This window comes from Lampetra planeri, chromosome 15, assembly GCF_965212315.1.
Source record: "Lampetra planeri chromosome 15, kcLamPlan1.2.h2, whole genome shotgun sequence".
Lineage (NCBI taxonomy): Eukaryota > Metazoa > Chordata > Hyperoartia > Petromyzontiformes > Petromyzontidae > Lampetra > Lampetra planeri.
In genome coordinates this window covers 1430738-1552633 of record NC_136121.1, presented here as the reverse complement: position 1 = coordinate 1552633, position 121896 = coordinate 1430738, and the positions used below count along the sequence as shown (strand labels likewise).

The following is a 121896-nucleotide window of genomic DNA, read 5'->3' as shown; positions in this document are numbered from 1 at the left end:
GCAGGTCATTTGTACTTTGACAGGGTGACTCATGGGCAAGAACTGTTAAGCAGAAGCCTCTCTGCATTTGACAGGTGAAAGCATTGTTATCGCTTGTGTGTTGCTGATTGGAAGTCGCCTGCCTTGTCACTCTGCATGAAGCTTTATTATGCCTTTCCGCAAGTCATCTCGATGGCTAAAACAGGGCACTGCTGGTAAGAGCACCTAAGCAGGCTGCCAACATTTCAATTGCACAGCCTAAACATCATCTCAGCATAAGAAGAGTTGAAGTACAAAATAATTATAGCCGAGTATCGTTTATAACTTTTTTTGTGCTCGATTGCTGGGGGCCCAATTTAAAAAGGCAGCCACCCAGCCATGCTGACTCCCGAAGGCGGGAAACCTCCTACAAGCCATGCCCAACGTGACACAGTTTATGCCGATGTCACCAAGCCCTGCCCATCACCTCCCATCCCACATCACATATGGGAAAAGAGGTGACTGTTCTTCTAAAATATTGTGTTATCTGATTAGTCGAGTGGTGAAGCCGATAACTGATCATACTGGAATGGATGAACTAAATCATCGGGAGAACCAAGCTCGACAAATCATCAAAAAGTCTGAGCTTGTGCTGCCTGCAGGGACATTGTGATGGACGGGTGATGTTACACACCAACTGATCTGTTTTTGCCTCAACTCGTTGCATACATCAATATAGAAATGGAGGCATTGTGGATATAATTACAAGGTATCTAAGCTTTCATTCAATAACACCTGGGTCTGCGTGACATCTTTATCTGCTTTCACTATTTTATATGCCTGACTAGTTACACTAATCCTGGTGCAGACACCATGTCACGACTAATGGAAAATGACAGGTGTTGATTTAAAACATTACAATAGCATAGCATAGAGTACAGAATATGTAATATCTTTACGTCTTTTTTTTCGCTACAATAAACAAATTTAAGGTTCGCAAAATAACATTTTCTCAGTCTGCACAAAAGACACTTTATTAAAATAAAGGTGTACCGAATAATTGTATTATGCGTAACCATAACGTGACAAAATGGAAACATGAAAACAATAAATTACACATTTCACTGCATTAAACATCATTAGACACGGCAAAGAAAATCTCAAAGTAGAAACAGGGGCACGCATTTTGTCAGTGTGCTTTTCAAGGCTGTCAACATTTTACTTTAGATACAACAGCTGCATATTTTAATTATCTTAATCCATTACTATTGATTGGTGAAGTTGTCTCTCAATCCGTTGGAGAACACACACACTCCAGTGCTTGGTTTTTCAATAATGAAACACATCGGAGAACTTCAGCCCATTATTTGTGTGTGCAAATAGTGACTTGGGTGTTTGATGAACACATCTTACACAACTGCCATGCAAACAAGCGGCAAGTCAGCAAAATAATCTGAAAGGACGGTCCATTCAGAGATATGAAATTTGACGTTATACAAAAACATTGAGTTTTACCGTGTGTTGATTTGTACCGACGTGTAGGTAGGATGTACTCACTGGTACACGTGGTGATGTGCACAATAATGATGGGTGATCTTCCAACTGACCTTCTTGCTTGATTTATATTTCCTACCATACCTTGGACAGCACTCAAAATCAAACAAAGCAGCATTATATTATCTGTGGACCAATCAGAAGCACTCTATGCTTGTGTCAAATACATACCATAAAAACACAAATGTGTACATCCACACAAATATCCATTCACAAACATGCGGAGAAACCTTTGCTCATAACTGAAAGAGTAGCATTTCCCACTGCAAAACTCAGTTGCAGACAGACATATAAGCATGTGAAAGGCTCTAACAGAATGAGAACAATGAGGGCATTGAGATGTTTTTTTTATACTAATTATGTAATGTGAAAATATCAGGGGACACACGACTTGCCTAATATATTTTAAAATATATTTTTTTTCTATTTCAACATGGATTGTACAATGAAGAAACAAAATGACTGCGGTTGTGCACTGCACCTTGGAATCATAATAGCTCTTAAGACATGATTAGATGGACTTCCCCCCCCAGTAAGCACATTTCTGTTAAATCAAATGTATCGTTTATTATTCTGCTTGTTTAACCAGGAAAGCCTAACTGAATTTTGACACTCTTTCTCAGTAGGGTCCTGTCAATTGTTTTCAGTTAGGGGCGATGCTACTGCTGAGTGTAATCCCAAATGAGTAATTTTAAGGTAATTTTTCAGCATTGGGATGTTTGGCCAATAGCAGTTACATTGTATGGTGTGTTTTATCTCAACTATGCCCATATTTTAAGATGTATTGGGAATTTCTACCTGTTGGCTATACATTATTTTAGAATATTTTATTTTTGCTATATTGGAAGTGTGAGGAAATCTACAGACAAACACACAAATATGATGAGACACGCCAATCAAACAATTCAGATCTTCAAAAAAAAATAGATTCAACCACCCAACATTGCATCACAGCTAACCAGTGCTCCCCATCCCGAGGCACACCATCAACCCCAGTCTCTAAGAGCAGCTGTGGGCAAGGGGCGAACGTGGCGTGACAAGCTCACGTGGGCACGCTCGCCGGCGTGCTGTCAAAGCGGGGCACGAGCACCGCCTCGTCACTCGACAGCTGATCCTGAACTTGCTGCCGGAACAACTCCCGCACGCGGTTGAACTCCATGATGTCTCGAGGCTCTTCCTTCAGCCAGAAAGCGTCAAATTCGTGAAACAGGTAGCCTGCGAGCGCACGGGACAATTGCAGGACCAGTCAAGGTCAAGTTGCAATGGAAGATGAAAAATATAAATGGTGCAGATTCATTGTTCACAATTTTGCAGTGATGCTCGCTTGAATAATTTTAAGCACGACTGTTATGAGAATATTGAAAGCGATTGCAGCTATTGTAGGAATAAAAGAAAACGTGAATATACTTGTTTATCCAAACAATCCTCATGGCGTCTCAAGGTTATTTTCTGGAGGGTCCGAGTTGGAATGTATGGCCAATGTTTTATTGCGGCTGAAGCGTCATTTATTGTGTTTACTGCATGTGAAAAGGCAACCAGAGTGCCTGAAGTTCATGCATGCGAGTGCAGAACAATGTGATCCTGTGAAAAAGTGCAACGTGCTTACACGTCAATTCTGGATCAAATGAACTGCATTCGTCTATCAAATGACATATGAAGGTGGCAAGCAGCAAAACATAACAAAGATCCCCGCATGCTTTGCACGACAGGTTGCCTACCGTTTCCGCACACATTCTGCACAGAGGCTTGATAGCCACCAGTTCAAAATAGTAAATATTTGTGGGGGTTTTTTTTAGGCAGCAGAAAAACAAGACCGTATACTGGTCTCATCATCAAGACTGATCAATACATTACAGCCATTGGTGCCTACTGTTGCCATGAGTGCCTAAGGAACTTGTGTTGAGCAGCTCTCTCCCAACAAAATTTTGCCCAGCCTACGTACGACAAAAAATGCTTACATTTGGTGCAGTCGTCGTTGTTACAAAACACTTGCCATATATTTCCAAGATATATTACCGATTGTAAGTAATGGACTTCCGTGAGAATTCAACTGTTATGTTACGGCCACGAGTGTAAGTTATTTACAGTTTGATAAAATATGCTTAGCAGGATCGTACTGAACTCAGGAGTCTTGAGATCCAGTGACACTCTCACCATAGTGAATGTTTTTGGTTTAACACGTAGGCTTTCACGACCAATATCATCCATACGAGGTTTTTTGGGTTAGATATATAAAATATATAAAAATATATAAATGTGTCGTTAAAACCCGCCACCACCCGACACAGCCAACTAGTAAGGGTTGTCACGTAAACAGAATGTGCCAATTCGCCACTAGTACAGCACACCGGTGTGTTGGAGAGCCAAGTCACGACATTTACAATCTAAGTACGACGTTTCGCCAGTAATTACAACTAGCTTCATCAGGCGACAGGCAGATTTGTGGAGAAGTCTAATTGTTTCGTTCCTTATATAGAGGCGTAGATGTGGTGACCACGCTTATGCGCTCTTCCGCAAAGTGGGGGGAGGGGGGGGATTACTGAGTCAACGTACATTATGCATGTTAATTATGCGAGCCCTTTGATATGTTCCTTCCTGTCTATTGTTTTTATTAAAATAGCCGTACCAACGGTAATCCCTATTGAAGTATGCTGCCCTTTATAGGCATGCATTTAAATTATGTATTATTTCATGATTCGCTTCCACGCAACACTAAGGCGGTAGCTATCCGAAGGGTTAAAATTATTTTGATTTCTTTCAATTTCGATAGATTCTCGAATTAGACTTGGTCAGTCATAGCTAGTTTTGCACAGAACTTCAACATTATCAAAATCAATCAAATGTCCAACAAGGACAAAGTGTCCAACATTTACGACGTTAATATGCTACCATGGATCAGAAACTTGAGTTACGTTGCATCTTCCAACATGACTCTGAACACATTTGAACTAAGGGGCCATCCATTTAGAACGTACGCAAAAAATCTGTCAAAACTTCACCCCTCCCCCCCTCCCTGCACAAACACGCGTACTTTTTACACCCCCCCCCCAAAAACTGCGTACGTACGCTTAACCCCCCCCGCCCACCCGAATCCTATAGAATGGCCAATACTTAATCCACGCAGAAACAATCAAGGGTTCATAATATTAACGTGTTTAAGCAAACAGATAGTCCACCGCCGGACGATCTAACTCATTTGAAGGCCAATGTAGACAAATTATTATCGAGGCATCACCCCCCCCAACCCGTCTCCTATGCGTACGTACATTGACAGTAGACCCCCCATACGCAAGCGTACGCATTTGGGTTAACCCCCCCTCCCCCCTCCATGCTTACGTACTAAATGTATGGCCCCCTAAGTAGGTCTGTTTTCCGATGTGACTTCGCGTGAAGCTTTTGTTTTTCGAAGCTTTTGTTATTAAAGTCTTTTTGTGAGTTTTTACCTATTAAACCATGTTTTATTTTTTATTTCAATGTTTTTATACAAGAGCCCCGTACAAAGCATGAGCAACATGGGGAGAGAGGGGGGTACGGATATTGAAGCCCGAGGTAATGCCACTACAGGGCAGGGGATTAAACCCTGTGAAATACGGCTGATAAAAGTAAAAACACATCAGCAAGTACTGTTACTACTGCCTATGGAAAAACGGGGTCCGATTTCTGACAATCCTATTTCCGCCGACAGCGTTCCTTGGAAGGGCATTGTGTCGTAAAAGCGGAGAACGCCCGTGTGTACATTGTGAACCACTCAGCAAAAATTAACCCGTAAAAACAAAGTTTTTCACTATAAATCCTTTATATGCGTGGCATCGGTTTTATTTTATTATTCATTTCTGTTTTTCTTGAGTAAGAGTTTAATTTTTATCACATTGGTATTTTAAATGAAATTTGAAAAAAAATGTTCCTAAAAAGTGGAAAATTTAGGAAAAAATTTTTCACGAAAATAAATTGTCACGCACAACGAGTCTGTGTGCAAAATGTCAGCTCGATTGGATCACGGGAAGTGGGTTAAAAAACCGACCGAAAGATTTGCACGGTCGTAAGCGCTCAAGCAAGCAAGTGAACTTAATATAAAGGATTTAAAAATGGTCTGCATCCTTACAGAAGGCCTGGTGGAAGTGGACGAGCCGAGGTGCAGCCGGAATGATGTTGTAGAAGTGGCTTTTCATTGCGCCAGCGAACAGCAGAGTGTAGGCGAGCTCCGTGATGTTAATCCCTACAATGGCGTAGGAAAACCTAAAACAAGCGGCACACACGTGTGTAAGTCAACACACGCGTCGAACACATTGTTACTGGAAAATAACACAAGAAACTTGCCAACTAACGTGTACAGGCGCGCATGGCAATGCATCAAATGTAGTTTGACAAGTTTTCACATTTGGCTCATGATGTACGATGAAGAGGGGGGGCATGCACTTGTTAAAGTAAATCATCGGGTCCGAAGCAGAAAAAATATATTAAAATGGATACAAATTACACATGGAGATAGTTAGGGAATGGTAGTTAAGAAAATAATGTCAAAAGACATAATAGAATCACAATAGGCATCTGACTATTTGAAAGAACTGCGTAGCATTGCAGTGCAGTTGTTGAGAGGTAATTGGAATTGAGAGAGCTGCAGCAAGCAGATAACTGGGGGTCAGTGATGACATTTATGAGAAAAGTTAACCATAATGGCATAGGCACAATGCCTTTGCAAACAGTTCGGCCTAATTTGTAGCAGTATTGACCAATGCAAATAATAATATAACTATAACGTTTTTGGAAGACATGTTCTAAAAATACATTTTAAAGTAAGATGGACAATTATAATTATCAGTCCACACTGCAGCTTTTTGCCATGGGAAGCTAGTGTACAAAACAACATACTGTAAGCAAATATTTGAGTGTAGTGAAACAAGCAATGCAATTATAAAACACACAACAAAATCTGAAAAGGTTCATCGATGAAATAAATAGGTACGAAAACAATCACAACTAAAATAAATAGACAACATTGCAATAAAATACTGGACTGGAAATTGCATTGTAAAAAGTTGAAGGTTCAATGCATTTTTAGTATGACATCACGAAAGTCGTACGTGCTCAATTACAGAGTGGGTGTATCAGAATAAAATGTCACACACTGAGGAGGGCATCAATGCTCGACACATCCGAGGCAATTATGACAAGCACCATTGCACAGCGGGGTGGGAGGGGAGGTGAACAATTTTTCAATGGACCCCTGGCTTTACACGCGCTAAGTAGGCAGCGACCATGAGGTGGTGGAGGACTGCATTTATGTCATAATGTACATAATGACACCGGGGGGTTGCGAGACAAAGACCGAGATATGTATTCCATTAGCAGGTTGTTTGGGGGCTTTACTGATATCCAATCACCCTTAACATGCCCGCTTCTGGATGCTAAGCAGGACTGAGGCCGCTTCGTATTGAAATGGGCTGGCTACCAGGGCTTGCCGGGTGCTGTAGGCCACGTGCACAATCATTTTTTATTCTTAAATGTATTAGAAGTCATCTTCTTGGTTCTTTCGATAAAGTCACGTAGAAGGGAAGTAATAAAATAATTATTTTTTGTCAAGGCTCCCTTTTCCCCCCCTTCCAACCCAGCTTAAATATATGCTCCAAGCATGGTGCTGTTTCATTCAGACGCTGTCGCCTCGACAGAATTCTTTTGTCAAGGCTCCCTTTTCCCCCCCTTCCAACCCAGAATTATTTTTTTGTCAAGGCTCCCTTTTCCCCCCCTTCCAACCCAGCTTAAATATATGCTCCAAGCATGGTGCTGTTTCATTCAGACGCTGTCGCCTCGACAGACCTGGTTTTCACCTGAGGACGGCTGCTTGCGTTGTGACCGAAACGTCGTGAGAATTATTTGATTGTTTTATTTTTATTATTTTCTTACTTCCCTTCTACGTGACTTTACCGAAAGAACCAAGAAGATGAATCCCTGCAGTCACGAAAGCTTTAAATCGAAATGTATTGGGAGTGTTAATAAAATTAAAATGGGGTCAATGCAATGATGTGCAAACCAGAATTTGTGACCTAACATTTGAATTACAGAAAATATGAGTAATTCATAGTCACTTTCTTGTCTATTCATTTGAAAAACATTTCATGATATTTCTGCAATCTTCCTTGTAAATGTCTTATGGAAAAATATACACATGGTATGCCACATTATTTCCTTTGCAAGCTGACATTTGAACTTTGTAAATATTTGAGGGATACACGAAGGTGTACTGACGAAAAAAACATTTAGGTGAAACATTGAGCTTTAATAGCAACAAAAACCCCCGTAGAACAGTTTTCAGTTTATTCAGGAAACTGAATGGACAATTCAAAAAGACCCCTGAATGAAGGCCAGTCTTTCTTCTTTCACTCCCTGATGTGTTCATGTGAAATAGTGCGCATGCTGTAACAGAGGACTGACAACATTTGTAAAAATGCCTGAGCTTGAACCTTAACCTGGGTAGGGGACTTCAACGCAAGCTCTTAAAGAGTTTACTGAAAATGAACACAAAGACGACACTATCAATCTTTCTCTGCAGGTATACTATGTCAATGTGAATTGTGCACAACCTAATACGCTGAACATATGCAAATTTACTCTTGACATGGGCTACTTTGTTAACATTATTTTATCCAAGTGCCAAAACTATATAATACAGAAAATAGGTTTATTTGGAAAATGCAAATGAATGCATCTCATTAGCATTGGGTTACACAAGGAGCCCAATGGATCAGCATAAACTTCTGAAAGTCCCATGAGAAATATGAGATGTTGTAGGTAAGACCCTTCCATGAAGTGTTGGGACCAAAAACAGTTATAACTAAATTGTAAAATCATAAACTGCTTGATGTACAATGGGTAATTACAGCCAAAATGTTTCCGAAAATAAATGAAGTGCAACTTGACTAATTCTGGGTCACTGAGAATGAAATTTATGCTTAAAATTGTTGATTGGCTGTAGTTTTAAAGATATGCTACTGGGTCAGTATATACGACCCTTGACTTGGGAATGGCTGAAGATAAGTGAGTTATAAAGGGATCTCAATTTAAACCAGAAATGACTAAAATACATATTTGACTGGATCTATGAAAAAATATATGACAGTACTTGCTTTTTGAGCAAAACAATGAATTATGCAATCTGAACCTGGTATTGTGTCATACATGACATGAATTGCATCATGTTATTCCTCGAAGTCATGGATGATGCAATCATAACTAGGCTTACATCCCTCTGCTGAACAAATTGTCCTACATCAGCTCGAGAAATCATGCAGTGTCGTGCTCTCTTATTTGTCAGTGTTTGATTTTGAAAAGGGACGCATTTATGTTTAGCCAAAGTGAGCCGAGATGCCTCGTACTTGTGTGAACAAAGCAGATAACTTCTGCTATGTTTGTGGTGAAGTGATTTTTGCATCACAAAAGCGCAGTATAAGCACTATGGTTAAGAAAGCCTATCACCTCTATTTTGGCTGCAAAATTCGAAATCTGGACAAGATGTGGGCCCCATACATATGCTGCAACACTTGTGCAACAAATCTTCGCCAGTGGTTGAACAGGAAAAGGAAATCTATGCCTTTTGTAGTGCCAATGATTTGGAGAGAGCCAACAGATCATATCAGCAATTGTTACTTTTGCATGGCGCCTCCAGTTGGGAAAGGTGTGTCAAAGAATACCAAGTGGACTGTCCATTATCCAAACATTCCATCAGCTATATGCCCAGTACCCCACGGAGAAGGACTACCGGTTCCTGATGCACCAGAATCATTCTCACTTGAGTCAGACGAGGAAAAGGATGAAACTTATGGTCCTGAACCATCAAGGTCACGTGATCCAGATTTTCTCCCATCGTCTTCCTCTGAACCACTCCTCATTACACAAGGTGAACTGAAAGACCTTGTCAAGGATTTGGAACTACTCAAGAGTAAGGCAGAGCTGTTGGGCTCCAGACTGTTGCAGCAGAATCTCCTGGCAGGTGATGCTAGGGTTTCCATATTCCATGACCATCAAAAGGATCTTGTCCCATTCTTCTTCATGGAAGGTGATCTTGTAGCCTACAACATCGATGGTCTGATGGCAGCCCTCAACATCGTTCATGATCCAGATGAGTGGAGACTGTTCATTGATTCATCGAAGATGAGTCTTAATGCTGTTTTGCTGCATAATGTAAATGTTTTGCCAGTAATTCCAGTTGGTCATGCGGTCCATATGAAAGAAACCTATGACAACATGAAACTACTTTTGAGGTGCATAAACTATGACCAACATCAGTGGCAGCTTTATGGCGATTTGAAGGTTGTTGCTCTCTTGCTTGGTCTGCAGGCTGGATACACAAGGTACGAGAGATTCTCACTACATCAAAATAGATTGGCCACTCCGACAGTCAATGGAGCCTGGGATGAGAAATGTTCAGCATCCACCACTTGTTGAATCAAGGAAGATTTTGTTATCACCCCTACACAACAAGCTTAGTCTGGTGAAGAACTTTGTCAAAGCCATGGACAAAACACGAGCAGCTTTCAAGTACCTCCATAGAAAATTTCCAAGGTTAAGTGAAGCTAAGATAAAGGAAGGTGTCTTTGTTGGTCCTCAGATTCGTGAACTTATTCGAGAGGATGCATTGGATGGTGCACTGCGTGGCAAGGAAAAGACGGCATGGAAAGCCTTCCACAGGTAGTGGCAACAAATTTTCTCAGAAACATAAAGGCAGGACACTACAGGGAGTTGGTGAAAAACCTCAAGGCATACAAAAAGCTTGGTTGCAACATGTCACTAAATATAAATTTTTTGCACTCTCATCTAGATGTTTTCCCACCGAACTGCGAAGAAGTGAGTGACGAGCATGGCGAGTGATTTCACCAGGACATTGCAACAATGGAGAAACGCTCTCAGGGCAAATGGAGCCCATCAATGCTTGCAGACAATTGCTGGACAGTGACGAGAGATGATCCATTTAATGAATACAAGAGACAAGCCAAGAAGCGCCGAGTAGACACTGAATAAGGACTAAACTATGTATTTATATATGCATACGTTTTTAGCGTTTCGTTTCATAATACATTTTAGTTATATAACCCTTTCGCTGATTTTTAAAGTATTACATGAACAGAACAGGTGACTTGTTATCATGTAAAGCAACCATAAAGACATGAAAAGACCTAGGTTTATAATTTATGAGTAAAACTCTACTATCTACGCAATATACATAGATGTAAAATGTAAAAACTTAAATATCTTGGGAAAAGTAGCCAATCAGTTGTATTAAACTGTCATATTTGAATTCAGCACCTCAAAATCCACAATAAACAGCACATTTAATCTCTGAAGCAGACGACCTCAAAAAAATTGTAGACCAGTGTAATCTAAGATTTGTTTAATAACCTCGGATCTTTTGAGGCAGAATAAATAGAACTGAAGAAATGTCAAATTAATTTGTGTAATAGGTAAAGTGGTCAAAAAGTCCCACAATTGTGTTTAAACACAACGGTGCCATGTGGATTTCCGAATACATAAATAAAAAATCTCAGTCAAGACAACCAGCGGCGATCATGCTAGATATCCTGAGCTCATAGACACAGACAGACAGGTAACCCGAATAGTGAAGGAGTATGAATTAGTACAGCTGTAAGAGCCTAACAGGAAAAAGATAAGCAGTGTTAATGCCACTGCCAGTCTGGAACTTAGTCACCTCATTGTATTGGTCGAAATATTGATCCATCACAGTAAATGTAAAGCTTGACTTAAAGCTTTCGTGACTGCAGGTATTCATATTCTTGGCCCTTTCGGTAAAGTCACGTAGATAGGTTCAAAGAAACAAACAAACAAAAAAACAACGACGTTTCGATCGATGTTGTGATCGAAACGTCGCAGTTTTTTTTTTTACGTATCTACGTGACTTGACCGAAAGACCCAAGAATATAACACAGTAAATCATTCCATGCGTATTAGCATGCCTCACATTGTACAATGGTACCCCGGAGATCGAACTTAATTCATTCCAGAAGGCCATTCGAACACCGATTTGTTCGAACACCAAATTAATCTTCCCCATAAGAATTCATGTAAATTACATTAATTGGTTCCAGACACAAGAAATCTGTCATTATAAGGCATTTTTACACGAATTTTACAGTAATTACATGCATAAAATCATACAAAAAACAAGAAACACAATAAATAAATGGAATAAATGATCTCTATTCTTAATTCTATCGTGGTTCTCACAACTTTCGTTTTTGGCTTATCACTACCACTAACCTTCTTAGGAGACATTGTGTATGGATAAACACACAAAAACACTAAAATAAAGGAAATTAACGAAAAAGTTCAGGAACGATGTTTTGCGGGTAACTGCACTGGGTGAGAGCTACGCGTTAACTGAGCCTCTCACACAGTAAAACCTTTGTCTGGGCAAGCATCATGCACGGTGGCCATACGCGTCTCAGCCGTACAGGTTCTTTCAAGTCGCGATTGCCCGTTCGACCTCCGAATTTCGTTCGGTTTCCGGGGCAAAAAATGTTCGGAAATAATTCTAGATTTGAAGCTTTCGTAACTGCAAGGAATCATATTCTTAGGTTTTTTCGGTAAAGTCACGTAGGTACCTACGTGACTTTACCGAAAAAACCTAAGAATATGTTCGGAAATATTGTTCGAATACCGATTTGTTCGAGTTCTGGTGCATTCGATCTCCGAGGTTCTACTGTATATTCAAATACTATTTTTTTAAAGTGCTGTAATTCTGCTCACATTTGTAAAAATAAATATAATTACCAATTGCACACTCCCCAATGCTTGGAGTGATGGCACAGTGGTTAACGAACTGCCCTACAAACCAGGCAACCTGGTTTAGATTTTTGGCCATTGTAAACACCAGCGCCAAATGGCATATCAATCAGTCCTGGATCCCTTACTCCCATTCACCAGCCTCACTTGAGCAGCATGATGAAAAATGGCTAAGCAGCTCTACAACTGACACAGCTTGGAAAGAGGCTTTCACCGAGCAAAGAATTGACAAAATAAATAAATATGCCTTCAGCAATATGGTGCCCAGAAGAATCGAGCTGGTTGGGTGGCTAGGGTAAGATTGTCACCCTTCATCCCCTCAAACATTTACAATTTCCACGGAGCCACTACAAACACCAACGTGAGAAAGAGGAAAAAAACCGAACGGTATATAAAAAAAAAAAGATAAATGTAATGTTGCATTGAGATTCCTGTCCAAAACTAAATTATATTAACTTTTAGATGTTATGAATGCGGCAGGGGGCTTGGACCATGGAGCATTTGGCGCAAGCCTTGAAATATACCACACCAGTATTTGTACAACGCGACCCGATGACATTGTGACGTAGGTCAAAATGAGTCACATTCCCCTTGTGAGCAGCGCCTCTCAGCTGTGACACCCGTGTACGCAGATCAATCAGGGTTTCATGACAACCGACCCTCTGGCGCGTGAGATGAAAATTCATCACAGGGAAGAAAAAAATAAAGCAATCAAGCGCTTGTTTTTTGTTTCGCGATTAATTCAAATGCTTCTCATTTTTGCCAAAATGCGGCGGTACACACAAGTCACATAGAATAAACACACTGCTTTCTCACCTGCTGCTGCAATCCAACATCAATCGGGTCTGTGTGCTCTAGGTCTGTGTACTCCTGAACATAACAAAGCCAGCCTGCAACGTTCCAAAAACTTAACATAAATACATCTCCAATTGAAGTTTCCCACTGAGGACAATGAGATCTGCTAGATTGAGTGCGCCTGCTATTGCTTTGGGTAATCATAAAGCACCAGCGGCCCAGTGGGTTATCTATAATTATTGACATTTTGCACGCTTACACAGAACACCCTGCAGGGAAGGTGGCAATCTGTGCCGTACAGATAAATGAATCCAACATAACAGTACGACACGATGGCAACATTGCTCTTTATTACAACAACAAAAACCCTACAAGGTATTTTTGTTCGCATGGCTTAAAGCCTTTTGCAATAAACAAGCGTGCAAAACTATTGACTTTCAATACCACCAATTTTCCGGTTGCATTTGTTTCTAGATGACAATCTTGAACTCGGCTCAGCACTACGGAGTGTCTTCAGCACGGCACTGCCCAATGGCCCCAGACATTCGTTTTGACTGCAGATCATTAGTCGTGGTCTCTCTCCTCAAAGCTTTTTGCTGCAGCGGGTGGAATCCTTCAGAGTGACGAGAAAAACGCCTTGAAATTTAGTCTCAGGCACAATACAACTGCATTGAATGCTACACCGCTGCATAACTACAGATGCAGTTGCCCAATGACCTATGAGATTCAGACCGGCAAGAGACGGCGGGGAGGTGCATAACTTCAACTAAGTTATGCCTAATCATTCCTTGGATTAATCTGACACACTCAAGTGCGGGCAAATGTATATGGAGAACGGTGGGAGAAAAGGACATATTTGTTGAGTGGTATCCTTTGGGATAAAACACACACACATCACTTTAATCAAGACAATGGCTTTAACCCCATATTAATGCAAACCATTCAGATCGCAGCCCAAATGTACACAAACTCACGCATATTCGTAGCCTGGTATAAAATTCAGTGACATCAAAATAAAAAAAACGTGTTGCTCCTTTTTCAAAATATGTAACATGTATTGTTTTTTACAACGGCCTTGCATTTAATTTGCATATCCTGCACCTCCGATAAGCACGGCTGGCTACGTACGGTGCGAAATAATTTCAACATACATACATCTCCTATGCAAAAGATACGCGAAATGTCAAAAATCTTTCACCTGGTTATTAAGCAGCCCATCTATCTAGAAGGCGAAAATAATTACAAACAAACCTGACATTCTGCCCAAGCAATAACATTTGTTAGCTACAACAAATAGTTTGCAGGGTAATCGAAAAAGTAAATTCATTAGTTCTTGTAAAACTGTGCGCGCCATCATTGTGTCAGTGCGATCGGTTGCCGCAATCCTTGTCTCGACTTCATTTCCAGTAGCGTTGCACTTGATTAAGAGTGCGTACAAAATTCGAGGATCGGAACACAACGTTCAATGTGCGACCTCATTGGCAATATTTGCACGGGGTTACTTTATTCATGGGACCATTGAACGTTTGAACATCTGAATCATTGCTGGAAAGGGTAAATAAAGCATATTCTTGTTTCATCAGGGTTACACTTTGGTTCTGAATTAATCGCTGGAGTATATTCGTGCTCGCAGGTAAGTATGCTGATCTCACTGCTAATACGAGTTACACACATTACAAGGAAAAATGGAAGCGAGATAGCAGATGCGTGTGCAGTGATGAATTACGACTGTATATTTATAAACTCTTGAGAAACGCCAGCAATGTTTGTATATGGCATGCATACCTAGAAGAACAGTTTTCAGTAATGGTAAAAGGATCTCCCCCAATGTAACGAGCAATGTGGTGGTGCTAACATCCACTGGCAGCCCAAGTGGTGAGAATTCCATATTCCACAATGGAAACCAGCGCATCCATAGGATGATCAGAACAAATGCTATACGTGATAGATTATGCATACATATACAGTTCTGGATTCGCGGGTTTCGCATATTCACGAGTTACTAAGTATGTACTAATTCCCTATTTGTGCCCCACCGAACTCCAGTATTCGCGACTGTACGTATTGCCAGATCACCGACATCGGGGAGGTGCGCACAAAATGTTACTACATTTGAAACGGTCTGCTACGAAGAGAGGCATGCCCCCTCGGCTACCCGCATAGTCCTCCAGCTCGCAGTAATCCCGCTCTGAACTCGCTATTGTGCATTTTTACTTCATACGTACTTACAGTCGACTTCGTTTGTATATTTTAGTATCAACGATTTGGCTGCGAGGTCCATTAAAAAAAGAGAGCGTGTAGCCAATCAAGGAAAGTGTTGCGGCTAGCCCTCCCCAGAGTGCTAACATGACAACAACTGTGCGGAGTTGTTAAGGCCTGCATCTCCCGAGGAGTCATCCCTACTAGATTCCTCAACATCACCTCCTTTGTCTTCAATGTGACCCTCGCGAAGAGAGAGGGATTACTGTACAGTTACACCCTATTCAATTCCATTCAGTGGAATGGATTTATGGCAGTACCGAATACATATTTAAGCAGGGCAATTTTTTTAAATTTAAATTTAGGACATTTTCAAAATATATCAATTAATCGCTACTCTTCAAGTTCATCGTCATGAGAGACGAGATGTTGTGTTACTCTCCACCACATGTTTAATTTTCTTCAGAGAACTTTTTGTACTCAAATTTTATTTTGCTTATATTTATCTTTAGTCTGACTTTGTCAAATTCCCCGATCATTTCCTCTCATTAATGTCCAACAATTGTTATAACGACTATGTCATCGGCAAATCCGAGCGGGTTCATATATTTACCTTTACCTCTCCAACTAAATTTTCTGTAAATGTTCTACCTCAATAAAAATTATTAGCTGAAAATGGAATGTTCACAATAAACGAATATTCACAAACAAATTCCCGTGCAGATTTTCCATTTTCATCTATCCCATTTCTACAATTACACATTTCAATCAGATTTCAACAGATTGTGCATTGCACTCGGCACTAAAGGACTTTGTACGATTTATTCAACTAAAACTACTTACAAATTATATTTTTTATTATTTTCTTTCCTCAGAACTTAAAAAAACAGCAGACTATCCCTAGCAGCGTGTGAATATTCTTCCCAACTGACAGAAAATATTATTTATTAAAAAAAAATAGTCCAAGCTAGCCTTTTCCAGTTAATACATTTACATTGTCAAATTCATGCAAGTGGAACACACATTAAGGGGTCAATCAGCTAAACAAAAAGACACTTCTTGGCATTCCGTGCGTGTAGTGATGAAACTTGAGGCTGGGAGCGCAGGGAAATAACACTTTAAAGGTGGCCTCCACAACCTCCCGGGTGGCCCCCAGTACTATAGTCCATTTGCAAAAACATGCGAAGCAAGTTGTCTTTTATTATTACTAGCCTACATAGGGATGGTAACATGCAGCAGTGGATAGAGAATGCTTGACGGTGAGGAACATTTGAATGTGCGAGGGCTGTTTAAAAACAGTGACTTGAGCTCGTACCCCGATGCTGTTCCCAGATAGTGAGGGAAAAAATTATTTGATCCCCTGCTGATTTTGTACGTTTGCCCACTGACAAAGAAATGATCAGTCTATAATTTTAATGGCAGGTTTATTTGAACAGTGAGAGACAGAATAACAACAAGAAAATCCAGAAAAACGCATGTCAAAAATGTTATGAATTGATTTGCATTTTAATGAGGGAAAAAAGTATTTGACCCCTCTGCAAAACATGACTTAGTACTTGGTGGCAAAACCCTTGTTGGAAATCACAGAGGTCAGACGTTTCTTGTAGTTGGCCACCAGGTTTGCACACATCTCAGGAGGGATTTTGTCCCACTCCTCTTTGCAGATCTTTTCCAAGTCATTAAGGTTTCGAGGCTGACGTTTGGCAACTCGAACCTTCCGCTCCCTCCATAGATTTTCTATGGGATTAAGGTCTGGAGACTGGCTAGGCCACTCCAGGACCTTAATGTGCTTCTTCTTGAGCCACTCATTTGTTGCCTTGGCCGTGTGGTTTGGGTCATTGTCATGCTGGAATACCCATCCACGACCCATTTTCAATGCCCTGGCTGAGGGAAGGAGGTTCTCACCCAAGATTTGACGGTACATGGCCCCGTGCATCGTCCCTTTGATGCGGTGAAGTTGTCCTGTCCCCTTAGTAGAAAAACACCCCCAAAGCATAATGTTTCCACCTCCATGTTTGACGGTGGGGATGGTATTCTTGGGGTTATAGGCAGCATTCCTCCTCCTCCAAACACGGCAAGTTGAGTTGATGCCAAAGAGCTCCATTTTGGTCTCATCTGACCACAACACTTTCACCCAGTTATCCTCTGAATCATTCAGATGTTCATTGGCAAACTTCTGACGGGCATGTGTATGTGCTTTCTTGAGCAGGCGCTGCAGGATTTCAGTCCTTCACGGCGTAGTGTGTTACCAACTGTTTTCTTGGTGACTATGGTCCCAGCTGCCTTGAGATCATTGACAAGATCCTCCCGTGTAGTTCTGGGCTGATTCCTCAACGTTCTCATGATCATTGCAACTCCACGAGGTGAGATCTTGCATGGAGCCCCAGGCCGAGGGAAAATTGACAGTTCTTTTGTGTTTCTTCCATTTGCGAATAATAGCACCAACTGTTGTCACCTTCTCACCAAGCTGCTTGGTGAGGGTCTTGTAGCCCATTCCAGCCTTGTGGAGGTCTACAATCTTGTCCCTGACATCCTTGGAGAGCTCTTTGGTCTTGGCCATGGTGGAGAGTTTGGAATCTGATTGATTGCTTCTGTCAACAGGTGTCTTTTATACAGGTAACAAGCTGAGATCATGAGCACTCCCGTTAAGTGTGTGCTCCTAATCTCAGCTTGTTACCTGTATAAAAGACACCTGGGAGCCAAAAATCTTTCTGATTGAGAGAGGGTCAAATACTTATTTCCCTCATTAAAATGCAAATCAATTTCTAACATTTTTTACATGCGTTTTTCTGGATTTTTTTGTTGTTATTATGTCTCTCACTGTTCAAATAAACCTACCATTAAAATTATAGACTGATCATTTCTTTGTCAGTGGGCAAATGTACAAAATCAGCAGGGGATCAAATACATTTTTCCCTCACTGTACATGTTATCGATACTATACCCGGTTATGCCAGAGGTAAACAAGAACAATTGTCGCATTATTATTTTAGAAATGTTTGACTTATAAATAAAAGCCGAAAACCCCAACGGTGTTAGTTTTAGCTAAGATTGTTAAAATTTGGACCATGCAATAATATTTTCTGCAATCAAAACGTGTAAATGTAGTTTCACATACTTAGTTAAATAGTCAAGCGAGAAACTAGAACGATGACGCCTTTCCACGTGACAACCATCGGGAAATAATTGCTGCCACTGGAAGATGTACAACAACCAAGGTGTATAATTGCATACTGCTACTTATGATGAGACTAAGGTTTAAGGGCACTGTGTGCAACTGAATTAGCCTCTACAAAAGTATTCTGCACACAGTACAAGATTATGCAAGCATCTCACAATAAATGAGCACTGCCTTTACCAAAAGAAGACACGATGTGATAATTGGAAATGGTCTCAACAATGAGCAGATATAGAAGGGCCAACCCAATCCAAACAGCTAATTACATATTTATTTAAGATTGAAGACCTTCACATTTTTTCGTCTATCAAGGTAAACCAAGAGCCACCAATTGAATGTTGAAACAAGCATTACATAATTTTCTAACGAAGTCAAATAAACAGGTTTCAGAAGCAGACCTATATTTTCTTCCACAGACTATTCTCTAACAGGGTGATGTACTGCCCTGTGAGAGTTTAGAATGGATTAATTATATATGATAGATAATATAAAATACAAATAACTAATATTTAAAAAAACTTGTAAATACACGCTTTAATTAAATGTACCGTACGAGTAATGGCAGAACTCCACGACTCCAGGAAGTGGCCCCGAGGCTTGCCATAACGTAAGGGACAGTGGCGATTTACAGCCAACGTGAGTTGAGCGTGGACAATTAGACCCAAGGCGAAACATAACATATAAAAAAGATGGTTTAAAATGTTTTTTTTATGATAGAATATAGTATTGTCATCAGTATGACATAAGTATACCAAGTTTGCAGTCAATACCATATTGGCAAGTGGGTTAAAATTGAGTTACAAGATTTGATACGACAACAGACAGAGTGAGTTAAATAAAAGCGTGTAAAAAGAGAGCCAGGTTTCAGCCACCTGTGGTTGAACTATATACTCAAGTGTTGGAAGTTGCTGGTCTCAGCCCAGTTACCAATGACTCATAGTGTTTACACTAAAACTTTTAGTGAAAACCCACATATTTGGATTATAAATGTCTATTTTGTCATGCAGCACGCGTTCTCTACGTGGCATATAAAAGTGTAAATACCAACGACAGTATTCCCTTGTTATTATCCATGATTTTGGCTTTCAGCAGAACTCTATATGACTGCATCGAGAGAAAGTGATGAGATAAAGGGAGGTTAAAGAATGTCATGCGAGAAAGTGGTCAGATAAAATTAGGAGATAGCGATGATGCATAGCATCATCATAATTTAAGATAAGTCAATTTTATAAACTATTATTTAATACACTAATTTTTTTCTTCATGTTTATTATAACAATTTTTGTATTATGATCATTTGAATGCATTCAAAAGCTTATTTATGTATTTATTTAATATCATTATCCACGAAATGCGCTATTCACGAGCATCTCCGGAACGTCTCCTTCGCAAATAACCAGGGAACACTGTAGTATGAATAACCATTTCGTGCATCAACTTAATAACTACTGGATCTAGTGGAAGGAATCAAGTTATGGCAAGGTGTGGTGGCAGACAGCATTGGCCATGATGAAATGCTGAACTCGATGAAGCACTCAAACTAAGTATGTGTAGCGTAATAGCGCCATCTGTCGTCCAGCAACGGCAACTTCGGTGGGGTGGACGAGCATTACACACGCCGGTGAGCCCTTACGTGGATGTGTCCGTAGGGCAGAGGAACTGGGGCAAGGGTCACAGAGACCCCGTCTGGAAGCTCCTGGAATCCGCTAGTGGGTTCACGAAGGGAGGCGCGGCCAGGGCAGAGCCAGGCCGCGCCGAGGAGGGTAAAAGCGGACAGCGGAAGCGCATGGCTGCCGGTTCTGGGAAGTGGACTAGTCTCGTCGTTGCTGTCGTCTTCGCCGCCTACGTCGCTGCCGTCTTCGCTAGACATTGCGCGGCCGGATAGTTGTTGGCTGTCTCAGTCGATGCCGTTAGTGTAACACGGTCAGGGTTGGGTCAAGGTTAGCTGTACGACTTGGGAGAAGCGAGGGCAAACCTGTGAACCTGAAAGTGTGAATAAAGAAGGTGCCTCCTGAAGAACCTTGTCTCCCACTCCATTGATACTACATATGTATGCTGAACTTCTTTCGCACCATACGTAGCCAACCAGCGCTAATCAGAGGTGCGGGGCAATGACAGAATGTGCATGCTCATTTTCAATGACAAGCAATGGTGCTTACAATCCACCATATATTCCTTGCATGGGCCCACCCATGACGATCACTTTGTCAATGTCACGTAGGTCAATGCCACTGGTCAAGCATCGACCTGAAGATAGTCTGATACCCTCTTGAAGGTAATCCTAAACATCTGTACTACGGACCACTAATATTGTTTGTTCATGTTGTAAAATGTACATGGCAAAGTGTCTGCAGCCAGGAAATAGGAATACTGCCCAAAATTCCAAAACATCTCAAAAACGTGACACATGTAATATTCTGACTATTTAAAGAGCAGACACCTGAAAACCACATTCTTTACTTGGCTTTGCAGATTGACTTGCATCAATTAAATATTTAAGCAGGAGATACCAGTAGGGGTATCTGAGACTCAGATGCTGTTGTTACATGAGTACCCTTTTGTTAGCCACAGGCAATTTCCAAAGTAGATAACAGGCTGTAATACAAGTGCAATGGCTTAACCTAACAATTGATGTTACATGATCTTTGAGGTCAAATCTAAGGCAGAGTATGTCCTTTGGAAATGTCCCTTGGAGAATCAAACATTGACTCCAAGGAACAAGACTGAATGGTGACTTAACAACCAGGTTGTGCAGATTCTTACAAAGCTCAAAGGTAGGACAGTCAATCTTCCAATGTTAATGCAGTTCCTTCACATGCTAACATGCCATGCCCTGCTGTTATTGCATTTTGTCTAAACACAATCAGTATTTCTGATAGTAGGAATGATTTACACATATTGCAAAGACATTCTGGATAGCTATTGTCATAAAAATGTAAAAAGGGCTTCTGATATGGTATTTGAATAAAAAATTATTGCTTCCTAGACATTGCCCAGTGGATACATCACATGTGCATGACGTACAAGAAATCATGGGTAATGCTAACGACACAATAAGCCATGTCATCACTTGGTGTATTTGTGTATGATACATTAAACATGGTAAGTTTACCTGAGCTGTCTTTCCCTTGCCTCCCTGTATGACAGGTAGGCCAGCAATACACATAAAATAAATGAAATACATTAACAAAAATGTGGAAAAAATATTGGACTGCAAAAAACAGCAGTAATATCCTTTTGCATTACTATAAAAATTACCATTAATGCTTTTCATTTCAGTGTAACATTTTAAAGTTTGTATTTTACTTCTGAAGTTACCTTTTGTTTGATACAATAACTGGATCATACTTCTTAAAATCATAAATGATACCCATCTACACCATACAGGCACCATATTTTCTCCAAATGCTTCCCTTGAGAAGACGAGCTCATTACAATTGACTGTAGTCTTGAATTGGTTTTAAAGCAAGGTTTATACTACATTAAAGTATGTAGTATCCATACCTCCACAATAAAAGTCACACATTTTAACTAACCAACAATACAATCAATTGTCAGTCAAACACCACAATAGGCTGCAAATCTGTTGCGTACATTTTGATTGAGTAAGGGTTATGGTCAAAATCAAAAGGGCTGATCTTGATTTGAAGCTTTCGTGACTGCAGGAATCCATACTCTTTGGTTCTATCGGTAAAGTCACGTAGATGGTTCTCTCTCTACCCATGGTTGGGGATGCAGCTTTGCGGATTGTGCGGTCAGAATATCCATTCCTCTGCACGTACGCCAGGCTCTCAGGAGGAATGGATATTCTGACCGCACAATCCGCAAAGCTGCATCCTCAACCATGGGTAAAGAACCATCTGAGGACCCAATCAAAACCATCACCTTGCCATACATAGCAGGGGTCACCAAAAGGATTTCCAAAACCTTGAACAAACACAAGATCAAAGTTTGGTTCAATACAGTACACAAAATCCGTGATTTGATCCCATCGGTGAAGGATGCGATTTCCAGACATGCAATGTCCTGGTGTCTATAAGCTGAATTGTGTCTGCGGCAGCAGTTACATTGGTGAAATGAAGCGACATGTCTCAGACCAGGTTCGCGAACACAAAGCGGATTTGAACCCCCCCCCCCCCCATGAACTCCTGCAGCCACGACTCTACACCCCCCCCCCTTCCAGTGCCTATATAAAGCCACAACAGATAATTCTTTCTCAGCTGATGACGGACGCTTTGTTGCGACCTTAACGTCGTGTTCTTTAATTATTTGTTCGATCTACATGACTTTACCGAAAGAACCAGAGAGTATCAAAAGGGCTGTTTGACAATTCTAACACAGAAGGGCAGAAATATTTTAGCCAAAGGTTGTAGAAATGTATGTGCATGCATGGACAGTGTTGGGATGGTTTTAAAAAAATAAGTTACAGCAAATATTTATTAGCCGTGGGGTTTGGGAGTAATGCAACAATCATGAATTTGGTCATTAACGATGTGCAAAGACCGCTGCTGTCCTCAATTTGACCCCAGTTGATGACACCACAATTACTCCGTTAGCGTTTTGTAATTTAACAAGAGACTAATCGAAAAAAACTATAAAAGCAGGGCATCTGATTATATTATTTGATTACACACCGAATATGGAGTAATTATAAGGACATTAGCAACACTTGCCATTGGTAATGTGCCGATGGTAACACGTTACCAACAATGTGCTTGGAATATAATTCACAACAAAACTGCCAACCAATGTATATTCACGTGATCACTCATTAATTTAGTTATGTAACAGGAGTACATTTTAATAGAGGTGCAGACTGACAAAAATAAGCAAAACATAATGGAGGATGCAAGGTTGTAACACGCATAAGAACATATGGACACAAGCGCATGCAAATGGCGACACGCAATTACACTCACATGTATAGTGCATTGGTCGCAATATAATTTTTCAGGACACATTCATATCAATTTCACAAAATGACAATCATCAGTTTTCCATACATTTGCAATTGTTTCTCGCATTTGTATTATATTGTTTTGTGCTGTGCTGCACTTCTGGTAAAAAGAATGTTTACTTAAAAGGTATTCAACTGCAGGTCACTTTAAGCCTGACTTAAGTATTTAAATCATTGCATCTTTACAAACTATAACTTGTAGTAAGTAACAAAATACAAAGTTGAATAATTAAATTAACTAATTACATACTATATACCTTAACCCAAGAATTAGCGCAAAGGCCTAACAACTTAATGGGTAAACTTACGACTTAGAACTTTAATTCTAGTTTGTTATCTTATGATTTAGCAAACAAAGTATTAAATAAATAGCATCGGCGTTGGTGATCAAGATACGATATTTTGCAGAACATGCTATACAATTATCGTGAACCATATATCGTACTGCACAATGTGGCATCACATTATTGCGAAAAACCTGAAGGATATAAGGGAGTTTGCCAGTCCCACTACATTCAAATCTTATTGGTGACAGTAAATCATTGTGTGCCGCACAGCCAACCGATTGTCAGAAGAACATTTGCAGTTCAGTCATTGCTTTATCAATGCCGTACATTACATCATAGATTTTTAAGGACATTAACTGCAGTGGATAATACAAATCACATACACCATGCATATGTTTTGTACAGGCGCACAAGTGTATTATGCATGCATATAAATCCGATTGCATGCTTACATTTACATGTTATACAAGTCCGCCATGGTGCTAATATGGAGGTACCACACAATAAAACGTTGATTACTCTTTATGCAAACAATTATAAGCCAATAATTGTTCAGTGTTTTATTGTACCCAATGCATCTTCTTGTGAGACATTTTCTGAATGGGTCACACCCCACCGATTATAATCAATAAAGTACAACTTGTCCACAGATTGATTTGTGTACACAATTGCTCCTGCGATGCATTGATCCAGAATGGGCATCATTTGTGGACAAATGAAATATAATTTCATTTCAGTGATGAGCAAATTCACGGACTTGGGCTATTTACATTATGAAATTACGGGTGAGTGGTTGTATCTGACACAATTCGGCCATGCTTGCATCCAATCTCAAAATTACTGTATCCAAATGGCCAACGGAAGAGTCATTCGGAAAAGTGATCAGTATCAGATACTAATAGTCAGCTAATTATCACTAACTTACCAAATAAAAAGTGAATTTATCACTTTTTAGTGAAGAAAGTACTTTAAAAACTGGTAATCTAGTCACGTCGTGTTGTGACAGAGCTCTTGACATACAGTGAGGGAAAAAAGTATTTGATCCCCTGCTGATTTTGTACGTTTGCCCACTGACAAAGAAATGATCAGTCTATAATTTTAATGGTAGGTTTATTTGAACAGTGAGAGGCAGAATAACAACAACAACAAAATCCAGAAAAACGCATGTCAAAAATGTTATAAATTGATTTGCATTTTAATGAGGTATTTGACCACCTCTCAATCAGAAAGATTTCTGGCTCCCAGGTGTCTTTTATACAGGTAACGAGCTGAGATTAGGAACACACTCTTAAAGGGAGTGCTCCTAATCTCAGCTTGTTACCTGTATAAAAGACACCTGTTCACAGAAGCAATCAATCAATCAGATTCCAAACTCTTCACCATGTCCAAGACCAAAGAGCTCTCCAAGGATGTCAGGGACAAGATTGTAGACCTACACAAGGCTGGAATGGGCTACAAGACCATCGCCAAGCAGTTTGGTGAGAAGGTGACAACAGTTGGTGCGATTATTCGCAAATGGAAGAAATACAAAAGAACTGTCAATCTCCCTCGGCCTGGGGCTCCATGCAAGATCTCACCTCGTCGAGTTGCAATGATCATGAGAACGGTGAGGAATCAGCCCAGAACTACACGGGAGGATCTTGTCAATGTTCTCAAGGCAGCTGGGACCATAGTCACCAAGAAAACAGTTGGTAACACACTACACCGTGAAGGACTGAAATCCTGCAGCGCCCGCAAGGTCCCCCTGCTCAAAAAAGCACATATACATGCCCGTCTGAAGTTTGCCAATGAACATCTGAATGATTCAGAGGACAACTGGGTGAAAGTGTTGTGGTCAGATGAGACCAAAATGGAGCTTTTTGGCATTAACTCAACTCGCCGTGTTTGGAGGAGGAATGCTGCCTATGACCCCAAGAACACCATCCCCACCGTCAAACATGGAGGTGGAAACATTATGCTTTGGGGGTGTTTTTCTGCTAAGGGGACAGGACAACTTCACCGCATCAAAGGGACGATGGACGGGGCCATGTACCGTCAAATCTTGGGTGAGAACCTCCTTCCCTCAGCCAGGGCATTGAAAATGGGTCGTGGATGGGTATTCCAGCATGACAATGACCCCAAACACACGGCCAAGGCAACAAAGGAGTGGCTCAAGAAGAAGCACATTAAGGTCCTGGAGTGGCCTAGCCAGTCTCCAGACCTTAATCCCATAGAAAATCTGTGGAGGGAGCTGAAGGTTCGAGTTGCCAAACGTCAGCCTCGAAACCTTAATGACTTGGAGAAGATCTGCAAAGAGGAGTGGGTCAAAATTCCTCCTGAGATGTGTGCAAACCTGATGGCCAACTACAAGAAACGTCTGACCTCTGTGATTGCCAACAAGGGTTTTGCCACCAAGTACTAAGACATGTTTTGCAGAGGGGTCAAATACTTATTTCCCTCATTAAAATGCAAATCAATTTATAACATTTTTGACATGCGTTTTTCTGGATTTTCTTGTTGTTATTCTGTCTCTCACTGATCAAATAAACCTACCAGTAAATTTGTAGACTGATAATTTCTTTGTCAGTGGGCAAACGTACAAAATCAGCAGGGGATCAAATACTTCTTTCCCTCACTGTAACTGCAGGTTCAAATCCTGGTCAGGAGTCAAATGAGCCCTTAATCCTTCCAGGGACATCATAATGAGGACTACTTTTCAGGAAGTCAACAGGTTACTTTTTTCCAAATATTTTCATGTTGACCAATTATTTGACTAATTAAACAGATAATCGGTGGACTTATTGATATCTCAAATAAACAGATATCCCAGCTCCATTTGGATGTCAATTTTAAAAAAGCTAATGACATTCTAGATTTGAAGCTTTCGTGACTGCAAGGATTCATACTCTTTGGTTTTTTCGGTAAAGTCATGTAGGTAAAAAATAAAATAAATGAAAACAACTAAATATAATCACGACGTTTCGGGCGCAACACAAGCGTCCGTCATCAGGTGGTAAAGCATGGCCTACTGCTGATGCAGACTGTTTTAAAGATGTTAAATGGGTGTAGCCCAAGGGTTATAAAGGTGTGGCTGGGTCTAGTGATGTTAATGTCAGAAATTAGCATGACACCCTATTTTTTACAATAATTTTCAATCTTACTCATCCATAAGAGGTTTTTTGGGTTAGACCGCATTAACATAAATGTGTTGTTAAACCCGACGTGTTGGAGAGTAAACCCAAAATTGTAAATGTTGTGAGTTTACACCGGTGTGTGCTGAACTACTCTCCTTCCTTTGTGAGGTCAATTCCTGTTCTGTCCATCACGTGCACGCTATTTGCGTTACATGGCAGCAAGCCAAGTGGAATTGATAGCCTGGTTAGGCGACCTGATCACATGACCAATGAAACAATTAAAATATCTAACAAATAGTCGATAATAAAGTTTTTTTTGGGTTAGATCAAGAACACCTGTCGTTAAACCCACCACAACCAATTAGTAGGGGTTGTCACGTGTAAAAAAACATGTGCCAATTAGTTACTACTTCAGCACACCGGTGTGTTGGTGAAAAAACCCACATTTACAATTTGAGTATGACGTTTCACTGGTGATTACAACCAGCTTCATCAGGCGATTTGCCAGAATTTTCCAGAATCGATAAGAAGTCTTTCAGTTTCCAGTCTGAAGTAGAAACTAATTGGGATGTTTTGTTTAAGTGACAAACATTACTAATTGGCTGTGTCGTGTGGTGGCGGGTTTAACAACACATTTTCATTTACGCGATCTAACCCCAAAAAAAACTCTATTTTGGATAATGTTATTCGTGAAAACCTAAGTGTTAAACAATCTTACTCATAAATAGATAGCGCCAGTAAGTGATAGTTTTGGATCCTCACTTTAAAATGCTGACATTACTGCTTTGTTGGGGGGAGGGGGGGGAGTCAAGCGCTTGTGTAATCAATTGTGGGTGCAACATGAACGCATTAGAAAAACATTCCAGTTCATTCCAAGGTGGCTGGGATGTCGTAACACAAACCACCCCTGCGCCATGGTCATGGCACGGATGAAAAACGTGATAGAGAATACTTCATTATTTATACACGTCAATATTTTAGGGACAAAAATACATAAACACTAACATGTCAAGCAAAACAGTATTTGCACAATTTCTCTCAAGCATGTGATTTTCTATTAAGTCTATTGAAACACATTAACAAAAAGGCAGTGCGATTGTGACACTGGGATAATACATGAAATAAAGTGAAGTGTTTGTCACGAGGATGTGGTTTGCATTAACATTGAAACCATGACCCAATCCGAAAAGAGCCAAATTAACATTATCCTTTGCGGGTGGGGGTAGAAAATAATTGTTCAGTTGAGACAGTTGTTGAAATATCACGTTCAGTCAGCCTGGCCTTTTAAAGTACACTTAGTAAAATGTGAATGTGCATGTAGAAACAAGTATTTTCAGCAATCCCAGAAAATTTTACTCTGTTATAAATGTAAGTGTACAGTTTCCTTTTTAGTTTATCCCACAGAGATAATTATACGCAGATGCTGACGTTATTGTTACATACATATCCTGATCTTCATCCACACATTTTCTACAAAGATAACCCTGAAATCAAATGGGAGCTGTTGACCTGCTGTCACATGAAAACATTTATCATGGTGATTTTAACATTCCCACTGTGAACAATGGCAAAAAGTGGAGCATTTATTGTGACAGCACTGCTTAGTGGTGACGCGCAGGAAGAAATTAGCGTGAGACTCGTTGGGCAGAAAGCCACCAGCACGTAGAAATATTAGCTTAAGAAAAGAAAACATCAATCAAGAAAAGTTAAACATTCTGCATTTAAGCACTTTGCCTTGCTAAAAGTTGCTTAGATCACACCAGAGCATATGTAAGATGGTTACAATTCATAGTAAATGCCCAAGGCTCCAACAGCGAAACTAAAATAACTTATTATAAGATCGTGAGTAGAGCGACACATTATGAGCTGTGCTGGATGTCTTTCTGTTCGTGGTAACTTTTGTTGTTGGAACTTTTTGACCCTGTGCCCCTACTGGACATCTGTGAAAAAGAGCTTCATAGCTCATCAGATTTCTCCAGGATAAAAAAATACTCTGATTATAATGTATTGTTCTTCAAATTAAAACGTTGAACTAATTCACACAAAGGGACTTGCCATTCTAAATAATGTAAATTAATTTACCTTCATAGCTTAGAATAGAATTTTGGCACTCTAATATGTGAACACTTATGCTCGGAATTGTCAACACAGTACTCCTCGAGATGTCCTACTCATTGATCTGTACAAATAACCCTTAATCGTTAAGTTTGTTAAAACTGAGCAACAGAACATCGGCTAATTTCTCAAGAGTAAAGCGACCATTCACGGCGATAGGAAAAAGTCCTTAATATGTGATTTTACCGAAAGAACCAAAGAGTATGAATTCCCGCAGTCATGAAAGCTTCAAATCAAGATAGGATACTTTAAGTTAAATGGTCTAAAATATTGAAAGTTTAATCAAAAAAGTTTTTCAAATGGATAATAATTTTTTTACATAAAATCGGTCGATATATCGGCAATCGGTGGCCTAGGACTCTCAAAAATCGATATCGGCATCGGACCCAAACATCTGGCATCGCTCGGGCTCTACAAATATATTTTAGTTTGGGGTAATGTAAGATAATCCATGTTCTTTGGGTCTTTCGATCAAGTCACATAGCTATAAAAATAATAAAATGAAAAAAAATCACGACGTTTCGATCGCAACACAAGCAATTGTCTTAAGGTGAAAAAATACAGCAAGCGGACTGCTGAGGCAGGAAGAAATATAGCAAGAGAGCTACTGCAGCCAAAGGTAGAGCTACTGCAGCCAAAGGTTATATATGTTTGAAGTGGGCGGGACTAGAGATGGAATTCCATCTCTGAAAACCTTCAGGCTACCATCAAAGATTTGTACATGAAGCCATCCAGATATATAAACACAGAGACAAATTAAACCGAGAAGATGGGTATAAGCTGAGCAATCATTGGAAGGACATTATTAACCAAGAAAAGTCGTAACTTGCTCTGGTGCTTCCATTCTTCTCTGCCGTCTGACTGTTATCTCCGACTCTCTGAGTTGAATTGCCCTGTTAGGTGCCTCTGCATTAACGGGCTGGGGTCTCACGAATATGGCCACCTCTGCTCCCTTAGCCTCGATGGTTCTCTGGCTGTGTGATGGGCTGTGTATCTCACTTGCGCGACCACCGTTGCAGTGATTATCTTGCGTGGACGTGCTTGCCTCCCAGCGCAGTTGGCAGCACTGCAGCTTGTGTTACACATAGACATGACATTAACTTACTAATTAACACAACTGACGTGTTTGCGTCCGGGGATGGAATTCCTTTCCAGCTCAGACCCCGCTTGCTTGCCCATTACCAAATATATAACCTTGTTGTAACAGCTCTCTCGCTGGTTCAGCAGTTACACTGCTGCATTATTATTTTTTCCGCCTGAGGACGACCGCTTGTGTTGCGATCGAAACGTCGTGATATATTATTTTCTGTTTTATTTTATTTTTCTACCTACGTGACTTTACCAAAAGAACCAAAGAGTATGGATTCCTGAGTCACGAAAGCTTCAAATCAAGAAGTAAAATATAGTTTAAGTAGATTTAAATAAAGACAATCTATGCATATAAAATACCACTGCAACAACTGCAGGAACATACCAGAATGTTTGAATACATATTTGTGATATACACACACACACATGTACAATACAATACATCATACGAAGCTATATATTTGCTGTGCCATTTGCTAAAACCATGATGTCTGCAACAGTGTGCAGGTGCTAAAACAGGCACGAGACATCCTACTCTAAACTGGTGTACAAAACGTTTACGATGCATAGTGCACTGGCTTGTCATGCGCTGTACAGTCTTGGCTAAAAAAAAGTTTCCACAGGTTTAATTCTTTATATAAAAAAAAATATTCAACAACACCATTTTGCACACAAGCAAGCATGCTGGGTGACTGCACCAATGCTGCCAGCCATCCATCCATCCATTTACAATCCCTGAAAGATCTTTTATTTTGCGATGATAAATCTATACATTTGTTTTAAATGTACTATTTCTCTCACTCCTTTGTTTAGAAATTAGCTCCTTGATTCTACTATTACTACTTGTAGACTAGTTTTCTAAGTGTGTTTGATATTCATTCTTCTTTAGAAGAATATATATTTTTTATTTTATTTGTATTTTTATTTTACCAGATAAGGCCCACTGAGCTATATAGCTGTTTTTTCTGAAGCGACCTGGCCACAAATTAAATAGCTTATCATAAGCCAATAGTGGCCAACGAAGAGGCTTATCATGTGGAAATGTATAGCAGCCAAATACTGAATGTGGAGGGAAAAACCAGAGGACCCGGAAAAAAATCCACACGACCACGGGGAGAACATGCCAACTCCAAATATACAGGCATCAGGATTGAGATCGAACCGATGACCTGCTGTATACCAGGCAAGGTAGTTAACAAATCACCACATGCAAGTGCTCCATCCATCCTCCAGTTGGTCCCATGTGAACCGCAGCTTTATACTTCAAAGCATCCCACCAAAGTGTTTTTTGCAACCTCTGCATGTATTTTTTTGTGAAGGCTTTGGTTTATGTGAGTTTGAATGACTCCATGAATTTTCAATGAATAAAATGCCTATGCTACAGGCACTCCACAATACAGTTTTTTTTGGTTGGATCGTGTAAATATATAAATGTGTCGTTAAACCCGCCACCACCCAACACAGCCAATTAGTAAGGTTTGTCACGTAAACAGAACATGTCAATTCGTTACTAGTACAGCACAATGGTGTGTTGGAGAGCAAAGCCACGGCATTTATAATCTGAGTAAATTAACACTCTGCTCCGATTTCTCATTGTGTCCAAAGCCAAAATAGTAATTATTTTAGAAATGCACACAATTACACTCTAACAAGGTATGCATTCCTCCTGTAAAATTATGTAAGTATGTGCACAGATAAATAAGAGTATGTAGCAAAAAATATCGTCAATAAAAATGTCTGATGTTATCCCACGAGTTCAAATGTGACATACGAAAATGGTACCATGATAATAATTCCGTTATGATGAGTTAAGACAGAAACAGCATAAGTAGATAAATTGGATGTGTAACACTGTAGAATATGCCTTACCCATATTTAGGATGATGGGAATGTGACAGCACTTGTCTTGCTGCAGTCGTGTGTTCCTCTGCAAAGTACCTAAAATAATACAATGACAGAATTATTACAAAGTTAAATCGGACATAAATTGATTTAGGTGGAGCCACACCACCAATGATGTAGCGGTGTATCACTAAGGTATCAAAACTGTATTCAATGAAAAACTACAATTTCATTTTAAATGAACACTGTGGTTTGTGATTACTATAAGATCTTCAGTAACATCGCAACTCCGATTAGCGCGGCTGGCTATGTACGGTGCGAAAGAAGTTCAACATGCATAAAATGTCCAAACAATGCAGGATGAAAATGTTGTTCCAATTATTTCACAAGTAGTACTAATCGCATATCTGCATTTCCCATAAATATGCTCAATTCCTCTTGACTGAGAAGATGGATTCTGGCTCAGCAATCATTGGAAGGACGTAATAAACCATTTCTTAACTGATTGTGTTCACGTTTACGGTGACTTTCAGACCGCGTTCCACTCACTGGAATTGACTATATATCTTGTATTCTCCGCAGGGAATGGATTCTTTGCTCCGCTGCAAGTCTCCGCTCCCTACTCTCCCATTGACATATTTTGTTGCTTCCTCTTTGTATCTCTCACAAGACGGTCAATGGTACAGTGTATAATAATAAATAGAATAAAATTGTAATGCTTAATAACAATGTACAAAGTAATATATAGTATCGTAATTGTATAGTGAATATACAGCAGTGTGATATACATTAGGGTGGGTAGAATAATACATAGTGTAATATTACAATGTATAAGGTGGTGTATAGCAATACAGTATATAATTTAATGTTGGGTTTGTCTATGGCAGTATATAATACGGTGTAGACTCGTGTGATGTAACAGAATAAAGTTTAGCTGGAAGCATATTATATTTTTTGCGACATAGAATTGTAATGTATTACTTACTGTTAGTAACTCAGCTTATTGTGGAGTATATTTAGTATACTGATGATACTATGTAGTTTATACTTTAGTTGTTTACGTGGTGGTTTAGTTACTGAAGCTACATACTATTAACACTCCTTCCCTTTATTAATGTTACCCCTAGCCCCTCCCTTTGATGCTGCTAATCCTGCATAATGCACGGGCATAATGACTTTAAACCCCTCTCCAAACCTCCTACGCATTTCACAAATAGTACTAATCGCATATCTGCATTTCCCTAAATTCCTCTTGATATGCAAATTATTTTGTCAAAGCGCTCTTCGCCCCTCCATCCCAGCTTAAATAGTCGCTCCAAGCCTGGGGCTTGTCATTCAGACGCTGTCTACTCGACAGACCTGTTCTCCACCTAAGGACGGCTGCTTGCGTTGTGGCCGAAACGTCGTGAGAATTTATTTTATTATGTTTAATTTTTATTATTTTATTATTTCCATTCTACGTGACTTTACCGAAAGAACCAAGAAGATGAATCTTTTTTATATGTTATATTTCGGCTTCGGTCTAATTGTCCACGCTCAACTAACGTTGGCTGTAAATCACCATGGCCCCTTACGTTATGGCAAGCCTCGGGGCCACTTACTGGAGTCATGGAGTTCTTCCATTACTAGTATGGTACATTTCATTAAAGAGTGTTTTAAAAAAATAACTTATTCTCGTTACTCTCATGAGACTTATATGGTCATGCAACTATGTCACTCCGGTACTAGAGTGGGAGGTGGCAGCATTGATACGGCTCACTTTGTTATGCAAGAAATCACGACAAATGCCATTAACGCGGTGACTGGACATCGATCATCAATCTCCCAACCTCCAGAGCAACACTGTGTGTATGCCAGTACTATGACGGTGTGGCTGACCATGATTTTTAAGTCTTTTTAAATCCTTTATATTAAGTTCGCTTGCTTGCTTGCGTGCTTGCGTGCTTGCTTGCTTACGACCGTGTAAATCTTTTGGTCGTTTTTTAACCCACTTCCCGTGATCCAATCGAGTTGACATTTTCCACACAGACTCGTTGTGCGTGACAATTAATGTTCGTGAAAAAAAATTCCAAAAATGTTGCACTTTTTAGGCAAAAAAAAATTATTTTACATATATTCAAATAGAACTCATTCGTGGCTTTGGCTGAACGTCACAGTGTAAGAGCCCAGAACGTAACCCCTCCACAGGCCGTGGCGGAGTAGCGCAGTTGGTAGCGCCCTCGCTTCCTATGCCAAAGGTCGCGGGATCGATCCCCGCGTCCTCCACAGGCGAATATATTTTTAAATCCTTTATATTAAGTTCGCTTGCTTGCTTAGGACCGTGCAAATCTTTCGCTCGTTTTTTAACCCACTTCCCGTGATCCAATCGAGCTGACATTTTCCACACAGACTCGTTGTGTGTGACAATTAATTTTCGTGAAAAAAAAAATTCCAAAATTTTACACTGTTTAGGGAAAACAAATTAAATATTTAATTACCAATTGCTTAATGGTGGCAGACAATCATCTGACCCATAGGTGGCAGCCATCTCAAGCCAGAGGACGAGAGGACTCTAGCCGCCACGCATATAAAGGATTTATAGTGAAAAACTTTGTTTTTACGGGTTTACTTGTTTCTCATGAATGAAGCTTCAAATTCTTGCCTGACAGATCAGGAAACACTGCCTATGAATGTGGGCCTTAACTGGTAAAAAAATTATCATTTAGTTTAGTATATCTGAATATATGTAGTGGTGTTATTTCACGCTGACAACTTATTTTTTTCTCCTGTGTCACTTTTATTCGAATAGAACTCCTCGCGTTCAACACCACGTAACTCCTGTCGCAACTCTCCCGCTTGCGCTGCTCGCCTGCTTTGCTCCGTTCGCTTCGCTCTCTCCCTGCCTCTCCACTGCTAGCCTGCTCTCTCTCTTACTCTCGTAGCCTCTCCGCTGCTAGCCTGCCTCTCCGCTGCTAGCCTGCTGTCTCACACTCTGCTAGCCTGTCTCTCTCTGCTAGCCTCTCCGCTGCTCGCCTGTCTCTCTCACTCTGCTAGCCTCTCCACTGCTAGCCTATCACTGCACACTCTGGTAGCTTCCCACCGTACACTCTGCTAGCCCCTCCACTGTTATTACTATACACTCTGCTAGCGTCTCTGCTGCTAGCCTCTCCCTATATACTCTGCTAGCTTCTCCACTGCTAGCCTCTCGCTATATACTCCGCTAGCTTCTCTACTACTAGCCTCTCGCTATATACTCCGCTAGCTTCTCTGCTGCTAGCCTCTCGTGATATACTCTGCTAGTTTCTCTCCTGCTAGCCTTCCGCTATATACTGTGCTAGCTTCTCTACTGCTAGCCTCTCGCTATATACTCCGATACCTTATCTGCTGCCAGCCTCTCACGATATACTCTGCTAGCTTCTCTCCTGCTCGCCTTCCGCTATATACTCGGCTAGCTTCTCTACTGCTAGTCTTCGCGCACTCACACTTAGGATCCCGCTAGCTTCTCTACTGATAGCCTTTCTACCCTCGCCTCTCCAACCTCGCCCTTGCCTCCAGTGGGGGTTCAGCCATCACCGCTGGAGAGGACGAGGTGTGGAGAGTGGGGCACTAGACTTCTCTCGTGTTCGCTCTTCTCTTTGCTCCAACCAACTCACCCTCCTTCCTCACATGTTCCGTATTAATCCTGCTCCTCATTAAACGCCCTAATTAAGCTGGCGTCCTCCCATCGCCTCTCGTACGTGGCGTCCGCTGCTATCGCTTCAATCTGCAGACTCCGAGGCGCCTACACCGTGTCTGCATTTGCAGCCAGCCAATCACCGCTATGCAATCTAATTGGTCGTCTCTCTGTATTGCTTTCACACCGCACCTGTTTGTCCTGGCGTGAATTCACTGTCCGCGGCTCACACGTGCATGCACATTGTTTGCAAAACCCCCAACGCGTTACTCCACTACATATATGTATGTTTAACTTCTTTCGCACCGTACGTAGCCAACCGTGCAAATTAGCGCAATTAATTATTTGTATTACATCTTCCTTAAATTGCACTAATCATAAACCTCTGAATCCCACACACATCCTCCTCTTACACCTTTTAAATAGGACTTAGATAAATCACAATCAACATGAACTCATTAACACATTAGGGACATTCTTGATATACTTGATGAAAAAATTGACAATCTCAAGACAATAATAGAATTCCCTGTTGTTGTTCCTGATCTTAATGCATTCGTTTTATACCTCCAAGGCAACTTCGATAAACATCACAACTGATCTGACTTGAAAAATGTCTTGATCATGCAGTCGAGAATAAAATATTTCCTCAAATAAAATCGTTAAAGAATGTTGGCACCACTCTTGTCCCTTCATCCGATGCAGAAGTTCTCTACTGATATAAAAGGTCAAATTTCAATGCCATTTCAAGTAAAAATGTAGGGTTGTTAATGATATGTGGAATGTTCATCTAGCTTATCTGGGCTTCACATGTCCAAGAAACAATACAATATCACATGCAACATTGTTTCATGTCAAAGTTTGAGATTTTGTTCAGACTAGCCAAATGTGAGCTAGATCATCCATTGTTGAAACATTTAATGAAATATTATAGCGTTCTATAAGTGAGATGGTAATATCAGGTGTGATATTGTCAAAATTATATTACTCAAGCCAACCACACATGTTCCAAAAATTACCTTTAAGTTTTCAGTCACATCATAGTAAGATAGTGCAAAATTACTATCCATACAGAACAAGCTGCAACGAACAATTAACACCGTTTTACGAAGGGAGAAACCATTCACCCTCTAACAGAATTAGAGCGTTTTCCATAAATTGACATTAAAAAACATAACCATCCCAGATTTTGCCAAAGAACGTTTTGAGCGTCAATTCCTCCAAGACATTAAATATCAAAGCAAATTTTACCATTGAACAATATACACGTAGCTGTGCCACTCAACAGTTTGAAATGCTACAAGTTATCATAATTAATTGTAACTTCAGCTTAGCCGTGCTAAAACCCTGACTGAACGATGTCTCAGACTGAGCGTGCGTGCATGAGCCGCTGGCCAGGGAGAAGCACGACGCCTTGATTGACACACGTCACGCTGCACATGCAATGACACATGATGGAACGTCCAATGTCACCAATTACACACGACAGTGGAAGCATCACGGTACAATGACCGATGTATGAATAGCAGCAGATCCAAAGGGGGACTCTTACACGAGCTGGCTGTACAGCAGCTGTAAAAGGGGCTGAAGAGAAATGGGTTTCCAATTGTTGAATTTTCTCACGACAAAATCCGACCTTCATGGGTTCAAATAACATCTGAGTTAATTTTCCTTTCCAATATAATTTTTGTTGAAGAGGTACCAATGTCTTCGTGGTCAACAATGGAGGGAATCAACAAGATTATGTGTTTATTCTATCAAAAAGTGAATGGCCGGCTATCTTATCTATTATCTTACTAATCTCCCTCCCATTTTCTTGGTTCTTTTGGTATCAACTATCAACTCCCCCACATACAAACTGGCTCGTTTTTTGTCTGAAATCCTGCGGCCTTTCACTGGAAAAACCACCTCTGCGGTACTAAACTCCACTGACCTGGTATCGACAATCAAGGGAATGTCCCTGTCCCCAGACGACCTGCTTGTCAGTTTTGATGTGGTTTCTTTATTCACCAAAAATCCTGTACCTGACACCATCGCAATCATTGAAAACTTGGTTCATCAAGGACTGAATACTGGGGTACCCCCCCCTGGTGAGACACTGCTTAACCAATACATACTTCACCTGGAATGGAACTTTCTACAAACAAACTGAGGGCACCCCAATGGGCTCCCCCTATCTCCAGTTGTAGCCAACGTTTTCATGGAGAAATTTGAGACTGACGCCATCCAGACTGCCACTCTACGCCCGACCTTATGGAAGAGGTACGTAGATAACACTTTTGTCATCTGGCCACATGGCCGGCCTGCTCTAGACCAATTCCTCGACCACATCAATTCCATACACCCAGCCATCAGATTCACTATGGAAGTCGAAAAAGATGGCAAGCTACCCTTTTTGGATGTCCTAATTAAAAGGAGACCTGATGGTTCAATGAACCATTCTGTCTACAGGAAAGCCACCCATACGGATGTTTAGCTAAAACCGGATTCCCACCACCATCCATCCCAGAAGAACTCCCTCATCAAGATTCTATACCATAGAGCCCAATGCATCTCCGACCAGGAACACATTGCCAGCGAACTCAAACACGTACGCCAAGCTCTTAAGGCTAATGGTTACTCAGACTACACAATCCGCAAAGCCATCACTCCAACCATCAAGAAGGATCCTGTTGAGGAGCCTTTCAAAACCATCACCTTACCCTACATTGCTGGGGTCACAAAAAAGATCTCCAAAATCCTGATTAAACACAAGATCCAGGTCCGATTCAACACGGTACATAAAATCCGTGATCTGGTCCCGTCTGTAAAAGACGTGGTTCCAGACATACAGTACCCTGGCGTCTACAAACTAAGTTGCCTCTGTGGTAACAGCTACATTGGAGAAACCAAACGACATGTCTCGGACCGCATCCGTGAACATAAAGCAGACCTGAAACACGGTAGGACAACACCTCAGCCGTGGCAGATCACTGTTACAATTCAGTGGGCTCACATGACATTGACTTCTCCAAGACAGAGGTTATCTGCAAGCCATCTGGCTACCATGAGATTCGTTCATGAAGCGATCCACATATACAAACACAGAGACAATTTCAACCGAGAAGATGGATTCTGGCTCAGCAATCATTGGAAGGACGTAATAAACCATTTCGGATCTAAACTGATTGTTGTTCACGTTTACGGTGACTTTCAGACCGCAGTCCACTCACTGGCATTGACTTGTATTCTCCACAGGGAATGCATTATTTGCTCCGCTGCGGGTCTCCTTACACCGCTCTCCCATTGACATGTTTCGTTGCTTCTACATACTATTAACATTCCCTCCCTTTGTTAATGCTACCCCCTACCTCCTCCCTTTGATGCTGCTAATCCTGCATAATGCATGGGCATAATATGAATTTGAAACCCCCCCCGCCCACCTCCTACGCATTTCCCATAAATATTCTAAATTCCTCTTGATATACAAATTATTTTGTCAAGGCGCTCTTCTTCCACCTCCAACCCAGCTTATATATACGCTCCAAGCTTGGCAGTGTTTCATTCTTCACCTGAAGACGGCTGCTTGCGTTGTAGCCGAAACGTCGTGAGAAATATTTTATCATGTTTTATTTTTATTATTTTATTACTTCCCTTCTACGTGACTTTACCGAAAGAACCAAGAAGATGAATCCCTGCAGTCACAAAAGCTTTAAATCGAAACTCCCTCCCATTCTCCAGATATATAATTCCCTCTCCTGCTTCTCCAGACAGGAAAGGCTATTTTGCCATCCATGCTCATGGCTCCTTGCTTTCGTTTAAATCTAGCTTTTGTCAATAGCTTACACCCGATATCATTCAGAGCTCCCCTCTGACTATGGCTATTTACTGTTTTTATGGGGGCACAGGTTTCCCTCGCTTTACGCGGAAGATGCATTCCAAAAGGGCGCACAAAGCGAAACCGTACGAAAAAAATCTGCCTGTCGAGTAGCACATGCAGTACACACAATGTCGTCCCATGTCTGACATCACAACCACATTTGAGCGAATTCAAACCACATATCGCGAATTTTGGGAAGAAATAGGTTGGCCGTATATATGCAAAATGGCACAAACCGAACCCGCATAAAAATCCTGTACTTGCACAAATTATACTTAAGTCTGCCTATTTCTCATATTTTATTTATGTTTAATTGTTCCAACTGCAAATAATCTTAAGCCTTGTCTTTTTGACACTACGAAAGGAATATGCATTCCAATAATTATTGCTATTGACAAGAGCTAGCTATTTAAGATCGAAACAGGAGGATTTCTCCAGAATTCTGGCTGTCGCCTGATAAGGCTGTTTGTAATACTGGCGAAACGTCATACTCAAATGGTAAATATTGTGGGTTTACTCTCCAACACACCACTGTGCTAAACTAGTAACGAATTGGCATGTTCTGTTTACATGACAAACCTTACTAATTGGCTGTTGGGTAGTGGCGTGTTTAATGATGCATTTATATTGACGCAATCTAACCCAAAAACCTCTATTATGGACAACAGGACTCAAGAAAAAGCAGTATGCCGATTCACATGTACACAATTCTTTATAAGCTACTGCCATCTGCTGGGACATTTTTGTAAAAGTGGAATACACAAGTGCCAAGTCAATTGTAACAAGTGGCTTTGTCCCTCGTGTTATCTGGAAAGCAATGTTCCAAAAAAAACGCGGTTCCTAGAAATTGGTAACGTAATAACAGTGGTTTGGCAGCCACTGTGATAAAATTGTACAGCGCACACAACTGCAAGAATATTTTTTTCACTTTCACAAGGTCAAGATGAAACGTTAGACCCCACAAACAGAAAGGTACTGCTTGCTTGAGAGACCTGTTCACTTACATTGATTGTTTAACACTTAATGGCAGCTTACAGTCACATATATAGGTGTACTCAATTAAATTAATATTGAGTGAAAAGTGGCCAAGCTGAGCCAAGGAGGACTGCTATTTTGAGCAACACTTTTAATTAATTGTTTTTAAAAACAAGGTGTATGAGTATTCAGCCGCATGTCGCAACGACGATCAAATCAAATTGGTCAAGGTTCCCAGGAATGTTTCAAATGCCCACACGCCCACGCAACAAGAGCAACGTTTTACAAAAATATTTTTAGCTGACAAAGCGTGAACCAATTTCAGACTGCGATGATTGTGACAAGCTCACAGGAGATTAAGGAGGCCCAGCATGCCCATGCCTCGGAAGTCGGTGCTTGGGTCGTCCCCCTGGAAGCCAATGTCCCCCCACTGCTTCGTGATGCGTGCCTTTAGTGTCACCTCCGGCATAAGGAGGGCCCAGAGCTGCATTGGCACAGCAGAAAGAGGGACAACAAATTAAGCCATTGCTGCTCAACCACTTAACTCGTGCCACCCACAAATGATAAAAAAAAAAAAGTTGGTGATGAGATTCCTGTTTCGCTCGGTTTTCATCGTAAGCTTTAGGCTATTATCCAAGGCTCCGTAAGATTTATCAATTGTATTCCATAAAGATGGCTATGAGCCACAGTGGACAATATGTATTTCAGAGCACTAAACCAGCATTATTGTGATTTTGAGATAGAATCAAGGACATCAACATTTTAACTTCAGCAACTATATTGGATGTGGGGTATAAATAAAGTATTAAAATTCCATACCAATGAAATAAAAAAACTAAACCAAGGAAGCTGATACCATAGAAAATCTAGAACGATTCATGTGGTTGACTCTACACAGAACTGTGAAAGAGTCCATTGAAATACACCAATTCACAATGGAGACGTGAGAAATAGAATCATAAACTGTTTGTAAATTACCTTTAATAGGGCCTCTTCATGCGTTTTATTTTCCGAGTCATATCGCTCCTTCCGTATCTCTTCCACCTCCTTTGTGAGTGCGTGATACCCTGAGATTTGCAGCAGACAGGCCTGCAGTACTGGTGCAAACCTGTAGCACAGTTTCATACCAATAGAATAATACACATGATGGCAGCAGGTGATGGGTTTCCCCCCCTATTTATAAGCACATTAAACCTATATGAAAGCAGACCAATGAATGTTCTGTGTGCATGCATTTTAAATACACCATGTTTGTAATGAGCGTTCCACAAATGCAATTTTTGTATTTGCCTAAATCGGAGGTGGCCAAGCAGTGATGGCACTGCTGAGATCCTGGGTAGATCCTGTGTAGGATTTCGCACAAATCCCTCCTACCTCCACCCACCAAACAGTATAGAGTAAATGAGTATACAGGGGGTCCCCAACATATATCGGGGACCCTCTGTACCACATTTAGTTCATCAGCAGGTCACGTGTGGTTGAATTAAGTGTGGGTACTCCCCTCTCTTCCGAGATGTCTGGTCAGTGTGGTAAAGTAGGAAAATACCCCCTAGAGGCGCTGTAGAGCTCTCTTCTGGAGGCCCGTTTGCCAGCAGTGGCGTGAGCAAGACATTGCAGGGCTGTACATTTCCCTTTGAACATTGTTGTAAGTAAATAGGTAAACAGAGTTTAAGCATCATAATTTCTACACGTGTTACACCTCGAATAATTGTAGGCATTAAGCCACGTGCGCTTCACAGCGCAGGCAAGGGTAATACCTACTCTTTGGGTCTTTCAGTAAAATCACGCAGATAGAAAAATAATAGAACATGACGTTTCGATCGCAACACAAGCAATCATTTTCAGGCGAGAGAAAGAAAGCTACTGAAACAAGGTCTTATATAGGCCTGAGATGGGTGCAGCCTCAGGGTAAGAGGGCTGGGCTAGAGATGGTCTCCCTGAGGCTGTGGAAGTGGCTATTGTATTGTGCGAGATTAGCACGTCGCTGCCACTGCATCGGTGACTTGCCAAGTATGTCACTGCATCGGTGACTGAGTTAGTAGGACATCTAGCCTGTCAATACAAAGACATCCAACCTTCTACGTGACTTTACCGAAAGAACCAAGAAGATGAATCCCTGCAGTCACGAAAGCTTTAAATCGAAATTTCTATGTTTTAGCATTTAGTAATATGCCTGGATAAGGTAAGCCCCCTTGGAGCGGATACATCTAGGCAAGCGGGCAATACAGATAAGCAGCGTCTCATACCTTATCTAACCCAGTTAGTGATGTCACACTTGGCAATAACCATGCATGAAGGATGCCTATAATTCAGTGCCTTGGAGGCATGGGTTGGTGGAGGGCTTAGATTTGTTGTAAAATATACAACTGTTCTAATGAATACTGTGCACAAATACATTATACGTTGCTATGGAGAATAATAGGTAAAAGCAAGTAAAAGCACAAGGTCTCTACTTAGTTTTCACACAAATTAAAATTACCTTCAGTAAATCAGCCCACCTGCCTTCGAGACCAACATTATCAAGCTGCATTTGTCCAAGTAAACTCTGGACCAATTTTTTGCATCTTGGATTAAATAAAGTGCCATATTTTATAGGCAGCGCTCTTGGAAATGGAGTCTGGTAATCCAGCGGAATTTGTCTAACAATCCTGATGGGATAAATTGTGATTGGAAAAATGCTAATTAATGTTGGTCTGGAATGCTGGTGGGCTTGTGTGTGGAGACAGAGAATGGAGTTCTGCTTATACATGTATTTGGTTCAACCCCTCGACTTTAACATTATCTCAATGGGAAATTAGAGTTCTCTTTCAGTAATTGAGCGAGGTAACACATCCTTTTTGTATCGCGTGGGATTCCTGGAATTAGTACCTATTAAGCCTTAAGATTATAGTGTGAGACACTTTGCCGTAAAATGCACAAATATACCGAAGGATTATGAGCTAATATAAATGTAAAGGATAATCACTTTAAATGAAACGCACGTGGGATTCGTAGATGGGTTGATTTTTTTCACGTGCATTATCTCCTCTGCTGTTTTCTCCACTTCAGGTTCACTGACCTTCACGGCCGAGCAAAGCACCTTTGGAACATAAGCACAAGCGTTACTAAAACCATTCTCCACTGCTGAATCAAGGCCTTCCCATGCCATCATTATCCATCATACGTCTGCGATTCTACAACCCAGCTCACTGCAGCACACCTATCTCATAAATCCATCTCCACAGTAGTTGTCCTCTCGCGTGTATTCACTCTTTTAGTTGTCATTCTGTCACCAGTCTTGTTCATTGGTAATCATCCCACCGCGGTGGCAAAATGTTAACTTCCTCGCTTGGTATGCAGGAGGTCGTAAGTGCGATCCCGACCGTGACCCCATGCTGCTGTATATTTGGAGTTTGCATTTTCTCTCTCTCCCCCCATGGTCATGTGGATTTTTCTCCAGGTCCTCCAGTTTTTCCCTCCACATTTAGAATCAACATGCGTTTTAGAGTACTTCGCTGCTATAAATTTCCAAATGATAAGCCACTTCTTTGTAAGTTTCAATGTTTCTGTTCCATATATCAAAGCTGGAACTATGTAATAAATCAAAATGTTCTTCTTGAGGTATATTGGTGTGCTGTCCTTCCCCCGCACCTCCGATTAGTACGGTTGGCTATGTACGGTGTCAAAAAAGTTAAACATACATACATTTTGATCTGGATTTATAAACATGCAGAAAGTATTAGCCATTTAATATTTTCTGACAACATAGAAATTTGAACAACCTTTTAAATGAATTACATTAAACTATTAAATAACTACACAAATATTGACTTAGAAATAGGAGCACCTGCCTTGGGTCTAATTTCGGTTGCCTGAGCCTAAAATGTAAAACTGTTGCAGTATACAGTAGTCAACATCAACAGTGGGAAGACAATGGTGGCTGGTTGTGAAGGTTAAGTTACCTAAATATGTAAAGTGAATGTGATGACGGATGGGCATGCCTAGTTATGGCAGTGGTTGTAGGTGTGAGTGTAAATATTACTGCTGAATTTCTATTGTAGAAATAGTTGTGGTGGCAATCTTAATACAATGCTTCATGAAGATGACCGCATGCAGAGTTATGCAGTGAAAATGAAGGGAACAGTTATCTCGCAATGTCATATTTTCTAAATGATTGTAACAGCTTACCACATTCTTAGAAGCAGTCAACGAATATTCTGCAAGAGACAGAAAACAATGGTCAAAAACCACACTTAATGTGGTGCCAATGTATGTTATGCACAGTCATATTAATAGAGGAGAGGTATTGCAGAATATAAAGGGACCTGCTTTATGTTTGATGAATATAAAGCTGCACTCAGTGACACCTCATTTTAATTATGAGCCAAGCCAGCAAAATATAAAATGAAATGCATATTTATGACACTATCAAGACATCTTTGCAAATGAAAGCTGCCAAACTAAAGCATCAAATAAAATGCACTACTTTAGTTAAAAAAAACAATGCCTCTATTATGCAAGAATCAAATGTAGTTTTATTACAAAGCAGATGTTACAAAAGCTTGGACCAAGTGCTGCATTGATTGCTAAATTGCTAGTACCATGCAAGCAATAAAAGCAATGCATGTTCTGTATTGTGAATAATTTAAAAACACAAGGGGCCCCATGAGTGCACTTCACCAGAGATCAATCACTGCATAATTCTATACTTACTTTCCAAATCAAAAATAATAACACGAAACTTCACAATGCCTGTAAAACTAGACTTCAGGCAGTATCATTTAAGATTCCATTACATTTTCTAGAACGTACTATACGTACAACTATGTTACCAAGATGAGATATGCTGAGAGCATACTTTCTCTTATTGCAAAAGTGACATCTTCAGGAGAGATAATCCCATAACATGACACCATAAACTAATTCTAATATACCAGCCAAAATATGCCCCTCCATAGCTGTTATGTTAAATAAGGTGAAATCCCATTCCACGATGGTCTTTAGTGTGGTCACTGTTGACCAACTTACTGAACTCTGTTTTAATAATGGTATTTGCACTCTCAGTTGGGAAATAATTTCTTAATTTATTTTGACTTAAAACTTTCGTGACTGCAGGAATTCATATTCTTTGGTTCTTTCGGTAAAGTCACTTAGATAGAAAACAATAAAATATAAATATAAAAACCAAAAACTCATGACATTTCGATCACAACACAAGCAGTTGTCATCATTCTCTCCGCCTGATGGGGCGACACGATCGCAACACAAGCGGTCGTCATCATTCTCTCTGCCTAATGACGCCCGCTTGTGTTGCGATCGAAACGTCGTGACTTGTTGTTTTTTATTTAAAACATTTTTTTTCCTATGTGACTTTACCGAAAGAACCAAAGAATATGTTCTCCTCTTTGGATCTTTCAGTAAAGTCATGTATAAAATAAAATAGTAATAGAATACGAAGTTTCGGTTGCAACACAAGCAACCATCATCAGGTAAGAATGAATGATAAAACACAGACACGGAAACAACACAGGCAGACACACATGCAGAGAGAGACACACACAAAGACACACCGGGTGTGACGCACACCAAGGAAATACAGACACGGAAACATAGGCAGACAACATGCAGAGAGACACACACAAAGACACACCGAGCGAGACACACACCAAGATAAAACAGACACGGCAACAACATCGGACACACACCAAGACAAACATAAGGACAACGACTCTGTGCTGAGGCCTTAAATAGAGAGAGGGTGGTTGCTTGTGTTGCAACCGAAACGTCGTATTCTATTATAATTTCATTTTATTTTCTAAGTGACTTACTGAAAGAACCAAAGAGTAATTCCTGCAGTCACGAAAGCTTCAAATCTAATGTTCTCCATTTATATTTAAACCTTTATTTTGCCAACGCAATTTTCTAAGGAGATGTTTACTCACAACTTATTCTAAAGTCAACAACTTTACGAATAACTTCGGATCTAGCGTGGCTTATGATGCAAATTAAGATTATGATAATAATAACTCTTCAGGCACTGAGGCCCCACTCAAGCAAGAGCATTTCACATTGGCTGTTTGTACCGATTGCAAGGGCTCGTGTCGCCCCAGTCTTGTGCCGGTAGCAGATCCTCTGCAGCTCACAGCGGCCGCTGAGCTGGCGGAAAACCCACTTAATCCACCCACGCAGGAATCCTCCATAGAGGAACAGCCACAATCGCCACAGCATCTTGCCTGGCGACAAGTAAAAATGCGAGTCTGCAACCCTGCAAATTAAGTGAATATTAATAGCATGCACAGATACAATCTCTATTTTTAAATCAACTAAATGCAACTGCGTCGCAAGACAAAATAGCGCACATATTTTGAACGCAATTGTGAAAACTGTACAGTAATTCCTCGTTTAACGTGGTAGATGCATTCCTAAAAAGTGCCGTTAAACGAGGAATTACTATGGACAGTAAGTCCCCGGGTTGCGTAAGTCCCGACTTATGGAAATCCGACTTTACGGAAATGCTCCTATAAATCATGTAAAAAAATTCAAGATACATAAATGTTTGCATTAGTTACGTAAGCGTAAATAGTGCAGCGCGGTGAGGTTGAGGATGAATACCGTCGTGCGAAGCGTAAGCCCCGCCTTACGCCTCGCTCCACCTAAACGTTGCCTTCACTAAGCCCGAGCTTCACGAGGATTTAGGTGAATGGAATTTTTAGTAGTGTTACGTAATTATTTTGTTGTATAGCATAATTGTTTGTTTTCTATGCTTAGAACTCTTTTTTCCCCATGTTTCTGTTGCTAGTTTTCTTCATTTTTAGTAGATTTCATGAGCTATTACTGTATGTACTTTAACACAATTACACTTCGATTCCTTATGGTCTCCGCCAATAGCGATCGGAGAAGTCTAGGCCTAGCCTAATGCACGGTAAATGAGCATTCAGAAGTGACTTTCTGTTAGCAATTAATATTAACATGTTTCGTGGTTTCATAAACAATTGGATACAGTATATGTTCCATTAGTTTCATTATGGTGTTAGGGTAGATATTCAATGAAATAAAAGAATCATAGGAAGTGCAGAGCATACGTACAGCGATACGATACAAGGTAGCGATGGAAAACGGACGACAGCACGATACAGCACTGAGAGAAAACGAACGAGTAATCGGGTAGGGGAGGCACAACTATTTACGGCTATGGGATTTATTCTTGATTTTGGGGGGAAATTGTTTAGGTTTCAAAATACATCAAAATTTGGGTGATGGATCGTTCTCGGGAACCTAACCCTTCCGTAACCCGGGGACTGCCTGTATACATTACAAGACATACATAAATAGTAAAGCTAATTTGAATCACATTTGCACTTCAAAATCAGCCTGCAGTCATCCCATGGTCAGATAAAGAACAGAGATGACAGTTCGCCACCGTGTACTGTATCATCCCGTGCATATACTCAGAATTCCCATACCTCTCAGCCGCTCAACTCAAATAGTTCATCGTCGACCGCTCAGAAACCGCGCTACAACGGGCGCGTTCACGTCATAATGGGCGAGTTCCACGTCATAATGGCCGCGTTCCACGTTATATCGAGGTGCATTCCGCGTTATAACGGGCACATTCCACGTTATAACTGGCGCGTGCCGCGTTGTGCGAAAAGCGTTCCCGAATATAAGAACTGCGTCATTGCGAGAACGTCGTGGTAACCATCCGAGACCTGTTCCCTTCTTCGCCTGCCACACAATCGTTATTCTCGAACATTGGCTCTCGTTCCTACTCGCGATGTTTCCTGTGACGACTTTTCTTTCTTGTTCAAAGGTTTTGACTGCAGCTGCTTCGGATTATTAAGGTGCTGTGCTCCTGCTGGAGACTCATAAATCCACACTAAGGCACGCATAGGATGATTAAGCCGTCAATGTTAATGCCCGAAGGTTCGTCGTGCCAGACTAAGGTCCACTTAGGACTCCTAGAGATTAAGTGTTAATGTCCGAGGCTGAGCTTGGAAAGCGAAATTGGAGCGGTGAATCACCTAGACACACACAACACGCACTGGGCTGGGTCATTTGCACAGTACTGAGTGATAGATGTCATCGAGACGAGTCATACTGGCAGAATGAACGAAGCCACTCGCAGTGGTTTATCCGAATAATCTTCAAAGCTGCCCTCATGACCCGCTCCTCTGCATCTTGAGGCTTCGCCTCGGTTTCCATGCAAGACTGGGGCACAGGCTTCGACTTTGAACCCACCTAGACGTGTTTTCGCACGAGTTAACGCATTCATCACCGCAATGCTGTACGGAGGTTCTCAGCCGTTTTGGTATTGCGCCCCCCCCCAATCAAGACCCACGGCTCCCCGCAAACCCCACTCGGGACCCAACACAACACGAAGGTTACCGAGGCCACAACACACACAGAGAGCTCGGATGTCCGCGCCGCTCGTCAAGTGTCTTCTTGTCAGACGTTCATTCCCGCAACGTGGCACGGACGATGCCTGCACTTTAACACAACAGCATCCACAACAGCAGTGGTAGCGTCAACGCGAGCGCTAATCAGCCGGCTTCGTCGTTGTCATGAGCCATGCTGCATCATCTGCTGGATTAAGGAGGCCTCCCCAAGCCGCCGCCGCTTTCCCGATGTTTTATTTCATGGCTTGTTGGGTTTGAATGAGGTCCAGGGCAGTCACGCAGCAACTCATTACTCATCATCACGCCATTTGGCCGAGAGTGCCCCCCGTGTACGGACCGCTCGCTTGAGATGTGGCTGTGGCGGCTTGGCGAGGACTTCGCCCAGCAGTGGATAGCGCATAAGCGATGATGATGACGAGTTGCTGCGCAAACTCGAGCAAATTTGCGCACTTTCAGTCGGCGGTCAACGTTTCGAAGCGGGAACTGCGATCACTCAGAGGAATGGCGTCGCCGCCCTCCGCCCCCCGTGGATCAAACACATCACTCGAGACGCTGGAGGCCAAGAGCAGCTGATGCGACGTTTGGCGCACGGTTCATCGCACACTATGAGTGATGAATGAACGAAGAACGAATGAATGAGGAGCGATGAAAAAACCTAAGAATATGAATGAGGAGTGAATGAGGAGCCCGCGGTTACCTGACTCACAGAGCCAGCAGCACCACGTGACCTCCCCCCCACCCCCGCGTTGCCACGGCAACACGAGCTTCCGGTTATGGAATCGAAAATCGAAACAAACCGTCGTCGATAAATTCGATTACACTTTGTAGCCGATCCGACGCGGATGCTGGCGTGTTGTATCATTTAAATAAAGGCGATTCCTTATCGATTCCAACCCACTACGCCCCAGGGCGTTGCGGAGTGGTGTGAGAGAATCTAAATATGACGATTTATACTGCAGGGAATCGATCTGCAGGGTGGCGGGGTGGTCTTGTCAGAGCAGAGGTTTTTACCTGCGAGCGGGCGACAGCGTTGTGCTCACAATTACCTATTTCCAATTCATTACACAACAAGTAATTCCATTTAACGCGTAGACTTTCGCGAACGATACCGTGGTTTACAACTAACTCACAGCCACAACTTGCTTTCATAAACATCTGTAAAGTACTGCAATTGTTTTCTCTATATAATTGTCTTTTTGTTATGTTTACGGGTATTAGAATTACTCTTTGGTTCTTTCGGTAAAGTCACGTAGAAAAGAAATAAATTAAACACTAGAATACGACGTTTCGATTGCAACACAAGCAACCGTCATCAGGTAAGAATGAATGAAAAAACATAGTAAACTTAGAAATGTAATGCCATACAACACAGAGAGTCGGCTAACACAACAGTCAACACCCTACCTGGTTGATTACGTTCTTACAAAGATTGTGTTGCAATCGAAACGTCGTATTCTATTTATTTTACTTTCTTTCTACTTGACTTTATCGAAAAAACCAAAGAGTAATTCTTGCAGTCACGAAAGCTTCAAATCAAGTATGTACATGTATTATAATGTTTGATTTAAAGCTTCCGTGACTGCAGGGATTCATATTCTTGGTTCTTTAGGTAAATTCACGTAGAAGGGAAATAATACAATAAGAAAACAATAAAACATTCTCACGACGTTTCGACTGCAACACAAGCAATCATCATCAGGTGTGAAATCAACACCTGATGATGATTGCTGTTGATTTCACACCTGATGATGATTGCTTGTGTTGCAGTCGAAACGTCGTGATAATTTTTTTTATTGTTTTATATTTTTATTATTTCCCTTCTACGTGACTTTACCGAAAGAACCAAGAATATGGGTATGTAATGTTTAGTATAATTTTTACGGGTATGTAGTATAATGTTTACCCGTATGTATTATGTTTACGGGTATGTATTAATTGTGATGTCGCTTTGGGTGACAAGATTTTTGCCAAAAAAGGCCCCTTAACTGTATCGAAAGTTCAGTGTTCAAGTGCCATTGTGTAGTGAGTCCAACTGAGTCGCAGACGTTCTTTAGAGGCAACACATTTATTTGTAACATCAACACGTAACACAAAGGGGTAACTGCCCTTTCACCGGATACAAGCCTAGGGTGGTGGCCACCCAGCTAACTGCTCTATACAGAGGCGTAGCTGGGGGGGGGGGCAGGGAGGTACATGTGTCCCCGGGCGCCAAGGTAAAGGGGCGCCAAAATGAGGCTTACAATGTTACATTATAACTTATTGCGGCGGGCGCGGCAGCCTGAAACTACTGCACAAATCTATACCTCAACCTAAAAGTTTATATATCCCGCCACACACAGCCTACACGTCATGTAATTACATTTTGGTACGCGCGCCTATTAAGAACTTACATGGAAGAACGTCCCAAACAACAGACAGGCACAGTCTTTCAGCCTTAGTCACTGGCCTGTTTTTTGGTGGCGGAAACTACGACGGCCTGAAAGACGCTGGAGTGCACGATCAGAAGCTGTTAAAGCTATCTATGAAGGACTGGATGAACTAGTAGGGCTGCTAGACAAATTAACAGGACCCTGCGGGGTGGGCTGGTAGGAACGAATAACCAAAGAATATAAACATAATGTATTATTACACTTGTTTTGCCAGGAAAGCCCCACTTGAGTATAAAGGTTTTTCTAGGGTCCTGCCAAGTGTTTGCAGTAGGGGGCGATGTTGCTACACGTAATCGGACGATACGAAGGGAGAGTTTGAGGCCGAGTTCTAGGCTTTAGGCCTAGCTGTAGGCTTTAGGCCACTGTGAGTTAATTTTTAATTTAAATGTTTTAATTATTTATGTCAACGCTTTAAATGTAAATGTTTCTATTTAAAAACATCAGGGAATGTAACATTGTTAAACATTAACTCCCTTTCACACACGCGGGGGTACGATACGAAGGGAGAGTTTGAGGCCTAGTTCTAAGCTTTAGGCATAGCTATACGCTTTAGGCGGCTGTGAGTAAACTTTAATTTTAAGTTTTAATTAAAAGCTATCTCAGGGAATTATAAGGGAATGTTACACTTGCTTAGCCAGGAAAGCCTCATTAATTTAAATGGTTTAATTAAAAGCTATCTGAGGGAATTATAAGGGAATGTTACACTTGTTTAGCCAGGAAAGCGTCACTGAGTCTAAAGGTTTTTGTAGGGTCATGCCAAGTGTTTGGAGTAGGGGGCGATGTTGCTACACGGACGGACGGACGGACAGGCGGACAAACGGACGGACGATATAATCTGTTGTAGGCTGGTCCACTTCGTTCCTACCAGTATCAGAGGACGTAACTATGACGCCTGAAACCAGAAGTGATGCAGAACCGTTACAGGCATGCGTATTAAATTTTTACTTCATAGTTTTATTACATTTCTGGAATGTCATTCTTGGACAAATTGATCGTGTTCAGAAGTGCTTACAGGATCCTACTATGAATTTCAAGGAAGCAACTGATCTTAAATCTTTGGAGCATGAATTTGTCAAGCTTCGTGATGATTTGAGCCAAGTTGCTGTAGTAAACGCCAAAACAAGATGCACAGCCTGGGGGATCGATGTGGACAGAAGAATTAGGCGACGTCGGAAGATGCCAGGAGAACTGGCAAGAGATGCAGGACTTTCAGCAGAAGAATAAATTGTGCGCATTATGAAGAGCGTATTTTATCGACTTCAACAGGAGATGTCAACACGGTTTTTACGACTAAAAGACCTGAACACAAAATTTGGATTTCTGCTGGACGTCAAAACTCTTCTATCCAACACAGATGTCGATGCAATTCGTCGAAATTGCACAGATTTTGGAAATTTCTATGACACCGACATCAATGGCCACGAACTTTTCACAGAAATTGGAGATTGCAAAATGCTGCTCAGTAACCGGAATGAAGTTCTACCAGAAACTCCTTTGGATCTTCATAGTTTTATTGTGTTTTATGGAGACGACATATTTCCGAATTTGCGAATTTCACTGCAAATGTTATTAACAATAGCAGTTTCAATTGCAAGCTGTGAGCGGTCGTTCAGCAAATTGAAACTTATTTTGTCGCATTTGCATGCTTCAATGGGACAAGATCGTCTCAGCGATCTTGCTCTTCTTAGCGTTGAAAGAGAAACATTGGAAAAAAACAGATTTTGATTACGTGATTGACCAGTTTGCGACAGTGAAATCAAGAAAAATGTATCTTTTGTAGACTATGTCAACCAGTCTACGACAGTGACTGAGTGAGCCATGTAATATAATTTCTATAAATTTGCTTCTTTAAATACAATGTTTCATTCAAATTTAAATTGTTATTCCTTATTCGATGTAGTAGGAAAATGTGATTAAACGGGGGGGCGGGGGGGGGGGCGCCAATTTTATAGTTCGTCCCCGGGCACAAAATATCCTAGCTACGCCTCGGGCTCTATATGTAGGAGTTACAGCTACGAAGGGTCTGACCCTCACTCGGGTCCCGGCCACGTGTTGATGCCTGTAGAGCTTCCAGCTTGTAGGCGTAGAGTTTCCAGCTTGTAGGACGTAGAGGTTCCAGATAATCAAATGCAGCGACCCCGGTCCCTGTATCCCCCTGGGTCGGGGCCGCTCTGCCCTTGGCCCCGCCCTTGGCCCCGCCCGCCTTCTCGAGCGTTCCAGCTCCCTCTCGATCCCCTCTTGAGAGCTCTCCCCGGACACGTGATCGCCCCCTAGCCGCCCCACCTAGGGGCCTCTCTGTGGACACTCCGGATCACGTGTCTACGGGGTCAACCAGAGTGCCATGGCCCAGGACAACCCTGCCCCTGGGCTGACACTCTCCCCCTTCCCCTTGTGAGAGCCCGCACTGCACGCTATGCGTGGTGCCCACACTATCCCAGCGCTCACAAAACCCCGCTAGGGCTGGTTCTAAAATTAAGATTGGTACTATACCCGCCTACGGGGTGTACGCGATGACGGTATTTCGCATGCCCGGCCCTCTCGGGCCAGCACCATACAGTGACATCCCCGATGTCACTACAATTGTATTGAGGGACTACTGCTGTGTGGTGTTGTCGTGGTGTGGTCTGAGACTTTTGTCGTTTTTGATGCCTTTCCCAAGCTTGATAAATTAGACATATACAGTACATACAGATATATACATATTTTGTGACTTACCTTTTCCTCAATTTGCACTACTATCGTGTTTTATTGTATTTTTGCTGTTGTAATTCGTTGACTCACCCATACTGGACGACATCTATGAAAAGAGCTGCATAGCTCATCGGATTCCTCCTGCGGTCTAAATAAAGATGCGGAGTTTGAAGCAAAAGTGTATTGACGTGACTTTTGAGTCCAATTGATCGCATTAGTAAACTTTGTGTCCTAAACCCCTCCACCCGACACAGCCAATTCAGGCATTTTCCAGAAATGGCAACTTAGTCTAACCCAACCATCTATTTTATACGTTGATTACGTGCTGTATTTAGTGGTAATTGGGAACACTGATTTATGGTGCTAGGTTGTTGGCGGATCTAGAGACTTCCCAAGGCAGTTGGGGACAGCCCCGAATTCCAAGCGTTTAAAATAGGGCCGCACATTAATGTAATAAAACCAATGAGCTTCCACAGATACACATTTCCCCTGGTAAATGTCAGCTATTGACCAATGTTCTGGGGCATAGCCCCCCCCCCTCTACTGTGCTCCAAACAGGCGTCTTATACGATACGCGCTCTGTGGTCCCAGTGGAAGCTTTTTTTTGTAAATTTCCATGGTGCATTTTTACAGGCATGAAGTTGTGTTTGTATGCAAGAGTGCCCTCTTTCTAGATTTGAAGTTTTTTGTGACTGCAAGGATCCATACTCTTTGGTTTTTTCGGTAAAGTCACGTAGGTATAAAATATAAAATAAATAAAATCACGACGTTTCGGGCGCAACGCAAGTGTCTGTCATCCTTGGCTCCTCCCCCCTCCCTCATCTATATAATCCCTTGTTACAAGCAGCTATTTTGCCTACTTCAGCAATTGTTTCTTTCTGTGATTGTCCCCACCTGATGACGGACGCTTGTGTTGTGCCCGAAACGTGATTTATTTTATTTTATACCTACGTGACTTTACTGAAAGAACCAAAGAGTTAGAGTGCCCTCTGTCCGAGATTTAATGTGGTTTGCAACCATATCGCAAGTCTCACATAGGTTATGCGGTGTGGTTTAGCCCTTTAATTGCTCACCCAGGGCACCGCCTCCTCGTCTAAATAAGCAGACAATATCCCTCCTTCACGTATATATCCCTTTATATAAATAACTTTATTTTATACATCCCGTCAGCAGCACAGGGAGTACCTAATTTTATCAGTGAATGTTTGCAGCACAAGCAAAACTCTGGACCTGTTTGAACATCCAGTTCACCTACTGTGTTTATTCATCCATGACACATCTGGAATCGTCCGTATTCATTCAAATTCATCACTATTGAAGATGCTTTAGTAAACAACTACTATATTCGCTTTGACTGACATGTCTAGATATGGGATATCTGATTAAGTAACTAATTATCGGTTTTATTTAATGACTACTCAGAAAACATGAACATAGTTGGGAGAAAAATGGTTTCGCCACTCGCACGTGCTGCTTCATGACAGGTGATGGGCAGGGCTTGGTAATGTCATCAGCATTATGATACATTTTATTGTGCAATTTTATTGAGGGACTATCTTGTCTTGGTGTGGTCTGGCTCTGTTTTTGTTGTTGTTTTGACTGCCTTGCCCAAGCTTGGGAATTGTTATACTTGTGCAATTTTAACTAATATACTGTATGTATATTTATTTTGTATTATTTGCTTACTTTCTACGCTTATCTTTTTTTGTATTGTTTAACGTTCTCAGGTGCCCTGACTGGACATCTGAGAAAAAGAGCTTCATTGCTCATCAGATTTCTCCATGATAAATAGAAATTCTGGTTCTGATCATCTGTGTTACGCTGGGAATGGCTTGTAGGGGTTTTCTTGCCTTCGGGCAAGCACAATATGGGGGCACCCACCATTTGCAAAGGAGTCTAAAGAATAAACAACAACAAAAGTAGTCGATTTCAATGTTAGTCAATTACCAACTTAATCAACTCATCGTCCCAGCTCCACACATGTTTACACTTTTGCGTTGCTCGTGCATGTTTGGGTTCACAGCTTCTGCCAGCCTTGTGACAATGGCTCTACTCGCTGCCCCGAGCCTGTTGGAGATCATTTGGGCCGTCATTGGCATGGGCTTTGTCATTGCCTTCGCCGTGCACGTGTGCGTGAGGGATCCGCCCGCGCTGCTCGAGGATTTGATCCGCTACGGCAAGAATAAGGGCGGGCAGCGCGCCACGTGGATGCGCGCCCTGGATGTGCCAAAGCGGTGCGTGCGCAGCACCGAACATCATCTGTCCGTCCGTCCATTCCTTGCACTTCCTCATCCACTCATTAATTTGTTAATTCATTTGTTTCCCCAATTAAAACACCTCTTGTTCAACCAATAGCTCACTAATAGTTCAAATGAGATGTAATAGGTGATTTGCAAACATTGTACTTTCAGGCCAATTTCAGCCAGGGCAGCATTGTTACCAGTGATGACACTAATGCTGCTTGCATTGGCCGTAATGCACTACCAGGTGGTTCATGCATTTCTACGTGGTGGCTGTCGTCTCGCACGTGACACTCTTCTCGCTGACTCTCCGTGCGCTGCTGCTGGGCTCCCCGTTTCCTGGCTGGCTCGAGTCTCTCCTGGTTGCCTTTGGCAGCCCCACAAACAATTTTCCCCATGGTGAGCACACCTACAAAACAAAATCACATCTACCTAGTAATGGCAGCCTTTTGTTTGTTTTTTTTCTCGGGGAGAGAACCTAGTTTAAGATGCTGAAACAAAATAAATGTGAGCACACTATCATAGTTGTGATATGTAACTGACAGGCACTGCCGTGGCGAGATGTTAACTACCTCGCCTGATATGCAGAATGTCGTAAGTTCCATCCTGACTCTGATGCCTGTATATTTGGAGTTTGCATGTTCTCTCTCCCCGTGGTCGCGTGGACTTTTCTCCGGATCCTCCAGTTGTTCCCTCCACATTTAGAATTGGCGTGCATTTAGAATATTTGGCTGCTGTAAATGTCCACATGATAACCCACTTTGTTGAGCTATCATTTGTGCCCAGTTCGCTTCTGAAAAACAACTACATAGCTCAGTGGGGTTTACCTGGTAAAATAAAAAAAAATAGTTCAGTTGAGACTTGCCACTCATTGTGTTATTTCGTATCTTCTACATCCCGCAGTGGTTTTAAGTCCGACGGCCTCTGTGTCTTTTTGTTGCAGGCATGGGGCTGTCGGTTGTGCTTGCCCAAGCCCTTATGGTACTGCAAGTAGCGAGGCGACTGGCCGAGTGCCTGTGTCTCAGCGTGTATTCCAACGCAATAATGCATGCAGTCCAATATGGATACGGTATGCTCTACTACGTGATGATCGCCTTCACGTTGTTGTGTGAAGGCCCAAGCATGGGAGGAAAAGGTCGGAAACTATTTTGGTGAAGAGGAAATTCTGCAACATGTTTAACACTCAGGATGCCTACACTAAGTTATTTGCAGCACGAATAAAATGTCTATACTGTTTTCATTTTTATATACTTGTTGAAAATTACATGCTCTTGAACTCACTTTGTTAATGAGCTATTTGTTAAATGATATAGACTTTTTAACAATTAGTTTATTCGTTTAACTTTTACACTAGACTTCACCTTTCCTGCAGCATCTCTCAAGTCTGGTCTATTCCTCATTTGAGCATGGAGACAATGACTGGATCATACCGTGTTAATTTACATGTGTTCCTACTTTTTTCCCAAAGATCTGCCAATAGGCAGACGACTAAAGACAAGATGTTACTATCTTGTACCAACCCTGAAATGAAGACCAATCAATGCTGTACTACAATACTAATGTGCCAACAATGTGTTGTCAAGAGTTGAGTGTGTGGCAGTTGCTGGCCCAGTGGAGATGGTACCACGTGGCTGGCTCTGTCATGTTTGCCTGGGCCACGCTCCACCACCATCGGAGCCACATCATCTTGGCCAATCTGCGAAAGGACAAAGCTGGTACGTATGTATGTTGAACTTCTTTCGCACGGTACCTAGCCAGCCGTGCTAATTGTAAGTATAACTTCCTGGAGTGCAACTGCAAGCATTCCCTTCGAAAATTACAGTAATGCCCATTGTTGATTGTCAGGAAAGACTGTTGAAAACTCATTTTTCATGTGGATGATGCTTTTGGAATATTTTTTCAATTCCGTTAATGATTCAGAGTGCCTGTAGGAAAATCGACGTATATGTGTCAAAGCTTCACAAAGATTCAAAATTCCGTTGATTTACTGTGATCTGGCCACCTTGCAGCCCAAACCTGCAATGCCTGGTATTTCCCAAGAGTCTTCCATTCAGGTGTCAACCAGACCAACCCTGATAGCTTTTGAGATCTGACGAGATTGGGCGCACTTAGGATGATATTTGGTTATTGGCAAGGAAATTTTGTACAGTGTTCCCTCGTTATTCACGAACTTGCTATTCATGATTTTGGCTACCCGCAAATCACATCTGGAACTCTAAACGACTGCATTGAGAGAGAGAAAGAAAGTGATGAAATAAGAGAAAGTGATAATATACATTGATGACAGATAAAGTGATGAGATAATTGTAATGTATTTAATAATTGATGTATTTATTTAAGGTAATTCATAAAAAAAATAGTTTTTTTAGGCGAATGTCATTCTCCGCGAAATGTACAATTCACAAGCATCTCTGGAACGTATCCCTTGCAATTAATGAGGGAATACTGTAAAATACATTGTATTGGCTCAATGGAAGGCCACATTGCTCAAGGCAGCACAGTATATAGCAGTGGATCTTGCGACACAATGAATATCTATGGGACCCTTTTGCCATTATCAAGATATTGAATGATAAATACAATGCCAAGTAATGTGTGGTTTATGCAGACTTAATGCCTTCGTAGTATTTGTCTATTTGGTGTTTGAACATCATAAGGCATGTATTTGTGCCAGATAATGCACATTCAATGACAATGCATTTGTCAGCCACGATGTTATATACAGTACAACTCTCCTGACCTGTGACTATGGTGGCATCAAAAGGCATTGCCTGTGACGATGTCTTCATTTGTGGTACCCTGCTGCATATGTTTCCCCCCTCAAAATCATAATGGTTAATTTCAGATTCTCACTAACCCATCTGTATTATATATGCCTCCTTTATTTGTCCTCCATATTCAGTTGTCTCAATCCTCTCGTCTGCTGTACAACATGACATGCAATTGCCTTTAGACATCCTAAAAATCCCAACGATTGTACGTTGTGCTGATGCTATACAAGTCCACACATGAACGTGCGATGGCCGTTTTACCAGGGCGCGTGGTTCACACGAGGTACGTGGTTCCACATGGAGACTGGTTCGAGCTTGTCTCGTGCCCCCACTACCTGTCCGAGATCCTGGTCTACGTGGCGATCGCGGTGGTGCTGGGCGGCGTCCACCGCACGTGGTGGGTGGTCCTCTTCTACCTCATCGTCAGCCAGTCCTTGGAGGGACGCCTCATGCACGAGTCGTACCTCAGCCGTTTCCCAGACTACCCGCAGCATCGCCGGGCCATCCTGCCCTACCTCCTGTAATAATCAACTGGCACACAGATCTTCTAAACCAGTGTTTCTCAACTCCCAGGCCTTGCGATTCCCCATGGTACAACTTTCTATGGTAGTCGATCCTTTCTTTTTATCTACCATGCCTCCCATGCAGTAAATCTCTGGTGCCAGAACAAAGGATGTGTTTGAGATCTATAAATAAGAGAATCACTTGGTGAAAGAATATTTGCAGACTCAATGCAAAATGCACAAACATTACAATGCAAACAATATGTACGAACAAATGATAATAAACAATAGTGAAAAAATTAACTGTGTGAAACTACTCTAGTGTTTTGCACTACATTTGAGTTATATGCTATTGGAAAATAATTTGTATCAAAATTTGTATTTATTTAGAGGAGCATTCATAATATTTCCAAGTAAGCTGTTAAGCACCACTTGGGTGCTAAGACACCAAAATGCATGTTTCGTAGTTCTTGTGTCCGCCACGCTTCCAGAAATCTCCTGGGCCAGCACCTCTTGTCCCACGTCACTGCCTTCGGTTTCCATGATAAAAGGGCAAGTAAGATATTTGGGTCGGTGAAAATTGCGGTCATACAATATTCTCGGAATGGTGGCTTCGACTCCGTAATCCCAGCTATTCTTATGTTCCCATGACTGCAAATCTGGGAGAGATACCGCCCCTCAGATTAATATTGTCTCTTCCATATAGATTCAGTGGAATTGATTTGAAAAAAAACGCTTAACCTTTGAACACTTTGTTTCCAGTGTCATTTTTATATTTTCTTTTATTTTTAAAAATATTTTAAGTGCAATTTTTAGGTGGGGCACCACCCCGACACCCCATACAGACCAATCGCCATTGAGGTAATGTAGAACGTTTAGTACCTGGGTCATTCCCAAGGCTGATTTAGGGGAAACGCTTCAGGAGTTATACCATACATCAATGACAATCAGTGCATAATTGGTGAAAAAAAAGGCTGATATCAGTTTTCAGTTGACAGAGCTACTGAAAATGTATTTTATCTACATTATTCACGACCCAGATCATTTGCAAATATAATAAATTCCCTTGTCTCTTAATAATTCTCACCTGGTTAAACAAACTTGAGTTAATAAGAAATTGTATTTGATCTTGAATGGCTTGCAATATAAACTATGGTTTTCAAAAACATGACTTATTTTTTCACAAAGCAGCCATTCATGCGGGGATCAAATTGTGCAATTGTCTGTCGTGCAGTTCCTCAATATGTTTTCTATTTGCTGCCTCATTAAATGTCCACATTTTAGAAGTCCCATGAAGCGATGGGCAGGTTGTCGTGCTGTACATAATTGCACACATTGCGTAACTCTACCCTGTCAGTGAAAATCCACGGTACAACTACCTGTAAGATATTACTGCATCAAACCCAGAATCTGTTAATTCCTCGTGAAAACCATGGTGTACGTCGCGTTCTAATGACATTTTCAACATGAGATTTTTTCTCTCCAAATATACTTATAAATAAGCATTTCCCAGTCTTGTGATGTGCTAAATTATTAAAATAAAACATTACCAATGTTTTAATTATAATGATCTAGTACCACGCATTTGTTCATTTAAAACATCGAATGAAACCTTCATATGAACTTGCAACCTTCTGATTGTGAGTCGAAATACTCAGTCATTAGTGCCAACCAACCAGACGAGAGGAGTTAATTGTAAACATATGCGTCCATTGATAATGGATTTCCACAACTGATTCAACATGTCACGTACTGGACACAATGTGCTGTGTGTTTTCTGCAGCCATTGTTACTGTTGCTATGACATGCATAATTGTCTTGGCCAACCCTGACTCTCGACAACCACATTCAGACTGCAGATTTGTTAATATTTGAGTTAAAATGTGTTTTATTGTCATGGGTCTAAATACTGCGACAGGCATGTCACAATTCATGCACTGCCCCTGGTCACAATTTGGGGTCGTGATTTCATTTAAGAATCAATTATTCTGGTGCCAGAGAGACTCGAGACGTACAGTTCCAGTCTTCTGGTGCTAAACACCATTGTGACTCCATTTACGTCACTACACAGACATTCGCAACAATAGAAATCGATCTATTCTCAATAAATATTTGATGCATGCATGTGTTGTGCAGTAAAACCACGCGTAGATGAGGAATACTATAAGGGCTGTTGCCTTTCATTAACACTGTTACTCTCAACACTCTTAAGCTCATACCAGAGGTAGGTGCTCTCTATCTTGTTCCTTACCCCGGACCCCGAAAACTATCTCCTACTCTCGGCTATCCTTTTGGGGCTCTCTCATTCGTCTGGCCGGAGCAGGGGTTCATCCAACACCGCTCGGCGACGAGGAGAGAGAAACCCTCTCTCAGCCGGTCCTCACTGAATACTCAGAACCCTACTTCGGCTATCCCCTTGGCTCTCCCACTCGTCTGCCCGGGACAGGGGTTCAGCCAACACCATCCGGCGACGAGCAGGGAGAGACCTCTTGCAGCCGATCCTTGCCCTGGCTCCCCACAACGACCACGCCTTTGTCACGGGGTCCCCCTTAAGTACCCCTTTGGCGGCTCCTCCCCCTAGCTCGGACCAGCCTTTGTTCCCGAAGGTACCTATTACACCACCCGTGACATGACATCATCTTTGCTAACAACCCGCTTCGCACATCCCTCTGTTTTCCTCCTTATGGTTGCTCACAATACTCCTACATATGTATCATGAATGTGAGAATTGCCAAGGAAATAATCTGCATTATTTGAAAAAGCAAGCATTGTATAGTTGAATATGTGAGTGTTCATTACAAAGTGTACAGACAGTTCTATAACGCAGTAGTTGCACTCTTGAAGAACACCACGTTATGGAAAAATCGCATTATAATATATAATGTAGGGTAAAGCACAGTCTGCGATAACACACGAGATGCGTACGCAGACTAAACAAAGACTGAGGTGCGTGCGTAGCATCTAGAAGCATCCAGCAGCATCCTGCCTTGTGCGATGTGACGCCGAGGCAGCCGTACAACCGCTTATTCCTACTCGCGTGATGTAGTTCCGGTCACTCAATTATATCCAATTCGCATTGGTGTTATAAAAAATGTTTTCCATATATCCAATTTGGATTATGAAAACATGCGTTACAGGGGAACAGACTAGTTCTTTTGATATCGTAGGTTTGAAGATAAAGACAGGGCTCTAAGTGTATTCGTGATTGAAGCAATTTCATTGCTTACTGTTTATGTTGGCAACATTATTTTTGTCCAAAGATAATCATATCTAGAGAATGACTTTGCACGTGGACAAGCCATATATAATTAATTCTAATAAGTGAAAGTCAATTTGGTGTAAGTCAGTAAGACTTCCACGTGCAGCATATGCATGCTCAGTATCAAGTATGAGATTGTGCTGTAAAGGCCCGGGATACAGCCATATTGCTTAAATGCTGTCGTATGACCTAAAGCAGGTTTTGGTCTCTGTTTTTCTGTCATCAAGCCAGTTGCATCCCTGATGAGACCTGGCCTTGAGGACTATATGTTAATTTGAGATGTGTCATAAAATGACGTTTTAAGGGAATTATTCAATCATTTTAAATTATTTAATTTTAAACCATATACATCGTACCAAAACATAACTCTTTTCTCCATGATACTATAAGCTACAGACAGTTGAAGTTTTTCATCAGGCCCTACCATTTTATGGTCACGTGGTTCTATGCACTCATTTGCCCTTTGTAATTAGGAAAAGAAGGCTCATGTGGCCCGATGAGAAATATTTTAAGGCATTAAATTTCAGAAGCAGATACCCATTATATCGCCAGCCCCACTGCGGCGTGAAGTTACATATGATGTGTTCCATTCAGAGGTCGCAACCGGGTACCCGATACCCGTACCCTACCCGATACCCGGCTACCCGTACCCGGCCGGGTACGGGTACCTGTTTCCGACCCTGGTGCGGCCGGGTACGGGTAAGGAATCAAAACCCGTTTGCGACCACTGGTTCCATTACAGGAAAGCAGCCACACGGTGGCCTTCAGGAACGTGAGTTTAGGCCACACGAGTAGAGCGTTGACTTGTGCCACAATTCCTATTGATCGGAAGTGAAGCTCTTAAAGTATAAATACATTAATTTCAAAAAACCTTGTCATTATACATAGTGTTATTCTAACAGTAAACAAACCTGTCCATCCATATTTGTCAGGCCTGACTACTGTCTATTGCAGGTATTAACAATGGTAACTTGGCCAGCTACCTTTTTATTTTAGTAATTTAATTTTATTGATCAAAACACTGGGGTTGGGGTGGTGTACAACTTTTGTGAAAGTTGAGAGGCGCCAGCTCGGACAGACAACCAACGCCGACGTCTAGGACGGTATTGTTACGTGGTATGTCAGATCCCTTTTCTTCAGGGAAGGCGGGGGGGTCAGTCTCTTTTCAAGTTCAATCACGTAAACTCGGGGTCTCTGGAGTGGCATTCACGAGGGGGCCCCAGATCTGGGTGAACTCACCTTACCTCTTCCTCAGTTTCAGACTCCAGTGTTCTAAAGCTGCTAGGACGAATAGGGAGTTATGCCAGAGGGTGAATGAGGGTGCTCATAAAGAAGGGTGTTGGTGTCTGGTGATACCTTGGGGTTTAAGGCCCAAGAGGGAGGATTCAATGCTAGGTAGTATCTTGGTGCCAGACATCATAGAGAGATCGGTTGTTTTATCATCGAATGTCCTGATGGTGGGACAGTCCCAGAAGGCGTGAATGTACGTTTAGATGGTGTTGGCCAACTACCTTAATTTCAACTTTCCATGCAAAATATAACAACAAAGATACCGCTGCTGATCACTTTAAACTTTCCAATGTACATTTTTTTTTCACCTAAAATGTCATAAAATAACATTGCTTCATCTGTGACAAGTATAATTGCCTTTCTGCTAATAATATATGGCCCTCATTGGTAATCTGGTGGCCTCCAAGTTTTGTGTATGAAGTCTAAAGATAAAATAATAAATTAAATTAAATAATAGAATACGACGTTTCGATTGCAACACAAGCAATCATCATCAGGTATAATGAAATAGCGACATAATATCTAACCAGAAAACTATAGACAGACATATTAGCAGACAGATATCACAAGATACATACATATGTATCTTGTGATATCTACATACATATGTATCTTGTGATATCTGTCTGCTAATATGTCTGTCTATAGTTTTCTGGTTAGATATTATGTCGCTATTTCATTATACCTGATGATGATTGCTTGTGTTGCAATCGAAACGTCGTATTCTATTATTTAATTTAATTTATTATTTTATCTTTAGACGTGACTTAACCGAAAGAACCAAATAATAATTCCTGCAGTCACGAAAGTTCTAAATTTAAGATTTTGTGTATGAACTTTGTGAGAAATAGATACGTTCCATGCACCATGGAATGTGAGCACAACTTTCTTAATGTATGTATGTTGAACTTATTTTGCGCCCTTACGTAGCCAACTGTGCTAATACAGCAACACAAGCCACGTTATAAAACAAATATATTTATTGGCATGCCTCTTCGCGGGCAGATTTCAAAAATAAGCAACATTTATTACGTTTTTTTATTTAATATTTGCTTTAAATGTGCAGGAAAGTGATGAGGACATTTCTCTGAGTTAACGAAGGCACATGGTGGTGGCCATATATTTTTTGGTTTGGAGAAAACCTAAATTTTTTTAAAAATACCTCAGTGAACAAAAAGTCTAGATCTTCAAAAGGCAGGACTGGTTCAGATATTACTCTGCTGATGTTATCCGTGGCTGAAAATTGAACTCGGATCACCACATTCATAGTGCAGTGTGCTAACTACTGCACCACTCCTTCATGTAACTCCCTGTAAACACCTCAACAATAATCCATAATCAAAGTTTGCTTGGGTTAGATCGTCTACGTATAAATGTATCATGGGACCTTTTTACCAGTATGAAAAATAAGTTTTACCCTTTCTGGTAATAAAACAGGTGTTAATATGTTCAAACACCAAATAGAACCCTTTTGCAAGGAATCGTGTCTGCATTAACCACACACGGTACTTGTGGTGAACATGCAAACAAACACGTGGCTCTGATCATATATGCATTGCCCTTGAAACTGATTTGCCCACACCAGAGAGACAGCCTCCTTTATGGCATAGTCTTACCAGTGTCAAGGCCAGAGAATGCCAAAAGGCGAACAGCACAAAGACAATGCACCTATCTCAGAGCATTTCAACATATTTTATTTCCATAAAGGGTAAAACCTATTTTTTTAAATTAAATTTGTCCTTAAACCAGTCACCACCCGACACAGCCAATTAGTAAGGTTTGTCACGTAAACATAACGTGCCAATTAGTTACTACTTCAGCACAACATTTACAATTCGAGTATGACGTTTCGCCGGTGATTACAACCAGCCTCATCAGGCGATTAGCCAGAATTGTGGCCTACGTGTTAAACTGATCTCAACTATGAATTTCCCCTAATTCACAAATTAAAACTCTCTACATCAAGAGAGAAACCTCAAATTGCATCAATACTGCAAGTAATCATTAAGAGCCTGTTCTCATTAAAATCGAGAGTACAACAGTCAAATGTTCTTATAATTAAGGTTGCTTATTTTAAAGCATGTCATGTGACTGGTGGGTCAATCACGTGACTGATATGTGAAGCTGTACATGGGTTGACACAACACACTTTCTCTGATGCAAATTACATATCTGTCCAAGATTATTTTTTAAATATCGCAAACACAACATCTGCCAACTAATGCACACATTTTACAGCCACATGATATATATAAAATTGAAATGCTATATATATGCCAGGCGGTTTTCCACGAGTAATGGCACCTGATTGTACTCAGTCGAAGGTGAACAATATTCACGCGCAGCCCTCCTTGTCTAAAAAAAAAACATTCACTTTGAATGCTAATGTTTGTATCAACTGATTTACAATATTTGAATAAATACTTTATGGAAACGATGTTTACACCTAATGCATGAATAATAATTTTAGTAAATTTTGCAAAAAAAGTGTCAGATACACAACATGTTGAAATCCATTGTAATTACTTTTTAAATTAAAATTGCCCAAGGTAATTATCAGCTGGTGCACATAAAACATAAATATGCCCCCACTGTTGAAGATTACACATTCAACATGTTTAAAATAGACATTGATTTTATTTGATTTTAATGTTATGGTGGTAGAATATGTCAGTAGATGTGTAATTTGCAGGCAAGGTCTTCAGTTTAAATATGAACGCATGTTAAACAATTCTCGTTATGATATTTAAATACCTTGTTCGTTTTTCAGAAGCACATGCTCAGGAAACCCGATGGCAGCTCAATAGAGTGCGTGTATTCTCATGTTGATCTGTCTTCATTTTGACCGTGGTAAAGATCATCAAGATCAGACATTTCATTTGTGAGGTATCGGTACATGGTTACGCAAGGTCGAGAATTGGTAATCATGGCATAGCACCAAGTACAAAATTACCTTCACTTATCAACTATTTCACGAGGTCTTTAACGTCTGTTATCGAGCGGGTGGTACACTCTGGACATGACCCACAGCATTACTCAAACCATCAGCATGTACAAGACTCTTTGGCACTTGTGACGGGTACTGTAAGATCCGTCCAGTGCTCACCAAGCCGCCATTGGCTTCTGGTTACCGAACGAATACATTATAAGGTCGCACTCATTACATATAGAAGTGATTGCCACAATGAACCAAAATACCTTGCTGATCTCATCAAAGGAGCATAAACCATCACGTGAAGTCCGGTTATCCTTGCAGCGACTTGGCTGCCCATCGAACAAAGATGGTCACCGCATTGCGCACTTTCAGATGCGCTTCTGCGGTCCGTCTGGAACGTTCTCCCTTCCGATATTAGGAAGCCACTGGAGCTGTGCACTTTAAAATCTAGGTTAAAAAATATTTCTTATAAACTACTTTTTGTCTTTAAAGAAATTCAGCGTACGTACATACGTACAACAGTGCTGTGCACACGAGCCCAGAAGCCAAGCACGCTGCCAATGAGGCTTCCAGCATCAGCAGCAGCGTTCAGTTAGACGCGGTGCCCTGTCAGCCACCACCCCGCGACCATTGCGCAAGGGCCATCGAAAGTCACACAAAAAACTATTTAACTATTGTGCTGCATTTCTGAAATATATATCGTATTAACTTTCTACAAATTCATTTTAAAAAGTGCTTTCTATGTCAGAAATTACTGTGCAATTAAAATTCATGAGGTAAAATAACCTCCCATCACGTGACACGAGGGAATGGACGCTCCATCTGGTCACGTCGATTAGGTTTCTCTGACCCAACGCAAGAGGCACACGGTAATGCTGCGTGAAGTGTGTGTTCACCATGCCAACTCTGATATGTTTATATCTGCACATTTTAGCTGAATGTGCTCGGCTAATTACAGTGACGCTCGATAATAATTTTTTTTTGTGCAGCGCCGAGAACACAAACTCACCGCAGGTGAGAACACGGTCTGATCCTCGCGGTCAATTCTGGTGGCCACCCAGATTTCCACCCAAGATCTCAGTGCTGGCTCACGACTGACGAGACTCTTCACTCCCTGAGCCACCAACACAACATCTAGAAAAGTGCTCTGTGTAACATCTATTTGTTGTCCATTAACATACTTGACAACGAACCCAGCTCATTGCTCCACTATGTCCAACCCATTTTTTTCGAGCGACACGTTTCCCCATTAATGCCCCGCCGATTGAGACAAAGCTGAGCCAGCCCAGTGCCCCGATACCTGAGCTTTACAAGCAGCCACTAAGAGAGTGAACTTGACTTGTGCCGGCTTCGCCTCCTTGTGCCAAAGCCACGCAATCAAAGTGTCCATTAATACAGTGTATTCCTACGGCCCTAAAGTGTAAAATAATTTGTAAAACGAGGTAAAAATCTGAATATTGTTATCCTCCTAGGCTGTGGAGGTTCTTATGGCAACATATGCCGTAAATGTAATGTTTCATGGCCGAAACTATAAATAGTAAATATTGATGATGACTGTTTCCCTTTTGATCATTTATAGCATAACACTGCACTGGCAGTGAAGCTGTCACTATGCCTGTGATAAGAGAGGCACGGCATTCTCAAATAATTGTAAAAGTAAAACAATCAAATTATTGCCTACATCTCGGTCAAGGTCAAAAAGTCATAGCAGAAAATGGCATTGATGCGATGAAACGTCGTCAGTGCCTACTTCCTTTATAAATACAGTTTTAAACATAGGAGTCTCTTCCCTTTGGATATGCTCTCCAAAATTATATACATCTCAAATCAAGAGGCGTACATTCACGCGTATGGCTCAAACTGTAAGACGACTAGATTTAAATTGCTGGTTCGTTGATCGAACCACAACATATTGCTATATGTCACATGTTAATCAATTGCAGTATTCTCATAAAAAAATCCTCAACATTGTACCATCCCAATTGTCGCTATCAGCACAAAGGTCCCAGAATAAGCAATGTTCCACTGTGGATCCCTCCTGTGATCAGAAGTTCCACACGTCAACCCCGTATGATGCGCGACACGCAGGAAGGCACCTTTGGCTCCTTTGCCTGACAATCTCCGACAGTCTGTGCTACCACAATGAACACCATCTTTGTTGCTGACAGATGACCCCCCCCCCCCCTCCGTAGCTTTCGGGCTTTAATGACTACAGTGTGCAATTGGTCATTAAGGGCTTGTGTTTCTTCGTGCAGTGCGTGGAGCGTGGGGTGGAGAGCATCGCAAGGATGATGTCAACTTCCCCGCGGGTGGGGTGTTAGTAACACCACAGCACGTGGCCATCAAGGGCATCGACGAGTATACCAAGGAGCCAATTAAAATAGGATTCAGGAATGTGTACATTTGCACAATCCACTTCACCATCCCACATGGTCCTAAGAACACATGGGGGGTGCTACTTAATTGTCCTCGTTTGCAGGGCGAGCGGTTCTGTCCGTTTCGTTCATCTGCAGTGCTTTTCGCAAACACGCTGCGTTTATACTTCTAATAAACTCCACAGAGGGCCGCGCGCTCGCGGCAGCGCTCGGTTGTTAGCTTCGCAGATTTCACCGCGTCATGCTGGAATTTCGCAGACGGGACGGGAAGCGGAGCATCGGTGGTGGGAAGCGGAGCATCGGTGGGCCGCTCGGTGGGCCGCTCGGGTGTTGCGTGCGACGGCCCCGACGAGCCAAAACAATCCGTACGGGGGGTGGCGGGCTCGGGGCGGGCGGGAGGGGCTCGCCGCTGAGTCGGCTAGTCGGCGCTGCTGTACATGGGGTTCTCCCACGACTGCTTGGCGAGCATCATCCCCCGCTTGAGTTGCTCGAACGTCACGAACATCACGATGTTCCAGGAGCCGAGGCGCAGGAACGAGGGGATGAAGCTGCGGGGAGGGCAGAGCGAGCACGACTCCGGTTAGCATACGGTTGGCTGCATACCGTGCGAAAGAAGTTCAAAGTACATACGTACACATTATGCAGCTTCAGCCTGGGCTACAGTCCTGTCATGGCAGAACGGGCCACTAATGATCCCAAAGTTGCGCATTCAAAGGTCTTTCAGAGATTGTCTCAACTAAAGATATCTTTGGGGTCAATAAAAATATGCGTGCCACGGTGGCGAGATGTTAACTACCTCGCCTGGTATACAGGAGGTTGTGGACTCGATCCCGACCCTGGCAACTGCATGTTTGGAGTTTTCATGTTCTCTTTCTCTCCCTGTGGTCACGTGGATTTTTATCCGGGTCCTCTGGTTTTTCTCTACACATTTAGAATCAACATCACGCGTTTAGAGTATTTGGCTGCTATACATTTCCACGTGATAAGCCACTAAATTGAGCTATCAGTTGTGGCCAGGTCACTTCTGAAAAAAGCTACATAGCTCAGGGGGGCTTACCTGGTAAATTAAAAATGGTGTAGTCTCAGTTTAGTTTTAGTTTGGTGCCACTTTGTGGTTGTATTATTGATTCATGGGCCTTCACTACCGAAATGTGCAATTTTTTCCACGGGTGTTGAGCCACTAGTGAAGATGAGCATCGCTCAACACTCGTAGGCACCTGGAGACAGACACTTTGGTTCACACTAATGAGACCAACTTTATGAACCTGCGAGAGCCAGCTGAAATTGCTTTTAGAAGTGATCCATTAAAAATGTTTTAGGTTCAGACAAAATCCGTTTTAATCGTGGGTAATTTCAAATGTGGAATTTTACTCACGGTCTTTAATGCTCAGCTGTTAGCACAAAATCCGTCTCGCCTAATCCGATGCCGAAATCGTTGGGCAGCACTGGTCAATGAAACATTAACGATGCCAACTGGATTAGTGACTTCTAGTTGAAGGTGAATTGACCACTTGCTTCTAACAAAGTTATCGATTACTTATACAGTACGTGTACTGAATTAATAGCGTCATTCTGACGCTATTAATATCATTCAATATAAAAAAAATCAGCTGCATGACTCGACACTGCTCACCCCCCCCCCAACCCTGAAGGCGCTCACAGGTGCATTCCATGAATATTTGTTTTTCTGATCAGCCGTAACACTGGCGTTTACCACAATGTCAGGCACGCTACTGAAAGATGCATTTACACCACGCCTGACTAAACTGACTGGATATTATATTTGCATGTACAGAGCAATTAATCAAACACACGTCGTCACACTTTTATCAAATATAGTGCGCACACATCGGTGTGGCACTGGGACAGAACACCATGAAGATAAAGGTGCCGCCCTAAAATCGCTCGCTCACGTTACTGCTGGCTCTAGAGAGCCCGTCTAAAGGGTGTTTTGGCCTACTCTTCCACGCTGGCCAGACATCTTCGAAGAGGTGGGAGTACATACAATTTGCCCTACCACACGTGAGCTGCCAATCGACTAACTGGTGCACCAATTAACACTGCTGGGTGGACAGAGGCATTGTGGGGAATTCAATAAGCCTGCACCATTTTTTCAACTGCCATGCGTGGAGACTGAGCCGACTACATCTGGATTGCATCCTGTGTTTCGTACACGTGTTATAGTATCTGATTGGGCAGAGCTGTCGCCAAAGAGCGTGACTCGCAATGAGAAATATAGTTTTTAACACGTAAGATTTCACAGCCAATATCCATAATAAAGGTGTTTTTGGGTTAGATTGCGTAAATATAAATGCGTTGTTAAACCCACCACCACCCGACACAGCCAATCAGTAAGGTTTGTCACGTAAACAAAACGTGCCAATTTGGTATTACTTCAGCGCACCGGTGTGTTGAGAGTAAACCCACAACATTTACAATTCAAGTGCGACGTTCCGCTGGTGATTACAGCAACCAGCCTCATCAGGCGACAACCAGAGTTGTGAAGAAGTCCTCCTGTTTCGTTCTTAAACATGCGAGTTGAAGTACTGGTCATGAGTGGATTGAGCCGAGCATCTATAGGTGTTGAGAATGTAAGAACCAATTTTTAAACGTCAACAGTGGCCATCCTGTGCAGTGATTGGCCTCAGTCATGGGAAGGAGGAATTTACAGCCACTGTCTCAGGGCTGGCTAAGGAGTTTAGCACGGCCACATTGCTTGCTTGCGCATGAAGACACAGAGACTTTCGCTATGTACCCCAAAAAATCACCTACCCTAATTATAAGGTCACATTCCCCTAAATCATCACCTACCCTTAGTAGAATGCCATGTACCCCTACATAAAAACCCACCCTAATTATAATGTCATGTAGCCCTCCATAATCACCTACCCTTAGTAGAATACCATGTACCCCTACATAATCACCTACCCTTAGTAGAATGTCATGTAGCCCGACATAATCACCTACTCTTAGTAGAATGCCATGTACCCCTACATAATCACCTACCCTTTGTAGAAGGCCGTGGGCCCCTCCATGGAGATGAGGCACAGCGCGCAGTTCATGGCGCTGCGGTACTGCCCGGGCTTGGAGTTCATGTAGCGCGTCTTCACCACGTCCACGGGCGACGCCACCACGGTGGCGCAGAAGCCAGCGCCGAACGCCGCGACGAGGTGGCACGGCAGGTTGTCTGCAAGGCACAAGTTTTGGCATTCCGATTTTGAGGGGGGGGGGAGGGTTGATTTTAACTGCTTGGAGAATTTCCAAGTAAAGCACCCTCAGACGGCAGCTAAAACCTCGATTCGGTGATATCGAGAGAGAGAGAGAAAAATTGACCTAAAGGCACACTTGTTTTGGTCAAAATATGTTTGATTTTAAGAGTGGCATCGTACGAAGACTCGTGATGTTTTCGCAAGCGATGTACACGAATCTCGTAAAAGTGGCTGATAGAAAAGTTACATTTTAAAAGTACGACATTAATGCAGCTTCAAACACATTTTTTGAAATATAGGATGTATGTTACTGCTATTTCACATCAATATTCAGCAACACGTTTTGGCACGCGACTTGCTATTCATAATACACAAGTATATCCTGTGGTTATAATCTAAATTGGTTATTTTATTTGGGTGGGACGGCAACACTTGTCTCTTCGTACAGTAAACCCTAAAATCTGGCTCGTCGGGTTCCCATACCCATTGGCTCGAGGGTACTGCATAAATCAATTCACGAAGCTCTCAGTGATTTGAATCAACTGGGACCGGACCTAATTTAAAACAAACGTTACATTTTTGATTATCCATCATAGACTTCGAAATTGAAAACTAATCTCTTTAGGGCAGCTCTTTTGTCCTTCCCACGCACCGCCGATTAGCACGGCTGGATACGTACGGTGCGAAAGAAGCTCGACATGGATGCAAACGAGCTAGAGTATGTTTAATTAATGAATTCGCCAAATAAGCTCGCGACATTTTTTGCACATATACCATCCAAGTATTATAGAGAGCAATGTATATTACATATTGATCGTTCGTGGCCCTTGGTCAATCCAATGCTGGATGAAGGCTCCCCTCAATCTGTGTCGGGCATAGACCACACCTCACCATCTTATTTCTCATATCACAAACCGCCCACGTGAATATATCCCCGCGGGCGGGCGTTACCCCACGTGTTACCTACCCGTCAGCAGATTGTGCTTGAGGAGGGTCTCCTTGATGATGTCGTACGTCACCAGCTCGCCGCAGTTCACGATGGCGTTCCGCGTGATGTTCGGCAGGGTGCCTGTCACAGCAGTCACAAGTACATTAGGGGCCGTCCATAAATGACGTCACACGATTTTGGACGATTTTTGATCCCCCCCCTTTCGTCACACGGCGTCACAAAAAGTCAGACCCCCCCTCAAATATGACGTCACAAAGCTCTACCCCCCCCCCAATGTGGCGCTGCACTTTAATGTTGTAGGAGAAAACATTTATTAAGTAGAACGTGTTGTCTAGATTTATTTAAAGTTGCGCATTTTGATGTGACGTCACATTTCTCAACCCCCCCCCCCCCCCCCCATCGTCACACATCATCACAAATGTCTGACCCCCCCCCCCCCCCCAGGTGCGTGACGTCATTTATGGACGGCCCCTTAGCGGGAGTTCGTCGCTGTGCACAGGGCCATGGCTTGCGTCAACTGACCACCTCATCCCTCAATTCCCCACCTCGTTCCTGCCTACAAGGCTACATCCAGGTTAATTGATTTCCCTGAATTTTTTATTTGTAAGTTTTAATAGTATAACCTTTTAATAGTCAAGGCTTTATTTCTGTGCGCACACAGGGACCATTTAATTCCCACACAATTAGGAAATGCTGTGGGTGCATTATCTTATCCGGGATTTATATGAAGCTTTTGTAAAAGCGCTTTACAAGAATTATAAATGGTCCATTAGTTATAGGCTGATGGGGAAATTGGATTTGAGTGTTGGAGAGGGGAAGGGAAGGCAAGGAAGGGTGATGATAGGGAAAGGGAGGAGCGAGGTTAGGATGGTGAACTGAGAGCGTGATTAAGGTTTTAAGGACGGGGACGGGAAGTAGTAGGGGAACATCTTATCCGTGTCATCTGCTTAAAACATTGTTTTAAGAACCTCGTGACATTGCTTGCATGAGTAGACTGTTGGGTATCGATGTCATCCACATATTTAGAACTTTGACCAACGACATCCCGCTAATTACTCAAGCAGAAACATTAGTTTTTTTCCGAGAGTGAACTGAAACAAAAATCTTTCCTCATTTTGTTTGACATGAGAATAGTGTAGTTTCCTTCACATCGACAATTCAGTGCACAAACTTCACAATGAGAAGGTCGGTATTGTTATTTGACTTGACACGAGTGAGTGTTGGCGGCACAAGGGCCCCGGGAATGACGAGCCCCCACTGGTCACCACTGGTTGCTTCTGAAAAAGCAGCTACTAGCTCAGTGGGCTTTACCTGGTAAGATAAAAAAAATTGTATATTATTTTTAAGCAAATTATTTCGCTTTCACATACTTTACACCCCTATGTGTTTTTCTACTGTTTGTTGTAACGTTCTGACCGCCCCTACTACCTCACCTGGTATACAAGAGGCTGTGGATTCAATCCCTACCCTGACTCCTGTATATTTGTAGTTTGCATGTTCTCCCCGTGGTCGTGTGGATTTCTCTCTGTATTCTCAGATTTTTCCCTCCACATTTACAAACATTCGTTTAGAGTATTTGGCTGCTACAAATTTTCACGTGATTAGCCACTTTCGTTGAGCTATCATTTGTGGCCAGATCACTTCTGAAAAAGAGCTACATAGCTCAGTGGGCCTTACCTGGTAAAAAATAAATAGTTTAGTTTTTTTATTGGACATCTGTGAAAAAGAGCTTTATAGCTCATAGGATTCTTCCAGCGTAAATACATTCTCATTGTGAGCTGGGCCCCACGTGACAACAGCACCCTGCAACAGCAGCAGCAGCAGCCACGCACGCACCTTTCCACAGGCCCCGGACGCCTTCCTCTCGGCCGATGGTGCGGTAGGCGGTGAAGGCGCTCGTGTAGCGGCGCGGCATGCCGAGCTCGCTCCGCTGGGCCTGGAAGCGAACCTTGACCACGTCCGTGGGCTGCGCGATGGCTACGGCCAAGGCGCCTGTTGTGCAACCGGCCAGGATCTTGGTCATCATGCCCGCCTCTGCAGCACACGGGGACAGCCTTCGTTACGACTCGAGATCAAGGTCAAGAGGTCATTGCAGCCAGTCTCAATGATGCCATTGTGCCTCGCCTTCATTCTGCCATATCTTGTAATGACAAGTGACTGGTAAATTGGCTGAGTGATGGAGCAATATTCCCAGGCACCGCAAACTCCGAGATTGACTGGAGAGAGGAGAATAAATGGGTGCGCCACAGGCTCGAGAAGAGGTAGGTCAAATGTGGTGTACGAAGGCTTGAAGATGACCGGGAAACAAAGACGGCCAGGTATGGTGCTCGCCACAACTCCCTCTTCGTGCGCCATGCTGACCTTAATAGGCACTCGCTAATGGTGCCTGCCCCAAGTGGCGCTGCGCTACGAACCTGGCAACCCGGATTCGATTCCCGCTAACGCCCAACACCAGTGACGATTAGCTGAACCGGTCCTGGGCCTCCCCTAGGTCAACTCAGCCTCAAATGAGTACCTGGTACAGTATGTAAACATTGGCACTAGGGATACAAAGGCGGCCGGGCGTGGTGCTGGCCACCCACCCCCTCGTGTGCCATAAGTGCTTGCTAACAGAACTTGCCCCAACAGTCTGTTAAGGCTACACGGAGGATCTTTGTCTTTGTGAGTGTGTGCGCTGTGCCCGCTCACGTTCTCCCCCCCTGGTGTAGAAGTCCTTGACGGTGTCGTAGAGGCCGATGCGGATGGACGCGAAGCACATCTGGCGCTGCAGGCCAGCCACCAGCCCATTGTAGAGGCTGCGGGGGCCCTCCGTGCGCACCATGGAGGCGATGGTGCCCACCAGGCCCCTCTGCCGCACGACTCCCGGCGCCAACGCACTGCCACAGGGCGTCTCCCCCTGGATCTATCGGGGTGCGGGGGGGTAACGACACACGGGCGGTCTTTTGCACGTCACTTAATTTCGCACCGTGTGTAGCCAACCACACTCATCGGAGGTGCGGGTGAAGGACAAGAAATTAAACACACACAAAAGCAGTGATAGAGAAATTATTTTCAATCTAGATGATGATTTGAAAGTGGACAGCTCCGGTCGCTTCCGAATATCGGAAGAAAGAGCATTCCAGACGGGCTGCAGAAGCGCATCTGAAAGCTCGCGGTACAGTGCATGTGCGCCAAAGCCACTCCTGAGCTCTGCGCAGTACCTAGCCAGGCATGGTGCTGCACGCCACAGATTCGGAACTTTTTGGAAGCAGGGGTTGGTGGATCACGCCCCTATTTGCGTGAAACTCTCAAACCGGCTAGGCTGTGCAGTGGCGAGGATATGGCAGCACATGGAAATGAGCAGTTAAGCGGTCTGTGCGGACCATTCAGCATAGTTTCCTCATTGTGTGGCGGGTTGTCTCCGGGCATTCCGGTTTTCTCCCACATTTGCAAAACATTCATTAAAGGAATTGGCCAACTGTCGCAGTATGGGACTCTCCTGAAATTGAGTCCTGAAAACCCGGCGAGGCTTAACTGGGCAAATAAATAATATCGTTACAATTATTGGTTTATTATATATAATGTATGTCTTGCTCTCAAACAAATATAACGTTTCATGCCACAACTGCTCTCCACTCTTTCCTAGATTCCATCAGATCTTGAAACTCAATCGAAAAATCACACTTTACTTGTTTATGGGAAAGCCCCATTGAGATCCCAAGGTTCACTATGAACAGCATCGCACAATTTCACACAACGTGGCCTTGACAATCCGATTCTCACCCTGGAGTGCCAATGACCTAGCCTCCTCCATTCTGCACCCAACACAACCTCCTCGTTCTTATTCAGCCAACATAACTTTACAGCCACTCTTCCGCTCCAACTTGCAAGTTGTTTACCCTATTCTGCGCAAGAAATAACTCCACATCCTTTTGTAGTTTTCTTACACTCAAACGACTGCAGCTCGGTAAGATTTCACTCACTTCTAACGTAGACTCTTTCTTCCTGCCTCAAAAACTTCCTGGAACAATATTGTTGGCCGTACCCAGTTTATTACACTTCACCACTGAAGCAAAACACCTCTTACCTTCCTGCTCACATACAACATTGTGCGTGCATCGTTGTATTACTCCTGCCACGTCTGACATGTGAATCACACGAGATGGTAAACATCGGACGAGCTGTAAATAGCTCGTCAAGACGATGCTGTTTTCAGTGCCAAGCCAAACCAGGAAATCAACTCATCGATGAAACGAAAACAATATTAAAATGTTATTATTATTTTTATTAAATTTGCATCACATTGGTGGAGAACCCGTTGGTCTGCAACAGAAAATTAAAACTCACATTCCTGTAGTCAGAGCACTGACATTAATATTATTTTAAGTACTGTAAAAAATGCCAGGATAATATGTACTGTATTGTGATGTTTTTTTTAATATTCTCTAGAATGTAAAGAATATTCCGGCGAAAGAATTACATAAATAGGAGCACAAAATTAAAAAATAGAGCTTTTTTGTTTTCGCCAAACTTATTCAGCCGTTTCAATGTAACTCAGTGTTTAAATGTTGACTAAAAGCTTTCGTGACTGCAGGAATTCCTATACTTTGGGTCTTTCGGTAAAGTCACGTAGATAGGTTCAAAGAAAAAAACTACGACGTTCCTGATGACGAACGCTGGTGTTGCGATGGAAACGTAGTTTTTTGTTATTTTCTGTAATTTTCTTTGAACCTATCTACGTGACCCAAAGAATATGAACTCAATGTTTATTTGCCACATGGAAAATCTTGTTTAGCCAGTTACCCAACTACTTTCGGTGGCAATAGCCCGCAGTAGCCACTACCAACAGAGTTACCGTGGGGGTGGAGAGAAGCCCAGCAAGCAGCCAGCCAGGAAACTCGAGGCATAGATTATTTTAATAGTACATGTAGTATGATTATTCGAGAAACTGTTTGCCACAAAAGCTCCAAATTATTAAAAACTACCAAAAAAAGGTATTGATGTTGGTCCATCTCTCACACTGGACATTTAACAACACTTGTGGAACAACAGCTGCACTTTGTGGGAAGAGTTAATATTTGAGTTGCGGAGTGCATGTGACGCAAGTGTAAACGAGGCTCGAGAGGGAAGCTCCACGCCCATGTGTGCAGAAAGCATGTGAGACGCACAACGACTTTGTGTACGGAAACTGCTTTATTTGCGTTAAACGGGCTCCCACATTCTCTCGCCAATGGCATCTGGTGATCCAGCAGTGTTTGTTTCACAAACCGGACAGCTGATGAGACCCGGATGGCCGATACCGGTCCAGAGTTTGGTCGCCTAGACGGGTGCTGCTCGATAATGTTGGCCTGGAAAGCCATTGGGCGATTGAACTAATAGCCGATTTATTATTGACTAGCTTTACTACCCGGCTTTGCCCGGGGGACTTGGATTCACCATGCCCGGCCGCCTTTGTCTCCCCAGTGAGGCTGAGTCGACCTCGGGGAGGCCCAGGACCGGTTAAAATAATCGTCACCGGTGGTGGCCGTGAGCGGGAATCGAACTCGGGTCGCCGGGCTCGTAGCGCAGCGCGCTAACCATTACACTATAATGAGTTACGCTTCCACATGCGCGGGTCACGTGACAGATTTGACGTCACAGCTCAATTGCCGTGCTAAAAATAAATGCATTATTGAGCCCCCCCACCCCCAAAAAAAGTGTTTTTTTATTACATGGTGTACAGTCTGGAAAGTACCCACATGGCAAATTTCAAGTTTGTTGCATGTTGGGAAGTACGCTAAACATTTTGACCACACACACACAATCACAACTTTACCTTTTATATATATGGAGATGTGTCGAGACAGAACGGAGTTCTGATTTATTCACTGTGTTTTCGCGTAAATGGAGAACACGTTCACGTCCCAGATGTAGCCCTTACCTGGAGGCGAACTTTGGCTGTGTCCAGAGGGAAGGTGATCATGTCCGCCACGCACGCTGCCGTGCCAGCACTCAGGAACTTGACACCCAGGGTGGGTTGCACATCGGTCGGCTTGAATCCAACCATCTTGAGACTGGCAGAGTGATCGGCGAAGATTCCAAGAACAGCGAAGCTCCCAAGGACACTCGTTCCTGAGGACGATGGCAAAACATCAATGGTCAAGACTCCGCAGAGCGTACAACATTAACACGAGGGCCATGTTCATCTTATTGCCTGGATTATAAAACTCACTTCCTTCCCTTGTATTTTAAAGTAAACATTTGGGGTGCGTCTTATACTTGGGCAGGTGTGTGTTTTGCACGTGACCAGATTTGTTATTTTTTTTTCGACACGGTGCACAAGTTTGGTTTCCGGAGCACCTTATGATCTGGAGAATACGGTGCATCAGCTAGCCAGGTGATGCTGTGGAGCGCCGGGCGGCTACAGGATGCGAGTTCAAATTCTGGTCGGAGGTCGACTCAGAAAATCAAATCGTTCGGGTCAATAGCTTCGTATTTAGAACAAGCAATCTTGATGTTTTTTCACCAAGTGGTACTCATTTTACTGCCCATGGAGGAAACTGAGTCAACCCTTGGCCAGTAATTTTTTTTATTAAATGGTCAGTGTCCCCGCCGCTTAAATGCGCGACATGCTGGTGCCCAACGCCACCGGTGGCTCCGAGCAAGCGCCGAAGTTTCCTCATTGCGAGCGCTCCTCTCTCCGGAGCGCCGCCACGATTGGCTTCCCACAAAGTAGTCGTGAATGTATCGACGCAACTGAGGATTTGTACGTAAGCAATTCCAATTGTGAGTGGACGACTCGATACAAAGTCATCATGTGGGAGAGGTGTGCTCACCTCCCATATTCAGCATTGATTGCTAAATGGGGATTCCACATTTGTATGGAGGGGGAATAGTGACTACGTCGGAGCAGATTTGTAGTAACTGGACAAACATTGCACCTATAAGCACAACTCATGTTTCACTCTGTTTCAAATCGCCAAGAGTACGTGGGAGATAATTATCAACAAGAACACATTCTTACGTGGTATTAAACACACGACTGTGCCTCTTGCTACTCAGCGAACTTTTAACGATTGTAATGAGAACCGTACGTGACTGCTTCCAACTTCAATTACACACTGAGTGATCAGTTATCCAGCACATCAAGGAAGAGTGGTCCTGCACCGAGAATGCGTAAACGCAGCCGCTGACGGGAGGGGAATGAGGATGTTTTTCTCTAAAGCACTCTCAGCCTGTACTCACATCCCCATTCCACCACCCATCCCGTGATGTTTGATGTTAATAAAAGTCTAATAAAATTTATGTTTCAAAAAGCCACTTGTTGTGACAAAAAAAAAACGCACGTGTCACCAAAATGAAAGAAATGTACGTGATTGTGCAAAATTATCATTGTATTATCTGGATATGGGAAAGTCACACACATACCATCACGTGCATACACAGGGACACACACACTCGGACATATGGTCACAAGGCAAGAGACAAAAATTCCCCATGTAGCCTTTATTAGACTGCTGGGGCAAGTGTTGTCTGCGAGCACCTATTAAGGCCCGCAAGGCGAAGAGGTGGGTGGCCAGTTCAGAAATAAGTTCAACAACATGCATGCATAACATCACGCCCTGGTCGCCTTTGTCTCCCAAGTGCTGATGTTATACATACCCCACCAGGTACTCATTTAAGGCTAAGTCTACCTATGGGGTAGGGGGAACGCCGGTTCAGATATTTGCCGTTGTTAATGGTCGTGAGCGGGAATCGAACTCGGGTTGGCGGATTCCGAAGCACGGTGCGCTAAACACTACGCTGCCTCGCCGCACATGACCACACGGTCAAATATATAGTAGAGATGTCACGCGCGCATATCATCATTCGTACACATGCAGTCACAGACACCACGAACCCGGCTATTAATATCCAGAGACATACACGTTACATAGTCATACACATATTGCCACGGCATCTTGGGGAAACATCATACATACACGCAACGACAAAGATCACCCATATAGCCTTTGCCACTGTTAGGGCAAGTGCTGTACACACACATATGCCCACAATCATACATACACAACTGCATTCATGATCACGCACACGTATACATCATAAACGAACATATACACGACTTAACACAATTACATAATCATGTATGCGTACATAAATATAGAGTCCACACATACACGATTTCTATTATATAACCACATGATTACACATACACATGATCACATCTACACAAGACCATACACATGGCAACACAAAGAAAAGACCAGTCACATCGAACCACATGACCACTCAATTTACCCACCACACAGATACGATAACGTACACATCAAAACTCACACACACGTGCATATGATCACGTATACATTCACATCATCACTCATACATGCACACCATATATCACACACCATAACTCGCACACTAACATATGATCACTCATACATCATAACTCACACACATACACGTGATCACACACTCACACGGACACATCATAACTCACACACACGTACATATGATCACTCACGCACACACACGATCGTACACTCACACAGACACATCATAACTCACTGACCACTCACATCGCCATCACTCACGCACACGCGCGCATCTCACGCTCACACACCAACAATCGCCAAGTGGCAGTGACGTCACCGCGGCTCTTGTACCAGGCCACGTGCGCTTCGAGGCCACGCGAAGTGTTGAAGGCTCGCAGCCAGGAGGTCACGGGACCGACCCCGCCGGGTGCAGCCGTGGGGTTGACCGACTGAGACGAGATCCCCCCCCCTCCGCCAACAAGACCCACACACTCAACTCCACTCACCTGCCGCTACCGCTGCTGCTGCTGCGCTCAGCTGTTGAGGAATCTCAGCGCTGAGAGGCGGTGGCTCTCGGTGACAGCCGCTCACGCTGGCGGTAGAGGGCGCGCCGCTCGCTGACACGGCCACTCACTACGACTGCTGCTGCTCGCTGCTGGTGTGAGTGAAGTTCGTCGTGGTGGCCGTGGTGGTGGTGGTGTTGGTGGTGGTGGCTTCCCCGTCGCCTCCCCCAGCCCGTTTTAAAGCACACAGAGGCCAATCAGCTGCGTTGCTTCACTGGCGCTTGGGTCAGGCGAGGGGACACGCCACGTGCGGTTTGCACCGCCGACGCGATTATTCGAGGTGGGGGTTATTTTATTGTATCCTTCGCTTTCTTTACTAAAACGCAGTTGGCTCAGCACCGCTGGGCCTGAGCGTCAAGCGGCCAGCAGACGAATACGACGCGAGAGTGGACAGCAAAAACGCGCCTCCTCCAAGTGGGCGACCCTCTTCATTCCATCGGGGGCTTCGGGAGGAAGCGATACGGGACGACGATGGCGAGAGGGAATTCCAAAGTGGAGCAGTCGAGAGAGTTGTTTTTAAGTCATCAGAATGTTCATTTATCCTGGAGGAATCCGATGAGCTGTGAAGCTCTATTATTCTTCTTCTTTTTTTTTACAAATCTCCAGTAGGGGCACTGGGTCAGAAAGTTAGAAAAATGCAAAACACAAACAACGACCGGAGTGTAAAGTATAGGAACGGTAAGCAAATCACAAAATAAATACGTAAAATAGATCAAGTACATGAGTTCACATTGCATAAGCACACCAAATACAGCAAGCATTTGGCAAGGCAGTAAAACAACAGAAAATGTTAAGCAAGGCTGCAAAAAACTCAAATCTAAGAGAAGTGTTGTGGGTGAGTTGTTGTGGCCTGCTGTGTGGTGAGTGGGTGAGTGTGTGGCTGTCACCTGCAGTGTGGTGAGTGGGTGAGTGGGTGGTTGTCACCTGCAGTGTGGTGAGTGGGTGAGTGGGTGGTTGTCACCTGCAGTGTGGTGAGTGGGTGAGTGTTGGTGTGACCTGCAGTGTGGTGAGGGGGTGAGTGTGTTGTTGTCACCTTTGGTGTAGTGAGTGGGTGAGTGTGTGGTTGTCACCTGCAGTGTGGTGAGTGGGTGAGTGTGTGCTTGTCACCTGCAGTGTGGTGAGTGGGTGAGTGGGTGGTTGTCACCTGCAGTGTGGTGAGTGGGTGAGTGGGTGGTTGTCACCTGCAGTGTGGTGAGTGGGTGAGTGTGTGGTTGTCACTTGCAGTGTGGTGAGTGGGTGAGTGTGTGGTTGTCACCTGCAGTGTGGTAAGTGGGTGAGTGTGTGGTTGTCACCTGCAGTGTGGTGAGTGTGTGGGTGAGTTGTGTTGTTGTCACCTGCAGTGTGGTGAGTGGGTGAGTGTGTTGTTGTCACCTGCAGTGTGGTGAGTGGGTGGTTGTCACCTGCAGTGTGGTGAGGAGGTGAGTGTGGTGTTGACACCTGCAGTGTGGTGAGTGTGTGGTTGTCACCTGCTGAGATGGGAGTGGGTGAGTGTGTTGGTGTGACCTGCAGTGTGGTGAGTGGGTGAGTGTGTGGTTGTCACATGCAGTGTGGTGAGTGGGTGAGTGTGTGATTCTCACCTGCAGTGTGGTAAGTGGGTGAATGTGTGGTTGTCATTTGCAATGTGGTGAGTGGGTGAGTGTGTGGTTGTGACCTGCAGTGTGGTGAGTGGGTGAGTGTGTTGTTGTGACCTGCAGTGTGGTGAGTGTAGGTGGGTGTGTGGTTGTCACCTGCAGTGTGGTGAGTGGGTGAGTGTGTGGTTGTCACCTGCAGTGTGGTGAGTGGATGAGTGCGTGGTTGTCACCTGCAGTGTGGTGAGTGGGTGAGTGCGTGGTTGTCACCTGCAGTGTGGTGAGTGGGTGAGTGTGTTGGTATGACCTGCAGTATGGTAAGTGGGTGAGTGTGTGGTTGTCACCTGCAGTGTGGTGAGTGGGTGAGTGTGTTGGTGTGACCTGCAGTATGGTGAGTGGGTGAGTGTGTGGTTGTCACCTACAGTGTGGTGAGTGGGTGAGTGTGTGGTTGTCACCTGCAGTGTGGTGAGTGGGTGAGTGGGTGGTTGTCACCTGCAGTGTGGTGAGTGGGTGAGTGTGTTGTAGTCACCTGCAGTGTGGTGAGTGGGGGAGTGTGTGGTTGTCACCTGCAGTATGGTAAGCGGGTGAGTGTGTCGTTGTGACTTGCTCTGTGTTTGTTGAACACACCACTGACGATGAGACGACACAGTCTGATCAACCGAGCCATAGGAATGTGGAATTTCAACATCTGTCTCAGTGCTGCGAATAGGAGATGAGCACCGCCTTAATGCTCATTTGAGCAGCGAATCACTCTGAGTAGGATTGTGTTTTCATCGTGCTTTGGGGCGCACGCTGAAAAGGAAATGGTATTTCCAATGTATAACTACTGCAGAGTCTGATTTTCCTGGTATGTAATTTGAACGTATTTCGCACCGTACAAAGCCAACCGTGCTAATCTAATGGAAATCTAGTGACCAATGAGAGGTTTTACCTTTGGATCTAGGGGTCAGTTTGCTTACACAGATGATTCAGAATGTCTCTTGGACACGATTTAGATTTACGAGGTATGAACTAGACATTGCTTTATCACCGGTTAAAATCGAGCAACAACATTTCCAACTTTTTTTTTATTATGGACAAACTCCCAACTCATGTTTTGTCTATACACTAATAGAATTTGATCTACAGTTAAAGTGCCCCTGCGCAAATGTGAAATAGCGATTAACTCCATTGACGGCCCTGAGCCAGTGGTGAACATTCCACATTCCCATGGCGGGGGCAGAATATCCACATGACGATCACTATGGATGTTTTCCCAGGTGATAGCGTATCAACCCCGATGGAATGATAGGCCATCTAACACGAGTTCACTTTCCCTCTCTCTACTCGAAGCCGATACCACACCGTCCCAGACGTCGCCCGGTTACCACGTGGGTAGAGCAGCATAAACTCTGCCCTTTGCCCTGTCCCCTGCACTCTCGCGTGTGTGTGTGTGGCACCGCTGGATGACAGCATTGTGCAAAGGCCGATGACGAAAAGGGATTTAGGACTTTCCCAAAGGACACATTTTCGTTGTCAAGGCCATTCATTTGCCACGTTTAAGGCCATGACACACTTCACTCGTGTTCATTCAAAGTAATGGTGGTGTGATTCCAGAAAACTTTCTTTCAACAGAGCACAAGTTTCCGTAAGGGGTTAACACCATTACGGTTTCAGGACTTTTACGCAATGGCTTCTCCCCTTATCAGTTGGCACATTCTCAGTTCATGAATAGCAAAGTTCACTCTCATCAACGGGCACGATTGACTTCAGTCGACCATGCAAGGATGCACAATCTACATGCGTTCACAAATAGTGATGCACGCTCGAGTGCGTTGCAACCCTTTTAGAAAGTCCTGGACAATAGTGAATTCTGCATCAGAAAATGGTCATGACTGGATATCAAAACTGGATCCACCCTTGTTACTGTTGCTATTTCCATAACAACAGAGGAAACGGGGCGTTGCCATGGATTTTTATTCATCTTAAAATGTGTATGTTTGTCGCCAGCTTAAGTTTTGCATTCTTGATTACACTTAGAACATGATTGCTTAATACGCGAGTGTTTACTTATTGATCCTGTCTTAATGATTTAATTCCTGCATTGCCATGGCATCATTATTCTAAGTTCTACCCATCACAAATAGACGTCTGGTGACTAGCGATGGTCAAGCCGCTGCTGAATGAAGGCCTCCCCACACCATGACAGCGAAGCTCCCAAGAAAGGTGAAGCTCCCAAGGGCACTCGTGTCCGGGGACGATGAAACACCCAATCCTGAAAGAACATCAGCCATTATGACTCCACAATGCGTACAACATAAACACGAGGGTCACGTTCATCGTATTATCTGGATTATAATACTCACTGGCCAGGTGATGCTGTGGAGCGCTGGATGGCTCAAGGATGCGAGTTCAATTCTGGTCGGAGGTCGACTCAGAAATCAAATCGTATTTAGGACAACCAATCTTGGCCTTTTCCACCAAGTGGTCCTCATTTTATTGACCATGGAGGAGACTGAGTCAACCACTGGCCAATAATTTAAAATGAAATGATCAGTGTCCCCGCCGCATAAATGCGCGACGTGCTGGAGCCCAACGCCACCGGTGGCTCCGAGCAAGCGCCGAAGTGTCCTCATTGCGAGCGCTCCTCTCTCCGTAGCGCCGCCACGATTGGCTTCCCACAAAGCAGTCGTGAATGTATCGACGCAACTGAGGATTTGTACGTGTAGGGGTGTTACGGAGGAGCTGTATGTGTAGGGGTGTTAGAGAGAGAGCCGTTATGCATGGCAGCTTATGGGAAACAAACACAGTGGGCGGGGCTACGTGAGTGCACGGGGGGGGGGTGCTCTCAACGACGTCCGCACCAGGCAGCCCGGGGCCCCACCCCTCAGCGGGGGTGGAGTATAAAGGGGGATGTGTCAGAGGGCTCGGGGCAGAATGTTTAAGTAAACTCTTGAAGACCGAAGACTGCCTAGCTAGAGCCCTGGACTCCCCTGGGACGCCGCCCTTGTCAGGGCCGCGCAGGACCGAGCCAGCGGCGTGGTCCCGTGAACCAGAGCCAGGACTCTGGGACTCCGGGTACCGTAGCCCGACTGACCAGTGTCGGGCCAGACAGCCTCCCCTAGCCCAGTATTTGGAGGATTAGGAGGCAGGCTAGAGGTAGCTAGCCGTGTGTTCCCAGCTATCCGGGTGAGGGGGCCGATACCCCCTCCAGTACTGTATGTCCCCAGTGACTGTTGTGAAATAAATATGTGTGCCTCTACTCGGGTGTCCACGCGTCCTCAACGGTACTACATACGTAAGCAATTCCAATTGCGAGTCGACGACTCGATACAAAGTCACCGTGGAGGAGAGGTGTACTCACCTCCCATGTTCAGCATAGATTGCTAAATGGGAATTCCACATTTCTATGTAGGGGGAATAGTGACTCCGTCGGAGTCGATTTGTATTAACTGGACAAACAACATTGCACCTAAGCACAACTCGTGTTTCACTCTGTTTAAAATCGCCAAGCGCATGTTATAGCCCGTAACAACAAGAGTACGTGGGAAATAATTATCAACAAGAACACATTCTTACGTGGCATTACACACACGATTGTGCCGACTGCGACTCAGCAAACTTTAGCGATTACAATGATAACCGTACGTGACTTCTTTTAAAGCAATTGCACACTGAGTGATCAGTTATCCAGCACATCAAGGAAGCGTGGTCCTGCACCGAGAATGCGTAAACCCAGCCACTAACGGGAGGGGAATGAGGATGTTTTTCTCTAAAGCACTCTCAGCCTGTACTCACATCCCCATTCCACCACCCATCCTTGCTGATCTCATCAAGGAGCATAAACCATCACGCGCCCTCCGGTCATCCTCACAGCGGCTTTTGGCTCGCCATCGAACAAAGGTGGCCACTTCATCGCGCCCTTTCGAATGCACTTCTGCGGCCGTCTGGAACGCTCTTTCTTCCGAAATTAGGAAGCCACTGGAGCTATGCACTTTTAAATAATCTAAATTGAAAACTAATTTCTTTATAACTGCTTTTTGTGTTTAGTGTGTTGTCCTTCCCTCGCACCTCTGATTAACATGGTCGGGTACATACGGTGCGAAAGCATATATACAAACTGTGACGTGTGATTTTAATAAAAGTCTAAAATAAATATTAAAAACATGATATGACAAAAAACGCACTTGTCACCAAAATGAAAGTGTCATCTGTAGGGAATGCACATGACTGTGCACAATTATCATCGTATTATCTGGATACGGGGGAAAGTCACAAAAAAATCCCATCACGTTCATACACATGTAATATCGTTGAGGACTCTTGGACGCCGGGGTTGAGGCACACGTATTTATTCCGCAACAGTTGTCACAACCGCGGACAAACAACACTGGAGGGGGTATCGGCCCCCTCACCCGGCTAGCTGGGAATACACTGCTAGCTATCTCTGACCTACCTCCTAGTCCTCCACTAACGGGCTAGGGGAGGCTGTCTGGCCCGACACTGGTAAGTCGGGCTATGGTACCCGGAGTCCCAGAGCACTAGCTCTGGTTCTCGGGACCACGCCGCTGGCTCGGTCCTGCGCGGCCCTGACAAGGGCGGCGACCCAGGGGAGTCCAGGGCTTTAGCTAGACGATCTTCGGTCTTCACTGGTTTAGCTTTAACATTGTTCCCCGAGCTCTCCGGCTCATCCCCTTTTATACCAAAACCCCCCGCTGAGGGGTGGGGCCCCGGGGGATCACAACTCCGGGCCAGCCCCCCAGGCTGCCCGGTAAGGACGTCGTTGAGAGCACCTCCCCGTGCACTCACGAAGCCCCGCCCACTGTGTTTGTTTCCCGTGTGATCCTATGTATACAGCCCCTCCGTAACACCCCTACACACACAAAAGTTTGAGAACAGTATGAAAAATTTGCGTTTCTTACTAGGCAAGGACATCTATTTCTTAGTGTTCTACTGGTAATCCAATAAGGAAGATTGTTTGATGATTTAGCATTATTCCAGGCGACATGTCTATTTTTCATTCATTCAGAAATGTTCAGATCAAACCAGGGTGGATGATCACCCTTTATTCTACATTTTTTAAGGCGGCATGTTTGTCAAGGATTTTTTAATATTTCCAAGCACTTTCAAAAAGTTTAACTTTGCTCACCATATACAGTGTCATCTATAAACGCTTGAATGCCAACATTTTAAATGATCATTTTAAAATGATATTATGAGGTGTTTTAGTTATTTTCGTATTACGAATGCAAAAGATAATGGCATCGTTATTGAGATGGTTACCTAAGACTCCCACTTTTGAAAATATACAGGGTGATTTTTTGTGAGTAGGATATCAAATATAGACGAGCGATCTGAGTTTATATATTGAGTCTAATGGTTCAAGTAATCAGTTGACTTCGAATGTACTGGTGTGTCAAGTTGAATGCGTCATGTAGTAGGTTTAGCCAATTCCAATGTAGTTGCCCTGTGATCAATATTTAACTTTTAGGACTGGGTGACGAAACATTATTCAGAGATCCATTTGTTATTTGGCTATTTGGCAGTCCATAGCAACACATCAGAGTAAAATTGTGATGACCTGTAAAATAAATAATGAGCATGATACGTTGAAAAGAGCCTGGGTTAGATATAGTAGTAAGTCGTATGCAATGTAGGTCATTGTTTCACATATCGGAATATATCCTTCAACTGCTATCGAACCTTAGGTAGGTTTCTTGCCAATGTTGAACTATAACCCTCGCCACCAGACAGAGGCAGTGAAATCAAGTTGTCACGTTGGGGAGAATGTGCCGGCTTATTTTTTTTTTTCAGCAAAGGACGGAGGAGGAATTTAAAAAATTAGCAAAATGTTGACATTTGTTGCACGACGTTTTTCGTGGAGATTACATCCAGGATAATCAGGCGTTAACACAAGCTCACCTTAGTGATATCTAAAAACGTTGTAATAAGCTCACAATAAATCATATGAAATGGAAAGCATGTGCTGTAGCAATAAACCCAAAAGTGAATCATGTAATGGAGATAAACCTGCAACATAATGGTGTTTGAAGAGCTCTGTTATAATATTTAAAAACTGTTAAATCAATGCCTTCTTACATGAAATTATATTATTTTAAAGTCTGAATTCACTGCTCTATAACCTGATAATCCGTTTGGTTCCAAGGAGACATCTCATTTTTACAGGAGCAGTAGCTTGCAAGTTACAAACTTGTACATAAACGAGTCAATTGGAATTAAACTACGTTGTCTCCCTATGTTAGGCAGATGTTCTAAGAATGCTTAGTTTTGTTTGTGTCCTTCCCCCACACCTCGGATTAGCACGGTTGGATACGTACGGTGAGAAAGAAGTTCAACATAATGATATGCTTCTAAGTAAAATCCGATTTTTTTAAATGAAATCATTACACACACCATGTCAATCCCCACAAATCCAATGCATCTGCATTCATTCACACCTGACGACGGTTGCTTGTGTAGGGGTCTTACGGAGGGAATATGTGTCGAGCTGATATGTATGGGATCCAACGGGAAACTAGCACAGTGGGCGGGGCTACGTCAGTGCACGGGCAGGTGCCCTCTACGACGTCCGCGCTTCGGACGTTACGATCCCCCGGGGCCCCACCCCTCAGGGAGGGGGATGTATAAAAGGGGAATGTATCGGGGGGCTAGGGAGAGTTTTGTTAGCTAAGAAGAGAAGACGGAAGACGTCCCAGATAGAGCCCTGGTCTCCCCCTGCTACGCCGTCCTTGTCAGGACCGCGCAGGCTCGAGTCAGTGGCGTGGTGCCAGAGCCAGAGCCAGGGTTGGTCTGGACTCTGAGTACCGGGCCCGACTGACCAGTGTCGGGCCAAGATAGCCTCCCCTAGTCCACGAGAGGAGGACTCTGAGGCAGGCTAGGGTTAGCCTAGAGGTGTGTCCTCAGATAGACGGGTGAGGGGGCCGATACCCCCTCAGTGTGTATGTCACAACGTGTGGTGTTAAATAAACAAGTGTGCCTCCAACTCCGGTGTGAACGAGTCATAAGAGTTACTACATCTGGCGTCAGAAGTAAACAACCAACATGGACACGCGCCGAACAGCTCGGGCCGGGGTACAGGAGGCGGAGGACACCGCGGGAAGTGCGGTACCAGAGACGGCTGAGGGGGCCAACGAGCAGCCGGGACCGAATGCGTCCTTACCGGGCCATCGGGAGGAAGGGGAGTCGCTGTCCGACGGGCTGCGGCTGGCGCACGCGAGGTTGGCGGAGCTGCTATACGCTGCTGCCGCCACACTCGAGACCATCACTCGGCTGGGGGCTGCTGGACCACCGCGAGGCGAGGACAGCCGACGGCCGTTGCACCTTCCCGCCATTTCTAACGACGGCACTTTTGAAAGTCCCGCCATCGCCGCAGCAGCTGCCGAGGGCGTGGCCAACCTCAACTTGGGGTCCGACATCGACTCCACTGGAGCTGCCGCGTCACCGCCTTCGGACGGAGCGTCACTATCTGCGCGACAGGCGATTACAGCTGCCGTTCGTGCTGACGCTCGGCCGAGTCGCGGGGACATCAAAGTGCGGCCCTCCACGGCGGTCGCGGCACTACACCAAAGACTACCCCCGCTGAAGGAGTTCGTGGCTGAGGAGGGCGACTGGGGGGGATTTCAGCGGTGCTTCCTCGCGCATCAAGAGATGGCGGGGTGGTCAGACGACGAAGCCCTCTGCGCACTACCGGCGCTCCTGGACGGCGACGCCCTCGCCGCTCTTACGTCCGCATCGAGGGACAAGCGCTCTACTCTTCAGATGGCGCTGCAATTGCTGGCTGGGGTTTACGGACCATCGGCCGAGTGTAGGCAGCGATTCTACGACCGCCAGCGGGGTGCGAAGGAGTCGCCCCTCGCCTACCGTACCAGCCTTCTGGCGCTCGCAAAGACGGCCTTCCCTCGTATGGATGACCAAGGCGTCGACGCCATGGTCACCGAGAAGATCCTTCTGCTGGCGGACGACCTGGACGTCGCCATCGTCGCGCAGGAGGACGTGGAGATGGGTTCCCTCCAAGCGGCGCGCCTCCTCCACGCCAACCTCCTGTCGCAGCGAAGGAAGGCCAGCAGGGCAGCTGCCGGCCGTACGGTGGCTGCCGTCACCTCACCGACGGAGGAGGTCTACGCCGCCGACTTCCGACAGCAGCAACGGATGGGAGCGCGGGCGGACCGGGATGGCCCGACCCGCCCCGACCGCCCGTCTTCACCACCTGCGCTCCCGCGCTGCTATAACTGCGGCGTCCGGGGCCACGTCGCCTTGGGGTGCCGTTCTCCTCGACAGCGGGGGACGACGCCTCGCCGGGACGCCGGCCCTCCTCCTCCTCCTCCTTCTCCCAAGCTCCACCGACATGACCCGGCGAGTCGCGGCACCCCACATGTTTGGCCAAAGCACACACCCGTTACACATGTACACACCGCAACGAACGGGGGGCCAACATTGCACACCATGGGGCCAACACGAACCACTATGGGGACCAAATTCGAACCAGCCCAGTGGTCCGTGTTGGCCCATCGCGTTCTAGCTGCGCCGTCGGGCTCGTCGGCCGTAGTAGGGTATATTGACGGGGTCGAAGTGCGTATCCTCGTCGATATAGGTGCGTCGGCAACCATCATTTCGGAACTAATATACAACATTCTCCCTGTCCAAAGTCGTCCCTTGCTACCGGTTAATGTGCCATTCTACGCTGCTAACGGGGGCTCACTGGGTATCATGGGGCAGATTCGCGCGCAAATTTCGATCGGTGATATTAAATTGTCCGGCCCTATTTTTGTGTCCTCCTCGCTGGCGGTTCCGTGCCTGCTGGGGACGGATTTCTTGGGCAAAATGCCGATTCGGATCATGATTAATCAGGGTTGCATTGAACTCCCGTCGGGACGGCGGATGGCGTTTTTGCCTTCCCCTACTACGGATCGTTCGGCGCTCGCGACGGTACCCGCGTTTGTAGTTCAGACGGTTCGCGTGCCGCCAGGGGCACAAATGTTGGTACCCCTGAAGCTTCGTAGGCCCTTCGCTAAGGGTGTTGGGGACCAGGGTGTCCTGCTCGGCCCATCTAGGGCTGGGGTTAGCGGGCCGCATTTGATTCCCGCTCAGACCATTGTAAGGGGGGACGGGGACCCCTTCATCGCGGTCCTCAATGTGGGGTCGCAGGCCGTGGTAATTCCCCAGGGGACCGTGCTTGCTCACGCAACGCCGGTGCCCTGTGAGGAGTCTGTCGCAAATCACGTGCATGCTGCCACTCTGCCGACTCCACATTCGGACACCGATGAAGGGTGGCTTGAGGCGCTTTGTGCGGGATCGACGGACCTGTCGGATGTAGAGCGTCAAAAACTTAGGACACTATTGCGCAAATTCGCCGATGTGTTTAGTCAAAACAAATTCGATCTGGGCTGCACCCATTTGCTGCGTCACCATATTGATACTGGTGACAGCGCGCCCATACGCCAAAATCCCTTCCGGCTGAGTCCCGCCGAGAAGGACCATGTCAAATCGGCTGTTGATGACATGTTAGCCGCCGATATCATTTCTCCCTCTACCAGCCCGTGGGGAGCACCGATCGTTCTGGTAAAGAAACAGGATGGATCGTTGGGGTTTTGCGTCGATTTTCGCCGCCTCAACAAAATTTCCGTTGCTGACGCATACCCGCTTCCCCGTATTGATGAATCACTCGACGCCTTGGCGGGGGCGCGATTCTTCTCCACATTGGATTTGCTTTCGGGATTCTGGCAGCTTCCTCTGGATGATGAATCTAAGCCTAAAACCGCTTTCCGTACGCCACATGGTCTCTTCCAATTTAACCGGTTGCCGATGGGATTACACTCGGCGCCGGCGACTTTCCAGCGATTGATGGAATTGGTTTTGGCTGGATTGCAGTGGGATTCGTGTTTAATCTATTTGGACGACGTTATCGTCTTTAGCAGAACATTCGACGAGCATCTCCAGAGGTTGCGGGCCGTTTTCCTCAAAATGCGGGCTGCTAATTTGAAATTTAAACCCCAAAAGTGTAATTTGTTGCGCGAATCGGTACGTTATTTGGGGCACATCGAAGGGCGCTCGGGTATTGCTACCGATCCTGCCAAAACGCAGTGCGTCAGCTCCTGGCCGACTCCCACCTCGGTGGGAGAGGTCAGGAGCTTTGTGGGTTTCGCGTCATACTACCGACGTTTTGTCGCGGACTTTGCCACCATTGCTAAACCCCTGCACGCTTTGACGTCAAAGGGGGTCCGTTTCCATTGGGGACAGGAGGAGGAGGCTGCGTTTCGCTCACTTCGGGACGCTCTGGTTAATGCCCCTCCCCTGGTTTATCCAGATTTCTCAAAACCCTTTGTGCTCGATACTGACGCGAGCAACACAGGTATTGGGGGCGTGCTGTCCCAGGTGGTCGAGGGCGTCGAACGGGTGGTCGCGTACGGTAGCCGAGTGTTGTCTCCAGCGGAGCAACGATATTGTGTCACGCGTCGGGAACTGCTGGCAATTGTCTACTTCATCCAGCAGTACCGGCCGTATCTGTACGGACAGTGTTTCACCGTCCGTACAGACCATGCAGCGCTACAGTACGCCCTGCGAGTCCAACAACCATCGGGACAATTGTCTCGATGGCTGGAGGTTCTCCAGGATTTTGATTTTCAGACCACGTACCGTAAGGGCGTTCGCCACACCAACGCGGACGCCCTGTCACGCATGCCGACCACCCCCGAATGCGCATGCCTCCTGGAGTCGGGTCGGTGCAGGCATCCTGCTGAATTGCCTGTCCCGGTCTTGGTGGCTGCTGATGACGCAGCATCAAGGACTAATTCTATCGCACAACAGGGTTCTGATTCCCTGTTGGGGTTGCCTGCTACGGAATGGGGCCGGTTGCAAATGGAAGATACTTCCCTCCTTGCGTTGCGCCGCCGCGTCAGGGACCGGGGGCGGGGGAGGGGTGATGCCGACGCATGGGAAATGCTCGGTGGGTTGTTAATGCATTGGGACGGGAAATCCCATCGCCACCAGCTGGTGGTCCCTTCGGGGTTACGGGGTAGGGTGGTGTGGGCCGCTCACGAGCGCCTCCTCCACCTGGGTACCCAAAAGACCCTGGCCTTGCTCCAACTTGATTTCTTTTGGCCGGGCATGACAAGGGATGTCGGGGATCTGTTAGCATCGTGCCCTAGATGTGCGCAGCGCAAACCACCAGCGAAGGAGTCGAACCCGCCCCTGCAATCTATCAGGGTTTCCCGGGTGAACGAACTCGTCGCGCTGGACATTCTAGAACCGTTCCCCGCCACCCCTAGGGGAAATAGATATTTGCTAACCGGGGTTGAATATTTCACGCGCTGGCCTATGGCCTGGCCCCTGGCCAACCAGTCGGCGGCAGCCATCGTGGAGGCCTTTGTCCAGGGATACGTCCTTGACAAAGGTGCTCCCGAGAGGCTGCTGACCGACCAGGGTAAAAAATTTTCAAGCAAATTGCTCAAACAGGTCTGTGACATCCTTGGCACTAAAAAGATTCGCACCTCTCCATATCACCCACAAACCGACGGGATGGTAGAGCGGTTGCATCGTACCATCACGTCGATGCTGTCGCAGCACGTTTCTGACTCACAGACGGATTGGGATTTGAAAATTCAGGGGGTCCTGTCAGCATACCGGTTGGCCCCCCATACTGCGACGGGATTTTCCCCCTTTTTCCTTATGTATGGCCGCGAACCGGAGCCACCTGTTCAGGCCCAACTGCAGATCCCGGCGCCGCAAGGAAAAACTCAATTGGCCGAACACGTTAAATTCAACCTGGAAAAATTAACGGAGGCTCGGGATGCTGCCATGCAAAATTCTGCCAGGCGGCAGAGGGCTAATGAGCGCCTCAGAATGGGTCGCGCGCATGTAATACAGTGGAAGCCGGGGGACAGGGCATGGTTGCACTGTCCCCAGGTACCGCTCGCGTCCTCCTCTAAACTGCTGCGACCGTGGCGGGGTCCCGTCGAGGTGGTTGAGGTCCTGAGACCTCAGTGCGTGCGCATTCAATGGGGGAGGCGCCGGTGGTTTGTACACCCTGCCAGGCTAAAACCCTTCGTTGCGGTGCGAGATCCCACTACACACGCGCGTGGCCAAGCATGTGGGGGGGCGTCCGACTCAGAGGGGTCTTCTCCGTTGCTCCCGCCTAACGTGCTGCCGGCTGTCCCACCCCCAGGCGCACCGGGAGTGACGGGCTCACGCCCGACGACCCCCGCAGGTGATGCTGAGGGTCTTGCGACGTCGGCAACAGACTCGCTCTGTGATGAACACCTGCCGGCCAACGACCTGCCGGCCGACGACCTGCCGGCCGCGCCTGTCCCGTGTGACGGGCCGGCGGCGAGGACGCGCGCAAAAATGCGCAAACTCTTGTGAAAAAAAAAAGAGAGAAGAAAAAAAAAATTTTTTTTTTTTGGGTCTTTTGTGGTTTCTCTTTCCGGTGTACATTCGCATGTTGTGCTCACGGTGTGGGGCGTCCGTGCTGTGTTCCCGGCACGTGCCGCGCTGCGTTGTACGATTATTGTGTTGTGTGTGTTGTGTGTGTTGTGTGTGTTGTGCGTCGTCTGTGGGGGGGCTGGGGGGGGACTCCAGGTAAAGATACACGTGTATATACGCTCGTCCTACGGTTTTCGTATTTATTCGCGGGGGGGGGGGTTCGTCGGATTATTTTTTTTTCTTTCTTCCTGGTGTTCTGCTCGTTGCGTTATTGTTGAAAAAAATGAGGCACACGCTGGGGTATCGAGGGCTGAATAAACTTTTATTGTCGATGTTGCAGCCGGGACGGCTGCGAGCTGTACAGGGGGGGGTGATGTAGGGGTCTTACGGAGGGAATATGTGTCGAGCTGATATGTATGGGATCCAACGGGAAACTAGCACAGTGGGCGGGGCTACGTCAGTGCACGGGCAGGTGCCCTCTACGACGTCCGCGCTTCGGACGTTACGATCCCCCGGGGCCCCACCCCTCAGGGAGGGGGATGTATAAAAGGGGAATGTATCGGGGGGCTAGGGAGAGTTTTGTTAGCTAAGAAGAGAAGACGGAAGACGTCCCAGATAGAGCCCTGGTCTCCCCCTGCTACGCCGTCCTTGTCAGGACCGCGCAGGCTCGAGTCAGTGGCGTGGTGCCAGAGCCAGGGTTGGTCTGGACTCTGAGTACCGGGCCCGACTGACCAGTGTCGGGCCAAGATAGCCTCCCCTAGTCCACGAGAGGAGGACTCTGAGGCAGGCTAGGGTTAGCCTAGAGGTGTGTCCTCAGATAGACGGGTGAGGGGGCCGATACCCCCTCAGTGTGTATGTCACAACGTGTGGTGTTAAATAAACAAGTGTGCCTCCAACTCCGGTGTGAACGAGTCATAAGAGTTACTACACTTGTATTGCAATCTAAACGCCGTATTCTATTATTTATTTTCTTTCTACGTGACTGTACCGAAAGAACCAAAGAGTATAATGAACACTTTTATTTTACCAGGTCAGGCCAACTGAGCTATACAGCTTTTAAAAGCGACCTGACCACAACTGATGGCTCAATTACGTGGTTTATGTGCAAATATTTTTCAGCCACATACTCTAAACACAAATTGATTATAAATGTGGAGGGAAAAACCGGAGGAATCAGGGAGAAAACACACAACGTCCAAATATACAGGCTTCAGGGTCGGGATCGAACCCACGATCTCCTGTATTCAACGGGAGGTAGTTAACATCTCGCCGCCGTGGCGAGAGGTTAAACAGGGGCTCTGCATCGTGTGGCCTTTGTGCAGTGAGCTGCAGGTTTTGTTGACGTATTTTTCTTGTCTCTCGCGACTGCATGAAAACACTTCATGAAAAACAATGCACAGGTCACACACAGTTGAGACCAAACGGTTGAAAAACAGGCACCGAGTGTGCAAGTTCACAGTGGACGACGCACCCGTATCTGTGTCCAGATAAAAAGAGGCCTGTTTGACTTGTAGAAAAAATTGCCGTATTTGGGGCTTGTTTTTCACTTGTTTGCGTCGACTGCGTGCCCTCTCCTTGCAGACGTTCGCCTCGCTGCTCTTTGAACGTGCGCACGCAGCACAATGTGAGAGGGCGCGATGGTGATAAGGGAAGTCCGACCGTGAGAGGTACACGTGGGGGCTTCGCGACTACATCAGCAGGTTTTGTGCCCTGGCGATTTCGGAGGGCTCGGCCTCCCGAGCTGACCCAATGGAATCGTCGCTCGTGGAGGGCAGGACGTGGGAGTGACCACTCGGCGTTGTCAAATCATTCAACCCGTTAGGGTGGGTGTGTGCCTCGCCGTGGCAACGCGATTACTTTACTGCTTTCGGTCGCATTGGCCGTTAATCGGGCGCTGTTCGAACGGCCGTGCGTCACCAGGCGTGAGCTGGGCGTGCTTCACGTTGAGGTCTGCGTCGTAAAAACCCCTAACTCCGTCGAAGTTGAGGATATTCGCACCCAATTATTTGAATGTCCCCAAAGGCACATCTGTAATATGCATTTGGATAATTTCGCTGAAGACACGAGGCGAGTGTTGTTTTGTATAAAGTGCGGCACATGTTCTAAATTGGGATGGTTCGCGGATGCCACATGAGCTTCCGAGCGAGGTAGTTTGATGTTTCATCTGCAATCATTGTCTGGTAATTCCTGCAGGCATTCGAATCCTGTCATGTGAGGTGGACTAATAGATGCCGTTACACCTATCACAAGACCTGCAGAACTCCAACCCAGTCTAAGCGGACCCTAAATGTATTCCCTGCAACTCAATTTGAGAATCCAGGTTCTTCCCAAGGTCCTGTCACATCGTGTACCATCACATTACAGGGCATGCTAAAATACGAACCATTGGTTTTACAAGATGATATAAACATAAACGTGACTATAGGTGTTCTAGAGTGACTATGGGGATTATTGGCAAGACAAACATAAACAGTATTGTAAAAACATGTGATATGCAATCGAGGTAAATGAGTGTCCTTATCTAGGAAAGTAAACCGTGATTATCTCTTGCTGTAGATATTACACAACCATCCTTGTATGCGAACGAGACGCATTGTAGCTTTAAAAAAGCATATGGCCAAGAAAAATGTTTACGTATAGCGGTGGTGCAGCAGTTAGCACACTACGAAATCGGATACTGGTTCGAGTCCGGGCCATGGCGAACATCAATGGCGAGCGATATCTTAACCACTTCTGGCTCTCCCTTCACTATTTAGCACTGATGAGTGAGTGTGGTGAAGTGTATTGTAATAATTGCATCACAAACATGGCAGGAACAGGTTTTCATCCAGCAGTTGCACGTAAACTATTTGGTTGCAGAGAATTATGGGAAAAACATGAACATCCTACCATTCATATTAAGGTGACCATGATCATATCACCCTAAATTGGTTAGCACAATAACAATCGCCAGTTAATTGTATGAATGTTGAACTTCTTTCACACCGTACGTAGCCAACCGTGCTAATCCAGTTTCCAGTTTTCCAGTTTCATTTATTTGGTATAGCCCTGTGAGCCATTCGGCTCTTGAATCAGGTGCAACTGCAACAAACAAAAAACTAAAACATGAACAAGAAAACATCTTAAAGTGACAATGTGACTATGTGCAAACTGAAAATCCAGGAAAAGACAGCAAAATATTGCAGAAAAAGCACCGTACACCAACGCTGTGTGCAAAAACTCCCAGTGGGATGCAAGTCAAACAACAACCACAAGACAACTTAGATTAAGGCCATCATTCTAACTCCGTACTACAACAAGCAAACATGGCCGAACCAATTTTTTTTTCTAAATCACGAAAATAAAGCCATAAAAGCAATGTAACAGTGATCATAGGAACTGTGACCGAATTTTCACAATAAACGACATAAACAACATGTACCACCAAACCCTGCAGCCATCGCTGGCTGCATGAGTCACTCCACAACAGCAGCCAAAGACAACAAACTAAATTTAAAAAATCAGGGAACATATTTACATTTTTATAACATTTTTGAAAAACAAAATCAATCCACCATAGTAACTAAAAAACAGATAATTGTTTTTTTACCCTTTTATCTGGCAACAAAACTGACACCTTTTTTTACAATGAGTCATGTTTGCATTGACCACAATACCTGCAGTCGGAATGCAAACAAAAAACATAACTCTGATAATGTATGCACTGTCCTTGAAATTGATTGGTTCACACCCGAGACAGCTTTACTTAGAGCCTAGTCTCACATGATGTTGGACCAGATGACGCCAAAAGGCGCACAACTCAAAGACAATGCACCATCAGAGTATGAGAGCTCGGGGTAAGCATTTACACCATTGGAACCTCATTTGCCAGTAAAAAAAATGATAATTGCTTTGTCTCTGCGCTGTTGGTAGGAATTACTAAAATGCGAGTTCCTGTTTCAGAATGACCTTGGACCAGTGTTACTACTTAACTATGTCCACAAAAACACAGCAGTAAACACCATTAGAACAAAAAGAACAGATTCAGTTTTTTAGTGGCAGAAAGCTGTATTTGAATACTGCTTTAAATACCGCTTGCTTTGTCAATGCACAACACAACTATATTGAAAACTAAAGATGGTTACTGGGTTCTGGTCATCTTGACCACCTGAATGTGAAATTGTAGTTGTTGCTTTGCATCTGCATCAGAAGCCATACGGAAGGAGATCTGTTTTGTTCAAATAAATGCGGTGTATTTGATTAAGGTTGGTTTGAACAAGCGATATATATATTTTTTTTATCTTTAAACGCTCTACTAAATACTACGAAATACAGTTTGTATTAATTTCATTAATATATCATGACTATTATAAGAGTGTTTAACCAGGAATGCTTCGTCGAGTCTTAGGACTATTTTTCAGGAATTCAGCTCACGTCGCCGGGGATTGTAGCGCAATGTGCTAACTAGTGCGCCACCACTCCTCCGACAACATAATTGTACGCTCTTATTTTTATTTCAATTCCATGAAGTATGCAAATACACGACAATCCTCGACTTACGAACACCAGACTTATGAACACCCGCACGTACGAACAAGCTTCCATGAAATCGTTTTTTTTACATCGACTTAAAACGTGAACTCGCACTTGCAGACTGAACCGCGGAACTAATTTGTTCTGTGGAGCGATCCTTCGTGAGATGTAATGAGTCAGCCTCGCACTAGGAGTGTTTCTGCATACATGCGCACATGCGCACGTGTGTACGTGAGAATGTGTGTGTGTGTTAAAGCCAAACCCCATTTGGCGGAGCCAGGAGATTGAATCCTTACCCTTGGGTTCCTCCAAAAACAGTAAAAAACCACTGCGGGTGGCCACGTGGAATGTTCGAATGCTCACTGCGGAGGAGATGCCGCCATTCCTCTGTCGGGAGCTGGACCGGTACCGCCTGGATCTCTGTGTTATTCAGGAAGTCCGGTGGAGCGGCTCTGGCTCCAGCCACCATGAGGGGTGGACAGTCCTCTACTCGGGGCAGGAGACTACCAAACAACAGGGAGTGACTCTTCTTCTGAACAAAATAATGAAGGGGGTGTGGGAGCGTGGCAATGAGGTGTGGGAAGCAGACTACTTTGGGCTCGCCTTGCCATCAACCAGAGGCGAGGAGTGGTGGTCGTGGTTACTTATGCCCCCACCGAAGACGAACATCTGTAGAGGGATGCAGGCAAGGCCGATGAGTCAGATGCCTTCAATGACCTCCTGTCACAGGTGCTAGCTAAAGTGGCCCCACGGGATAGAGTCATTATGTTGAGTGACGTTAATGCCCAAGTTGGTCATGATGCTGGCACCTGGGCCAGATCAGCCCAATAACAACGGTAGGAGGATGCTAGATTTTTGTGCAGCCCATGGGCTTGTAATTACCAACACGCCGTTCCGGCATCAGCGCATCCACACAACATCATGGATGCATGCCGGGTCCAAGCAAGAACATCTGCTGGACTACATAGTGACGAAACAGCGTATGCGGGCCCATGTCCTTGACACCAGGACCATCCGTGGCACTGATCTGCCCATTGACCATCGACATGTCATTTGTAAGATGCGTCTGCCATTCTTCCACTCCGGTGGTGGGTTTACACCCAGGACCCCATTCAAACGCATAGTAGCCTGGTCTCAGCTAGCTGATAAATGTTGCAAGCGACTATTTCATCATCGCTTGCGGCTGGGGTTGACATCGTCCCCCACTCCTCCTGATCTCGAGGGGAAATGGGCGAGGTTTAGGACTGTGGCTCATGCAGCTGCAATGGTGGCATTGGGTACACGTTCCAGACCTCCCCCAGAGACCCTAGCTGACAGAGGAGATGTTCAGGCTGGCTGAGAAAAAGCGACAGGCCCACTCTCATCGTCTACAGCATCCCATGTCAAAGAATGAGGCTTACCGCAGCCTTCGCTCAGAGGTTCGGAAAGCCGTGAGGCGCTGCAAGGATGCCGACCAGAGTTCGATTCTAGCTCACGACCAACACCAGTGACGATGCTCTGAACTGGTCATGGGCCTCCCCGAGGTCGACTCAGGCTCAAATGAGTACCCAGTGTGTAAAACATCACCACTGGGCAAAGGCGATCGGGCGTGGTCCTGCCCACCCACCTCCTCGTGTGTTGTGCCGGCTTCATAGGCACTTCTCGCTAACAGCACTTGTCCCAACAGTCTGTTTAGGCTATACAGGGGATCGTTGTCATTGACGTGTGCCGGCGCGCGTGCCCAGTGTGTGTCGTGTGTGTGCACGTGCTTGTGTGTACAACTATGGTGACTCATTGCGCCCCTTCAGACAAACAAGCCAGCGTCAGAACTCGAGGTAATTGGAAATAAAACTGATTTTTTTCTATTTATGTTACTTTATTGTATGTTTTTATTTACTATACAGCATTTATTACAGAATTTATTATTATTTATGAGTGTAACAATGCTTCCCTTTTGTTGATCCATATCACATTTCATAACGCTAACTGTATGGGCATTTAAATAGGGAATGTCCCCACTTACGGACGGGTCTCAGGAACGAATTATGTTCGTAAGTCAAGGACCATCCGTAATTAAAGTACTGCATTTGTGTATTCCTCAGATGTTCATAGAGATATAAGTGAAACTTTTTTTTACACAACTTCTGGCACAATAAAGTTTTTTTGTGTCCAGTTGAGTCTATCTCAAACTAGGTTTTCGTTACACATTGTAGCAACACATTCACCCGTCCACAAGAGCAATGGGCACAATGGAATCAGCCTAACTCGCAGAAACGTGGCTGTTTAATAATCTATAAAATACACTGGAAACATAAATAACACATTCCTCAATAACTATTGAACTATTTACTCTCGAACTTTTTTTTTTAACCAGGTAAGGCCCACTGAGCTATGTAGCTCTTTTTCAGAAGCGACCTGGCCACATACTAGAGGTCAACGAAGTGGCTTATCACGTGGAAATTTTTAGCCACCGAATATTCTAAACGCATTATTATAAATGTGGAGGGAAAAACCGGAGGTCCTGGAGAAAAATCCATGCGAACATAGGGAGAAAATGCAAACTCCAAATAAACCCACAACCTCATGTACACCAGGCGAGGTAGTTAACATCTCTCCAATATGGCGCCCACTGCCTTAAAAAGTATCAAATAGGCAACGTTTTGGGCAATGGGCCTTTGTTCTGCCTCTCTGACCCATGCGATGTGAAGAAGGGTCATTGCCCGAAACGTTTCCCATTATATACGGGTTCTTTTCAAGGCCACAATGTTGTTGACGCACGTGTTGGGGTTTTCGGGTAGGGATAATTTATGCTTGTGGCACTGCTTCCAACTGAGTATTGCCAAATAACTGAACCCATAGCATATCTTAGCAATTTGATTCACCCACGTGAATCAGTCGTCTTAACAACAATAATGTGAGCTCACGACCTTCCAATTGTGAATCCCTGACCATTGTGCCAACCAGTCAAATCTCAGACTGTTTGCACCTGTAATGTATATCTCTGGAAATTTGCCACTGGTGTTGGCAAGTGGGAGCCGCAATCATTTTTGGGCTAGTTTACAGTTGAAATGTTAGCTAATGCAGTGATAAGATAGCCCTGGAATGACAGATTCAGCATAGTACGTGTGATGAAACATCTGGTATCCAGCCACGTGTTGACCTCAGCATGCTTGGGCCAGCATCGTAATAATGTTCAACAGGGTCATGACCATTTGCACTGTATAATTAAGGTTTTGAAATGTATCTATGGCAAGCAAAACATAATAATTACAGTTCTCAACTTACAACCGTTGGTCTATCCACTGCTGGACGATTATCTCCCCATGAAATGTTGGCCTTGCATAAATAATAACTCATTTGAACTAAAGTTTCAGTAAAAACCCAAGTGACTGCTGTACTTTGGCCGAACATTTGAGTCCCTTCTTAGTTTACAAACACACTGCCCTGGCATTACTAAATATGCACTGTGTTCATGTACTACAGTATAGTTATGCACGGAAGAAGATAACCTGTGTAGCGACTTATATTGAGTCACTATGGTGTTTAGCGTCAGCTACTGTCACAAGCGTGGAACTGTACGTCTTGAGTCTCTCTCTGGCACCAGAGTGGATATGGCATGGAAGCGGGCACTAGGGGGCATAGTTCTGGTGAGGGTCGGAGAGAGAGCAAGTGAGGATGTGATACTCTGTGTGAACCTGAGAGGGCACGTGGCCGGGGCAGGGTAGCAAAGTTGCCCAAAAGGGGGCTCGAGGGACACGTAATATGGCCCAGAGCCTTCTCGTAGGATCTAGAAGGCGGCGTGGCCGAGGGCGGAGCGAGGCCATGCTCGGGTGCATAAAAGGGAAGTCCCGAGAGTGATCAAGGCTCTCTGTTGGAATGGAACCCGTCAGTGCTACGTCTCTTCAGTCTTCGGTCTTCGATGTTACGCTCGGCATCGTGGGTCAGGCAGTGTGTTACTGACCCGGTTATGTAGTTACCCCGTTGTGGTCTACTTAATCGTGTAGTTATCGCCTAGATGTAGAACCCGTTGTGACGTTTATGAAGTTACCCTATTGGGGTGTTGTAATAAACGTGTTGCCTCCAAGAAGAAGTGTGTGTCTCCGTTCAACACTTCACCTGTATAGACAATATTCCCCCTGTTGGCTTAGCAACTGCTGGAACAAATCTTAACTCTGAGCATTTGTTAAAGCTAGTGTGGCAAGAAGGATGAGAAGTTTGACCAGCCCGACACCTGACTATCTTTCTCTTTCCCAGTATTGATTTCACACAATGCACCATACATACTCATGTAAGGATGAGTCGACCAAGGAGATCTTCAGGACCAATTCAGGCAAAATTGATAATGATGATGTGTGCAGCCCTACCACACTTGTACTCCGTTTTAGCCAGGTGAGCCAAAGTCAGTTAAGCCACCGATCTCATTCTGGTGTTTCCCATGGTTGCACCGGGGTCAATGGAGATCATAGTGCAATGGGCTAAACTCCAAAGACAATACACGCGGTAAAATTAAAAAAATAATATATGAGAGAGTGCAAACAAGACAAAACTATCACTTGAGTTGAATCACGACCTTTAATTGTGACTCCAGGTGTGTCCCACTTAACGCGCATCTTTTCTACGAAAATTCGCTATTACGAGCAATATCAATTTAAACCAATTTGTTCACAAAACGAGCAAATGTTCACGTGACGAGCGGAGACCGATAGCATGCGTTCTGTGATGCCGCCGCTATGAAGCCGTTCAGCAGGCAACCCATCTACGACCTCGCCACCACCAAGCGACGGAGCCGACCCCGCGTCCCCCTCACCTCACCTCACATGAACACACCCGCACGCATTTCCCCCCCCCCCCCCCCCATAGAGCTCCGAGGGGAGGTCACCTGGCCGACCGGTTTTTATCCGAGAAGCCCTTATCGGGATGAACTTTCACGGTTTCCGGCGACCAGGGAATTGGACGACCTCCCCCGACGCTACTTTGCACCGCGGCGCTGCGACCGGCCTTAAGATGGTATGGTCGCGGCGAAGGGCATTCGGCCACCGCGGTTGAAACGCATCCTTCCACACACACCCCCACGGGTCGACGAGACAGGCAGAGGAGGGATGGGGCGGCATACTTTAGCGTGCCAAAGCGGGCTCGAGTGCGTAGGTGCCATTGTTAGGGAAGTTAAAGGATAGGGCTGGAATTGCAAATAATCAGAGAGGCAACTCAGGCACATAATGCGCAATTGATGGGGCAGGTGGTGGAGACATGCGGAGGCTCCGCGCTTAACTTCCCCAGCAGGCCGTTGTGATGGACGCCGCTGCATAATGTGCATGACCAAGGCGCCATACATGAGAAAGGGATTAATTAGAATTAAGGCCACACACGCAGCGCATCTGATTAGCATAGCAAGGGCGCCCGGAACCGCCGCACTCGCGCTGACGGGCGCGCGCCCATTGTTAAAGAAAAACTGGGAGGGGGCCACCACCACGCTCGGAGCCGCATCCCTTTGATGTAAAAACGATAAAAAGGGGGCGCAAAGGAGAGATCTGTCTCTTAATCCAGCACCAGGCGACAAGACGCTCTCTAGCCCAGCGACCCAGACGTACGTGAGACGCATCGAGGTATGCTGCGAGCACGGGATCAACGGACCGCCGTGGGCACCTAATAGTGAGTAAGAAGGTGAATTAGGATCATAGCCGATAAATAGGGAATAGGTCCAGGGGTAGTAGAATAGGCCAGCCTTGTCGATTCATACTGATTTAACATCAATTCCCAGGTAGCAAACAATAAATCATTCATAGCTGATCGTGGCCTCGTGTGATCTCGTTGAGAGGTGTGTCGTGTGTGGAGCTGTGTGTGGGTGTGGAGAGGGTGTCGCGTGTGGAGCTGTGTGTGGGTTACAGGTGCGCGAATAGGAAAGGGAGGTATCGTGGTAGCGTGAAGGGGGGCATAATACTACTCGGTAACTAACCATGCCTACTACGCGGACCCGCAGTGGAGGGGAATCCTCGAGCGACGGCTCCCACACCATGGGCGAGGAACCCAGCAGCGGTTCACCTAGCAGCGGGGGGGCGAGTGATGATGTTAGCCCGGCCGTTAGCATTATCGAGGGAGGGATCTCGGGGGCCAGCGACCCCGACAAAGTGGTGTCAGAAACGGGACGATCCCCCGCACCCCCAAGGGAAAGAGGCCCCCCAACCCAGATTAAAATCAAATGCACATTTACGGGCAAAGGAATTCCATCATGGAAATCGTTTGCCCGCAGCATCAGGGGGGCTAAAAAGGTTAATGGGTGGTCAGATGAGGAGGCGTTGCAACAGTTAGAGCTACATTTAGATGGGCGGGCAGCTGACTTTGTGGAAGCTTTGCCCGCAAGCGCACAAACTCAGTGGGAAGAATTAATGTGCCAACTCGAACGGCGCTTCGGCACCTATGACGAAGAGGAGGCGCAGGCGGCCTTAGAGGCACGCCACCGCCAACCCGGTGAGGATCTGCGAGATTACGCCGAAGACGTACGCACGCTGACCCAGCTCGCGTACCCAGAGTACGAGGCAAAGATAATTGAGGGCCTCGCCGTCGGTAAAATCCAGCGATATTTGGCACGCACCCCATGGCGGCAGCCAAATGTAGACGGTGCATGCCTCTCCTTTAACACCCTCGTCGAGCGCGCGCACAAATGCGAGAAACTCTCGGGTAAGCGCGCGCAGCCTCGAGGTAGGGGACGGGAGTGCGCTATAGCGAGCCTACTCTCCGACGAGGAGGAGGAGCTCACCATCGCAGTAAAGGGACGGACAAGGGAGCCCCAGAAACCCAGCGAGACAACCCCGGGGTGGGTAGCCGGGCTACAGACTGGCATAGGAGATATACGCGAGGAAGCAAATCCAGTCCGAGATGGGGGAGCTGCGCTCCACGGTGGGAGGGCTAACGGGAAGGGTAACCCAACTAGAGGTGGAGTCCAGGCAGCGACAAACTGGGAGAGGGAGCGGGCAAGGGGCCCACTACGGAGCCGCCCCCCCCTCCCTGGACATGTTATATGTGCAATCGCCGAGGGCATCTAGTGAGGGACTGTCCTGAACTCCCCCGAGCTAGGCAGACGCGGGGGTTAAACTCCAACGCCCCCTAGAGAGCGGACCAACTAGGGGTGCAATCGACGCGGTCCCAATACAAATAGACGATAATGAGAATAATGGCGAGCGAGTGATCTCCACACAGGTTCCAGCAACAACACCCACGGAAACGGTGGCTCCTGGCGACTGGCTGTGGGAGCTGGTGGCGGGGATCACGGGGGCCACGTCGCTGGTGGAAGGGGAGGTAAACGGAATGCGTACCCGAATCCTGCTGGACACGGGGGCGGTGGACTCGCTCGTGAGCGCAGTGCACTGCAGCGCGATCGGGGTCGACGTGCGTCACCTGCAGGCACCGGACCGCGCGCTGCACACGGCGAGCGGAGCCGGAATGGGGTTGCTGGGGAGAGCCACCCTAGAGGTCCGCATAGGCAGTCAGGTGTGCACCTAGGAGTTCTACGTGTCGAGTGCGTTGTGTCACGAGTGTATCGCAGGTACCGACCTCCTAGAACAGCTGGGACTCAACGTGTAACCCCGCCAGCGATGCGCCACCATGGAGAGCAACGGCGAGCGGATACCGTTCCTGGGACGAGAACCGACGCGCCCCCGCTTCACACCTGTGGCCGCTATCCTGGCGATGGCAGTCACCATCGGGCCGCTCACCGAGATGCTGGTGCCGGTAGCAAAATCCCCCACCGACCCCGCGCTCCGACCATCAGGGGAGGTAATGCTAACTCCTCACCCGGAGTTGGCAAAACGGTATGGGGTCGTGGGATCCGCCACGTTGGTAAACGCAGATGGGGACTGATTGTTTATGCGGATGTTTAACCCTCACAGTACCCCAGCGATACTGCGACGGCGCACCCCGATCGCCACCGTACACCCCCTGCACGCACGCCACTCTAACGAATCGGTGTTCGCACTCTGGGCTGAGGACCCCAGTCGTTCTGAGGGGGACCAGGACCTGGCCTGGCGAGTCGTCCCGACTCCCCGAACCGAGGTCGTCCCCCTGCTCAACGCGTTACATGTACCATGGGCGGATTTACCTAAGGGAGAGGCCGATCGGCTGCGCGAGTTACTGCAGGAGTATGCCGACGTGTTCAGTGAACACGACTCGGACGTGGGTCGGACCGACCTTGTTAAGCACCAAATTGACACCGGTGCAGCCCGACCCATCAAACTCCCTGCGTACTGAGTGGGCGCACCCGAACGCACCCAGATCAAAGAGGCGGTTGGGGACATGCTTCGCGATAACATAATTCAGCCCTCGGCGAGCCCATGGTCAGCCCCGGTGGTACTAGTAACGAAAAAGGATGGGTCAACCCGGTTCTGCGTCGATTACCGTAAACTGAACGCAGTCACGCTCGGCGACGCCTTCCCCATACCCCGCATCGACGACACTTTTGACAGCCTCGCCGGAGCGCGATATTTTTCCACCCTCGATCTCGCGTCCGGGTACTGGCAGGTGGAGATGACGGAGGAGGATCGGCCAAAAACCGCATTCACCACCCCGATGGGACTATTCGAGTTTCGAGTACTCCCGTTCGGACTCACCAATGCGCCCGCGACGTTCCAGTGGCTGATCGAGTTGGTGATGCGGGGCTTGCAATGGGAACAGTGCCTGATTTACTTGGACGATGTGATAGTGTTCAGTAGATCTTTGCCTGAGCATTGGTCCAGGTTACGAGAGGTATTCCAGCGACTGCGAGCGGCTAATCTCAAGCTCAATCCACGTAAGTATTACATCGCACAACGCGAGGTGGGGTACCTCGGGCATCGCGTCAGCGAGGCAGGCATGCACACCGATCCGGAGAAGGTACGCGCCGTAGTGGAGTGGCCGCGGCCAAGAAATCTGATGGAGATCAGATCATTTTTGGGGCTCGCCACCTATTATTGTCGATTTGTAAAGGGATTCAGCGAGATTGCACGCCCCCTCACCCAACTCACCTCCCCTAAGCACCCCCATCAGTGGACGGGGGCCTGCCAGACGGCCTTCACTACTCTCAAAGACCACCTCACCCACGCCCCCACCCTCGCTTTCCCCGATTTTACCACTGATTTTATTTTGGACACCGATGCCTGCAGCAGCGGGCTGGGCGCGGTGTTGTCACAGGTACAGGATGGGACGGAACGAGTCATCGCGTACGCCAGCCGGACCTTGAGTGGGGCCGAACTGAATTATTGCATGACCCGCCAAGAGTTACACGCCGTGATTTTCGCATGTAAGCAGTTCCGGCCGTATTTGTACGGCAGGAAATTTCGCGTACGCACTGACCATTATGCTCTGCAGTTTCTTCTTACATTCAAGGAGCCGCAGGGGCAGATGGCCCGGTGGTTGGCGCAGTTGCAGGAGTACAACCTGCAAATCGAGTATCGGGCTGGCCGGACACATGCAAACGCGGACGCCTTGTCGAGGCGGCCCACGGTGTATGCCGAGACAAGGGCGGAGGAGGCCTGCCCGTATTTCACGGGGGGACGCTGCCGGCAGGCAACGGAACCCCGAGAGGCTGCGGCCACTGACCCCCCCCCAGCGAGAGAGAGTGCAGTGTGCGCCACAGAGACCCTCACAGGTGGCACCGAGGATCCCGTCGACCGCCCGGCAAGCGCGGGACCCACGGCTCGGGACCCGGTGGATCACCCCGCCCCGATCGGACGGATCCAGGAGGACGTCGGCTGCGCCTTCCCGGGCCTGAACGACGAGCAGCTGAGACAGACCCAGCAGCGGGATCCGGATCTGGCGCGGTGGAGGTGGCACTACGGGAGAAAAAGAGCGCCCTACCAGGACCCTGGAGCGGTTTGTATGGCCGGTTGTGTGTGCAGAACGGGGTGGTACGGGAGTTAACCGAGGCCGGCCAGCCGGGGTGCATCTGTGTCCCTGCCCAGGTGCGACCCCAGCTGCTACGGCTGGTGCATGACCACCCACTCGGGGGCTACGATGGGGAACGACGCACTCGAGAGACCCTGCGTCGCCAGTATCTCTGGCCCAAACTGGCACAAGATGTGGCCGCCTGGGTACAGGGCTGCCGCACCTGTCAGCAGTGCGGGCCGAAGCCGGCACGATATCAGGTACCCCTAAGGCCGTTCCGCGTCAGCCGCACGAACCAGCTGGTCGGGATCGACCTACAAGGGCCATTCCCGCGGTCCCATCGAGGCAACCGGTATATCCTAGTCGCAGTAGAGTATTTCACCCGCTACCCCGTGGCAGTGGCCATCCCTGATAAAACGGCCCTGGTGGTGGACCGGGCATTCGTGGAGCATTATGCACTTAAGCACGGGATCCCAGAACGAGTCCTCACTGACCAGGGTAGCGAGTTCGAGGCCGAGCTGTTCCAGGCACTGTGCCGAGAATTCGGAATCCAGAAGGACCGAACCACAACGTACCACCCCCAAGCGAACGGTATGGTAGAGCGCATGAATCAGACCCTAGCGGGGAAACTCAAACGTATGGCGGCCACAAATCAACGGGATTGGGACGAACACCTCCCCTACGCCCTTTTCGCCTACGCCACCACCGTACACACGTCGACGGGACAAACCCCGTTTTTAATGATGTTCGGCCGTGAGTCTCGTTTACCCGCAGATCTGCTATTCGGCGTTCCTTCCCCCCAGCCGGAGGAGGGAAGCCGCCCCGTGGAACACCTGATGGAGACCCTGCGAGAAGCCCGAGGCCGAGCATACCCGCAAGGGGAAGCCGCGCATCGGCGGCATGAACAGGGCGCCCGACCCAGCATGGAACCCCCCTTATTCCTGACAGGCGCTAAGGTATGGCTACACACCCCTCGCGTCGGGGCCGGTCAGGTGGGGAAACTGACGACCTACTGGCGGGGACCCTGGACCGTGGTGCGGCAGATCTCCCCCTGGACGGTACTAATCTATGGCGGAGAGAGGGGTCGGGAGACGGTGGTCAACGTCCGCCGCTTAAAACCATGGAAAGCTGCCCCGGCGAGAGAGAACCCCGTCACCCAAAGGGCCCGGAATCCCGGGGTACCCGCACCCCCCGTGTTTGGGGACCTCGCACGCTACATGGGCCCCGCCAGGCCCCCGGGACGCCCCAATCCAGTCAGGAGACGGCGCGGACGACGGCCCCTAAACCCCTCCGCTTCTGAGTTTGTACCCCAGCCCGCAGGTACCGAGGGACAGGGAGAGCCGCTGGAGTGGAGGAGGAGGCCGCTGCAGGAGCTGCAGAGGATGGAGCCACCCGCCCCGAAACCAGCCACGAGGTCCGGATGGATCCCCCGGACCCCGCAACGTTTCCTCGTGGGCGCGGCTCAAGCAAGGTGCTCCAGTCAACCCGAGACGGGGACCAGCACCTCGGAGGGCTATGTGATGCCGCCGCCACGAAGCTGTTCAGCAGGCGCCCCATCTACGACCTCGCCACCACCAAGAGACGGAGCCGACCCCGCGTCCCCCTCACCTCACCTCACATGAACACACCCGCACGCATTTCCCCACCCCCCCCCCCCCCCCCCGATAGAGCTCCGAGGGGAGGTCACCTGGCCGACCGGTTTTTATCCGAGAAGCCCTTATCGGGATTAACTTTCACGGTTTCCGGTGACCAGGGAATTGGACGACCTCCCCCGACGCTACTTTGCACCGCGGCGCTGCGACCGGCCTTAAGATGGTATGGTCGCGGCGAAGGGCATTCGGCCACCGCGGGTCGACGAGACAGGCAGAGGAGGGACGGGGCGGCATAGTTTAGCGTGCCAAAGCGGGCTCGAGTGCGTAGGTGCCATTGTTAGGGAAGTTAAAGGATAGGGCTGGAATTGCAAATAATCAGAGAGGCGACTCGGGCGCATAGTGCGCAATTGATGGGGCAGGTGGTGGAGACATGCGGAGGCTCCGCGCTTAACTTCCCCAGCAGGCCGTTGTGATGGACGCCGCTGCATAATGTGCATGACCAAGGCGCCATGCATGAGAAAGGGATTAATTAGATTTCGATTTAAAGCTTTCATGACTGCAGGGATTCATCTTCTTGGTTCTTTCGGTAAAGTCACGTAGAAGGGAAGTAATAAAATAATAAAAATAAAACATAATAAAATAAAATAATTCTCACGACGTTTCGGCTACAATGCAAGCAGCCGTCTTCAGGTGAAGAATGAGACACTACCAAGCTAGGAGCTTATATATAAGCTGGGTTGGAGGTGGAAGAGCGCCTTAACAAAAAGAATGTGCATATGAAGAGGAATTTAGCATATTCATGGGAAATGCGTAGGAGGTGGGCGGGGGAGTTTCAAAGTCCTATTATGCCCATGCATTATGCAGGATCAGCAGCACCAAGGGGGGGTGCAGGGAGTAGCATTAACAAAGGAAAGGAATGTTAATGATATGCAGCTGCAGTTACTAAACAACCACGTAGAAAACTAAAGTATAAACTACATAAAAAACTAAAGTATAAACTACATAGCACCATCAGTATACTTACTATACTCTACAATAAGCTGAGTTACTAACAGCAAGTAATACATTACAATTCTACGTCGTAAAAATTATATAATATGCTTCCATCTAAACTTTATTCTCTTACATCACACGAGCATATACCGTACTATATACTGCCATAGATAAACCCAACATTAAATTATATACTGTATTGCTATAAACCAGCCGTGGCAGATCACTGTTACAACTCAGTGGGCTCACATGACATTGACTTCTCCAAGACAGAGGTTCTCTGCAAGCCATCTGGCTATCATGAGAGATTCGTTCATGAGGCGATCCACATATACAAACACAGAGACAATTTTAACCGAGAAGATGGATTCTGGCTTAGCAATCATTGGAAGGACGTAATAAACCATTTCGATACACATTAGGGTGAGTAGAATAATACATAGTGTTATATTAAAATGTATAAGGTATAGGGTGGTTTATAGCAATACAGTATATAATTTAATGTTGGGTTTATCTATGGCAGTATATAGTACGGTATATGCTCGTGTGATGTAAGAGAATAAAGTTTAGATGGAAGCATATTATATAATTTTTACGACGTAGAATTGTAATGTATTACTTGCTGTTAGTAACTCAGCTTATTGTAGAGTATAGTAATTATACTGATGGTGCTATGTAGTTTATACTTTAGTTTTTTATGTAGTTTATACTTTAGTTTTCTACGTGGTTGTTTAGTAACTGCAGCTGCATATCATTAACATTCCTTTCCTTTGTTAATGCTACCCCCTGCACCCCCCCTTGGTGCTGCTGATCCTGCATAATGCATGGGTATAATATGACTTTGAAACTCCCCCGCCCACCTCCTCCGCATTTCCCATGAATATGCTAAATTCCTCTTCATATGCACATTATTTTTGTTAAGGCGCTCTTCCACCTCCAACCCAGCTTATATATAAGCTCCTAGCTTGGTAGTGTCTCATTCTTCACCTGAAGACGGCTGCTTGCGTTGTAGCCGAAACGTCGTGAGAATTATTTTATTTTATTATGTTTTATTTTTATTATTTTATTACTTCCCTTCTACGTGACTTTACCGAAAGAACCAAGAGGATTAATTAGAATTAACGGCACACACGCAGCGCATATGATTAGCATAGCAAGGGCGCCCGGAACCGCCACACGCGCGCTGACGGGCACGCGCCCATTGTTAAAGAAAAACTGGGAGGGGGCCACCACCACGCTCGGAGCCGCATCCCTTTGATGTAGGAAGGATAAAAAGGGGGCGCAAAGGGAAGATCTGTCTCTTACTCCAGCACCAGGCGACAAGACGCTCTTCAGCCCAGCGACCCGGACGTCCGTGAGACCCATCGATGTACGCTGCGAGCACGGGATCAACGGACCGCCGTGGGCACCTAACAGTGAGTAAGAAGGTGAATTAGGATCATAGCCGATAAATAGGGAATAGGTCCAGGGGTAGTAGAATAGGCCAGCCTCGTCGATTCATACTGATTTAACATCAATTCCCAGGTAGCAAACAATAAATCATTCATATCTGATCGTGGCCTCGTGTGATCTCGTTGAGAGGTGTGTCGCGTGTGGAGCTGTGTGTGGGTGTGGAGAGGGTGTCGCGTGTGGAGACGTGTGTGGGTTACAGGTGCGCGATTAGGAAAGGGAGGTATCGTGGTAGCGTGAAGGGGGGCATAATACTACTCGGTAACTAACCATGCCTACTACGCGGACCCGCGGTGGAGGGGAATCCTCGAGCGAACGCTCCCACACCATGGGCGAGGAACCCAGCAGCGGTTCGCCTAGCAGCGGGGGGGCGAGTGATGATGTTAGCCCGGCCGTTAGCATTATCGAGGGAGGGATCTCGGGGGCCAGCGACCCCGACAGTTCCATGGAGGCCGTGCTGCGTGCCCCGCATGTGATTTCCATATGGGGGAGGGGAGCCTCGTGGTGGCACTGGAATGGGTGGGGTGGGGAAGGGAGGGAACGGTCGGCGGGAGGCGCAAATGAATCGTAGAAGCTGAGGACAGGCACCTACCTACCTGCAAGCAGTGGTTATTCATGTGTAGTGGGATAAATTCAGGCGCACACTGGAATTTGGAGGCAACATGTGTGGTAAGTGTTAGATTTGATGTTTGATTTATTTGAAAATTAGCATTCGTATTTAGCAATTTGTTTTAAAGTTGTTCAAGGGTGGACATTTTTGGGAAAGAAACGTAACTCAGCTTTTAACATGCAAGTCAATGGGAAATCGATGAGTGTTTAACGAGCTTTTGCTTAACAATAAATTTACGCAGGAAGTATCTCGCTCACTAAGCGAGACGCCTGTATTCATCAATTCACGACATTACATGAATCATACATTGCTCCCCAGTGCTCAGTGCACAGCTGTTCTGACACAAGAGGGCCTGGTGTGACCATCACAAAGGCAAAGATTATAATCCGTATAGCCTTAACAGACTGTTGGGGCAAGTGCTGTTAGCGAGCACCTATAAAGGCCGGAACGGTACATGACGGGGTGGGTGGCCAGGCCACGCCCGACCGCCTTTGTCTCCCTAGTGGCGATGTTTACACTCCGCCTCAGGTACTCTAGGGGAGGCCCAGGACAGGTTCAGATAATAATCGACAATGGTGTTGACCGTGAGCTGCAATATAAACCCGGGTTGCTGGGTTCGAAGCCCTGCTAGTACTGTACCTGGTGTGTTGTGTAAAACAACTGACATGTCCTGGGAACGTTTGGACAAAGGGTTGAACATTGCTTCTAATAAACTTACGTAACATGCTTTGTGTCAATTTCGAAATGCAAAGCTCTTTTTTCGGACTTTGCAACTAGATGGTAACTTCCAGCTCATTCTAAGGACATGCATTGGCATTTATTTAGTTGAACAGTTTTAGCACATTTAAGTTTCTAAAAACATAATATGGCTTCATAATTTCGTATGAAAAAATGTTGATGCAACGCTATTAGTTTTTTAATCGGTCCGTGGTAAAAGCGTTTTAACTCTCGGCACTCTGCCATTGGAATCGGTAGGGCGGGCACGCATGCTTCACTGCATACGCAGGGTGAGCAGAAAGTGATGCTGACTGGACTTCAAACTTTGCTCCTTTACCCCAAGAGGCTTCCCGTGCTTCCACCAATGTCACGACTTCGGCAGGCAAGTTGTGCCAAGTTCGTAGTGATGGGACCTCCATACAAAAACCCCAAGTGGGGTTGGTTGTTGCTCAAAATCATACGTAAAGCAAATACAAAATTAAACTGTCGTTATTAAAAATCTCACACATAAAGAATGTACGTCACCATGTTAAGATGCTGGAGTGGGAAACAACGCTGCACTGACAAATTAAACTGCAGTTTATTGGTAAGGCTCATCCCATTTCTAACCCCAACTCTGTCCATCAACATATTTCTCGTACATTTGTTTTACATGTACTCAATCATTCACCAAACAGCATACCCCAGGTACCCAAACCAATTGTTATCAGTGGGGGTGGTGTTTTGTATTATATTGTTCAATATTGTTCACAACAGGTTCTCCTGTGATGGAGCGCGTTGGAGACGTGGTTGGCAGGGCTGTTAAGTTGAGAGAAGTCGGATGGATAATGCAAGGTCTCATTGCATTTTTTTTATTTTAGTTCTTTTTCAGAAGTGACCTGGCCACAAATGATAGCTCAACAAAGTGGCTTATCATGCAGAAAATTATAGCAGCCAAATACGCTAGACGCATGTTTCTAAATGTGGAGGGGGGAAACCAGAGGACTTGAAGAAAATACACGCAACCACGGGGAAAGTGACATTCAAACTCCAAATATACATTCGTCAATGTCGGGATCGGGATCGAACCCACGACCTCCTGTATACTAGGCAGGGTAGTTAACGTATCACGGCAGTCGGTCAATCGAGATGAAGAGATGCGACACAACACGCGATACAACCCCAGAACATATCTGAGGGCTGTACAGCACAACCAGAAAAAACTTTACACCGTCGTAGTGAAGTTTGTGCGCGACGGAGTGGAATGAGTGGGAGGACCTGTTATTTGTATGAGAGATGGCTCAACTGTGCGTGTCACGCACGCAACGCGTGAAGCTCGACAACCCTGGGTTTGTGGAATGTGTAGAGTTCATTGTCGTGTGACGTTTAGCTTGCTGGGTGAAGGCGAAAATTAAAAGTACAGAAAGTAGAGATCAGACCAATTTGTATATGAATATGATGGGTTGGTGTCTCATGTGTGAAAAATTCCCATGAAAACGTTTCCAAAACATTTCAATTAAGAACTTAAAAAAAACACCTTGTAACTTACAGAGAATGTCCTGGATAAATAAAACCGAGTATTAACATATTACGCATTTAAGCTAGTCCTATTGTTTTAACAGTTGACACTGCATTATTTTTAATTGCTCAGAAGTGAGGTGGCCGTGCGGCAGAGGGGAATGCTTAGACCCATGTCAAACACTTAGCCACAACGTGCAGTGCTTTTATTGGTAGGAAACACCTGGTTCCACCAGCCCACAGGGGATTATTGTGTCCGTCCGTCCGTCGTGCATCAAAAAATGGAGGGGTCAGGCTGGGTGGAGAGGGGAGGGTGGGGAGGGGCTGGGTGGGGAGGGGCTGGGTGGGGCTGGGTGGGGGGTGGGAGGGGTGAAGCTGGATGGGGAGGGGTTGGTCACCCCGTGGTGCCCTTATAAAACTCAACGTTTAACCTACTCACGCCGGCTTGTGCAGCGCCCTCACAGTCGGCCATTTTTGCGGAATACACCACGCCGCCGTTGACCCTGGCCATTGACCGAGCAACCCAACGTTCCTACCAGCTCCCTCCGCAGCAGGAATGTGTCACTGATCTGTAAACCACGGATCTCAATGACTGCACACGAGAATGACGTCATGTACATTTGCATTTGCAAATTCGATTTTTCAGCCTCGTTTAATTTCATCATATCGCCGCCAGTCACGAGCTGTTAAGTCTCTCGCCTGGTATGCAGGAGGTCGTGGATTCGAACCTGATCCTGACCCTGACGTCTATTATATATTTGGAGTTTGGATGTCTCTCCACACGGTCGCGTGGATTTTTATCCGGCTCCTCCGGATTTTCCCCGTGCATTTAGAAACATGCGTTTAGAAATGTCCACGTGATAAGCCACTTCGTTGAGCAATCCTTTGTGGCCAGGTCGTTTCTGAAAAAGAGCTATAGAGTTCAGTGGGTCTTACCTGGTAAAAGAAAAAATAAAACATGTTTAAAATAGTTTCAACAGCTTACGTGGCAAATCAGTCCGATGTTCCACAGACACTGCCCTGTACAGCTGCAGTGAGCACACTATAGGGCTGCGATGAGTTATCACCCTGAGGGACACTGGGTGAAGGCTTTGTGGTTCCACGTGGTTTTTCCTATAATGGATTAATTCCTTAGTCTGTGCATGCGTGTCTACAACACGCGTGGGTTATAATTTGTAATAATTTCTTTTTTTGATAAATGTTATGGAATATTTTTGTGTATTCATTACGTTGACACATTGCGAAAATATAATTTAGCACTGTTTCAGTTAATCACATATGGCCAATTGGTATACAGCACTATACAACAATCTATCAATGTGGTGCAAAGTACAAATTCATGTTTAACCTTGTGAATGGCCACTAGTTTTTAGATGTGAATACCGTATGTAATTTACACCAACTTGTCTGTAAAGACGGGAGGTGTATGTTTAGTGGTGTCTGTGAGATAAGTTACGCGACTTGAAACACGTGACAAGCGATCAACGCAGGGTTAACGGATCACGCAGATTAATTCCGCGCTGTGAGCCGATTGATCCAGTCGGCAGTGAGGTGGCCAGGAGATGGCAGTCTAGCGATTGGCTTCGTGACCTCTCCTTGCAGACTTGATTTGCATTCCTTTCTCTGGGTACTGTTCATTTTTTTCTTCTTCAGGCATTACACCAACTCAACAGGTTTGTATTCTCATCACCATGAACCAGACTACCTACAGCTGGATGAGGGAATTCCCAAGTCACCACCACATCTCACTTGTGATGCAACGATGCGTCTGACATTGCTCCATCGCCACAGTGGACATCCTTTTGCAAATGTTCCTGGCGTATTATTTAACAAAGAAGGAAAAATCCAAATATTTATTTGAATTCATTACATTTTATGCTATTGGGGTCACTGTCTTTCCAAAACGAATGGTAAGCATAAGCTCATGAATCATTCAATTATGGTATTGAAATGTGGAGCTGACATTAAAGTGCATGTAAGTTTGCACATAATTGATACCATGGCCTTAATCCATGAGGCTAATGTAATACAATAGGGTCTTTCACATCGGTGCAGTCTGAGCACCCCGCCCCATTCCCTCCCACGTCGCTTCACCGCCCCTCCCCCCGTGCCGTCCATGGGGCTGGGCTGGAAGGCCGGAGTCACCCGATGTGCGGTCGGTGGCATGACGATGGGCAACGCCTCGGTCGTGACGTCGCACCGCATGAGCCCGACGCTCAAACTTTCATCTGCGGGAGCAAAGGAGACGTGGATCTTTGATAGAGAAAACTGGAGAAAAAATAAAACCTGCCCATTGTGCAAATACACGTGGAGAAATGTGTGATCTGAAGTACATTGAGACGGGAAGAGGAGCCATGTGGACTCGGTAACAAACGGAAACATACTGACCGTTAAGGAAGGTGAGCGGGCTTGAACAGGACACATCGCGAGAAGGGACAATGCCCGAAGGACGAGGCTGGTGCCGGAATGGCAGCCAAACGCGAAAAATGCACATGGGAAATCAACCGCCGTGGAGATGAGGCGATAAGATTGGTTCATATGCATGAGCGAGGTGGGTTGCAGCGTCAAAGGAAGGTGATGGATGACGATGGGTAAGACTTTATCCAGCAGCGAATTCACAAGACGACAGTGACAATGATGAGACAAATGAGGATCCTGGAAATGAGTTTTATGAAGTTGTGAAACGCGAGTATATATGGTGATTTTTTAAGGAGTACTGTATCAATAATGCTAATCTTGCCTCAGCGAGGCAAATGAAAGTTCAACGTATGTTGAACTTCTTTCGCACCATACGTAGCCAACCATGCTGATCAGAGGTGTGGGGGAAGAACAAACGAAACATAAAAAGCAGTTCTAAAGAAATTAGTTTTCAATCTAGATTTGAAAGTGCATAGATCCAGTGGCTTCCTAATATCGGAAGAGCATTCCAGGTGGCCTCAGAAGTGCATCTGAAAGCACACGATGTGGTGACCATCTTTGTTCCATGGTTAATCAAAAGCTGCTGGCGAAGAGGACCGACTTAGCCTGATGGTTTATGCTCCTTGACGAGATCAGTAAGGTATTGCGTGTGTAACCTTATAATGTATTCGTTCGACAACCGAATGCAAATTACAGTTACATTTTTCATATTCCCATTTATGTACACCATATAATTTTTATTGTCTTACATTACACTGCCAAAGGTCGCTGAAGACACTAGTGGTCAGAATGTTTACTACAGGGTTAGTTGAGCAGTCAGTAGTTTGATACTTACCGTTGTCCATTAATAGCATGGACATAAAACACCTTTAATATAATTCAAGTAGGCTATTGTCTTTAAGCCCAAATAAGTGACTTTTATTTTAAAAACCGACGAACTACTTTAATTTGAACAGGTAAGGCTTACTGAGCTATATAGCTCTTTTTCAGATGCGACCTGGCCACAAATGATAGCAACAAAGTGGATTATCACATGGAAATCTATAGCAGCCAAATACTCTTAGACGCATGTCGATTCTAAATTAGGGAAAAACCGGAGAACCCGGAGAATCCACATGACCACGGGGAGAACATCCAAATATACAGGCATTAGAGTCGGGATCGAACCCACGACCCCCTTTATACCAGGCGAGGTAGTTAACATCTCTCATAAATTCACCTGTAACAAAAATACAAGTGAAACTGTCCTGACAAAAACCCTGGCTAAGTGAAGAACCTGGCCATCAAGCATTGTCACTGTCTCAAGGCACACATTCGTCTGTCAGCTCTAAAGGGGTCAAGAGCCAAGAAGGTGACAAGATTGTTACTCATCTTCTTGGTTCTTTCGGTAAAGTCACGTAGAAGGGAAGTAATAAAATAATAAAAATAAAACATAATAAAATGAAATAATTCTCACGACGTTTCGGCTACAACGCAAGCAGCCGTCTTCAGGTGAAGAATGAGACACTATCAAGCTAGGAGCTTATATATAAACTGGGTTGGAGGTGGAAGAGCGCCTTAACAAAAAGAATGTGCATATGAAGAGGAATTTAGCATATTCATGGAAAATGCGTAGGAGGTGGGCGGGGGGGGTTTCAAAGGCATATTATGCCCATGCATTATGCAGGATCAGCAGCACCAAGGGGGGGTGCAGGGAGTAGCATTAACAAAGGAAAGGAATGTTATTGATATGTAGCTGCAGTTACTAAACAACCACGTAGAAAACTAAAGTATAAACTACATAAAAAACTAAAGTATAAACTGCATAGCACCATCAGTATACTTACTATACTCTACAATAAGCTGAGTTACTAACAGCAAGTAATACATTACAATTCTACGTCGTAAAAATTATATAATATGCTTCCATCTAAACTTTATTCTCTTACATCACACGAGCATATACCGTACTATATACTGCCATAGATAAACCCAACATTAAATTATATACTGTATTACTATAAACCACCCTATACCTTATACATTTGTTTCTACTATCAACTCCCCCACCTATAAATTGGCTCGTTTTT

At 45.0% G+C, this 121896-nt stretch overlaps 3 protein-coding genes and 1 long non-coding RNA gene across 7 annotated transcripts; 2 read left to right on the top strand and 2 right to left on the bottom strand.

Moving 5' to 3' along the window:
• Positions 1-965: 965 nt before the first annotated feature.
• Positions 966-49527, bottom strand: LOC144722599 (ELMO domain-containing protein 1-like). Of its 3 annotated transcripts, none has more exons than XM_078600822.1 (9): positions 49446-49527; positions 46427-46608; positions 44532-44560; positions 43346-43443; positions 41343-41472; positions 40715-40848; positions 31906-31974; positions 5615-5748; positions 966-2727 (listed from the first exon to the last, which is right to left on the bottom strand). In XM_078600822.1, the coding sequence occupies exons 2-9, from the start codon at positions 46569-46571 to the stop codon at positions 2555-2557; spliced, it is 912 nt and encodes a 303-aa protein (XP_078456948.1). In that variant the 5' UTR covers positions 46572-46608; positions 49446-49527; the 3' UTR covers positions 966-2554. The 3 variants fall into 3 exon arrangements, with proteins under 3 accessions (XP_078456948.1, XP_078456946.1, XP_078456947.1); XM_078600820.1 differs by having other exon boundaries at positions 49437-49526; XM_078600821.1 differs by having other exon boundaries at positions 49077-49476.
• Positions 49528-49689: 162 nt separating this feature from the next.
• On the top strand, positions 49690-60940 carry SRD5A3 (steroid 5 alpha-reductase 3). 2 transcript variants are annotated; one of them, XM_078600819.1, is made up of 6 exons: positions 49690-50055; positions 55883-56093; positions 56347-56498; positions 57043-57234; positions 57683-57814; positions 59135-60940. In XM_078600819.1, the coding sequence occupies exons 2-6, from the start codon at positions 55903-55905 to the stop codon at positions 59392-59394; spliced, it is 927 nt and encodes a 308-aa protein (XP_078456945.1). In that variant the 5' UTR covers positions 49690-50055; positions 55883-55902; the 3' UTR covers positions 59395-60940. The 2 variants fall into 2 exon arrangements, with proteins under 2 accessions (XP_078456945.1, XP_078456944.1); XM_078600818.1 differs by lacking the exon at positions 49690-50055 and adding an exon at positions 55287-55343.
• A 1296-nt stretch (positions 60941-62236) lies between these two features.
• Positions 62237-67831, top strand: LOC144722597 (uncharacterized). The gene is made up of 2 exons (XR_013586067.1): positions 62237-64328; positions 64745-67831. It is a non-coding gene; the product is annotated as an uncharacterized LOC144722597 (long non-coding RNA).
• On the bottom strand, positions 64885-82491 carry LOC144722596 (dicarboxylate carrier UCP2-like). Its single transcript, XM_078600817.1, has 7 exons — positions 82167-82491; positions 79290-79480; positions 76079-76292; positions 75227-75424; positions 73409-73510; positions 72239-72419; positions 64885-69780 (listed from the first exon to the last, which is right to left on the bottom strand). The coding sequence occupies exons 2-7, from the start codon at positions 79413-79415 to the stop codon at positions 69651-69653; spliced, it is 951 nt and encodes a 316-aa protein (XP_078456943.1). The 5' UTR covers positions 79416-79480; positions 82167-82491; the 3' UTR covers positions 64885-69650.
• Positions 82492-121896: the final 39405 nt, after the last annotated feature.

What these genes read in the sequence shown, in the direction of transcription:
- LOC144722599 (XM_078600822.1), bottom strand. Translation starts at nt 46,571, where the DNA reads ATGCTGTGGCGATTGTGGCTGTTCCTCTATGGAGGATTCCTGCGTGGG. An exon ending in AACCCATCTACGAATCCCAC is followed by an intron (nt 41,473 to 43,345) that starts GTGCGTTTCATT and finishes ACTGTGCTACAG; the next exon opens with GTTTGCACCAGTACTGCAGG. An exon ending in CCACTTCCACCAGGCCTTCT is followed by an intron (nt 2,728 to 5,614) that starts GTAAGGATGCAG and finishes GTGCGCTCGCAG; the next exon opens with GCTACCTGTTTCACGAATTT.
- SRD5A3 (XM_078600818.1), top strand. An exon ending in GCCCTGGATGTGCCAAAGCG is followed by an intron (nt 56,094 to 56,346) that starts GTGCGTGCGCAG and finishes ATGCACTACCAG; the next exon opens with GTGGTTCATGCATTTCTACG. An exon ending in CCCAAGCATGGGAGGAAAAG is followed by an intron (nt 57,235 to 57,682) that starts GTCGGAAACTAT and finishes TGTGTTGTCAAG; the next exon opens with AGTTGAGTGTGTGGCAGTTG.
- LOC144722596 (XM_078600817.1), bottom strand. Translation starts at nt 79,415, where the DNA reads ATGGTTGGATTCAAGCCGACCGATGTGCAACCCACCCTGGGTGTCAAG. An exon ending in CTACACCAGGGGGGGAGAAC is followed by an intron (nt 75,425 to 76,078) that starts GTGAGCGGGCAC and finishes CGTGTGCTGCAG; the next exon opens with AGGCGGGCATGATGACCAAG. An exon ending in CGTCCGGGGCCTGTGGAAAG is followed by an intron (nt 73,511 to 75,226) that starts GTGCGTGCGTGG and finishes CTGCTGTGACAG; the next exon opens with GCACCCTGCCGAACATCACG.